At 49.9% G+C, this 139891-nt stretch overlaps 6 protein-coding genes and 1 pseudogene across 13 annotated transcripts; 5 read left to right on the forward strand and 2 right to left on the reverse strand.

Moving 5' to 3' along the window:
- The first annotated feature begins 16453 nt into the window (after positions 1-16453).
- Positions 16454-31957, forward strand: CCDC197 (coiled-coil domain containing 197). The gene is given in 12 exon segments (XM_030883489.2): positions 16454-16560; positions 17868-17887; positions 17890-17943; positions 19338-19480; positions 19482-19520; positions 21136-21246; positions 21974-22039; positions 22325-22441; positions 25600-25795; positions 25977-25984; positions 31702-31802; positions 31873-31957. Coding segments are annotated over 12 exon segments (1047 nt in total).
- A 9401-nt stretch (positions 31958-41358) lies between these two features.
- OTUB2 (OTU deubiquitinase, ubiquitin aldehyde binding 2) lies at positions 41359-68660 on the forward strand. 2 transcript variants are annotated; one of them, XR_009563186.1, is made up of 7 exons: positions 41359-41529; positions 53826-53921; positions 55278-55396; positions 58718-58802; positions 59384-59578; positions 60423-61724; positions 62339-68660. XR_009563186.1 is itself a non-coding variant. In XM_030883488.2 (6 exons), exons 1-6 carry the CDS (start codon positions 41527-41529, stop codon positions 60627-60629), a joined length of 705 nt encoding a protein of 234 aa, XP_030739348.1. In that variant the 5' UTR covers positions 41359-41526; the 3' UTR covers positions 60630-68660. The 2 variants fall into 2 exon arrangements, 1 of the variants encoding a protein (XP_030739348.1); XM_030883488.2 differs by having other exon boundaries at positions 60423-68660.
- On the forward strand, positions 43365-52153 carry LOC115867088 (regulatory factor X-associated protein pseudogene; annotated as a pseudogene).
- On the reverse strand, positions 65385-85027 carry DDX24 (DEAD-box helicase 24). Its single transcript, XM_030883482.2, has 10 exons — positions 84934-85027; positions 84230-84327; positions 82917-83624; positions 75218-75757; positions 73986-74139; positions 73210-73725; positions 71127-71202; positions 68961-69149; positions 67441-67570; positions 65385-65939 (listed from the first exon to the last, which is right to left on the reverse strand). The coding sequence occupies exons 3-10, from the start codon at positions 83617-83619 to the stop codon at positions 65668-65670; spliced, it is 2580 nt and encodes an 859-aa protein (XP_030739342.1). The 5' UTR covers positions 83620-83624; positions 84230-84327; positions 84934-85027; the 3' UTR covers positions 65385-65667.
- Positions 85028-85041: 14 nt separating this feature from the next.
- On the forward strand, positions 85042-100070 carry LOC115867288 (interferon alpha-inducible protein 27-like protein 2A). 7 transcript variants are annotated; one of them, XM_060295231.2, is made up of 7 exons: positions 85058-85131; positions 89289-89311; positions 89602-89727; positions 90127-90276; positions 97882-97911; positions 98936-99097; positions 99652-99942. In XM_060295231.2, exons 3-7 carry the CDS (start codon positions 89655-89657, stop codon positions 99858-99860), a joined length of 624 nt encoding a protein of 207 aa, XP_060151214.1. In that variant the 5' UTR covers positions 85058-85131; positions 89289-89311; positions 89602-89654; the 3' UTR covers positions 99861-99942. The 7 variants fall into 7 exon arrangements, with proteins under 7 accessions (XP_060151216.2, XP_060151214.1, XP_060151215.1 ...); XM_060295230.2 differs by lacking the exon at positions 85058-85131 and adding an exon at positions 88790-88887 and having other exon boundaries at positions 99652-99943; XM_060295233.2 differs by lacking the exon at positions 89289-89311 and having other exon boundaries at positions 85042-85131; positions 99652-99941.
- On the forward strand, positions 100005-106299 carry LOC115867104 (uncharacterized). The gene is made up of 6 exons (XM_070045042.1): positions 100005-100147; positions 100683-100876; positions 101519-101866; positions 102771-102897; positions 104643-104674; positions 105475-106299. Exons 1-6 carry the CDS (start codon positions 100005-100007, stop codon positions 105780-105782), a joined length of 1152 nt encoding a protein of 383 aa, XP_069901143.1. The 3' UTR covers positions 105783-106299.
- Positions 106300-116278: 9979 nt separating this feature from the next.
- Positions 116279-118119, reverse strand: LOC115867285 (interferon alpha-inducible protein 27-like protein 2). Its single transcript, XM_030883481.3, has 4 exons — positions 117933-118119; positions 117754-117783; positions 117019-117180; positions 116279-116495 (listed from the first exon to the last, which is right to left on the reverse strand). The coding sequence occupies exons 1-4, from the start codon at positions 117937-117939 to the stop codon at positions 116293-116295; spliced, it is 402 nt and encodes a 133-aa protein (XP_030739341.2). The 5' UTR covers positions 117940-118119; the 3' UTR covers positions 116279-116292.
- Positions 118120-139891: the final 21772 nt, after the last annotated feature.

The following is a 139891-nucleotide window of genomic DNA, read 5'->3' on the forward strand; positions in this document are numbered from 1 at the left end:
TTCTCTCCCATGGCTGTTTAGGGGTTAAATGAGGTCCCAGGGCTCAAACAGCCCACCCAGGGCCCAGCACTCAGGAGAGGCTCATCCATGGTACTTCTTCCTTCCCACCTGCCACCTGCAGGGGGAAGGTGTGTGCAGGAGGGGAGGGCATCTCCCATGGGCCAGGCAGGCTCAGGTGACCCGTGAGTGGGCCTTGGACTGAGCCATCCTGGAGGCTGCTGACCCTGTGGGCCAACCTGAGTCACCATGCCTAAGTCACTGTTGGGAACTCGAGTTAGCTCTGTTAGCTGCTGGGAACAGATTATCCATGAACATAAACATGTTTCAAGCAGGTCTGGGAACTCTCTATTGCCCTTTGGCAAGAGGGAAAGGCATCTCATCTCCCAACCAAGACTAGCATGGAGCAGGCCCTCCCTCCTGCCCCGGGATGGACCAGGCTGTGTCAGACGCTGCATTTCCTGCTGGATCCAGCAGCTCCTTGCCGGCCCAGGGCCATCCCTCCATAACTGCAGTGGAGCAGTGAGGGCAGGAGCCTTTCGTCTTCAGCCCTGGCCAGCCGCTCTGGAGGCAGAGCTTGCGGGGAGCAAAGTGACAACTCCAGAAATGCAGCTCTCACCCGTCTGGCATCTCTGCAGGGCAGCCAGCTGAAAGGCAGCTGACTGCTTCACCTTGGCCTTACTCCTCGGGGAATCCAAAGTGGCCACGTGACACTGCAGAGACGTCAGCCAGATCTGGCGCTCCCGGGCTTACTGCAACAAGGAGGGCCTGTGTTCTGGGTGGGAGGCAGGGCTGAGGAAGAGGCAGGCAGTGGACCAGGCGCCCCGACATCCTGGGGGTGGGAAGAGATGCAGATGCCCCCGTTTAGCAGCCCCTGCAGGGGTCCAGGCACCTGCATGGCCATCCCGGGAGGTAAGTGTTATCATCCTGATGGAGGAACCAAGGCCCTCCTGGGACTCGCCTGCACTTGGTGATGGTGACACCTCTGTCCACATAGCCTCGGTCCCACAGAGAACTGAAAGATCAGAAGATGAAGAAATGTCAGAACCAGAAGGTCCTGGGGCTCGTCTGCTCCATTGTCCTTCTTCTGAGAAAAGGGAATTTGAGGCTGGAGGGTGAGAGGGGCTCACCAAGGCAGAAGCCGCAGCTTCCAGAAATCCATTCTGCTCTCCGCAGCTCCCTCCCAAGCTTACGGTGTGATCATAGTGGTTGATAATCACATCATGCCCTGAACCCTAAAACCCCAGTTGCTGGGCAGATTGGCAGGAATCCCACCATGTCAGAGGGGGATGGGCCCAGAAAGTCGGCCAGACATCCTCATGGGCACATTTACGATGCCTGTTACCCCCTGGAGACTCCCAGAGATGCTTCGAGGCAGGGAGGTTGTGGTTTGCAATAGACCACAAGCCCCAGTGACCAGCTGGAGGCTTAAGCACAGGCAATTTGAGTGTCAATGTCATCGTGCTTCCTTGTTCCCACTCCAGGGGGTCAGGCAGGGGCCACTCCCTGCACAGAATTGCTTGTAAGTTGACTGCCCCAGACCTCCCTTGCAGAGCCAAGTGGCTAAGAACCAAGACTCGAGTCATCTACCAGCTCCACCACTTGTTAGCTGTGTGACCTTGGACAACTTACTTAACCTCTCTGAGCTTTGGCTTTCTGATCTATAAAGTGGGGAAAAAATGATAGTACCTATGCCTCATAGGAAGGTTGCAAGGATTAAATTTTATATATAGTAGTCGCCCCCACCTTACCCTCGGTTTCACTTTCCATGGTTTCAGTTACCCTCGGTCAACCGCAGTCTGAAAATATTAAATGGAAAATTCCAGAAATAAACAATTCATACGTTTTAAATTGCAAGCGGTTCTGAGTAGCATGACAAAATCTCACACCATCCTGCTCCATCCTGCCTGGGACACGAATCATCCCTTTGTCCAGCGTATCCCGGCATTAGTCACTTAGTGGCCCTCTCAGTTATCAGATCGACCGTTGCGGTACCACAGTGCTTGTGCTCAAGTAACCATTTCACTTAATAATGGGTCTAAAGCGCAAGAGCACTGATGCTGAGAATTCGGATGTGCCGAAGGGAAGCCGTGAAGTGCTTCTTTTAAGTGAAAAGGTGGGAGCTCACAAATTAATAAGAAAAGGAAAAAATCGTATGCTGAGGTTGATAAGATCTAGGGTGAGGATAAACCTTCTATCTGTGAAATTGTGAAGAAGGAAAGAAATTGGTGCCAGTTTTGCTGTTGAACTTTAAACTGCAAAAGTTACAGGCACAGCGTGTGATGAGCACTTAGTTCAGATGGAAAAGGCATTGAATTTGTACAATAGGTATTTTGAGAGAGAGAGAGAGAGGGATCACACTCACATATCTTTTATAATTGTTCAGTTTTATTATTAGTTATTGTTGGTAATCTCTTACTGTTCCTAATTTATAAATTAAACTTTATCATAGGTATGTATGTATAGGAAAAACCAGTATATATAGGGTTTGGTGCTATCCATCATTTCAGGCATCCCCTGAGGGCCTTGGAACGTATCCTCCATGGATAAGGGAGAACTACTGCATATATACATTTCTTAGAATAAAAACTTACGTCAATAAATGTTAGATGTTGTTATTAGTTTAAACTTCCTGATAGAGACAGAGGGGATGGTGGTTGGTTGAAAACAGTGGTTCTTAGCTGGGGACAGTTTCCCCCCGGGGGACATTGGACAATTCCTGGAAACATTTTTGGTAGCCACAACAGAGGGAGGTGGGTTTCCTACTAGGTGCTACTGCATGTAGTGGGTAGAGGTCAGGGACGCTGCTAGACACCCTACAGTGCACAGGACAGTTTCCCCAACATAGAATTAATGGCCAAAATGTGCACGGTGAGGTGGTGCAGTGGGAAGCGGGCGCGCGAAGGGAGGGAGAGGTCTTCTGGGAGGGAGAGGGGCTCCCCAAGGATGGTTTTGGATTTCAGGAATAGCTGCTGTCAGGGGGGCCAGGTGTTTGGATTTCAAATACCTTGTGATTGGTATAGGGATGGCTCACTGAAAGGGGCTCATAAACAGCCCTGAAGGTCACCAGCAGAGGGAAATGCAGCCGTAGTTCAAGCAAAACAGAACCAAGAGCTTCAGGGATCACCGTGAAGCTTGGGGTTCTCCATTAAGCAGGAAAGGGGGGGACTCAGCCCTGCTGGTGCCGGGCGTCCCCGCTGGTAGCTGGTGCATTCAGACAGACAGACACACAGAACAGACACAGGCACACACACACACACACACACACATACACACACACGTGCTGTTGATGCTTAGATCACACACACACTACACACACAGCTTACCTTCTTTCAGTGAAGAAAAGAGGTGAATTTAATCTACCAGTTGGCAGGGCAGTTAGCAAATGAACTAGTCTTATAAATATATTAAGTAACTGTTGATGTCTCTTGTTTCCTAAAAATATAGATCTGGGGCTTCCCTGGTGGCGCAGTGGTTGAGAGTCCGCCTGCTGATGCAGGGGACATGGGTTCGTGCCCCGGTCCGGGAAGATCCCACATGCCGCGGAGCGGCTGGGCCTGTGAGCCATGGCCGCTGAGCCTGCGCGTCCGGAGCCTGTGCTCCGCAACGGGAGAGGCCACAACAGTGAGAGACCTGCGTACCGCAAGAAAAAAAATATATATATATATAGATAGATAGATAGATAGATAGATCTGTCTTTCTTGGCGCATGTGTGTGGTAAGAGGCACCTGGCACCTTGGGAAGAGCTCAGGCCTGGCCTCTAGGGTGCTGGTCTTGGCCCTTCTGGAAAGTTCTGTGTGACCCCTATGCAAGTCTTTCCCCTCTCTGGAGCCCTGAGAAAAGAAGGAAAGCACGGCCCTGAGAGCTGTTAAGAACACCAGCTCCTCCAGACTCTGAGCGCCTCTGAAACCAGAGTGAGTAGCTGTCAGTTGGGGTACCCACATCTCTTTGCTCTCTGAGAATAAAAATTCTAATTGTAAGTCAGCTGAATTCAAATCAAGCCTATGTAATTATTTCAAAATCAGAAATTAAAAATGGGACAACAATGGCTTTGGACGAGTCTCTGAATCCTGGGATTCAACCTCCCATTACACATAACTGCAAAGTAACTAGCTGTTGGGCAGAATTCAGTCAATACATGTGTTTGCACAGGTCACTCTCTCCCACACCCATGCACACACGGGCTTGTACACGCCCCAGTGAGGCTGACCCTTCAGGAGGCCCTGGGGTGAGCGGACACTGGAATGCGGTGGCCGAGAGCTTGAAAAGCATGGGCACTTGTGGTCAGCCTCACGCTGTCCTGAGGGGCGGATGTGGCAGTCCCCATTTCACAGGTAAGGAGATGGAGGCTTTAAGATACATTTCCAAGTTCACTCGGTCAACACAGGGGCTGGATTTAAAATTCTCTGTCTCTCTCTGTTCTTTCCCTTCCTCTCTTACTTCCCAATTTTCCTGGTGCCACTGAAGCCAGTCAGCATCGCCTCCAAACTGCACTGTCATCGCTCCTGGCCTGGCCGCCGAGAAGCGTGTGACCTGGGTGCACACCGGTGCTGCCAGCAGTCAGGGCTGTGCTGTGGGGGATGACTGCCAGCCCCTGGGCTCCTCTTCTTGTTGATGCAGGGCCTATGGGTGGCCCCAGATGGCCAGCTGGCCCCTCAGTCTTATCCTTCTCTCCAGGCCTCTAGGTCTCTATTTAGCCTGACCAAACGGGATCAGGTGTCGGCTGTGCCACATGTCCTGGGATAAGGACCATTGGGGCCTGAAGATAATCTCCAGGCTGCGGTGCCCAGTGGCCTCTGGTTTCTGACCCACGCAGTCTGGTGCCCGTCGGGGTGAGGGCTGCTGCGTCCCCAGAGGGCACGTGGATGCTGAGAGAATCAAAACAGGCTGCTTCTGACGCGTGCTGCCCAGGCGGTCTTGGTGGGATCTCCGAGGCCTCTGCGGTCACCCCCCCCAGAGATCATCCCCACCTTCTGCAGCCTCGTTCCCTCGGTGCCCCCAACCTTGCTCCATCGTCTGCACGTGGCTGCACTGGACCCTCTTGGAGCGGCAATGCCCTCTCCCTCCACCCTTTGGGCAGGTTCTGCACAGTGGCTGCTGCAGGATTAGAGCAGATGCGGCTTGGGTGGTCTGCTGAATGTCCCCTCTCCCTCTGCTGGACGGCTTACTCAGCCTTCTCGGGGCCCCAGGTTCTCCCCTGTAAGTCAGGAGCCATAACTAGCACCTTCCTCCTGGGGCCGATACAGCGTTTCAATGAGAAGGTCTAGGGCAGTGGCTGCTTGAGGCTCGATAACTGTAACTATCACTATTTTTATCCTCGAGGCACAAATGAAATGCCAGGAGCCCTACTAAGAGCCAGAAGCAGTGTCGGCCACTGGGATGTAGAAACCCTACATCCCAGCCCCAGGGAGGCACAGCCTGCGGGGCAGGGAGCAGGGGCCAGGAAGAGGGGGAGGGGGAGGGAAGGGGAGGGGAGGGGTTAGTGCGTGGGGCGGGGCGTGTGGGGCCGGGAGACCTTCCAACAAAGGAGGAACAGGCCACCCTGAGTCTCAGCTGGTGAAGGTTGTCTCGGTGCACAGGTGGGCGCAGGGCATCGCAGGCAGAGGGCACAGCATAAGCCAAGATCCGTGGCCTTGGAGCCCGCGGCCAGGTGGGCAACCACAGGAGGTGGGCCTGGCCGGAGTGCAGCGTGTGGGGAAGGGCAGCCGTGGGCTGGAGGAGTCGGCAGACGCTGGACCAGGAGAGCTCTGCAGGCCTCACTGAGGGCCTGGCCTGTGGGGGAGATGATGGAGAGGTGCTCTGGTTTCCTTCGGGGCTACCAAAGACAGACCTTTACTCCTCTCGCGGATCAGTCCAAGGTCAGCGTTCCAGGTGGGTAGGTAGCTGGCTTCTCAGTCGGTGACCCGAATTCTCACGTTGCACTGGCATTCCTTAAGGCCTGGCATCATCTGTATGTTTGAGGCAGGGTTGCCTCCGGCTCCGGAATTCTGGAGGCTGGGAAGACCAAGATCAATGTGCTGACAGACCTTGGCTTGTAGGTAGCCGGCTGTCTTTTCGTTGTATCCTCACATGGCAAAGAGCAGCCTGGGGAGGGTCCTTTCATTTCTACAGCCTGGTGCAAGGTACACGGGTGGGGGGAGGGATGGAGGGAGGGAGGGAGGGAGAGAGACAGAGAGAGAGAGGGTCTTTTCTGGGAGATACTCGGATATAAGTTTGGGGTGGATGTGACTCCCACCTCATTCTGGGCCTTCAGGGGAAGGGGAGAAGCTCCGCACAGCAGAGAGAGAAAATTGCGGCCCCAGGAAGGAGGCAGTGGGGGAGGGCGATGTGGAGGACCAGCCCTGCACCCAGGGGCAGTGGCGGAGGGGGGACGGGTAGCACCCTCCCACCTGCCTGAATTTCCCAGGAAGATCAGTCAGGCTCCTGAAGGGTGGGTGCTGTAGACAGTGAGCCTACAGGGGGAGGGGTCCAGTCTGGGTGGAGATAGCCAGTCTGGAGCACGGGCCTTGTGGGGCAGGAGAACAGAAGCCCTGGAACTGGCAGAAGTCTTGGGAGAGGTTTTGGACTCAAAGGGCCAGAGACCCTAATGAGCTTGGAGCCAGTTGGAGCCACGCTTTGAGGGGTGAAAGGCCCCTGCAGACATCTGGCCACATCTGCTTGGCCTGCACCCGGAGCCTCTTCCTGGAGGACTGAGGGCCTATGTGTAGCATCTGTGACTCTGCCCCATCCCCGCCCAGCCTTCCGGGAAAGTCCTCTGTAGTCTGGTCAAGGGGACAGAGCCTAAGGGGGATTAAGAAGCCCTGGTTCCCTTCTCCACACTGTGCTGGCTGCCCCTTTGCTGTCAGATCCCTGCTCTGCGCTTCTGTGCCCGGCAGGCTGACCAGAGCATCACCAAGGTCCCTGCCCTCTGGCTTTTGACCGGGTCCAGCCAATGGGAAGCCAGGTGGGCGGGACAAGAGAGCCGTCGGGGGTGTTCATTTCTCCAGCTCCCCCTCTGCTTTGGGCCTGAGTTCCCAGGGGCTCCATCCTCCATGGCTGCAGCTCTTCAGGTGGCTTCTCACCAGGCTCCAGAGCACCATTTCCTCCCTGGGATGGTAACAGCTTCCCATGGCTCCTGGACCAGGTGCCTCAGTCTGCCTTAATGCCCTTGACCCTGCCCACCCCTCTGTCCCCTCATCAACTTCATCAACTCTTCATTTGACCTTTTGCATGTGCCTGCTGTGTCTTGTATTAGATAAAATATAAGATATCCAGTTAAACTTGACTTTCAGACACAATAAATTGTCCTTCAGTCTAAGTATGTCCCCCAAATTGTGTGGGATATACTTATGCTAAACAATTCCTTGCTGTTTATCTGAAATTCAAATTTAACTGGGTGTCCTGTATTTTTCTTTCTAAACCTGGCGATTCCACCTGCAGGGTCCCTGACTGATACACTAACACATCCCTCAGGTCATGGGCATTTCCAGCCACCCCTGACTAGAGGAATAGGTGGGTTTCAAGCTCTTATACTCTGCCCTGCCGAGACGGAGCTACATACAGGCTGCTTCTTTCTCCTATTGGGGCAGTGGGAGGCTTCCCTGGGGGCAGGAACATAGTCTAAAGATGAGGAGACTGGCCCAGACATCTCTGCAGTTGCGTGGCATCATCCCTAAAATGCCCCCAGGGCCATGGGCAGAAACGGCCCCAGTCCCTGTTCCCATGAGCAGGTCCTGGCCATCAGCAGAGACGTGGCCGAATTCTCAGCCTCAGCTTTGAGCTCACAGCAGAGCCCCGAGGGGGGTGGCATCCAGGACAAGGACATTTGGAGAGAGAGGGCAGGGTGTCAGATGGACTTGGAGTCTTAGACTCGCCCCTCTGCCACCAGCGGGAGAAGACGCGCTGCCTTTTCAGGGCTCCTGTGATTACATCAGACCCACCTGGCGATCTCCCACTTCTCAGTCCACTGATGCAGAACCTTAATTACACCTACACAGGTGATGTAATCACGAGTGTGATGGCTCGTCGTATTCACAGTGCCGGGGCCTGGGGAACCCTGGAGCCAGGTGAGAACTTGGTTCACCTCTGTCCCCTTCCTCCTGGCCTTCCGAACTCCACACCGCCCTGGTCCTCCTTCCTCACTGCGGCTCCTGCTTGGTCTCCTTCGCCCCGTTCACCCACCAGCACCAGCATTTTTAGGAACATCGGGATGCCCAGAGCATCTAGGGAGCTGGCAGAAGCCACCCCAGCTGGGGATTCAGCCCCTACTCGGGGAAGCTCGTGGCCTGGGGTTTGGGGGCCTTGCCTCCAAGCTCAGTGGTGGAGTGACCTCCCAGGGTCAGGTAATACCCCAGGAGAGTTTGGGAAGTGCTGAGACTCCACGGTGAGGGGTCCACGGTGAGGGGGCAGCTCTGGCAGCTGGGGGTGCACGTGGGGTGGGTGACCCAGACAGAACTGGCTCTTTTTCCAGCTTGGCTACAGAGCTTCAAGAGAGGTTCTGGCCTTAACCAGAAATGGCTGTGGACCCGAAAATGGCACAAATGCTGGACTAACATCAGGCAGGGTAATAGCGATAATATCAGCTTTTTTGTGTCGGGGGGCACTTACTACGTGCCAGCTGCTAAGTGTATGTGTATATCAGCTAATTTAATCCCCACGGCTACGTACGAGGTAGGTACTATGTTAACCCCCATTTCCCAGAGAAAGAAATTGAGGCTCAGCCAGGTCAGGAGACGTGCCAAGACCGCACAGCTCATGACTAGAGAAGAGCTGCTGAGGTTGTCACATCTGCCTTCACTGCCGTGCCGAAATGTGACATAAATCTGTGCTCAACATTAACAACGTGGTTATAACGACACAAGACTTTCTGCGGGGAAGCAGTTGAACTGGGACTTAACGAGGGACATGATGAGGAAACATATTTGGCTTCAGTGTAAGGAAGGGCAGATGTTCTGGCGGTCAGAGTGGCCCAGAGGTGGACACGGCTACTTTGGGAGGGAATGAGGTCCCTGTTGCTGGATATATGCAAGTGAAGAGGCTGTTTCCATTTTCTGGGGCCCTGGTAACAACAGATACTGTACTGAACATCCTACACATGTCATCTTTAGGTTCTCACTGCTCCATCACATAGGCGCTGCTGTCCCCGATTTACAGATGAGGAAACTGAAGCCCAATGAGATTAAGTGACTCAGTGATGGTTATGTAGAATGGTTGGTGGGGGAGCCGTGACTCAGACCCAAAGCTGTGTATCTCCAAAGCTGTGCTTGTACCCATACAACTATCGAACGCCTGCTGTGTGTCTGGTACTATACTTCTAGACGCTAAGACCCAGCAGGGACAGTTTAGTCCCAATCCTTGCCCTGATGGAGATCAGATTCCAGTAGGGAGAGAGACAGCCCAGAGTAATGAGACCAAAATAGACCTCGACGAGAATGAGGCAAGACCAAAGGTAAGCAGGAGTCAGGGGGGTTCAAGATGGTCAGGGGAGGCCACTCTGAGTGGTGCATCTGAGCTGAGATCGGAAAGGAAAGAAGAAAAAGTATTATGAAGAACTGGGAGAATGGTGCTCTGGGCAGAGGCAACCACGGGTGCAAAGGCTCTGAGTGGGGCAGGAGAAGAACAATGTGGGAAGCATGGCCAAGCTGGGGGCCAGATCACTGGGGGCCTGGTCATCCAGGGTTTAAGCTTCATTTGTAGTTATTAGAGGGTTTTTAAGCGGTGGAGTGCTGCAGCCCACTGATGCCCGCACATGAGAACCACCTGTTAAATCTTCAGGATTTTTGCTGTTGTTAAACTATTAGTAGCTTGAAATCAGCCATGGTGGGAGTATTTACACCATGGAAATGGGCAGCAGGTGGGTAAACATTTATCTGCCTCAGACTGGTTTTAGACAGGGAGGTGGGGAGAGTGGATCTGCGCCTGAAGGAGCGCCCTCTGGCTGCAGGGGGGAGAATGGTCTGCAGGGGACAGAGAAGCAGGGATGCCCTGCAGGGAATGTCATTGCAGGGATGCCCCGCAGGGAAGGCCATTGCCTTGGTCCATGTTGGAGAGATGGGGGTTTGGACCAGGATGGGCCAGTGGATGGATCTGAGTGATTTTGAAGGCAGAACCAGTGGGCCTTGCTGAGATGACCCCATTACTGAAGCTCAGAGCAGGGAGGTGACCTGCCCAACGTTACACGTCTGGAATATGGAAGAGGTGTGATTGAGCCCAGGCCTGCCAGGCCCCTAAACCCTTTCTGTTCCCTATACTTCAGTGTTTCCCTAAGTTGCCATGAAGATTCTTCCTGGGAAGCTTATGGTCTAGGATGAAGAGGAAATAATGATGTCCCTGGCTGCCTGTGGTCAGAGCACCCCTTTCCCACACCTCTTCCCAGGAGGGTGGGTCCTCTGAGCTGCGGTTGGGGGTGGGGCGTGGAAGGAGCCAAGATGTCACAGTCATAGACACTGGGAGGCCCAGCTCCCACTGGTGGACACTGGGGCCATGGCGTCTGTCCTCCCTCCCAGGAGGGCCCCAGGAGGGCTGCCCCAGAGATGGTCTTGGAGGGTCCTACGACCTGCTTGGGAGATTCCCAGTTCTGGGATGCGGGACCTCCCCTGGGGCAGGGCAAGGACCAGGGCTGGAACCAGTCTAGGACCTCAGAGGAGGAGCTGCCACAGCACAGCTTCCCGGGGGCCAGGGCTGCTCTGGTTTTTGCTGGGGTGGGAGGGAGGGGATAGGGATAGATCTGAGAGTCTAGCTCAGTGGGAGCGGGGGATCTAAGCAGCGCCAGGTCTTAGCGAGGTGCCGGCAGAATCACTAGGCCCCGCTTGTCTGCCTGCACCTGCCCCCCCCACCCCGCTCCCTCGCCCCCCACAGACTTCACACACTCCCAGTCCCTTCCCTGAAGCCGCCTTTGGCACCAGTCCCAGCAACAGGGCTCGTCTGCTCCAGTCCCTCCCTGTGTCAAAACTCACTCTCAGAAAAGGGTCCTGTACTGGGGGATCACTGTCACTGTGACCTTCTGCAAGAAGCGAGAAGGGAGGAACAGAAAACAAAACTAATCAAATACCTACCAGGTGTCAGGCAGAGCTGCTTGCTTTCCTCAAAGAATTAAAATTACAGAAAGGTTTCCCCTCATACTCAGCCCCTAAAATAAGGCTCTAAAAAGTTTACTCTTATCCTTCTAGACTTTCTTCTTTGTACACACACACACAGGCTATTTTTTAAAAAACTGAGATAATGTTACTGTTCTATGTGGATTATTTCATTTAATCCTAGGTTGTTATGATCTCTACTTTGCATTTCAGGAAACTGACGCTCAGAGAGGTTATGTACTTCTTCTAAGGTCACACAGCTGGTAGAACTGCCTGGCCCCACAGCCTCACTCTCTGCATCTTGGGCATCACCTATGGGTGCAGAAGGCCAGCCTTGTTCCTGTTGGGGGGCATTTGGGGCTGCAGAGCAGGTGGGGCTGGAATTCTGGGCAGAGGCCTGATCCGGCCTTCCCTTCTGCTGTGCTGTGAGACTCAAGCCCTGGGGTCAAATTCCAGCCCCACTGAGTCCTTGTTAATGCTTTTTAAAAGGGGATTCGATTGCCATTTAATTGCGGCTCTGCCCTTGAAGCAGACTCCCAGCTGTCTGTAACAGACAGCTTGGCCTTGGATTTCTCTCTCCCAAAGCCCAGGGCATAGAGGCTGCACTGGGAGGTCTGCGACCTGGGCCACTCACCAGCTGTGGAACCTTGGCAGTTCCTGCCTCTCTCGCCTTGATGTCCTCTTTTCAAAGTTCCTTTCAGCCCCAAGGTAAGCCCATGACTCCACCCCTAGTCACTGCAGCTTGCTGGAGAGAGGAGGGGGAGGAAGAGGACGAACCAGAGCAGAGAGGAGGGCTCGGGGGCAGCTTAGTGGGTTTGGAAGGGAGTGGGTGTTTAAGAACAGGTTCTGGAATCCCTAGACCTGGGTCCAAGTCCCAGGGCAGGACCTATGCAGTTGTACAAGGCCCAGGCTCAAAAGATTCCCGGGGCTTCCCTGGTGGCGCAGTGGTTGAGAGCCCCCGGTCCGGGAAGATCCCACATGCCGCGGAGGGGCTGGACCCGTGACCATGGCCGCTGAGCCTGCGCGTCCAGAGCCTGTGCTCCGCAACGGGAGAGGCCACAGCAGTGAGAGGCCCGCGTACCGCAAAAAAAAAAAAAAAAGATTCCCTACTTGGTTTTACGTTCTGTCATTGCTGTCTTGAAATTCTTAACTTTCTGAATAAGGAGCCCAGCATTTTCCTGTTACGCTGGGTCCCACAGATTGCACAGCCAGCCCCGCTACCGCGTATGAGCCGTGTGCCCTTGGCAAGTGATTTCACCTCATCGATCCTGAGTTTTCTTATCTGCAAAACGGAGTGATGCTTACACCCCCTGGGAGGATTGTTCTGAGAATTCAAAGAGAGATGCCTGGTAAAGAGCCAGGCAGCAGTAAGTCCATAACCGGTGTCAAGCCCTGGTAATTGTGGCCATCTTTCTGTAGGGCTCTGTAGGGCCTGACAGGGAGAAATATCTCCGGAACCGCAGTCTCTCTCCCAGCCTTGTCCACGGGGGCAGGCGGGGGGCACATTTCAGGCCAAAAATAAAATCCTCGGGCTTCCCTGGTGGCGCAGTGGTTGAGAGTCCGCCTGCTGATGCAGAGGACACGGGTTCGTGCCCCGGTCCGGGAAGATCCCACATGCCGCGGAGCAGCTGGGCCCGTGAGCCATGGCCGCTGAGCCTGCGCGTCCGGAGCCTGTGCTCCGCAACGGGAGAGGCCACAACAGTGAGAGGCCCGTGTACCGCAAAAAAACACAAAAACAACAACAAAAAATAAAATAAAATAAAATCCTCACTGGGAAGCGAATGGTGCCACCGTGCGCACAGCAACCCCTGCCTGTGGCTATACTGGGTCAAGTGGTTTAGGGCCCTAAGTTCCTGGGAGATCAGGTGCTGTGGGGCTTGAGCCTGGGGAGAGATGAGGGTCTGGTGAGGCTGCTCCGGCACCTGCTTTCAGCCAGAAGAGGGTCAGTCACGTGACCTTCATAAATGAAGGCCTGACGCCTAAAGGTGCTGATGGAATCTCCCCAACGGCCGCCTCCTTCACTCTATGTCTTGGCTTGTAGGACCCCCAAGGTGTTGTCCCAGCACCTCAACCTCCCAGATGTTTCCAGAGTCCCGACTTCCTGGATTCATAGCTCAGCAATTTCCCAACGGTGAGACCTGGAGCAAGTTACTCAACCTCTCTAGGCCTCAGTTTCCCCATCTGCGAAACACTAACAGGTTTGACCTCGTGGACGTGTCGTAGTAAATCAACGCCCGCATGAAAAGTGCTTACAAGCATGCAGACAACGTCAGCCGCTGCAACGGCTGGCCTGCCTGCTTCCACTCCGCGCTGAGCCCGACAGCGGGCTCCGAAATGCCAGTCTGACCACGCCTCTCCTTCAGCCGCTCGTTGCCTTCAGGATGAAGCCCAGACTCCTTGTTCCGGCTCCTCTGAGCCTCCATGTGGTGAGGCCCAGTTCAGGGGCCATTTCCCCTTTTAGAGTCCACAGCCTCGGGATTTGCTCAGGGCAACCTCCGGCCCCCAAGGCAGAGCCTATGATGTGGCTGTCAGTCAAGCCACGGGGCGGGCACATGACCCAGGCTCAGCCAGCTGGGCACCTTCTGTAAGGACTTTGATTATTATTATTTTTTAAAATAAATTTATTTTTGGCTGCATTGGGTCTTCATTGAGGTGCGCGGGCTTCTCATCGCGGTGGCTTCTCTTGTTTCGGAGCACAGGCTCTAGGTGTGCGGGCTTCAGTGGTTGTGGCGCACAGGCTTAGTTGCTCCCTGGCATGTGGGATTTTCCTGGGCCAGGGTTCGAACCTGTGTCCCCTGCATTGGCAGGAGGATTTTTAACCACTGCGCCACCAGGGAAGTCCCAGGACTCTGATTCTTAAGGATGGAGAAACTTATGGAAAGGGGTTGGGAGGGTTCATTTGGGAGGTTATCCCCCTGAGTTCCTGCTGCCTGGATCTCCAGGGCTGCCCTAGGCCCCGGTCCTCTCTGGGCCTGGGTTTTTAGCCTTTCTTCCGATTCTGTGCAATGTCTCACAGCCTTCCGTTGATGCTCTCTTTGTCCAGAGTAGCCCTGTCAGTTTCTGTTGCAGGCATTCAGAGATCCTGGTGGACACACTCTGGCTCCAGACGCATCCCAGCTTTGACCTTCACCTTGTGCTTTTAAGTGTCTGCCTGCATTTCTCAGTCCATGCCTGCTACTTTGTGCCTCTGAACCTTTGTCCCTGCTGTTCCTTCTGCCGGGAATGTCTTTCCCACCTTATTCTCCTCATTCATTCTTATCCCAAGAACCACCTCAGACATGGTCAACTCTGGGGGGACTTCCTCCAATCCTCCTCTATACCACACCCCCGCCTCCAGGCTGGCTCTGACCCTCTGGGCAGCCCTAGACCCTGGGCTTCTCTCCCTCAGCAGCAGCATTTCCTCGTCTGAACCCAAGACCAGATCCAGGCCCACCCACCTCCATTTCTCAGTTGGCCACAACAAATGTTTTTTGGGCTCCAGAACCATGGAGGGTAATACAGGCAGCTCCCTTGGGACCTGCTCAGGGATTCCTCAGCCAATTAGGACCAAATCCATTGCCTGCTGCTGAGGGGTCACGAGGGGAATTGCTGAGGACTGCGAGATTGGGAATCGTCCCAGAATAACAATGAGCCTGACTCCTCAGGGTTGGCCATTGCTCCAGCCCTAGCCTTTGATCCAGAGCCTGTGCCAGCCTTTGTCATAGCCCCAGCCGCTGCCCCAGCTCAAGCCACAGACCTGACCTCACACCCCACCCTCGGCCCCAGCCCTGTCTCTGCCCCTGCATAGGCCCTTCCCCCCACCTCTGCCCTCACTGCAGACCCCCAGCATCCTTCCCAGTGAGACCCACCCAGGCTGCCCTCCGTAGAGGCCCTGCCTCTGATCGAATGGGGCTTTCGGTGGGGAAGGACTGGCCAGTTAATTGGGCGGTGAATAGAGCAGGTATATCAGAGGTAGGTGCCGCGCCCAACTCCCCTCAGTGGCACAAGACCTGCAGCTCCAACAGTAGGTGACAGAGCCGAGCCTTAGGCAGGGGCAGGGGCAGGACCAGGTTTAGGTCCTGAAGGTTCCTTCTGTTCCTCACCTCCCCTGCCCTGGGCCAGACTATGTCCTGAGCCGTGGACAGGGCTGAACCCTCCATGGTTGCTGAGTGCCCCAGCTGGGGAAGTGCCCGAGCTATAGCCACCCAAAATCAGGTAAAAGGAGGCAAAAGGGGGAGTCCCAGGACAAGCCAGTAGGATTGGGGAAGCTTGCAAGGTTGGGGTATCAGTAAAGACCACCACAGATGACCATCCTTGAAAGAAAGGCAAAAACAGCCCAAGTCTCCCCTGAGGTCACCAATGCCTCTCCACCCCTTCTCCTTGGGAACTGAACCAGGGCAGCAGGGGTAGGGAGGGCCACAGGACCTCGGGGAATCAGGCCGTCCGCTCCACCCACAGGTGGATCCTGCAATGGACACATCATGAGGACAGAAGCCAGCACTGTGATGTCACAGCTCAGCTGCGGCTTTGTACTCCTGGAGCTGTCGAGTGAGTCAGCTGGGCCCCTTCCTCCTTCCCGTGCTCATGTACCTGTGTCCGATGCTCAGGGCTGGACAGGTTGACTGTGTAGCCCCACCCCTTCTCTCCCTGCTCCTCCCACGTGCTGGGGCGGGCCCAGCAGATGGCCAATGAACGGCACGCTTAGGGAGACTGTCTTCTTTTGGCCATAACTAGCGACCAGTCTTAGGTGAGCGGCCCAGGAACTCTTTGCAAGGCTGTGTTGAAACCACCTGTCAACTAGGCCACCTTCCCAGCTTGACCGTGAGCTCATTCAAAGGGTCTATCCCGGTCCCCAGTCTAGCTCTGTAGAAGCTCAGAGTATATGATGTCAGTTAAATGCATAAATGGCTGGAGGGACGGGTGGGTAGAGATAGATGGCAAAGGTATCTCCTTCCTATGTGGGCTACTCTCTCACCCGTCCCCAGCTCTGACCCTCGGAGTCTTTCCTGAATGCTCTTGGAAGCTAGCACCTGTTGGAAGCCCCAGGCATCTTGGCACCCATGGGACTTGACGGTGATGGAGCTGTCCCAGTTATGGGGTGACAAAGGCAATAATGCCACTGCAGAATGGCACATTTGGTCCCTCCAGAGCTGGGGGGCACAGCTCAAAGACCTCAGACTTTGAACTTAATGAAAGCCGAGTCCAAATCCAGCCCTGTTGTACATCCTCAAGCTGGTCACAGGGGCCTCTCTGAACCTCTGTTTCCTTTTCTATGAAGTGGGAATGTGAACTGGCTTCTGAGGACCATCAGGAGAATCAGAAGAGAAAGCTGCTGTCTTGACTGTTGCTGTGGCCATCCATCTTCTTCCTGCCTGGCCCACGTGGCCCTCATCCTCCAGTGTAGCCTGAGGTGGTGAGGGGCAATGTTGGCGACCGTGGACACAGGCCAGGAGGCTGGCCTGAGCAATACCGGTGACAAGGACCGGGACCTGCAGGTGCTGTTCCAGGAACTCTGCCAACTCCAGGCAAAGTACGAGCTGTCCCAAGCCCCGCCGTGCCCCCTGCCTCAGCCCCAGGGCCACCTGCGGTGGGCTAAGCAGCTGGGACTGAGCAAAAATGCCTGAGGAGGCCAGGCCAGGAAATGAACGGGGAGGGGACTGAGGCTCGGGGTGGGGGGGGGGTAAGTCAGCAGGGGCAGCTGATTGGCGAGTGGTGGGGAGGTGGGGGGCTTGGATCCCGCCCTTTGAACTCAGACCTTGGGCCAGTCCCAGGCCCTGTGCAAGCTTAGTCTCCCTCCACGAAGGCAGGGCTGTGGGTGACCATCCCTACGCCTCTGTCAGCTCGGCCCCTCTAAAATCAGCCTGCAAGGTTGCTGCTGTGTCTCCAAGCAGACACCCTGAATCCTTGCCCCTTGGTGACTCTCAATTTCAGGCTGCCCACGAAAGCCTGAGTTATATGCAAAAGGATGGATTGATATCTGCGAGTGATTTTATGGAGAAAAGTCCCAACCGGTCCATCGGATTCTCATAGGGCTTCCCAACCTCCCCACTGAAAGGTTTAGCACTGTAGCTCACAGGGCCCCACGTGGTATTTGCAGGGGGAAGACAATTTTTTCCTGCATTTTTCAGGACTGTATGGATGAGAAAATCGGGCCTGAGAGGCAGAGTGGCTTGCCCTGGGGAAGTCAGCAGTCACTCAGAGATACCCACCACAGCCTTTCCTGCTCTGCCCTCTGCCCTTGACCACTGACCTTGAAGGCGACCAGGGTGGGCAAGCTATTGGAGACTCATCTTGCTTGGTGATGCCCCCTGATGGCTGGGCAGCAGCACGTGGCTGCCGCCCCTCTGGGGGCTGCCGGGGCCCCGACCACAGACTGAGTGCTTATGATGTGCTGGGAGCCCCAGACCCGGTCCCCACTGGCCTATGAGGGAGGGGTCTGGTTACCCCTGTTACGGACGGGCCAGCCAGGCACAGAGAGGCAAAGCCTGTGCCGGATCACCGGCTACTGGGGGCTCAGACCATCTGCCACCAGCTCAGCCTGCAGGAGGGGCTCCATAGACCCCATGCCACAAAGGCCCAGCCTCACTGGTCCCCAGGCCCCTTCCTCATGGCCTGACCACAGGCACCTCTTTGACCTCTTTGTGGCTCAGTTTACTCAGCAGTGAAATGGGGGTGGAGAGACTCAAGTCAGCGGCCCATTGATGGGGTCAGTGACCAGCCCAGCCCGGATCTGTGCAGATCCACAGAGGCTGGCCCTTGCCAGGGGTCACAACCTGGAAGTCCCCAAACCGTGTTCTCACGTCTGGCTCTCTCGCCGGCACTGAAATGTCTCTACAGACAGAGGAAGCTGAGGAGAGAGGTCATAAGGTTTTTGAAGACTATCTGATCAAGGTCCTTGAGAAAGTCCCCAAGGGTACGTAGCTTCCTCAGCAGGCACCTCCCAGCCTGGGAACCTGGGCGCGTGTGAGCTCGCTGAGCACTGAGCTCTCCTGCAGAGTGGGGATCCACAGGCCGGTGCCACCGTGGTCGAGCCAGCCAGGGCACCAGCCATGTGGCCTGCAGCAAGTTCTCAACGTCTGTCTTCAGTGGGAACAGCAACAGTTCCGTGGGCTGGATCGTCCTTTATGAGCACGTAGCCTGGAGCCCGCTGTCTAGCTATAGCGCCCAGTAAGTGTCAGCTGTTATTATTACCTCATCTGTCTTTGATTTTGCTCTTAGGAACTAAAATTACACAGGCATCTGAAATGAGTTTTGTGTTCTGTTTTACATGATTTGCACCAGAATCCACTGTTATCAGTGCTGAAAACTTGATAGGAAAGAGAAGGGGAGACAAACATACATAATTTTATTATCGTCATTGTCTTTACATCACCAACAATAAAAATAACTATTACTGTTTATGAAATATTTACTCTGCGCTAAGCTCTTTAGTAAATCTTTTTTACCCCTCTTTAGGAGCTGCTGAGAACTGTGTTACCCAGGCTCAGTGAGGTTAAGGGACTTGACCAAGGTCTCCCAGACAGGAAGTGGTGGGGCTGGGTCTCAGACTCTGGTCTATCTGATTTCAGAGTCACTGTGCTAAGTGCTCTGGAGCTGCAGGAGCCCCAGGGACTCTGCCCTGGAGGTCAGGGAAGGCTTCATGGAGGAGGGGGCCATTCATGGGGCTCACATGCATTCAGCAGAGGGGAACAGCACTGCAGGCAGAAGAACAGCACAGATGCAGGCTGGAGCCAGGCCCTGTGCAGTGGGTTTGGGGTTGAGTTCCAGTGTGCTGGAGCGCCATTATCCGCCAGGGGTCGCTGGGAGATGTGATTGGAAGGTTGAGCAGCACCAAAGAGCCTTGAGCACCAAGCCAAGGAGGGGCGCAGGCCTCCAGGTCAGGCACGGGGTGTGAAGCAGACCCAGCACCCGGCGCTGCTTCTAGAAGCCTCCTAGTTTGGGACCTTCCTAATTCAGCAGTTCAACCCTGTTCAACCCATCCAGAATGAGCAAAGCTGGGGACCCCGTCACGCGGGACAGCAACAATCCCTGTCCTCTTCCTGCAGGCTCCCCCATTCAGCAGCCCCTCCCGGGGTGGCGGTGGGGGGTTCTCCTGCCTCACTGGGCAGACTTGATCCAGAATGCTTGCTCTCAGCCCGCGGTGGCCTTTCAAATGCAGATTCTTCTCTTGAAGAGGTGGGAGGTCAGTGATGGGGCGCTCTCAACTTCGGGGCTCCAGTGGACAGCGGAAGTCCCACCTACATTATTAGTATCACTGCACCCCTGCAGTGATATGCCCACCCCTCCTGCCATGCACTGTCTCTATAGGCTACAACCAAGGGGAGGAGCCAGAGGAGGCCCCGGTGGAGGCCATGGTGGGGCACTATGGGAAGCTCTTCGCAGTCAGCCAGGACATCCAGAAGCTTCTGGAGGCCTTCTTCAAGATGAGCCAGGCCGTCCACGAAAGCCTGGAGGGAGTCTCTAGAGGGAGGCCATAGGGCTCTTATCCCGGTAACAGCTGCCTGAAGCCCGGCTCATCCTCCTTGGCCCAGAGAACTGGAACGTAGGGACCCCCTTCCCTCTGCACCCCCAGAGAAGGCCTGAGGCAGGGGCGGGCTCCTGAGAGGGTCTGAGTGGGGCGCTCACTCCAGAGCCTTGTTCTGTACCCCTTTCCCTCCCTTTCTGCCGGGTTTCTCCTGAGGAAGACTCAGCTTATCCTTAAAAGGTATTCTTCGTGGTAGAAAACTCAGGAGTTCTAGATTCAGACAGACTGGGGTTCAAATTCCAACTCAGCCTCTGACTAGCTGCATGGCCCTGGGCACGTTTAGACCCCCTCTGAGCCTCAGTTTCCTCATCTGTGACGTGGGGGCAATTCAACCTAGTTGGTAGGCTGTTGTGAGACACTGAACACAAACTGTCTCAGAGTTAAGTGCCCCAAGAGGCCATCTCCCTCATAGTTGGTTCATCTTCTAATAAATTGAACTTTCACCCCAAGGGATGGGCATTCCATCTGGAAGAAACTGCCCTGGCAAAGGCATGGATGGCATGATGAATTTTTGTGCTGCAGCTGGGGCCTGGGGACACGGAGAAGACAGAGGATGGGGACATGGAGAGGACGGGAACAGGGAAAGGGAGGCTGGTGAGTGGGCTGATTCTCGCAAAGGACAGTGGCATGGCATTTGCAGCCAGTCTCTGCCCCCTAGTGGTAGCACTGAAAACCTACACCATTTTGTACGGTTTTTTTCCTTCGTGGGCGGGGCACTGTGAGAAGCACTTAACAAGCTTTATCTCATTTAAACCTCACCCCAGCACCCGGAGGCAGGTGCTTCTATTCCTAGAGCTGAGACTAGAGGAGAGGAGTGAGGTGAGCATGAAAGTAGAAGGTTGGATCCCAACTTTATTGAGAATTTTAATACTTTGTTCATCATGGATTTTTTTTTTTGCATTACCTTTGATTTTTAAAAAACACTGCATTTGGGAATTCCCTGGTAGTCTAGTGGTTAGGACTCCGCGCTTCTACTGCAGGGGCACAGGTTCGATCCCTGGTTGGGGAACTAAGATCCCGCAAGCTGTGCAGTACGGCCAAAACCAAAACCAAACCAAAAAATTGCATTCAAATATTATTTATATTAATTCTGAGTTAAATGTTGCACCTTAGTCCCAGGCATGCCATTTTTCTCATTTTCAAAGTAAGAAAACTAGGCCTCAGAAAAGCGTGGACACATGTATATCCTGTGTCCTCCAAACACATCTCCGCGGGGCCTGGCGTGGGAGTGCACCCAGCACATCCTGTGCCCCGCAGGCCTGGGCCGCAGAGGCTATCACAGCCTTGCCCCCTGGTGTCCTCCCAGCCATTCCTGCAGCCGGAAGGGCCCAGACAGGTGGTTCTGCTTATGGTGAGAAAAACGGGCTCCAGGAGCTGAGCTGGGATTCGAACCCTAGTCATCCTACACGTCCATTTTCCTGCATCTCCTGGTGCCTTAAAGGACGCTGACCACCCAGAACTTTCCCCTCCTCCACCCCCATCATCACTCAGACCCCTGAGCCGTGAGCTCCTCGGGACCAGGCCCAGGGCAGGTGCCCCGGGAGGTCAGCTGCACCGAATTGACCAGCCACCCTACCACAGAGCCTCAAGATCCAGCTCTTCCAGCTGCAGAAGAAGTGTCACCGCAAGCAGGAGCAGTGGCGGCAGCTGGAACACGGTGTCACCTACCAGAAAGACACAGGCAGCTGTGATGTGAGTCCAGTCCACTGGCTGGGGTGGGGGGCGGGCAGCGCAGGGGCGGGGGGCTGCTGTCTCCTGGATAATGATCGGCCCCCAACACACACACACACACGCACACACATGCGCACGCACACGCACACCACTTACCCACTTACCTCTCCTTGGTGACTGTTAGCTTTCAAAGGGCTTCTCTAAGACGAGCCAGATGTCATGTGACAGGTGGGAGAACTGAAGCCACAGATAGTTAAGGACCAGCTGGGATGCCCCCGTACAGTCCCAGGGCCTAGCATCTGCACTCCTAAATATTGGTTGATTCTTCCTCATATCTATTCACAGATGAGAAGAACGAAGCTTGGAAAGAGGAAGTCAGGGCTAAAGTCCAGGCCAGGATTTCTGGGTTCAATCCCTTGAGCTACTCCTTCCTGGCCTGGAGAATGTGGACTAGTTATTCTCCAGACCCCCGGGTCCTCCCCATAGCAGAGTCTGTGCCCTTCTGGCCTTGGGGGCTGCCTGGAGGACACGGGGGAGCAAAGGCTGGGGCACAGCGCTGTGCCAGGCACACTCCACCTGGGCAGGGCGCAGTCAGCAAATGTGGGACCTTCTCAGGCTCTTGTGGGATCCTAGTTTGGAAGACATGAGGGTTGGGGTCTGTGGGCTGCTGACTTCCAACCAAGGAGCTTTGATGGGGAACTGGATTGGCCACAGTTTATAGAGTCTGTTATGGGTCTTCCTCTTGAAGGTGAGAAGTAAGGTTGCTGATCACAACCCTGAAAGCCTGAAGTCCACACCTCTGGAGCTTCCCAGAGTGAGGAGCCCTGGGTTCCCCCATGTCCCCTCCTGGCCCCTCCCCTGGGTGTGGACCACGGATGTGCCCAGCCGGGAGGACCCTCTTGGAAGTTAGTCGGTCCGGTGTCCCTCTTTGCAGAGGCGGATGCTCTGACCCCAAGGTGGGGAGGGACTCGTCCAAGCCCCTTTGGTTGTAGAGCCCAGACCAGCAGGAGGAGGTGGCTCCTGGCTTCAGGACACGTCTCTGGCCTGAGTGAGCTGGGGGCAGGGGGCAGGGAATTCTGGGAGGGGCCCGAGTCTGCAGAGCCGGCTGCTAAACTGCATGCAAATGGTCATCAACAGCGCGGCCCAGCAGTGCTGCGCCTCTGCCCACGGCACGCCCAAGGGCACGGGTCTCTTCTCCAAGCTTGACCTCATCCGGGTGAGGACTCCCGTGCCCGGGCTGGCCTCCGGCCTGAGCCTGTCCTCGGCCTCGGCTCATGGGGCATGGGTGGTGAGCTGCCCTATTCCTCCACGGCTGCATGGCTCCTGCACAGGTGCGGTAGGGTCTCAGGGTCTCTTTTAGGCTCTCAACGAACTTGTAATGAACGCTTATTGGTGCAGGGTCAGAGGGTTGTAAAGGAACTCCTGCCCTGCCTTGTCTTAATGTGGAGCCCCACCCCGGCACATCACACACATACACACGCACGGGGTACACACTCATACAGACTCCTATGGGCTCTCCACACACCCTGCAATATACACAAAACATACGCTGACACACTGCAACCAAACACACCAAGGTGCACACAGATGTAGTCACGTTTATACGGGGAGGCACATTTCAGTGACCGACGGAGCCTCTGCGCAGGGTCCTCATTTTAAACTTCAGACTCTCGTCAAGTCCACTGAGATTTCCCTTCTCAGTCGGAGGGTCCCCACCAGGACCAAACTCCCACCAGTCATAATGCTGATGCTGCAGTAATGGAGGTCATGTGATCAGGTTGGCTTCCACCCACAGCAACATATCTTGTTTTCTTTTTAATAATAGCTTTATGGAGATATAATTCTAGTACTCTAAGATTTACCCTTCTAAAGTGCACACTTCAGTGTTTTCAGTACAGTTGCAGAATTGCGCAACTATCATTAGTATCTAATTCCTGAATCTTGTCATCACCTCCCCAAAATACATTTTGTATCTGGCTTCTTCCACTTTGCATGATGTCTTCAAGTTTCATCCACATGGCAGTACAAATCATTCCTTTTTTTTTTTTTTTTTTTTTGCGGTACGCGGGCCTCTCACTGCTGTGGCCTCTCCCGTTGCGGAGCACAGGCTCCAGACGCGCAGGCTCAGTGGCCATGGCTCACGGGCACAGCCGCTCCACAGCATGTGGGATCTTCCCGGACCGGGTCACGAACCCGTGTCCCCTGCATCGGCAGGCGGACTCTCAACCACTGCGCCGCCAGGGAAGCCCAAATCATTCCTTTTTATGGCTGAAAAATATTTTGCTGCATGGATAGACCACACTTTGTTTATCTATCCATTAGTTGATGGACATTTGGGTTGTTTTCATTTGGGGGCTATTATGAATAATGCTGCTATGAACATTCATGCCCATGTTCTTGCATAGACATGTCTTTTCAGTTATCTTGGGTATATACTTAGGAGTAGAATTTCTGAGTCTTGTGGTAACTCACGAGGTAACTCAGCGAGGAACTGCTGAACTGTTTTCCAAAGTGGCTGTGAAATTTTACAATCCTATGATCAAAATATGAGGATGCCAGTTTCTCCATATCCTTGTTAACACTTGGTGGTCTCTCTTTTATAATTTAGCCACCCTAATGGGTGTGAAGTGGTATCTCATTGTGGTTTCGATTTGCATTTCCCTGATGATTAATAATGTTGAACATTCTTTCACGTGTTTATTGGCCGTTTGTATATCTTCTTCGGAGAAATGTCTATTCAGATCCTTTGACCACTTTTTAACTGGATTCTTTGTCTTTTTACTGCTGAGTTGTAAATATTCTTTGTATATTCTGGATAAAAGTTCCTTATCAAATATACGATTTGAAAATATTTTCTCTCATCCTATGGGCTGTCTTTTCACTTTGATGGTGTCCTTTAAAGCGCAAAGATTTCAGTTTTGATGAAACCCAATTTATATATTTTCATTTTAGTTACTTGTGCTTTAGGCATCATATCTAAGTAACTATTGCCTAATCCAGGGTCAGGAAGATTTACACCTAAGTTTTCTTGTAAGAAGTTTATAGTTTTAGCTCCAATATTTAGGTTTATGATGTGTTTTTAGTTAATTTTTGTATATGGTATGAGATAGGGGTTCGCTTTCATTATTTTGCGTAAGGATATTCAGTTGTCCCGATACCATTTGCTAAAAACCTGCTCTTTCCTCATTGAATTGTCTCCTCATTCTTGTCAAAAATCAATCGGCTGTAAATGTGAAGGTTTATTTCTGGACTCTGAATCCTATTCCATTGGTCCTTACGTCTGTCCTTAGCACTGTCTGGATCACTGCAGCTTTGTAGTAAGTTTTGTAATTGGGAAGTGAGTCCTCCAGCCTCACTTTTCCTTTTTGAGGTTGTTTTACTCTTGTAACTGCATGTCTTGCATCGTGCGTGGAAGTTCCGTGTCTGGGTGGGTTTCAGGTCTGGTGTGACCCAAGGCTCAGTGGCACCACGAGGACCTGTCCTTTCCACCCTCCTTTGTCTGCCAGCTTCAGCATTGGTTTCATCCTAAGTCATAACTTGCTTTTCTCTTTCGAGGCAAGTTCAGTGGAGTTGTTTGAACTCGGGATTCTTAAGCGCCTCTGGGACACGGGGGGCGAGTCCCATGGCCAATGTTTTCTAGCAGCAAGAGTCCACAGTGAGCGAGCCTGCGTCTTAGTTGAGAAGAGCTCAGGAGAATTTCACAGGCAGTTATCAGGGCCTCTCTGCTCCATGGCACAGCTCTTGGGGCACCATTCACAGTGAAGGCTGCATAACTGGCATCCCCTGAGGCATAGATCCTTCACATCATGATATATGAATGAGCATTTAAGTAAGGGCACATTTGCCCTACAGTCACAGTGTATTAATTTCATCTTCTTCCCCCGCAAAAAGGAAGAAATTACCCAGTGATGTCAGGGTGTCCCAAAGATCTCCCTCAGCAATCAGTCAAGTCTCAGAGTCACCCACATGCGCTCGGCATGGTACTAGGGAAAGAGAGGTGGAGGGAGATAAAGGTCACCTGGCCCTTAAGAAGTGAGTGCCGCTCAGAGAGGGAGGCTGGGGGCAGTCAGGGTGGGCTTCTCGGAGGAAGCAGTGAGAAGAGGCAGGCAACCACATTCAGGAAGCTGCACAAGGACCTGGGCTTGGAGCCATCCAGCTCTGCCACTGCTGGGCTGTGTCGCTTCAGACAAGTCACTTAACCTCTCTGAGCCGCAGTTTGCTCATTTGCCAATTGGCATTGATACCACATCTTTGGCAGCGCCCTTGTGAAGACTAAAGGAGACGCAGGTCAACCTTGATGTTGCTTTGGTCCCTGGGAGGTGGTGTCCAGGGGCCAGAGTACAGTCAAGTGAGAGAGATTTCTTTTTCTCTTAGGAATTTATGTTGGACACAATGGAGACTGTGAGATTCATCTCACTGCTCAGGGGACCTAGAGTGTGCTGGACAGCAGACAACCCCAAGGACCGGGGCCTCAGAAGGTACCCCAGACCATTCAGGAAACATTCAGAGAGTCAAAATTCGATCCCCAGGACCCCCTTTCCTAGCACCCAGACTTCAGAGTCCCCAGCCTGTACTGACACAACGCAGGGCCACCAGCCCTGCCAGCATCACGACCATCTCTTTACCTGCTTGGCCTCCTTTTTTCACTCCTGAGTGGGTGGGAGCCAGGGGAGGCGGAGGTCAGTGAGGTGGGGCAGCTAGGGCCAGGTGGGGTTGAGGGGGCACTGTTCCCTGCATTGGGGGATTGGCAGGGATGGAGGTGAGGCCTGCCTGGGACCGTGGGCGAGACAGAGGGAGGTTCCCGAGTCAGAGGCAGCAGCCAGGTGGGAAGTCCCAGGTTGGAGACCTGCACCCGGAAGCCGGGGATGCATTTCTCGCCGTCATTGGTCGGTCTGTCTGGGGCCAAGGAGCTTGAATGGACGCCCGACTATTAGGAACGCTGCAGTCATAGGAACTCTCACAGAGAGCCACCCTGAGCTATAGGATGCATGGGAGCTGGCCTGGCCCACAGCAGACCGGGGGTGCTCAGCTTGTAGGAGAACATGTCATCACTGGTTCCCAGAAACTGGATACCAGTTTGGTGCCTTCTGCCCACCTGAGGGTCCCTGAGCTGCCTGGACTGAGTGCTACTCTCAGGGGGACTGGGGGCAGGGCAAAGCCCCTCTCTAGGCTGGTTTTCCCACGTGTGAAATTGGGTGCGAGGATGTCTAAGGGAATCCTCTCTCCAGTCTGACATTCTTAGGTCAAGGTTGGAAAGGCCTCTGCGTGGATGGCACTGGCTTGGTGTTATTGAGCCACGGAGGTGAAATCACCCTGGCAGCCACCACAGCCCCGGAAAGGATTCACTCCTGCGGGTCTGCTGATGGTAACTGATTTAGGTTAACTTTGAAGGTTCAGAGCAACTGATTTGCAGCAAATGGGGCATCAGCAAATTACCTTTCAAAGGGGAGTTTCAGAAAAGATGCTGCTATTCCTTCAAAAAGCACCGAGGGTCTGCTGTTTTCCAGGTGCTGTTGGGAGAGGGGACGGGAGGCTCGGAGGGAGGGGGTGGGAGGCTGGGTAGGACTTGGGCACTGAAATATTTAGGGGAGCTAAATATAAGAAAGAAGGTTATGTAGGGTCAGGTCTTAAGAGCAGTTTTTTTTTAAAGGCCGGGGGGAGCTGCAGAGAAAGCATCATTTTGAGTTTCTGACTCTCAGGGCTTTGGGGCAAAGAGAGCATCCCAGATAGGGCTTGAGTCAGATTTCAGAAGGGAGAGGTTGGGGGAGGGCTGAAGAAACTGAAGGGAACACAGGGTAGGGCTTCCAGTTTGGCTGGAGCACAAAGAACCCGACGGGCAGTCTGAGATGGTGGGCTGGGGAGCCACCGTGGGGTCCCAGAGGCCAGGCTACGAGGTTTGGAGGCCATACCTGGGGGTGTCTTAGTCCATTCTGGCTGCCATAGCAAAATACCATACACCAGGTGGCTTAAACAACAGACGTTTATTTCTCACAGTTCTGGAGACTGGAAGTCGAAGATGACAGCATTGGCAGGTTTGGTGTCTGGTGAGAGCCCACTTCCTGGTTCAGGTGGTGGAAGGGGTGATGGAGCTCCCGGGGTCCCTTTCTTAAGGACACAAATCCCATTCATGAGGGCCCCACCCTCATGACCTAATCGCCTCCCAAAGGCCCCACCTCCTAACACCATCACACAGGGGTTAGGATTTCAACATAGGCATTTAGGGAGCAGGTACATTCAGTCCATTGCAGGGAGCATCTCACATCCATACCTCACTGCTTACTTGCTCTCCACCCAACATCCACTTTCCAAAGAGATCGGAAGTATCTCATTAGCCTCCCTGTAATGTGGGCACATGTTAGGCCAACAATCCTTAGATTTGAACGTTCCTCAGGAGGGCTTGTCACAGAAGAGTGTGGGTCTACCCCCAGAGCTTCTGACCCAGCAGGCCTAGGGTGGCCAGGCCTTAGAATCTGCATTTCTGACAAGTTCCCAGGTGATGCTGCTGCTGCTGGTCTCAGGCCCACACTTTGAGAACTGCTGCTTGGGAGTAACGGCAAATCCCAAATGCCTAAGCTGGGCTCTGCTTCTCCTGGAGTACCAACTCCCCCTGCCTGGCCTGCAGTCCCCATCTGCACAATGGGGCTAGCGTCATGGGGACCTGGCATCCTGGGAGGGCCATCCCCACCCCGTCTGACCTCCTGGGAGGTGCTGAACATGACACCCTGTTAGGGGCCCAGGGAACAGTCCTCTCACTTTGCCCACAGGGGCTCTGTGAAGAGCTGTTGTCTTTCTGTCCTCTGCCATCTGCCTGCTGTGCACATGTTGTGTGTATGTTTGCAGGTCTAGTTCAGATGTTTGGCACGCTCCCTGGGGAGGAGGGCCATCAGAACAGATACCTGGGGTGGCAGTGACCTGGCCATTAGTCTAAGTTCGCAGTGGGCACCTGAGTCTTTTAGGAGCTCCCAGCCTCCTCTGGGCAGAGCTTGGGTCATGAAATTGACGACTGGGCACTGCGCTTAGGGGCCCTGATCTCTCAGGCTGCTGGCATGTACTAGAACGCTGGGGTTTATCCTTGCTGGGCTTTCTTGTCAGACAGAAAGCTCTCTCAGCCCTGACCCTGTACCTTTAAAGCACTTTCCTCCTGGGTTCCATATTAGCTGGGGAAAGGCCTTCAAGGGCATTTGGAGAAATCCACGATGGTTCAGGTGCCTTATGAAATATCATTTCATCTGACTGCCCATCCAGATCCTGAGACCCCAAGGCACTAGGAGGCCCAGGGCTTGGACATTTTCTGAGACTGAGAGCTCATTACCTGACATCAAATTCCAGCTTTAATTTTCTTCAAGTGTGAGGACATTCTCTCTACAGACCATCCAGGAAGAGTTGGACTATTAGCTACTGGCTGGTGCTGAGAACATTGGCTATTTGGCAGGAAAATCAAATTATGTCCTTTTTCCACACCACATACTGTAGTATATTCCAGTTCCTTTGAATGATGGTTTTCCAATTTTAATGTTCATTAAAACCACCTGTGGGGCTTCCCTGGTGGCGCAGTGGCTGAGAGTCCGCCTGCCGATGCAGGGAACACGGGTTCGTGCCCCGATCTGGGAGGATCCCACATGCCGTGGAGCGGCTGGGCCCGTGAGCCATGGTCGCTGAGCCTGCGCGTCCGGAGCCTGTGCTCTGCAACGGGAGAGGCCACAACAGTGAGAGGCCTGCGTACCGCAAAAAAAAAAAACAAGAAACAAACAAACAAAAAAACCCACCTATGACACTTGCTAAACAGGGCTCATTCTCAGAAATTCTGATTCTGGCATGAAGCCCCCAAAATCTGGATGTTGAACAAGCATCCCAGATGGTTCCAGTGCAGACTGGTCTCTAGTCACAGGGTGAGAAACACTGAATATCTCAATGTCAAAAAGAAGAAAACCTGCTCCACATTTACCTGGTCTTTAGTCAGGAAGAACTTTGGAGGCATGAAAGCAACAGAAGTGACACCTGAAAATAATTTGACCATGTAAAAATGAAAAATGCATCCACCTCAGAACACAGCCAAATATCTAAAGACAATAAACTGGGGGGAAATGGTGAGAAATTTGAAAAAGGATCAATGTTTTTGATATTTAAAGAACGCTTACACAGTAAAAAAAAAAAAAAAAATGACATCAATTGTTCATTTCAGCAAATCACAAAATAAATAAAAATGGCCTATGAACATGGAAGGTATTTCCCTTCACTAAAAATAAAATTACACCTCATAACTTCTGCCCATCAAAAAATGTTTAGTTAATACACTAAGGCATATAAGATAGGCTCTCCAACACTGCGAGGTTGTTTGCATAAACTCTCTGGAAAGCAATTTGAGAAGAGATCTTAAGAAGCTTACAAAATGTTTAGGTCCTTTGGCTCAGCAATTCTAGGTCAAGAAATTTAAGTTAATAAAACCAGAGCTATTTGGTTCAAAATGACAGAAAGCCCAACTCAACTTGGCTTAGGCCAAAAAAGAGAAGGTATTGGCTTATGAAACGAGAAGACCAGGGATTGTAGAGCTTCAGGAACGGCTCGATCAGGAGCTCAGTGGCAACAGAATCCAGTCTGTCTGTGGGCTCTGCTCTGCCGCAGCTTGGCTTCATTTCCAGGCTCAGCATAAACAAGATGGCTGGCAACAACCTCGGCCCCGCATCCTTTAAAGTGGAAGTCAGAGGAAAAGAGAGAATGTCTCTTCCCAGTAAACCCTGGCAAGTCCCAGGATTTACTCTAATTGGATCACCTCGAGTCAGGTGTCGCTCTAAACAAATCTCTGATTGGCTAGGCCTAGGCTCCCTGTGCGTCCTGAATGAATCTCTGTAACTAGGGGAGATTCCATGCTCTGATTTCCAGGACTTGATCAAATTTTTGTTTGAGTTTTTGTGAGGTGGAGTATCTTTCATGGCTGGGGACCAACCATATGAACTGAAAGAAGGGTTCCCCAAAGGGAAATCAGGCAGTTGTTATCACAGGGAGGTGAGGCCTGGCGCTGGGCAGGCACAAGCCAGAAATGCCCGTTACCATACAGAAACGGTGTCTGTACCAAAATGTCCACCACGCTGTCACTTACAGTAGCCAAACTGGATACAAACTCAATATCTCAGAGGAAGAGTTCAGTCAATGATGCAAAACTTTATGATTTTATAATTCTGCAGCCATTAAATTCCATGTTTTCAAAAATAATGTAAGGAAAATTATCTATAGGGTGTAAAGTTAAGTGAAAAAAGCAAGCATTTTTTTTAAGTTGAATATAAACTCAATTTAGTAAAAATTATATATGTAAAAGAAGGAAATAGACTAAAGCAGTGCTTCTAAGTGGGAGGATCCTGACCCTGGGGTGGAGTGGGAAGTATTATACCCACCGGGTGCGGTAGATTGAGTAAGTGGTCCCTAGTCTCCACCCCCTGTGGTGGCGCCTACATCTGCGCTCCTGCCACAGGCTCAGTATTCACTTCTTGGCTTTGGGTTGGCCCTGTGACTTGCTTTGGCCAATGGGATGTCAGTGGGTTATGACACAAGCAAAGGCTTAAGACTTATTGTGCAGTGGGGCTTGTGTGCCTCTGGGAGCCTCCTGGTTGCAGGGGGATGAGAGCCACAGGGAGCTGACATAGACCAACCTGCAGCTCAGATCCACCGACACCATTCAATCCTTACTAAATCCACGGCCCGCGGAGTGAGAAATAAACGCTTATAATTGTAAGCCAGTGAAGTTGGAGGTTGTTTGTTACACAGTATTACAGCAAGAGCTGTCAGATACACCCTCACACTTCTTCAGATTCCATGCTCTCTCCAACCCAAGAATCACCAGCGTGTGGGGAGCCAATCCACCTGCTGGGCGGGAATTGGGTTCCTGAGGAATGCTGAGGTGTCGAAAAAGGATTAGGAACTCTGTTCTGCCATGTTCATCAACCCATCCTCTGGATTGGAGGATTCTAATTTTTAATTTTCTTCTTTTTACTTTTGCATATTTTCCAAAGTTTCTGCAATAAGCGTGGTTAACTTTTATAACCAGAGGGGGAAAACAACTTTATTCGAAAATTGGAAAAATTAATTGGAAACCAACTTTTCTTTGCATCTCACTGATCCTAACCTTTGGCGTCTCCAAGAACAAAGCTAACCGTCAAGTCCTTCACCCACAGGACTCTCTTCAAGTCTCTGAAGACAGGATTCTTGGCCCCTGCACGCTGTCTTTTCTCCAAGTTCAGCAATTCTTGAATGTGTCTCCACTCTCTGAATGGACGCCACTGGTTTCTAGCCTTAAAATGTGGTGTCCCAATCTGAGTTCCATTCTCCAGGTAAGGAAGTTGGCCAGACAGGGATAACAGGATAGGTCTGGAAGAGGCTTCCTTGCCATGGCTCCACCTGCAAAGGCACTGGGCGTTCCTGCCTTCACATCCCAGCCCATCACCCTGGGGCATCAGGCTCTGCCCATCCCTCTTCTTGGCCCAGGAACGGCCTGGCTACTTCGAGACTTGTGCCCGAGACTGTAAGTGCTGGCCAGCCCATGGGAACATCTCAAACGTCTTCAAACCCGAGCCCACCTGGCACCAGTATGTCCCTGTCTCTTACTAGGCACCTTCAGAAGATGCTGCACTGTTTCCCTGCCCTTTGATGCTGCAGCTCGCTCATCCTGGCTGCCAGCTACCAGGATGCCCAGCCCTGGGTCTCCAAGCTGCTCTCCAGCTCTGCGCAAGGGGAGATGTGAGGCCCGGAGCTGCACCTCCCTCACCCCTAAATCTCCATGCCTAGTCAGGACCTGGCACAGAGCAGGTGTTCAGTGTTGGACAAGGGGGGATGTGTGAGTCAAGAGAGCTAGGCTCCCGATGACTCTTCCCATAGTGAGAACTTCCTGATGTGGTACTAGGATGCTGCTTTGGGGCCACTGTACCTCACTGGGTCCTCCCCACAACCCGTGATCTAGAAAGTGGCAGTTTCCCAGTTCCATTCTACAGAAGGGGCAGCTGCAGCTCAGTGCAGTTCTGTGACCTTGAGGTCACACAGCCGCTCAGTGGTTGAGCTGGGACATTTATCTCAAGTCCATCGGGCTCCAGATGGAACAATGTAACTGGAAACAGTTTGGTAGCAAAAAGAACTCTAAGAACAAGCACTGACATGCACTGGACGCTTGCTGTGTGCCATGTACTCTGCTAAGCTCGTCATTGTTCCTGCAGCCTTCATGCCCACCCTGTGAGAATGACTATCCCATTTTGCAGATGAGGAAATGGCGGCTCAGAGAGGTTGAAGGCTTGCCCGAGGTCACACAGCCCAGGGTGCAGGCCCCACATCTGTCTCCTTTCAGAGCTGATGTTGTGGGCTGAAGGGGACATGGGTATGAATCATGAACTAGCGTCAGGAGTCAATGGCTTACGTTCAAATCCAGGTGGAATCAAGTTCTCAGGTGGAATCAAGGGAGAGTGCGCGACTATAGATCCCTGCTGCTCAAAGTGTGGTCCGGGGACCTGCGTCATGGGCATCACCTGGGAGATTGTGAGAAAGGCAGAACCTGCATTTTAACAAGGTCCTCTGGGGATCCATGTGCACAGTAAAGCGCTGGTCTGATTTGCTCTGAGGCAAGCCTGGCCTTACCCTCAGGTGAAGGTGGAACTCCCGAGGACAGCACCAGCTCTCATCATCAGGGTTCTGCTGGGGTCTGGGAGGGGCGTCTGTCTGTGAACTGGGAGGGGCGATGTCTCTAGCCCGCCAATCAGCCACCTGGGTTCCCACTGAGAGCTGCACACGGTGCATATGTGCTTCGAAGGAGGTTCCTTCTGCCCTGACTTTCTTTCCCTGCCCGTCCCTTCCCTATCCACTTCCAGCCTCACCTCCTTCATGAAGCCTCCCCAGCTGCCTCTGCCCCAGGCAGAGTGAGCAGAGCCCGCCTCTGGCTGCCACCCCCTTGTAAAAGGCTCTCAAGAGTAATTACCTCCTTATAGGTGTCACTTAATTGTTTACATTTGTATCTCCCCCACTGGAAGGAGAAGTTCTCAAGAAGAAAAGCTATGTCTTAGCCACATATTCCAGTACCCATTGTGGAATAGGCCCTCAAGAAATATGTGTTGAATGATTGCATCCTTATATCCTCTGAGTAAATGAAGAATGAAGGAAGGAAGGAACGAACGAACGAACAAAAGTCTTAAGCAAAGGAGTGAATCTCTAAGTGAAAAATTTTAAGGACCATGTAGGAGTCCAAAGTGAGGGATATTTGGGGGGACAGAGGAATCTTGGCTACCACTTGGCCCTCAGGGTCATCCACGTCCCATGCATCGATACCGATGGATACCTGGGGCCATGCCACTTTCCAGGATGAGCTGTCTCCCCAGCAGTCACGTAGGGTGAGCCTTGCTAAGCCAGGCAAGGGTTTAATGAGTCCTCCAAGGGAATTATTAGGGGAAGAGCTCCCTCTCTCCCCTCTCCATAACATCATAAATCATAGAAATGCTGTAGCCAGTCACCTGGGCTGTTCCAAGGAATGAGGAAGGAGGGGGCCTCAGGACAGCCAGTGCCCACATTGGAGCCTGTGACAGACAGTGTCCACCTCTTTGGAGCCAGCAGAGACTTGCTCTGGGGTGAGTGAAGCCACACAGGCCCACAGGGCTTTTTCAGTCCTCACTGGCCTTTAACATGTGGAGTTGGGATGGATGAAATGGAAGAGAATAGAAAAACATGATTGACCCATGTGTGTGTGTGTGTGTGTGTGTGTGTGTGTGTGTGTGTGTGTATTTCTGTCTATTACTAGTTTATACATAATGGCTGGATAGATTATCACCAACTCTGGAGGATGGACTTGGGAAGTTCTGACTAAAAATAAGATCACATGGTATCTATAAAGATGGCTGATCCAAAGGTTGGGAACTTTCACAGTTTCTTTTTTTTCTTTCATACCGAATAGTGTAGCACATCATTTTAAAAGATTTCAAAAAGTTGATCTAAGACCTTTATACAGTTTGGATTTTACCATAAAGTTTTGCATAAGATATAGTCGGGGGAGTGGGAATACCTACAGTTTTTTATTCCTGCAATGATTGATTTCATTTGTCTATTTCCTGTGATCTCATATAAGAAATTATTCTAGGCAAAATGCTGCCACTTAGAAGATGAACAAATTTTAATTCTCCTTCAGCAACTGGCAAAAAGGTGAGAATTGTGAGAGTTGGAAAGCTAGTCTGCGAGGAACAACTGCTTGAAGTATGGGAGTGGCAGGGTCTTTCGTGGGCAACTGAAACTGATACCTGGGCTCAGAGAGGTGCAGTAACTCACTCAAGGTCACACAGCAATCAGGTGGCAGAGCCCAAGTCTGGCTGACCTCAAAGTTAGAGCACTTGTCCTGATCAAAGCCTAGAACTTCCCCTACCCACCTCCTGCCAAATATGTCCAGTGGCAGAGAAGAGTTTACTCAGACTTTCAGGGGCCTGGTACTCAGACCTGAGGGAGACCAAATATTTTTGCACTTTTGCATTTTCATCTGAAAATTTCATGTTAGTCAATTTGCCTTCTATTTCATAATACTTTGTTCTTATACAAAAAAAGTCATGTTTTCTTCCCTGTAAAAATCTTTGAGGAAAACAGATGATCCAGGAAGCTGCTCAGTGTTTATACAGCACTTCAAGCTCTGCCTGGCAGAGCTGGGGGCCCCAGGGACCTGGGCTGGGGAGCCAGCACTTACCCCACACAACCTCCATCATCTGTAAACAAAAGCTCAAGTTTCAAGAAGATTTTACCAACACCTCCAAGGCGAAGGTTGTCTGAGCTTTGCTCTCCAGGGGTCTAGAGAGTTTCCAGGGATCACAGCCCTGAACTTCTCCATTTTTCACGTCCTGGGGGATGGCAGTTTGGGGATTCACTCAGGCTCTGAGATCTGCTGAATCTAACGGAGGCTGTGCTCTTGTGGCATCACCCCAGACCCTCTCTCTCCTGTTGCCCCACATCCAGCCACTGCAGGTCCTGTCCATGTTACCGTCTGCCCCTGGGTACTGTCCACTTCCCCCATCTCTGTGCCCCACCCTAGGCCCTAGCCCTCTCATCTCTGGCCTTCAGGTCTTCTGCTTCCACCCCCACCCTCTCGAAACCCATTCTCCTCATAGCAGCCACAACCATCTCTCAAAAAAGCACATCTGATTGTGTCCACCCTCCCTCCTGCCCCTTCCAAGGCTCCCTATTGCCCTCAAGACAAACCCCTACCTGAGGCCTCAAGGCCTGCATGACCTGGTCCTGACCCCCTCTCCAGGCTGATGTGAACCACTCTCCCCTTCTTGACTGGCACCAGCCTGACGGGCCTCTCCCAGTTCCTAGAATTCACCAGCTCCTCTCCCTGGATCCTCACCTATGCCATTCCCTCTGTCTCTAGTGCTTTGTCCCTTGGTCCCTGCTTGTGACTACTCATTCATTCAGTTCAGTTTTCTGGAGCACGTACTACGTGCCAGGCACTCTGTCACGTACTTGGTGTGCTGTGGTGACCTGGTCCCCACCCTCCTGGAGCTTCCCCAAGGCAGACACACATGGATGGTGATGAACTGTGATAAATACTAGGACAGGAAATCACAAAGTGCTAAAGAAGAGACTAACAGGCTGGGGACAGGGAAAAGAAGGACAAATGAACCCTCTCCAACTCAGCCTTCAGACCTCAGTCAAAATTCACCTCCTCTGAGAAGACTTCTCTCTCCCCGTGAACAAGGCCAGAGCCCTGGGTTACTGGTCCCACAGCACCCTGTTCTCTTCCTTCCCGGCACTTGCAGAGTTTGCAGTGAGACATCGATTCCTGTGACTAAAGCAGTAGTGAGGAATGTGCTGTGGAGCATACAGTGGGGGCTTGAGGAAGTAACCCCAGAGCTGGCTTCACCCACACCATTACCCAGAGATGTGAGTATCATTAACACCACTTCCTAGAGGAGCAGACTGAGGTTGAGAGCAAGAGAGGCTGTATCAGTCATCTAATGCTGCGTAACAAATCACCCCAAAACTTAGCTTAAAACAATGAACATTAACTACCTCCTTATTCTTGTGGGTCAGGAATCTGGGCATGGCTTAGCTGGGTCCTCTGGCTCAGCATCTCTCCACAAGGCTTCAATCAAGCTGTCAGCCAGGGCTGTGGTTTCATCTGAAGGCTCAACCGGAGGAGAATTGGTTTCCAAGCTCACTCGTGTGGCTGTTGGCAGATGAAGTTCCCATAGCCTGTTGGACTAAGGCCCTCAACTTTTCATTGGCTGAAGGCCTCCCTCAGCTCCTTGTCCTGCGGACCTCCCCATAGGGCAGTTTACAGCATGGCAAGTAAGAGAGAAGAGACAGTGAGCCAGACAGAAGCCACTGTCTTTGGGTAACCTAGTCTCAGAAATGACACTCCATCACTCTTGTACTCTGTTTGTCACAAGCAAGTCATTAGGTCCAGCCCATGCTCCAGGGGAGGGAATTACACGAGGGCATGAACACAGGAGGCAGGGTTGTTGGAGGCCATTAGAGGCTGCCCATCACAGAGGTCATGTACCTGCCCCAGATCTTTTAGCTAGGACATGTTCCAGCCTCCTTCAGGGGCAAGGCTCTCTGTCCCGCCTCAAGGAGGTGAGGATGGGGCGGGGACAGGAGCTTTTGCCAAGCCCAGGACCCCCCAGTGGCCTTGGCTTTCTGTCAACCATACCCAACGCTTTCTCCTCCCATGGAAGCTGGGAGTATTCCCTGCCCAGCCCGGGAGGCTGTGTGGGCTATGAGCATTTGCTACCCAGACTGGAGAAACGTTAGCTTTCAAAACCCGGGCCTGGGAGGAACCCACAAATGGGCAGTTGGCTGGAAAACTGGCCTATCTATTAGCCTCCTAGGGCTGTGGGTTATGTTTAAACTGAAAAGTGAGCTGTGTTGTGGTATAACTGGGCCTTGTAAGGTTATTTCTCTTCCAGATTTTCTTGCCTCATTTGAAAAGCCACAGCAGCCTGGCAGGTACATTCCTTTTGTTTCTACACCCCCCCGCCCCCCACAAATTAACTCTCACTGTGTCTCCTGGTGGAAAATTAAATCTCAGTCACCCAAGGGGCTCCCTCCTGTCCTGCCCGCACCCTATAGGGGTTGTGTGGTCTGGACCACAGATTCAGTGCAGAGAGCCGGAGGTCGCCACCCCAGCAGAACAGGAGCTGAGCGAGGCCAGCGACTTCTGTCAGTTTTGTGCACAGATGTGCACAGTCGGTGCCCAGCACACAGTGGATGTGCAACAAGTCTTTGCTGAAGGTTGAGTGAGGGGTCTTTTGTTCCGTGGCCACAGCCTTTGCCCAAACATACATGCGCCTTGGATGGAGGGACAAAAGGGGTCTTGGCCAGCCAGGCCAGCGTCCAGCGTTCCCCCAGGGAACACAGGCCTTTCCTCTTGTTCTGGGACACCTGCTTCCACCCCTTCCCTAATTCCAGAAAGTTCTCCCTATTCAGTCAGCCCCAACTCCCAATTCCCTAATCCCCCAAGTTCCATTGTTCTTTCCGGAAAGAACTTTTCTTAAAAATAAAAGCCTCTTTCTCAACAATGCCCCTAGGAGTGGGAGCCATGGTAGACCACTGACTCCAGGGCTGGCCCACAGCTCTGCGACCCGGAGTGAGGGGGTGGGAGGGGGAATCTGATTCTATCTCATTCTTCCCAGCAGTGAAACAGCACACACGTTGTATCTCAACAAAGTTTTCAGCTCAAAGGTGCAGGCTCTGATGCGAAGGGTAGGGGCAGGGGGCAGCCAGGAGGACGGCATTGACACCCTGTGAGGAGGTGAACCAACTTACAACCCGGGGGTCCTGCAGAGCACCCCGCCCTGAAGCTCGCAGAGCAGAGAAGGTCAAGTGCGTGAAATAGCACGACGTAAAGAACACTAGAAGGTGGGTCTGCACTAAAACTGCTCCTGCCAACAGGGGTACAGCTGCATGAGATCCTCCCATCATAGTCTCCGGACATAGATTTGGGAGAGGACAGATGACCCTCCTTTCCGGCAAAGACACAAACCTCCTTGGCGCTCCTTCCTGCCACATGCAAATCCCTGCCTGTCCTCTTTAGGCTTCGCCACACAAGATGAACAAGACTCTGGCCCCAGTAAGTACCAGGCAAAGCCCACCTGTATTGGGCACTTACTGGATACCAAGTACAGTGTGAGGTGCTTTTCATGATCGTCTCATTGAGTCCTCCCGAATGCCCTTTGAGGTGGGTATGAATACCTTCACTTTACAGATGAGGAAACAGAGGCATGCCTTTCTCAAGGAGCATTGCCATGGCAATCACAACACAAATAAATACCTCATGCCATTGCTCCTACTTGTAATTACCAGGTCCTACTGCCCCCTCCAAATCACAGCTGCAAAGGATCAGCACCACAGAAGGCCGGAGATGATGTAGTGGAAATTCAGAGGAATTCATGACCAGCCTGGCAATCTGGGATGGCTTCATGGAGGAGGAGCCAGAATTTGAAGGATGGGGGACTTTGACAAGTGAAGCCCGTGAAAAGGACATTCCAGGAGGAGCAGAGGCTTAGAGGTGGGAAAAATGGGGAAGGTTCTGGGCCCTTGGAGCCAGCCTCTTATGCTCATGTACTGGGGAAGTGGGGAAGTGAGGGAGAGAGGGGATGAGAAAGGTGGGCACATTGTAGAGAGTAAAATGGGGTCAACCTGCGAGAGCTCTCTGGGTCTGACCAGCCTGAGAAAGGCCAGGCCATGAGTCACAGGGACCACAGAGCCCAGCCCCAAAGTCTGGGGGTGTCCAGCACCCAGGTGCCCAGGTCCTTTCCTGGAGGACAAGACACCCCTCTCCAAACCTGTGAAGTCATAACAGCCATCCCCCGACCCCCCCCCCCCAACCCAGACACCTGGAGGCCAGGCAGAGGCGGAGCAGGTAGAGGAGAGCAGATTCATTCCAGAAAGAACACGCTTACACCCAGCCAGGGCGCGGCCCCTACAGAGACTGTTCACATTTGCAGCTCCATCTCAGCTTGAAAACTGGCTGAACTCTTTGGAAGCTTTCTTTCTCTTCTAACCAGACTTTAGGGAGCTCAGGAAGATGTCTGATTAGTTACAGACTAAAGAGATCACATTTTCCCTGCTCATTTGAGCCCCAGTTGAGGAAAGTTTCCATATACTGAGATTCTGGGTAAGATTGTGTTTTTGTTTAAAAGTTTCAATAGTAAAAATATATTTTAAAATCTTCTTTTAATGGCCTACATTGTCCAATCTCTTCATTGAGTGAGGAATCAGTGGCCTAGAGAGGGCCTGGATGTCACCTGAGGCCACACAGCAGTGAGCGGCAGAGTCTAGAGCCAGCCTGGGGCTCAGGGTTGCCTGTGAACTCCAGCTCAGCGCTCCTTGCACATGCCAGCGCTGGCTTGGGTTGGAGCTGCTGTGGCCTGGGGAGAGAAGGAGATGGGCCAAAGGCCCAGGGCTTAGTATGGCCCAGCATGAGGGTTCCTAGAAGCCCTCCTTCTGGAAGCCCCAGATGCCTCAGATGTGGGCTTGACCAGGGTTAAGCCTGAGACCAGGCCCCAGGCAATGCCCTCGCAGGCCCTTCCCGGCTCTCCTCAGCAAAGACACCTCGCCCACACCTGCAGGGGCCACACCTGGCTCAGTCATTCCTCCAGCGAGTGAAGCCTACCTAACACAGTCTGGACCAAGCACTGGATGAGGAGTCAGAAGTCTGGGATCCACCCCAGCTGAGCCTCTTCCTAGCTGAGTAGCACTGCGCTGTGCCTGTCACCTCTCTAGCTTCCTTGGCTGTAAAAACACAGAGCAGAAACTCTCCAAGTGCAAAAAGAGGCACTGGGAGTACACAACCCCTGCAAACACGGGCATTGTTCCTCAGCAGAGCAAATTCAAACCCAGCTCTGGAGTCAGGCCGCCTGGGATTGAATCCCACTGTGTGCTGGGTCAATGTGGGCAAGTAGCTTAATTTCCCTGTGTCCCAGTTTCCTTGTCTGTAAAACAAGGATAATAGGACCTACCGCCATAAACTAGTTGCGAGAAAATTAAGATAATATAGTTTGAGAGTTTGTTTTGTTTTTTTTTGCGGTACGCGGGCCTCTCACTGCTGTGGCCTCTCCCGTTGCGGAGCACAGGCTCCGGAAGCACAGGCTCAGCGGCCATGGCTCACAGGCCCAGCCGCTCCGCGGCATGTGGGATCTTCCCGGACCGGGGCACGAACCCGTGTCCCCTGCATTGGCAGGCGGACTCTCAACCACTGCGCCACCAGGGAAGCCCAGTTTGAGAGTTTTGGATGATGCTGGATACACAGTAAGTACTCAGTAAAAATTAGCTTTTATTTTTATGGCTCTTTGAGTCTTGATTGACCCCAAACTCCCCAACTAGTAAATGATATGCACTTGAAAGATACAGATGTTTGTCTATTCAAGAGCCTAGCCTGGTGCCTGGGGCAGGGGGGTGAGAGTGTGGTGTGGAATTACTTAATACATGCTCCAGGAAGTATTAATACTTATAAAAGGGCCGCATACAATTCACCCAGAGCACCGTCTTCCAGCGGTCAAGGGCTGGTGAATGAATGAATCTCTGAACGATACATATTCCTCTGTTTGACGTTCAGCAATAATGAGCTCGTATGCAGGGTGAGTCACCAAGCGTGGTTCACGGTCTGTGCCTTGTATATAGCCGTACAATTCCACAGGCACAGAATCAAAGATCCTGGAAATTCATTCATTCCACAAACATTAATTGGGTGCATGGCAACCTACTGATTCAGGAGTTGGAAGGGTGTAAAATATTATTTTGAAGCTACACATGCAGGCAGGTAACTTCATGTTATTGGACACGTGTTCCCTAAGCGCCTGTCCTCTGGTCTTGAGCAAACTATACTTATATGACCTGGTTTATGAATTAATGAGGGCCAGCTAATCTTTCAGAATTCAATTTGCGGTTTTGGTCAAAAGCCCTTCAGCCTTTACAACCTGCCTTCCTGGGTTGGGCTAACTCCTTTGCCAGTTAAAAGGTTTCTGTGTCTTTAAAAGGAGGCGGTACCCTGTCAAGTGTGCCCCAAAGGATAGGCTGGAGGTTCGTGAAGTTCCACCCGCTTTCTGTGACGTCCTGTGACCTGGCTTCTGATTGTCCGCCTCAGACGTCAATCGAGGGGCGTGTGTCTTGCTGGGACACAGTGGTGGTCTAACCTCTGGTTTGCGGAGCGGTCGGGTGTATTCTCCGCTCGCCCCCACGCCTTCGAGGACCCCGCCGCCCGACCCAACGGCGGAGCCAGCCAGTGGTTCCCGGGGCGCCCTCCCGCACCGATCCCTCCTCTCTGGGGCGGGACCTGGCCCGACGGCTCCGGTCACTATGGTCAGTGGTCGTAACGGGGAAGCGGGGAAGGAGGAGTGGGAAGGGGGGCTCGGTAGGCGGGGTCGCCGCCTGGGCGCATGTGCACTCGCGGGACTGGGGGTCGGGCGCGAGGCTCGGCCGCCGCCGTCAGACCTGACGCGTTCGGACACCCCGGGAATACGGGGGGCCCAGTCCTTCCTTGGAAGGCCCCCATGGACGGCCAGCGACGGAGACCCAGCCCGGCTCCCAGGCCTCCCGCCCCGGCGCGTTCGTCCCGGCTGTCCCCGAGTGCCGCTCGACGGTGGGCACCCGGAGGCTCCAGGGCTAAGGGTCGCTTCCCTTTTGTTAAGTAGACCTCCAGTCGGCAGCTCACGGCCCCAGCCATCCGAGGGCTCAGCCATGAGAGACCTCCCACTCCCAAGCCCCAAGAGTGGACCTGGGGAGTGCAAGGGTGTCCGGACATCCTCTCCGACCTACGCGTCAACAGAAGGTCTTTGGAGTTAGGACCCACGTGGAGAGGCTGTCTCAGGTTGTGAGACACGTGAATTAGGGGTCCCGGCAAAGCAAAGACTAGAGGAACCCCTGATTCAGAAGGCAGAAAGGGCCCTAGAGACCCTCTGAGCCAGGCCAACCGGGTCTTGGTCAGCTGGGGCCACTGAGGCCCAGACAGGGAGGGGGCCGGGACTGATCGTGGTAGACTTGGAACTGAACCCAAGCCTCTGGACTCCCAGTCCAGTGCTCTTTGTATTACTACATCAGTCCATCTTGGGGGCAAGGGGAGGCGGGGGACAGGCACTCTGCAGAGGACTGGGTGTGATGAGTGCCTAAAACTCTTCAACTCTGAGCCCCCCTGCTCCAGGGAGCTTGTAGAGTATAAGGACTGGTGGCCTGGCTTGTGGTCACACAGCCCTGAGTTCAAATCTCACCTCCGTCCCTTGGAAGGCCGAGAGGCTTTGGTTGGTCGCTTCCCATCCCCGGCACTATTTTTCACGTCTGTATACTGGGCTGCTGTGAGCACCACGTGAGGTGATGCGAGTGGATCAGTTGGCTCAGATAACTGGGCACGGCTTTCCCTGTGAAAACAGCGTCCTGCAAATGCGCGTGCACGGGTGCCTGGTTTTTCGTGCTCGGCCTCCTCCCTCCCATGTCTGGGCAGAGGAATGGGTCACCACTGCAGGCTGCCGCTGGCTTGGGGCACAGGTCAGAAACTGTTCACGGTCTGACACATTCTGACTGTGGTGTGGGCAGCCAGGTCATCTGCGCTGGCCTGTCCTAGACAAACCAGCCTGCTGCTGGGTGTGGCTGAGGGCTTCTGGGGCATCTGGAAGCACCAGCTTCCTGCTTCTACCCAGTACCTAAGGGTTTACCTGGCTCTGCTGCTCCTGCAAGAGGACCCAGGTGTTTCTGCATCGCCCGCTAGGGAGTGGCCAGAGCTGAGGTAATAATGGGTTTAGCCACCCTGGAGCCGAGGCTGGCGGGGCTTCCAGCCACCACTGGGTAGCTGAGAGCATGGCAGGGGTGGTGAGGGCTGGGACCTGAACTTCTGGCCTTCGTGCTGCACAGGCCTCTGACTCCATCCTCACGTCTGCCCTGGACTCACAAGACCGGAAGTCAGAGGGCAGATGGAGTCAGAGCATCAGCCCTCAGCCTGTGAGGGGTGGCGTGGCTGCCTTGGAGAGGGATGAAGTTGTTAACTCACAAAATAGGACGTCTGCCGGGGAATCCTGGGAGGGTGGGGGCGGCAGAGGCAGTGCACGGTGTGTTCTCTTCTGTTCACCCAGCACTTATTGAGCACCTACTGTTTGGCAGGTACCGTGCTGGGCCCTTTGGTGGTTTTCTGAGTCTGTGTGGTGTAGATGGAGGTGAGTGTGTGTGTGGTGGGCAGAGGAGAATGTCTTTGGAGAATACGGTGTTTTCTTTCTGTGTTCGTTTCAAAGTCACGGGGCTAAGCTTGATGAAGGGTCCCAGGTAGAAGACACAGAACCCCTTGGGAATGCAGGGGCCAGGGTGAGGACAAAGCCTGGGGCTGCCACTGGCAGAGGTTGTAGGTAGTGAGGGGTCTCATGCTCACTCAAAGGGCATTTAACATTCAGTGAAGAATGAGGGTCGGATGTGAATAGCAAAACCACAGGGCCCTTCTGTGCTTTGTTCTTTGGTTTGTCAAACAAGCCCCAGTAGGTACCCTAGTCCAGCCCCATGCTGGGCACTGATGAGAAAGACAAGGGGCTTGCCCACTCTTAGGAGCTTACTGCCTGTTGGACAAGGCAGAGCTGGACACAAGCAATTCTTGAGCTACTGGTCATGACCTAAGACACCTGACCGTGGGCTTGGGGAGCACAGCAGGGAGGCATGCACTCTGAGGGAGTGGGGAGTGTTGAGGAAGGCTTCACAAAGGAGTCTTTTGAATGGGGTATTGAAGGATGTATAGGAGTTTTCAGGAAGGATTTGGGGAAGAGTGTATTCCGGTCAGGGTGGGACAGTGTGCTTACAGGCCTGTAAACATGGTTAAGAGTGGGATATGCTGGGAAAGGTGAGCGGTCTGTATGGATGCAGGGAGCTTGGGGGAGGGAGGAGAGATGAGTTTAGAAAAGCAGGTGGGGTCAGAATGTGCCATGAAGGGCTTCGCATGCTGCACCGTGGGCTTTGGACTTTATTCTGCAGGTATGGCTGGGGAGGGGCGAGGACCATAACATATTTTTGACAAATAAGAGATGGTTGCTTTGGATGCCGTCTGGCAATGGAATGGACAGAGGGTTGGAAGTGGCCAGGCTGGAGTCGGAGACCAGCGCATACATCTGTTCACTCATCTGCTCGTTATCCATTTTGGGGGCATTATTGTGTGGCAGGCACTGGGGAATCTAGTCATGACAGGCAGGCAGAGTCCCTGCCCTCATGGAGTTGACATTCTCGTGGAGGGTGACAGACAGCGTGCAAGTAAATGAGTGAACCTACATGTCAGAGAGCTCTACAGACATAAAACAAGTCAAGGCAGTAGGGGTGGGGAAGGGGCAACCTTCACAGGGTGGTCAGGGAAGGAGGTTGTGTCATCTGAGTCATGTAAAGAGGCGAGAGTCATTCCATGCAGAGGCACAGCATGTGCAAAGGCCCTGAGGTGTCTTGGGGGAACACAAGGAGGGTCACTGTGACTGGAGCTCACGAGAGTGAGGGGAGCAAGGCCGGATGGGGTAGGACCTGGGTGGTTGTCATCCAGAGGTTGAGTCTTCTCCCATGTGAAGGAAGCCACTGGAGGGAACTGGGAAAGGGCATGTCCTCATCTGCTTCACATGGTAGGAGCCTGTGCTGGCTGCTGTGGAGGATGGTGGGGCTGGGGGCTGGGAGTGGGAGCCAGGAGGTCAGTTGGGCAGACACGTGGTGCAGCCTCCCTGAGGGCAGATGGTGGCAGCTCTGGACGGACACAGGAGCTGAGCTGACGGAAGAAGGGGGAGGAGTAGAAGAGGCCTCCCCGGTCTTTGGCATGAGCTCTGTCTGGATGGAGGAGCTTTTGAGGATCTGGTGACACCTGGAGGGGATGCAGGGGTGGAGAGAGAAAGCAGTTAGGGGCACAGTAATTCTGGGATCTTGGTCAGACATCCTGGTGGCTGGTGGTGTTTGAGGCCGGAGCTCTAGGGAGAAGTCAGGGCGGGAGATCTGAGGGTCCGTTAGGAGGATGTATGAGTCCAGGGTCAAATGAGAGAGGGCCAGCATCTGACTTCGGGGTCTCTGCAAGGCCAGCCAATAACTGTGACCCAAGGCAGGTAGGGGTCCAGATGCAGAGTCTTCTCTGTTTCCTGAACTGAACTGCAGAGATGGGGGAATGTGGGTGGTAGGCTGAGTAACAGTGCCCCGAAGACACCCACATCCTAATCCCCAGAACCTGTGACTAGGGTACCTCACGTGGCAACAGGGGCTTTGCAGCTGTGATGAATTAAGGGTCCTGAAATGGGCAGAGTACCCTGGGGTACCCAGGTGGGCCCAATGACGTAACCACAAGGGTCCTTATAAGGAAGAGGCAGGAGGCTGGGAGTGAGGAGACGTGACAGTGGGAGGGAGGGATCATGAAGAAATGCAGGCAGCTTCTAGAAACCGAAAAAGGTAAGGGAGTGGCTTCTCCCCGTGAAATGTAAGATAATAAACCTTGTTTTAAATCACTGAGTTTGTACTAGTTGCTGTTTGTACAGCAGCAATAGGAAGCAATTCAGGACACTAGGTCTCCCCTGAATCTTGGGCCTCCAAATGTTTTTGATCACTCATCAATAAAAATGTTTGATTATCCCGTATGTCGGTATATTATACATCATACCCTGAAGGAGACATTTAAAAAGCCATTTCCTTCCAGCCCCTGCAAACAGCCCCCTGTGGAGACCCCAGCCCCAAGCAGGCAAGGCCAGGTTTGGAGCCACGGGGCGCCTCTAGAAGTGGCAGGGACCTTCTGAGGGGAGGTGGTTGGCTGCGTTCTAGGCCCTGGCCCTCTGGTGGTGAGGCTGCAGGCTCTGGCCTCTGCCGTGGAGCAGTTGGTAGCTTGAGGTCAGGCCACGCGGTGCGTTGTGGCTTCTCGGGGCTGGGCCTGGTTCACGAGGCTGACTCATGGCCCGGGGTCAGCAGAGCGGCCTCAGAGGGAGGTCCAGCAGGCTAACGGCTGGCCTTGCCCGCCGGGGCCCAGGGTGGGCCCAGGAGAGGCCCACCAGCACCTCAGAGCCTTGGTTGGGGGTGCACACAGAGGCACCCAAGGGTACGTCATGGGGGGTTTGTAGGCAGACGCATGAGCCCAAGGCCGGGCTGCTGAGGAGCCATCAGGAAGTGATGATAGGGCCCACGAGGGCCAGGTGGGTTCTCTTTGTGGAGAGTTGGGGCAGAAAGGCACCCAGGTCTGTTGAATACCTTTGATGTGCTGGGTGACCAGCATCGAAGTTTCTCCCTGGGTTGCCTCACTGTGTGACCTCGGGCAAAGAGCTTGACCTTTCTGGGCTTCAGTTTCCATTTGTAAAACAGAGCTACTGCGAGGCCTAAGTGAGATCATCCCCAGCGCCTGGCATACGGTGACCTCCCGGCAAAGGTAACTTAAGTCATTCAACAAGTGGTTACTTAGTGCCTTCCGGGGGCCCGCTGCTGTTCCAGGCACTTGGAGTACTGTGATAAAAGTGACAAAGGACCCTGTCCTTGTGGTACTTCATTCTCCTGTTGTTTTGCCTCTCGTGAAAGCTCAGAGAAGCTGGATTCAAACTCTGAAGTGAACTGTATCTGTTCCAAGAGGGGCCCACGGAGAACTCACAGGAGGGGCAGGGGTTTGGTTTGGGTCACAGGTCATGTCATGGGTCAGACCTTTACGGCTTGCAGGACTAAGCTGCCAGGGCCCAGTCCTTGCAGTGTGGCCCTCCCCACCCTGCAGCTCCCTGCCACCCCACCGTCTGCTGGGGGCCCCTGGAGATGCTCGCACAGTGCTGTGCACGTGGGGTTCCTGTGGGCAGGGTGCGCAGCAGCTTGTGGGATGGGAGCTCCTGCATCGCCCTGGCAATGGGACCTCACTCTGGCTCTGCTTGGTCACTTCCTTACCGGAAGCTTTCAGGGCTTCAGATGCCACACCAGTGGGGCAGGATCCATGGATTGGGGTATATGGATGGGGGGGGGCGGGGTATATGGATGAGAGATGGGGATCGAGTGCGGGGTCAGCAGCACTATTGTAGGTGGTTCCGTGCTGGCTCTGATGATCGGAGAAACATTCTTCTCTCACTTTGAAATATCTTCCTCGACTCAATAGCTCAAAGCTGTTTCCAAGCAGAGGTGCTCTCTGCCTGGCTTAGTTAATTAGCATCTATTTGCAAACCAGCAGTTTAAGGCTAAAATCCTTTAGGATTAGGTAACCTGATTAGGTCTGACAGGACGTTGTCAGGCGAGGCCTGTCCTTTTTCCATAACATCCTGAAAATTTGGGGCCATGATTTAAAAAAACAAACCACCACTTAGAGTCAGCCAAGGTCAAACCCAGAGTATTGTACCTGCTTTATGGGCCCGTATACTGAGGCTGTTCTTCCGGGGGTGTGGCCAGGGTCGTGCCGATGGGGAGGGGGCCGGGGACCACCCGGGCTGACTTGGGTCACTCTGGGCTGCCAGGCAGGGACTTAAAGGCGCCAAAGCAGAAACCCACTCCACTCACCCCTCCCAGTGGCGCCAGTAAACACACCTGGGACCACGAGGGGGCGCTGGAGCTAACTTACAGCTCCATCACAGGGCAGGGCAACCAACCTGGGAGCCATTTGTCAGGAGGGGTGGATCTTAAATAGTATTGAGTGAAGGAAAAAAAAGCCACGATATCTATAGAATAATTTGTATGCATATTTAAAACACGTGCATACATAAAACAACTCTGTATTTTAAAAAAGACATACATTCCACTTACATGAGGTCCCTAGGATAGGCACATTCATGGAGACGGAAAGCAGAGTGGTGGTTGCCAGGGGCCGGGCCGTGTGGAGTTGAGGGGTAGGGAATGGGGAGTTAGGGTTTCATGGGTAGAGTTTCAGCTGGGGATGATGAAAAAGTTCTGGAAAGGACGGTAGTGGCTGCACAACGATGTGAATGTACTTAATGCCACGGAACTGCACGCTTCAAAATGGTTACGATGGTGTATTTTGTGCTATGTATGTTTTAGCACAATTTTAAAAAGGCAGATACGTACTGAAAGACGTGCCATAGGGAATACCTATAGAGGGTGGGGGGATGGCGGGATGGGAACAGCCATCAGGGATGAAGGGGGAAAAGGTGACAGAATGCCTTGCAGAGGCCGGTGCTCACAGTGGGTCTCTTGAACCCTGCGTGTGATGAGCTTGACTCTCAGCGACCCAGAGCCCCCCACCCCCCGCCCCCAAACTGCTGTTTAATATTTTTCTTTTAAGTTGACTTTTAAATAGCCTAAGATATGACTATGGCAAGGGGAAAAGCTAGGGAGGCTTCCCTGAGTGAGGCCCATTTCCCCTTCCTGACCCACCTTTAACATTCTCATTTTGACTGGTGATGGCGGGCTTTCTAACATCTTAAATACTTATCTCTACATATGTAAGATTAATTCCTTATACTCCTTTCCACTCTCCCAGCGATACCTTCTCAGAAACTGCCCATCAAATAGAACTGATTTTATGCATCCTCCCACACCATTTGCCGTCTTTTTTGGGGGGCACTCCAAGCGCGAGCAGCGTTCAATACAGCTGCGCTGCTTTTTAATCACCCATTGTTTAAAAAGACCCAAACCATAATTTTAAGTCTGCTGTGGGTAAAAACAAGACTTTTTGTTGGTGAGATAGGTAAATAATGGGACTTTGGGATGAAAGGAGACGGCGGGTGGGTGAGTGCGTGAGATGGGCATTGTCGAGTGGGGACACGTGCTGTTTCTGAATAGTACCTGTTTGTCATCCCGCCTTACCCTCGGGTCAGCAGAGGTGGATTTGTAAATTCTGAAACTCATGGGATCCCGTGGCTATTCGCTTTATGAGCACACCGTGTGAGTGCAAAATTAACTGTACACCAGCCATTGGTATTTATTATGCCAATAATGTAAGTCTTCCATGACTTAGAATAGGTCCAAACACGTTCACTTTTTATAACTATGCCAATGAAGTTAGTAAGTTAATAAGTTTTGGACTTCCCTGGCGGTGCAGTGGTTAAGACTCTGCTTCCTACTGCAGGGGGCGCGGGTTCGATCCCTGGTCGGGGAAGATCCTGCATGCTGCGAGGCATGGCCAAAAAGTTTTTAAAAAGTTAACAAGTTTTGTTTTAAGTTAAAAAAATTGCAAATGAAAATGGAAGATTTTATGCTCCAAGTCAGAGGCCTTCTCACCCTTCAAAAGAGGCTAGCACAGTGGAAAGGAGTTAAAGGTACACTGGAAGCCTGCTTTCTCCTTGGTACAATTAGAAGGTTTGAAGAAAGTTGAAAAGAGATTAAGTTTTGCTCCCAATGTCGCCAATGTCTTCTAACCCCCATGTCCAGACATCACCTATAAATGATCTCTCACTCCACCTGTGATGAGCAGCCCTCAGACTGGGGGATCCTGCTGTAGGCACCGAGGTCCGGGGCTGAGCACTCTGCCTGTAATGGATGGAGGGGGAACTGCAGGGGCCCAGCCTGAAGGTGAGAAGGCCCCAGGCTGCCCTGCACACAGTGTTCCTTTGAGGCCTAGCAGCCTTGGTCCCTCTAGAGCTCCTGGACTCTGAGCTCTGTCTGCTCAGCAGTTTGGCTTGGTAGAATTTCCATGGGCTTCAGAGTCAGGCAGATCTGCAGCACACCTCTTCCTGGCACAAGGGACCCAACCTTGTCAGTAGAGTGGGTTTAGTAATTGTCAGTCGGGATTAAATGAAATAGCGGGAATATGTAAGCCTCAGTCCCAGAGCTTGGCCACACAGCTGGTGTACAGTAATGGCATCCATTATTATTTCATACATCTTGGGCTTAGGGTAGCAGCAGATCATCAAACCATCCTCCACGCGTTGGCTTTCAACCTCATGGTCACAGGATGGCTGCTGGAATGCAGACGTTGCATCAGTATTAAGTCAGGAAGAAGGAGGAGGCGGACGCGCTGCCTCTGTTCTTTACATCCCAAACCAAAAGCCTTCCCCAAAGCCCCCAGCAGATTTTTTGTGAGTCCAGTTGGCCAGCCCCGGTCACTTGGCTGCCCACAGCTGCAAGGGAGGCTAGGGAAATCAGTAAGGAGGAGGTTAGGGTTGTCATGACTTAGCCCAGGCATTTTCCATCACCTTGCCCAGAGTAAAACAGGAATCCTGTCTGTAGGGAAGAAATGGGTAATGGCTGATGGGAAAGCAGCCCGTAGCATCTGCCCCAGGATGGTTATTTGATTCCTCCTGATGGCTCTCCCCTGCTCTGCCAGCCTGCCGCTGTGGTGTCAGAGCAGAAGTGAGGAAGGAGCCTGAGACTGACTTAATTTTGCAACAAAGATTGGGTACAGAATAGAAGCTTCCGGAAACAACACCTAGAATCCCTTCGCCCACCCACAAGCATTTGCACGCTCTCTTCCTTCTTTTAGAAATACTTTTCCTGCTGTTTTTAGGGACAACATTCATCTTCTCACTGTTTGGCTTTCGTCTGGGAAGATGCCCGGGCGTCCCACATCTCGGGAGGGCATGTTTGGGGCCACCAGAAAGGGAGAAAAAGGAACAAAGCATGAGTTCAAGGGAGGGCCCAAGCCTGATTCAGATGGGGTGGGGCAACCAGGGAGGCTTCACCGGGGAGATGGCTTTTATTCATTCATTTAACAAACATCTCATCCCCTGCTCTGCTTCAGGCCCTGTGAGGGGCCCTGGGGAATCAAGTGAATGGAAGGTCTCAGATGGTTTGACAGCTGCCCGCTGGCAAGGGAGGCCCGCGTGACTTTGGAGCCTTTGAGGGCTGAGAGCTTCCAGGCCCCCCAGAAATGCCGCTTCCCAGTCACAGAGCCTGGATGCCGAGTACAGGAATCAGAGCCAAAGAAGCTCATTGTCAGACAGAAGTTTAGAGTCTGTCCAGGCTGGAGACCAGGTAAGCCTAGAAGTCCCTTACGCCTCATTGTACGATTCTGGGGGCCAGCTCTCTGCTTCCGGTGGTGAGCTCTGGAGAATCTCATCATCAAAATCCAACCCATTTCTCCAGATGGGAAGGGGTTTGTAACACCGAAGGCTCCTTTTCAAGCACTGCGGTATTAGGTGGAGGCCACTGTCTAGTCAGTGAGGAGGCTGAGAGGCCGCCCGGTGACAGCTGTCAAAAGTGATGGCCGGAGACTTTTCCTCTAGTGGGTTCCCGGCCGTTGGTTTGCTAAGTGCAGCTGGGCCCGGCAGGTGCTGAAGGGTCGGGGTCGTGGACCCCCGCCAGGTCTCAGCAGCGCGGAGGTGCAGGCTGTCGCCGAGGGCCGCGCTCCGCCCCGGGGCCCCCGCCCCTGCCCCCGGCCCGGCCGCGGCCTCGCAGTTCACCCTGTTGGTGACGCGCCCCCGTGGAGGGCAGGACGAGGCTGTGGCCGAGGGCGCCCTGCGGCAGGCTCCGGCCCTGGGGGGCAGCGCCCGGGCTGCCCGATCGGTACCTGTGCCAAGTGGCGGGGGGGATGGCGAGGGGGAGGCGGGAGAAGATGAGGCAGACCTGCTGGACACTTCGGACCCCCCCGGGGGGAGGCGAGAGCACGGCTAGTCTGGAGGATCTGGAGGACGAGGGGACCCACTCTGGGGGAGAGGGCGGCAGCGGTGGAGCCCGGAGACGGGGCAGCGTGAGCAAGACCTGCACCTATGAGGGCTGCAGCCAGACGCCGAGCCAGGTGGCCAAGCAGCACAAGCCGTGGATGTGCAAGAAGCACCGCAACCAGATGGACGAGGATAAGTACAAGAAGCAGAAAAGCCACCAGGCCCCGAACTGCGGTGGGGCCGCCCAGCCTGGTGGCGCAGGAAACGTCAAACTCGAGGAAAGTGCAGGTAATACACTCTCCACTGTTAAACAGAGAACAGGATCTTTGGGGGATCGACCTGCAAGACCTACTCTTTTAGAACAAGTGTTAAATCAGAAAAGACGGTCATTACTAAGAAGTCCAGAAGTGGTGCAGTTTTCACAGAAACGGCAGCAACTCCTAATTCAGCAAGTTTTGGAGCAAAGACAACAGCGGTTTCCAGGAACATCAGTGTGAGGGACTTTATCAAGAAGTCCTACACGTTTTTTATCTTATTGTAGTGGATGGACATATTTTTATAGTAAAGCTAAATGGGGTAAGATTTGCCGGTAGAAGGCAAACAGTCATTTTCCTATGAGTGTGTGTGCGTCTGGGGACAAAGGCGTATTGCACATTGTGCATCTGTGACCCTGTTTCTGTTCTGCTATGTTTGTTCATTTGTTTTTTTAGATTCCACACATAAGTGATATCATGTAATATTTGTCTTTCTCTGTTTTCACTTCACTTAGTATGATCATCTCTAGGTCCATCCATGTTGCTGCAAACGGCAGTATTTCATTCTTTTTCTGTGGCCGAATAATTTTCCACTGCATATATATACCACATCTTCTGTTGCATATATATACCACATCTTCTTTATCCATTGATCTGTTGATGGGCACTTGGGTTGCTTCCATATCTTGGTTATTGTAAATAATGCTGCAGGGAACATAGGGGTGCATATATCTTTTCTAATTAGTGCTTTTGTTTTCTTTGGATAAATACCCAGAAGTGGAATTGCTGGGTCATATGGTAGTTCTATTTTTAGTTTTTCTGAGGAATCTCCATACTGTTTTCCATAATGGCTACACCAATTTACATTCCCACCAATGGTGCACAAGTGTTCACTTTCCCTCACCGATACTTGTTATTTGTTGTCTTTTTGATAATAGCCTTTCTGACAGATGTGAGGTGATACCTCACTGTGGTTTTTTTGTTTTGTTTTTTGCGGTACACGGGCCTCTCACTGTTGTGGCCTCTCCCATGGCGGAGCACAGGCTCCGGACGCGCAGGCTCAGCGGCCATGGCTCACGGGCCCAGCCGCTCCGTGGCATGTGGGATCTTTCCCGGACCGGGGCACGAACCCGTGTCCCCTGCATCGGCAGGCGGACTCTCAACCACTGCGCCACCAGGGAAGCCCCTCACTGTGGTTTTGATTAGCACTTCCCTGATGATTAGTGATGCTGAAAATCTTTTCATGGGCCTGTTGGTCATCTGTATGTCTTCTTTGGAAAAATGTCTATTCAGATCCTCTGCCCGTTTTTTAATTGGGTTGTTTGTGTTTTTGATGTTGAGTTGTATATCTTCTTTATATATTTTGGATATTAACCCCTTGTTCAGATATATTATTTGCAAATATCTTCTCCCATTCAGTAGATGGCCTTTTCCTTTTGTTGAAAGTTTCCCTTGCTGTGCAAAAGCTTTTTAGTTTGATGTAGTCTCATTTGTTTGTTTCTGCTTTTGTTTTCCTTGCCTGAGGAGACATATCCAAAAAATGTTACTAAGACCAATGTCAAACAGCCTACTGCCTATGTTTTCTTCTAGCAAAGTTTAATGGTTTCAGGCCTTACATTTAAATCTTTAAACCATTTTGAATTTATTTTTGTGCACTGAGGTATTATGTTCTATAAAACAAATCAGTTTGGAAGTTACAAGTTGATACCCCTGTATGGTGGGCCTGACCCTGGCTCCCTGCCCGCCGGGGACCATGGCGTCTGGGATACTAGTCACACACCCGGAGGTGCTTCTGTCGGGGGGAGGTAACATTCACTGTGTCCTACAGCCAGCAGTTCAGAGGCTTTCTGTTGGTGAAAGCCCAACAGCTGCTTTTGAAAATTGTTACAGCTTCACTCCTTTTTCTGTCTTTCAGAGTGAAGCATCTTTCAACCTAATATCAGAAAAATGTGACACTCTGTCAATTCTTCGGGATCATCCTGAAAACAGGATTTACCAGAGGAAAATCCAGGTAAGGCAGAGGGTCAGAAGAAGGGGAGCCTAGATGAAATGGGCTGGAGTTGGGAGCAGAGAAAGAGGTGACACTTTGAAGGTAAAAAAGGCTTCGCATGTGGACCAGGTTCCTGGGCAAATTAAAGGGCTCCCAGAATATTGTGATGTTGGGCATTGGCCTTAATGAGAAATCCTTTCGCTGCAAAGAGAAAAAAAAATAGCACTTTTGTTCTTAAAAAGCTAGGCACTCTCCTAAGTGTTTCCTTTCTCCCTGAGACCTCAGTACAACATTGCAAGGTCAGAACTTCTATTACCCACGTTTTACAGCTGAGGGAAACGAGGCACAGAAGTTAAATGGCAAGCACACGGCCCTACTGCTAGTGCATGGAGGAGCTGGCATTTAGACCAGCAGGCCGACCTCATAAAAGTCGTCTTTGTAACCGCCCTGCAAGGGCATCTCTCAGGAGGGAAAGCCCACTCCAGCCGGGCTATGAAAAAGTGGGGGTAGGATTGCTGGAAGGATGCACGGACAGTCACAGAACAAGAAGGAGCCTGGGCGCTCCCCTGGTGCCCCCTCTCCACCTCTCGGCTTCCCGCCGGGGCAGGAGCAAAGGCTGGGCAGCACACTGACTCTCGTGTCCCCTGGAACCCCCTCGGGAGCTGAGATGGAGTTTTCAAGGAGCGCATCCTTCCCTACGGCCTGCCTCTGGTGGGCCCTGTCAGCTCCACTCTGGTGGGACCCCTTGAAAACCAGCTCTGCTGTCAGAACCCTGATGGTAGGCAGGCCCGGGAGGCAGCTATGGGGACTCCGGGCCGTTTCAGAGGGAAGCTGACAGCCAGGAGCAGAGCCGGAGCGGGTGGCATGGGGAGGCCACACCTCTCAAGAAACCCTTTGAAGGACTGGTCAGACTGCTTGGAGAAGGCTGGGGAGGCCCTTCCTACCGACTCTGCAGCCTCCTGGCCCACCTCACAGGCATGCCCACCCTCACTGCCCCACCATGCACGCTGCTGCACCTCCTCTCAGTGCCATTCCTGGACTACTGAAGTCTGATGTAGATGCCACTGCTCCGTGGCACCCCGGTGCTTCCCCTGTCCTCCTGTCACGATCATCTGACTGTCCATCTCACCTCAGACTGTAGGCTCCTGAGGGCAGGGCCGTGGGACCACCCCCCACCCCGTTCGTGCTCAGTGTCTGACACAGGACACACTCTGAGTAGTTTTATTTTTGTGGGATGAGAGTTGGGACACCGTGAAGGGCAGCCAGTCTGAGAGGAGGGAGCAGGTGTTACGTGGGGGAGGCAGGGGCCCCGGCCCTGACGGGACATGACGGGGGTGCTGTTGGTGCAGACACCCACATTTCCTCTGCCCCCTGCAGGAACTCAGCAAAAGGTTCACTGCGATCCGCAAGACCAAGGGGGATGGGAACTGCTTCTACCGGGCCTTGGGCTACTCCTACCTGGAATCTCTGCTGGGGAAGAGCAGGGAGATACTCAAGTGAGTGGGGCACAGGGGATGCTGGGTGGGCTGCCAAGGGGCCCGCTGGGGAGGGACAGTGACCTAGCGGGCACTCTCAGCCCTCCGGTCTCAGTGCGCTTAGGCAAGTTGCGTTGGGTGCGTTCTCGAAGACTCACTGCAAGGAGAACACAAAGAAGCGTTGCCCCGTTGTTCTGGATGATCTCGCTGACCTTGAGTAACCCAGGGGTCCACCTGGTCAGCCTGGATCCAGAGTTGATGCTGTCCAAGGTCCCTCTGTCCCGCAGCTGCTGCCCGTAGCGATCCTCCCTTAGACCCTCGGGTTTTGGCTTAGCTCGAGGCTTCTCATACTTCATCATTTGTGCAAACCCCCTGGGGTCTTCTTCAGATGCAGATTCCAGTTCAGTAGGTCTAGGGCGGGGGATTCCGCATTTCTCACAAGCTCCCGGAGAAGCCGCCCCTGCCGCTGGGCCTCGGACCATGCTGGGGAGCAAGGAGCTGAGAGCTGCTTCTTGCCCTTGGAGGTCTCACAGCCCTTACAGGATTGGATGAAGACCCCGGGCTTCCGTGTCAGACACCCTTCCCCACATACCCTGGGAAAGAGTGCAGAGTGGCCACAGGTCACAGAGCCCTTGTGGTTGAACCGTGGACTCCGGCACCAGAACTCCTTCGCCGAGGCAGGTTTCTACCCTGCCTTCCGTCCGGGGCCCCCTTGCTCCTGCAGCCATCGCCCAACTGGGTGCCACACGCAGACTGTGTTGTGGGCCCTGGGGATGCAGCAGCCAACGAGAGAGACAAAACACCCTGCCTGTGGAGCTGGCATCCTGACCGGAAAAGAGGGACAGTGGATACGAAGCGTACTTGATGTGTCAGACGGTGATAAGCGTTGTGGGAAGAAAAATCAGGCAGGAAAGGAGGCCAGGTTGTCCAGGGGTAGAGGCTGCAGTTTTAAGTAGGGGTTGGAGAGGTAGCGGGGGCAGGTGGGGTAGGGCCTCACGGGCCTTTTTAAGGACCTTGAATGTCGGCCTGAATGAGATGGAGCCACAGAGGGTTCAAGAGAGCAAGGGGCCTGATGTGCGGCCTGCTGCGTGCAGGATAAGTGCAGCGGCGCGCAGCCAGGGAGCAGCAGGGGACGTGCTCCAGGAGAGCCCAGAGGAGGGGTGGTGACGGTGGTCTGAGCAGGTGGAGGTCGATCGCAGAGCCCTGCAGGGGGGCGCCAACAGGATTCACTCGTGGCTGGAGTGGGGTGTGTGAGCAGAGAGAGGAGTCGAGGATGGGTGCCTGGGGTTTGGCCTGAGAGTTAAAAAAGCAGGAGGTCCATGTTGCTAAGTCTGAAATCCCCATGAGCCATCCAAGTGGGGTCCAGTGGGAAGTACCAGGAGGGTGTTACCCCATTTTACAGATGAGTAAACCGAGCTTCGGAAAGGTTAAGTGACTTGCCCAAGGTCCCACTAAAGCTGGTGTGTTTCTGAGAGGGCCTGTGCTCCAAGTCCTGACTCCGTCCTTCTCCTCCCTCACCTCGTCGGGGCGGGAGTCCTGCCCTGGGTGTTCGTCCCTCGCTTGACTGGGTCTGTGTGTCGCCGTCTCTGTGTCCCCAGGGCTGGCACGGCGGGGCCAGCAGTCGTTGGTGAGGAATGAGTGGGGGGATGCGGCGGGGGCTCAGGAGTGTGTGGCCAGGGAGGGGAAGGGTGTGAAGGTAGGAAAGCTGGGAACAGAGCTGTGCACATTCACAGCCTCACAGAACAGTGGCCAGAGGGGCCCTCCCAGCACCCCTCGTGGAGGCCTGTTACCGTCACCCCTGCCATGCGAAAGGGGAGCCTATGGCCCAAAGCCGGAGAGCGACTTAGCAGCAGGGCTGCGGCTCCCAGCACAGCACTCCTTCCTACACCTGCCCTGGCCAAACCGGGCTCAGATACGCCGGCCGGCCCAGCCTTTGGTGGTTTGCCTTTCGGCAGAAGCACCTCACCTTCCAGGTAGATGGTTCCACTTCACACACACCACCCTCCCCTCACCTCCCCTGTCCCACAAGTCACCTAAGCCTCCCAGGCCTTTCTCATTGTGCCTTTAGTCCCTCGTGAAAACCCTAGAGTCTGGTCTCCCCTCCCAGGGGACAGGCTGCGGTTACGCCCGTGCCAGCTGGTCCCCCAGAGCCTCTCCACTTGGTCCTTCTTGCCGGGGATGCACCCCCTTCTGTGGACCAATCACTTGGACTGTATCTCATCTCTGCTGCTGAACTCTGTGTCCTGGGGCAGCTCCTCGCCATCCCCAAGGGGACCAGGACAGGTCCCAGATGGGGCCGTGCCAGTGGGGGGCCTGCAGTGGGAGCACTAACAAAGCAGGGGTCCCTGGACCAGGTCTCGAGGGATGGTCAGTGCTGGCAGAAGTTTAGTGGCTGTTTGGCCGGGAGGCCTGATTTGTGGTGCGAGTTGATTTCTGTAGTATAAATACTCTTGTCATGATTTTTTTTTTCCAAGCTACCATCATGGGGTCACTGAACAGGGAGTTGGGAAGAGATACGTAACACATGCTATAGTCCAAATCATATTGCCACCATCCACGCCCAATAGACAAAGATTACCTCAAGAGCATAGATTATAATTTGTGTTTTAAAGTTATTTAAGTTTACATAACTTGATTCTTAAATAATGGCTGTTTAACACCTGGATGGCAAAATGCGTAAATTTAACAACTAGCTCTTGTGAGCAGGTACAAACCAGCGCTAGCACACCTCTGAGAAGAGCATCCCTGGCTAAGGGGACAGTGGAGGCTAAGGGGTGAAAACGCAAGTGGGTAGTGACTGTGGGGTGTGAGGGAAGCTGTGAGACTTGACTAGAGATGAGGCTGCTGAGCTCGGCAGGGGCCCTTCCAGGACGCCTGTGCTGAGGAGCTGCGTCCTGAGGGAGAAGGCTGTGGCAGGTCACTCTAAGGTCCCTGTGGAGAGGGGACCAGGAGTGAGGGAAGGCTGGGTGTGGCCCAGGCCAGAGATGGTGTTGACACACCAGGAACCATGGGGACAGGAAGGAGGGACAGAGTCAACAGACCTTCGAAAGGTAGAATCAATGTATCTGGGAGTGGGTGGTGATTACCTCAATTTCCTCTTCTGTGAAATGGGTATACTACCCACCTCCCATGACCGTACAGGGGAGGACGGAACAAATCAGTGTGTGGTCCACGTGGAAGTGCTTTGAAAAGTAGAAAAGTCCTACTAGAAAAAAAGTCCTAGTAGAAAAATGACACGTACCCTCTCAGGTGTGTATGGGGTTGGTGGGTGAGTGGGATGACAGCTGATGTCACAGCAGCGCCCCCTGCAGTTCCTTGTAAGTACCAGTCTTTCCCCTCCAGGTTCAAAGAGCGTGTACTGCAGACCCCAAACGACCTTCTGGCTGCTGGCTTCGAGGAGCACAAGTTCCAAAACTTCTTTAATGCTGTGAGTTAACCTGGGCACGACAGCTGAGGGGCCAGGTCCTCCCTCGCTGGCAGAGCAGACAGGAGCGGGCACTGGCCGGAGTCCCCTCACCGCCCAGGGCTCTGTGGTTGCGCCCCTCTGGCTCCTCCCAGCTGGGGAAGGGCTGAGGGTTGCTTCCTGCTTGTGGGGACATCGAGGGAACAGGGAGCCCAGGGCCCTGCCGTCTCTCTGGGAGGAGGTACCTCCTTTGGGGCACTAGCTCTCAGGCTGGAAACTTCCCCCAGCCTCCTTCAGCCCCTCCCCTCTCCACCCCATTCCCCGGACCCCACTAGTGAAGGCGGTGGGGTTGGAAGACTGTCAGTTCTGAATCTGTAAATAAGAACTGGAACCACGGCAATGAGGAGGGAGACTAACCGCTGCTCCTTAGACGTGACTCCGGGCTGAGGGACTCGCTACAGAATCTCTCTAACCCTGTTACCGAGCTTTGGCGGGATCTGATTGATTGATTTTGGCGCCTCAACTTGAGGATTTGAAGATGGAAATGCCCGTGGAGGGAGGGGCGGGGCTTGCCCGTCCCCTGGCTGAGGGCCCAAGGGCTGCAGTTTTACAGTGTGGTAGAGCTCGTGGAGAAGGACAGCTCCGTGTCCAGCCTGCTGAAGGTGTTCAACGACCAGAGCTCCTCGGACCGCATCGTGCAGTTCCTGCGCCTGCTCACGTCAGCCTTCATCAGGAACCGCGGAGACTTCTTCCGACATTTCATCGATGAGGAGATGGACATCAAAGACTTCTGCACTCATGTAGGTCCTCAGGGCCCAGGCTTTGGGGACTCGGCCTCTGGCCCTGGGCTCCGCTCTCATCCCTCTCTCCTTAGGAGACTTTAGCACCAGCATTCCCTAACCAGGGGACCTGGATGTCATGTCTACATTGCAATTCAAAGAGCACTAGGTTAGCAAGCCGGAACACATCCTCCTTCTGCCCAAACTGTGTGGCTTTGGGCAAGTCACTTTCCCTCTCTGGGCCTCAGATTTCTCATCTGAGGAATAAGGGCTTTGGACTAGACTGTTCACAAAATTACAGAGTAGCAACCCCAGAGCTTAAGCACTGCGCCACCAGGGGAGTCCTTCCCAGGCCTTCTTCTTGCCCGGCAGTAATCAGCAGGAGCTAAGTGGCAGCTGCCCTGGTTATTGGGACTCAGTAGGCAGCTTGTGTCTCCATTGACTCACCCACTCGCTCACCCAGCCCTCTGTAAGCACGTAAGCTTGAAATCCCTTTATGATAAAGTCCCTTTCTGCTGAGATTGACTTTGTGCATTAGGAAGCCCAAGCTGAAAAACTCCTGCCCCCCTTTCCAGATTCTTCAAAGTAGTGTCCTCTTCTCACAACTAGGGGGTCCAGAATCAAAGAGATCTAGATTCAAGCCTTGCAACTGTGGCAATGTCTATCTGTCACCTCCTCAGCGAGCCTGCGTTTCCTCCTCTGGAAAATGCAGATGGCAACATCTGCCTCACAGGTTGTTGTGGAGATTATTTCCCAGCGCAGAGGTTTTGACCTAGGACCACGAAAGCCAGGGTTGGACCTCTCACTTGTCCTCTGCCGGGCCTCCATCCTCAACTGGGTTGTTTTTTCATTGTGACCTTTGCAGGAAGTAGAGCCCATGGCCACGGAGTGTGACCACATCCAGATCACGGCCCTGTCCCAGGCACTGAACATTGCCCTGCAGGTGGAGTATGTGGACGAAATGGACACGGCCCTGAACCACCACGTGTTCCCCGAGTGTGCCGTCCCTTCCGTTTACCTGCTCTATAAAACGTCCCACTACAACATCCTTTATACAGCCGATAAACGTTGATTAATTTTAGACCATGCAGTGGAGCCTGTCACCTAATGGGACTGCGTTTTTTCTTTTTTTTTTTTTTTGCGGTACGTGGGCCTCTCACTGTTGTGGCCTCTTCCATTGTGGAGCACAGGCTCCGCACGCGCAGGCTCAGCGGCCATGGCTCACGGGCCCAGCCGCTCCGCGGCATGTGGGATCTTCCCGGACCGGGGCACGAACCCACGTCCCCTGCATCGGCAGGCGGACTCTCAACCACTGCGCCACCAGGGAAGCCCTACGGGACTGCATTCTGAATGGAACATTGCAGCTTTTCAGTTTTTCTAAGCGATTTATAGTTAGAAAATGTGCAGCCTTTTGGGCAAAGTCACTGGGAATAAGGTCTACTCACTATGGACTGGTGGTAACTTGGCGATATTTTTAATATTTATCTTCATGGAGGATCAAATGTTTTCTAACTCTGGGCTAGGAAGCCATATGCCCTGGCTCTACCCCAGTTCTGAGACCTTGCATAGGACACCTCCTCTCTCTGGGCCCAATTCTTCATCTGGAGGAGGTTCCTGCCAGTGTTGACATTCCATTGTGGTATAAAAATGGGGTCCTCTGGTTTATTTTCACCAGGGGCAGTGCCTCTCTGTAGGAGAAGAAAAGCCCAAGATCAGCTGTCTTGAGTGACTTACCAGTTCTATAAAAAATCAAGTCCAGTCAGCTGTTGGACTGGACTTGGGCACACGGTGAATTGAGGCCAATTTGAATGCGAGGGCTTCAGTGTACTTCCAAGCATTCATGACTGTTTTCTTACCCCTAACTTGAGGAAAAAGATACTTTTATGCCAAAGTCTAGAAAGAGGCCTGTAGCCATCAGCGCGAAGCCCGAGTTGTCGGGCCCCTCTATCTCCCTCAGGGCCAGGACTGCCTGCTTTCTGGCGGGCAGCCCTGCAGGGTTCTGCCGCCAGCCCCACCTGGACAGACACTGAGAAAGCCTAAGGTCTGGGGCCAAGAAGGTGTCTCATCGTCCCCAACACATCCTGGAAGTAGAACATGGATCCTCAGCCGGGTGGAGACATCGATCAGCACGTGCAGCCGTAGACACCAGCTGAGCAGCACACACAAGGTGTTCTGAGGCTGTCTTTGGCTTCCTTTCCCCTTCCCCCGCTTCTGTTTGGCTTACGGGCTGGCTAGAGGTTAGTGGGAAAGGACAGAGATAAGCCGAGGAGACTGGCCGTGGGGAGATCACCTCTGGGGAAACCGCCTGGTAGCCAAGAGCCCTGGCGCTCGCCGGTCTCCCTGTTCATCCACCTGGACATACGCCCCTTAATAACCTCCTCACCTTGCTGCCTCAGGATCTCGAGGAGCCCTGGCTGGGCTGGGGCGCTGCCAGCAAGCTCTCTTCCTCTGGGAAGAAATGGAGAATGCAAGGGTGTGGAACTGCCTTCCTTAATCGAAGGCCTCACAGGTTCCATTCTGCAGGGGTTTGTTAGAACCTGTTGGTGCTGCAGTGCCAGGCTGTGGTGTCTGCCGACAGGCAAACTGTGCACCAGGAGGACTGGGTGACAGACTGCTCCCAACCCTTGTATACAAATGTCAGATTGGTATCAGTCTTCCGCCTTTGTGAAAACTGATGTCAGGGTGCTTTTAATGCCAGGCAGGGACCCAGGTTCCCATACTGCCCTTGGCTGGAACTTGGACCCCAAGGGCTCAAGCTAAGTGACTGTCACTTTTTCACAGGAATGTAAAGCTGACCCTGATCTCTGATCACTGGACAGGAGTGCTGTGACAAGTACACTGTAAGAGTGGGGTAACATGTTACATGTTTTGTGAGTATCACGATCCCTGTTTCCAAACTGAAGGACACTGAGCCGAATCTTGGCTGCTCTGAGCAGTTGTGAGATGGGTCCTGGGCCTCCAGCTGGGCTCTCGAGCACAGTATAATCAGCACTGGCGGCCACTTAACTGCATTTGTAGCTTGTGTAGCATTCACAAAAGCAAAGCTTTCTCTTTGGCAGACAGGCTGGAGAAATTCCCCCTGAGGTGTGTCTGTGCTGTGTTTCCAGGCCGGAGAGCCTGCCAGTGCTCATGTGGGACCCTCTTCCCAAGAGAGATCCTATCAGTTTAGAATCAGAATGCCCAAGAGAGGCAGGCTGTTTTCATGACCTTCCTCTCTGCTCTCCCGTTTTTCATAAAACCATTGGGCAAATCCAAACCACTGCTCTCTTCCCTTCACATCTGCCCTCAGATCTTGCCTCTGAAGGGAAAGCACTATGGAGGAAAGGAGTGGCAGAATTCAGAGAAGCTTTAAGTAACAAATGTAAAACCCAGTCACCCGTGGACACTGCCCTGCTTATGTACCGCAGCCAGCCACGCCAGCAATCACACTTCCTGGGTAATTCTTCACCCACCCCACAAAGCCTTCTCTTTGCAGACCAAAAGCTGGAAGGAAGGTTGCTTTCAGAGTTTGTCTTTACAACTGCACGTGTTACCTTCCTTCCAAAGGGAACTTTACAAACCAGTGCGAATATCTGGCAACAAAAACCACTGTCCTTGCTTTTGGTTCCTACTTTAAGCACAGAGTGGCTCTGCAGCCAGGCTGCCTGGGTTCAGATCTTCAGCTTTGCCACTAACTAGTTATATGACCTTGGCCAAGTCCCTTCACCTCCAAGTTCCAGTTCCCACATTAGTGGAATGGAGACAACACGTCACAGAATTATCGGTTCAAGTGGAATAAGATTACATGTGAAAACAATCGCAAGACCTGGCGCCTAGCGAGCGCCCTACAAGTGGGATGCGTCCCCCCACGGACCCTTCCCAGCGGGCTGCGGCAGAACACTGCAAGACGGGAAAACACGCCACCTTGGCAGTGGCACTGTGGTTTCCCAAACAGGGAAGAAGTCTAAGGACCAAACGCATTCCCGTGCTGAGCGGAAATAGGGGCAGGGGCTGTGGCTCAGTAAATGGTTCCCCAGGGGCCCCTTGTCCCGTGGGACGTAGGCCAGGCCCACAGCTTCCTCGGGCAATGGGTAAAAACATTTTCCTAGCATTAAAATGGTTTCCATGACAACTGTTCATCCTGGCTTCTTAATAGTTGGTACCTGGTATGCACCAAAAATCAACACTACTATCCTATGGGGCTTGTACGTGTGAGTGGACTAGCACGGGTAGGAGTGTCCTTGTTTAGTGAAAGGTCCAGACACTCAGGAAACTCTGTCCTTGGGCTGGGCTGGAGGTGCCAAAGGAACCACAGGCCTCACCAAAGCTTCACCTCATCAGGTCAGACAGCAAAACTGTCAGGGAGGCTGGCCCTATCTTTTAAAACCTAGCTCTTTAACATGTTACCCCACAAAAAGGAATTTGCTGTTAGAGGGCAAGGACAGGCTGTCACAGGACGTTAGTGGCTCTGTTTGGCCTGTGCCAAGTATCCTCAGGCCTCTCATGGCTCAGGTGCTAAGGGACCCTGACCCTGCGTATACTTCCACTGTATCATTTGGAAAATGGAGAGCCCCCCTGCCATCCTCTGATAGCTGTCACTCAGGAGCTTCACAGACTAGGGCTGTTTTCTTTTGCATTCTCCTCTCCCAGTCACTGGTGACACTGGGGAGACAGGCTCTGGCAACACTGCTGACTTTTAAAACCAAAGCAGTTTTCTGAACTTCCCTTGGGCCTACAAGGAAATACCCAAGGTTCTTATCCCAGCTCTGCCACTTGACTGCCGTGTGACCCTGAGCAAGTCTTAGCCACTCACAGTGAGCTTTCTCAACTGCAAAGAGGGTACTCTAAGACTCATGTCCCAGGGCCTTGACGGAAAACCAGATGACAATCGAAGTAGATAAAAATACCCAACCAACACTCAGTGATACCTGAATCTGAGTTTAGGCCAACTACCCTGTTGCAGTTGCCCACAGGGACCGAGGGAACACAGCTGCCAACCATGAGGCCAAGGGAACGTCTGTTCAGAAGCCCAGACTTAGCTGTGCAGAAATCAGTGCTTCTCCCATGCCTGTGGCTCCTCACCCAGGCTGGCCCCGAGGAAGCTGCGGAGGCGCCGGGAGGCCTCGGGCCCCTCAGCACGTATTTACAGCAGGCCCTGAGCTAAGTGCAAGGGCTGCAAGGAGTAATAAGCAGCTTCTGCCCGCAGGGAGCTCAGCAAGGCGCCGGAGACCAGTGTGGCAAGTGCCGTGAAGAGGGTGAGCCTGGGCACTGTGGGAGCTCACGAGAGGAACACATCACCTCCTGGGTCTCAGGGGCCAGCAGTGCTCAGGGGCAGGAAAAGGCAAACAGGCCAAGGAAAAGCTTGGACAAAGGCTCAGGGCAAAAGAATGGGGGCGTGAGACCGTGGGCAGCAACCGGTCTGTCACACAGAGGAAGGAAGCAGAGAGACGAGGCTGGAGAGACTGGCCAGGGCCAGATCCCAGGTGCCTCACAGCCAGACTCAGCAGACTGCTCCTGGCTTCCCCACACGTGGCTCTGTGATGTCACGGAAGCTGTGTTCTCTTGGAAGCCGGCAATCTCTTCCCTGCCCACCTCCCAGCGAGGCTAAGACAAGACAGCAGCTGTGAGGTAGAGCTAAGGAGCTGTTAGGATTCTTCTGTGGAGAAAAACGGGAACACACGTTGCGGACCCAGGCAGAAATGACTTTACAGTGATCTGCGAAGCTCACCAGCCTCTCGCTCTATCCACACCGTGCAGCGGAGTGAGACACACCCCGCATGCATCCTGCAGCCAGAGGACTATGACTGTGTCCCCACATCCTGGCTAAAAACTCAAGAAAATGCGCTGGTTCTGACCACTGTTTTTAATTGAGGAAATCTAGTTAACCATACAAGGAGCCTGTAAACACTGGAACGCAGAAATATATGAGATGCTATACATAGAATTCGTACTGTGAAACAACACAGATCTGCATGAGGTCTCTCCTGCTACCGGAGGTGGTGTGTGCAAGAGAGAGATTTTTGTAACTGGGGCTGACAGTGGCGTGAAGTCAAAGGGGCGAAGGTTTTCCGTACAACCAGAGGACACAGACACAACGTGCGGTCACCAGCAGACCCTGACCTGGGGGGCAGTTAGCCTGCACTTGTGCTTGGCCGTGGCTGTTCCTGCTGCTGCTCTTTCGGCTGCTGCTTCTTCTTCTTCTTCTGTTTGGAGAGGCAGCTCAGCGCGGACTCGCCGTTTCTTGGGGCGGACACGAGCTCGGGCAGCTTGCCAGACTGAGTGGGATACCTGGTTTTCAGGTCATCCTTAAACAACGGTTGGGAGAGTAAATGGCGCAGCTCCTTCTTCAGGACTTTCGTCTGCTTTTGTCGCCGACGCTCTTCTTGCTGGTCAACTTTTCCTCCTTGAAACACAATTCAAAATAGATCATGTTTACTATGACCTGTAGGAGCATTCTGTGTCCCCTGATGGATAACACTTGTGATAAGAAATGTTCTGGGACTCTTGGGGAGGAAAGCTCTCTGCAGAAACTAGTGTTGGCTAACTTCCAACACAGTTTAGGAGAACCACTCAGGGCCACTCTGTCCTTTACTCCTCCAAAAACCCCTCTAAGACAGGAATTACCTTTATTTTACAGTTGAGGAAATCCAGGTCACTTGCCGAAGGTCACAGAGCTAGCCGCCAAATTGAGATTACTCCCCCAGTCTCCTGACCTGAAGATCACTTTTCTTCCTATGACCCACCCACTGGTTGCCTGGAATTTGGTGACTGGACGGCTACAAACCCCTCAGGAGACAGTGAAAGCCACCTATGCAGCCCAGCTCCCCTGCATCTCCCCGCCAGCGCTGTAACTGCACCTGCAGAGGCGGACATGGCCAGAGGGCTCCACGCCAGCCTGGCCTCAGGAAGGGAAGCCAGGGCCTCACATCACAGCCCTAGCCCCAAGCCTGAGCTACCAGGAGGACCACTGACTGTCATCGAGCCTAGTGATTTGGTTCCTGGCTTCCATGCTGAGCAGAGAGCAGTTAAGCCTGCCTCTGAATTTGTTGGCTTTGGCACCGAGATGCCAACACCTCAGCTGAGCTGCCCACTTGTGGGGTGGAAAGGGCACTGGACCTAATTCTGGTGTTAGTTCTAGATGTGGTTCTACCACTTCTTAGAGTCAGGAGCTTTCCCAGAGCAAGGACCACACAGATTCATCCCTGAATCCTTAGTCTCTGGCCTAGGTTCGGAGCAGGGGCTCAGTCAACACCCGGTGCTGGAGCTGCTTCCCTGCACAAATCGCTTCTGTGAGCCTCTAGTTCCCAAATGTAATAACAATTCCTGCTCTGTTTACATCATGAGGCTGGAGAAGATCAAATGAGATGATGACAGAAGTGCTTTGTCAGCTTGGAAGACAGGTGACAATAAATAACTTAAAATGTACCCAACACTTTCTATTTGCCAGGCACGGTTATAAGCACTTTATACTCATTAACTCAAGCCATCTTTGCAACCCCATGAAGTAGGTAGGTACTTTATGACCTGCGTTTTATAAATGAGGACAGCCTAGGTACGACAGAGAGGTTAAATAACTTGACCCGGTCACACAGCTAGTTAGGGATGAGGCAGCAGTCAATCACATGCAGCCTGGCCACAGAGCCTGCCCTGACATCACTGTACTCCACTGCCTCTCCACACGAGGGGTGGAACTATAGGCTCCGGACAAACGATGACAGAAGCAGACCAAGGCTGAGGGCTTTAGGCTCATCTGAGATTAGGGCCTGTCACGAAGAAGGAAAAGGCGCCCTGCCGATTTTGATAGGACCCATGGTGGTGGGGAGGTTCCAACAGACAGAAGCTGAAGGGAAAAACGAAAGATACAAGCTGAATGAACCCTTCCTCAAGTCCGTCTCGCCCCTTACCCTTATACATTTCTTCTTCCAGCTCAATCTCAAGGGCAGCCGCCGCCTGCTCAATCCAAGAATTGTGCAGACAAGCCTGGAAGTTGCGATACTCAGCTTTTTCAATCTGTCGAGCTAAACGGATTCGTTCCTAGAGGAAAGGAACAGAAAGTATTCATCTGACAGAGGATTCAGGGTTCTGGGAAGAAAAGTCTCATTTAAGTTGTGTTTTTAAACAAGCTCTTGAGATCAGTGTTCAGTGAGATGCACCTCAGCTCCCATCACAATGCATCTGCTTTGGTTCCTGATGAAAGCACAGAGGGCAACTGCTCCTTGTGAGCGTGTTCACACGAACCACAAGAGCTGTCTTTCCAAACCTGCTCGAACAGCCCCTCTTCTTGGCAGCCCACCTCCGTCAGACTCCCGAGCTACACGTGCCAAAGGGAACTGTTTCCGCAGACACCGCAGCTGGCTTCCATAGCTGAGCTGAGACCTGGAGACACCCCGAGAGCCCTCAGTTAGGGCCCCGCTCTCACAGGGACAACACAGAACTGTCACAGAACTTCCATCCCCTCTTCCACACTGTCCTCTGCCAAAAACATTTCCGTTCTCCTTCTCCTGGGTTCTGGGTTCAGACCGCAGCGACAGGATACAGCAGGAAAATGGGAAGGATCTTGTGATATAGGGAAAAGAGCCACGGGAAGCCAGGGTGGCTCCTAATCCCCTCTGCTTTCCCCACCACTCCATCTCACCTCCCGCCCTATTTCCCTGCACAGCTAACAGTCCTTTCGAGCCAGAGGAGCCAGCAGAGCTTGAACCATTCCTTGCTTTTTGCTCCCCCAATTCCTGGAAGTCCATCCCTTCTTCACCCCTTCACATCTCTGCCTGCAGGAGGCTTGGAGGAAACTAAATCTCCTACCAATGTTACCATATACCCACCAGTCCACAGTGCTCCATTTGTACCTGAACTTCAGCCAGACTCAACCTGCCTCACGAGCCAGTGGATTTCTATGGAAGAGAACCCACCCTGTTTTGGTGCCTGACACGCTGCAGCCCATAATAAGCAGCACCCACTCAGGGAATGTTTATTGAGTTAAAAATAAACCCCCGAAGGTAGGAATTACAGGCATCTGCTTCAGGGATTGACAAAACTTTAGTTTCTGCCTCAGCACGACACACTGACCTCACTTCCCTATAACCCTCCATCCAAAGGCATGTCCAGACAGCCATGCTCACTGCCCTTGTCCATGGGGGCGGGGGGGGGGGGTGGTGGTGGTGGTGGTGGAGGTTTCAGGGGCGGAGGGAAGGAAGGGTTCATGAAGAAAACTCCTCCCACTCTGGCCACTCGCCCTATCCCCCCTTCTGCCAGACACAGTGCCCCCCACCCATTTCTTTTTTTTTTTTACAAATCTCCCTGCTTAGCTATTGGCAGAACTACTAACTAGTTTCCAAGGGTGGTACTGCATGAATCTCACAGCAAAGTGAGGGAGCAGCCGAATCCCTCCCCTCATTAGCACTAGGCTTCGAACTTTTCTTTTTACCTTGACTGCATCCATGTACTTTGTCTGCACAGGGAACAGCGGGATGTCCTCATCTTTCTTAAGGGTTCTGTAGATCTTCTTAAAGTTGATCACGTCCTCAGGCCCAACCAGCATCAGGCTGAGGCCTTCACTGGTGGCACGAGCAGTTCGACCGCTTCGGTGGACATAAATCTCCGAGGTACGAGGGACCTGCCAAAGGAGGAACTGGGAGGTCATCGTGGCTGTCACCAAGCACTGCTCTTCCCCTCAAGGCCAACAACCCAAGGCTGGACCCTCCCCCCTCTCAGCCAGGCAGCTAGAAACCTCTCCAGCACTGTGGGCAGATCCAGCCCTTGTCCCTAAGTCTCACATCCAAACTGTCCCAGGTTTAGCCCATTCACTGTGCAGGCTCTGCCCTCCCGTGCCCCCTGCCCTGGTTCAGGTCGTCATGACCATTCAACTGGACAATGGCAGTCACTTCTTATTTGGTCTCCAGTCCTGCCACTGCCCCCCTGACCCAACCCAAAGCTGCCAGTGTCATCTTCCTGAGTCAAAGCTCTGACCATCATAACCCCTCTACCTAAAGAAACTCTAATGGTTCTTCATTAACTCTGCATGGATGGTTGATGATGGTAATCATAAGCAACATTTATTAAATAATTACAATGTGCCAGGCAATTCTAAGCACTCTGCATGTATTACTACCCCATTTATCCCTCAACAACAATAACGTGAAATAGATGCTTTCAGGATTATCCATGTTATAGACCGGGAAACTGAAACACACAGATGTTAAGCAATTTCCCCTAAGTTACCCAACTAAATGGTGGAGCCAGGATTCGAAATGAAGCAGTCCAGCTCCAAAGACCATGCTAACGCCTGGGCTCTACTGCCTCTACTCCAATAAAATCTGGATACATTATCCACAGATAATGTGGCACGGCAGCCGACAACCCCTCCCTTCCCACACCCACGGCACACACCACTAACCAAGAGCAGTCTCCTCCACTGAGCCCCGACAAGGCTCAGTATCTTTTCCAATGCAGTGCTCCAAGCACGATTATCAGTGGTTCGTAATGGTGTGGGAAGTGATGCCTTCTTCACTTTCCTCTTCTAACATACATACACACATAACATCCTCTTCTTCTCACTCCCTGTCAGCTGCCCCCTTCCACGTTTTCTCCTTCTCCTTCCTTCTCTACCTCTACATGCCCAAATCCTCTCCATCCGTAAATGCCAAGCATCTTTTAGAAAGCACTTTCCAACCTCCTAACCTCCCAAACTAGCAGTTATCTCTCTCTCCGATTTTATTCTGCAGCTTTCTAATATCTTCTGCCTTAAATTCTGGGCAAGGTCACCTCACGTCCTCTGGTGGATGTGATACTTCTTAGGGGCTAGAACGGTATTTTGTTAGCTCATTTAATTGTGATAACCCTATGGCGCAGGTAGCATTATTACTCCCAATTTACAAATGATGACATTGAAAGCAGAGATACGGAGTAACATGCCGAGAGCTAACCCGCTAGGCAGCAGCCGAGAAGCACTCGAGCGCTGGAAGCGCGGCTCTGCAGCCCGCACGCCTGACGGCTGCTCTAGGCTAACCTTTACCAGGCACACGCGCTGATCCTCATGTCAGTATCAACAGCGTCTAACGTTCAGGAAGTGCCACCTGGCTTTCGAAACTCCTCACGCATAACTTCACCTTAATAAGAACTTGAGGAGTCGATACTGTAATAACCGCCGTTTAACAAATGAAGAAACTGAGGCACAAAGAGACTAAGTAACTTGCTCAAGGTTGCACAGCTGGGATTTAAGCCCAGGCAGGACTTAGTTACCACACTCTTCTATTCTCTACAAGCAGGGTAATCATTTTACATGCTGAACTTATTATGTCCATTTCATGGAAGAAACTAAGACTCTAACCTGCCCATATTAAGTAGCCTGCCCAAGTCAAAAAGAAAGGGGCTATCTGATATTTGACATCAGACAGTGTCGAGAGGTTTTGGAGGATAACTCTCACCACAGTGTTCTAAAAGTGGCAGCAGCCAGTTGGTCACCAGACGCTCGTGGTATTCTCTGTTGCATGAGGCCTTGGGACCAACAATTCCTCCTCCCTCCCTCAACCCTTGCTTTAAAAATTCCCCACTCAATGTTGGGAGATGCCTACAAATTCCCTAATGTCCCTACCTGGTAATGGATGACATGCTGGACTTTAGGAATATCCAGGCCCCGAGCTGCCACATCTGTCGCCAGGAGAACACAACTGTGGCGGAGAGAGAAAGCTCATTAATAACGACTAACGGCTGTCATTAGTCAAATTCTTACCACCAACTGAGTACTCTAAACACGACTGCTTACGGACACTCTACGAGACGATACTATTACACATCTCCCTTAGACAGACAAAGAAGCTGAGGCTCAGAGATTAACTTCCCAAGGTATATATATGGCTATTCAGTAGCGGAGCCAGGATCCAAACCTGGGTTTCACTGGCCGCAATCGACAAGCCACACTCTGCAATAATAAAGACTACCTCAAGTGCATTAAATGGGGCCATACTCTAGGTCGGTGACCTCATCTCCTATCACCCTCCCACTTAATTCCCTCCAGTCACACAGGCGTCCTTGCTCTCCTCGCTCTTCCTCAAACATGCCAAACCTGCTCTTACCTCCCAGCCTGTGCACTTAGTGCACCTTAGGCCATAAAGGTCTTCCTCAGATATTCACATTTCCTTACTTTCTTCCACTCTCTGCTCAAATCTCACCTTATGAGAAAAGCCTCCCAGACCACACACCCACAGTCTGCACAACTCCCTATACAACTTTACTTCTTAGCACTTAGCACCACTTGACAAACTGTATACTTACTTTTCAGTTTATTACCTCTGTCCCCTGGGATGTAAACTCCACGAGAGCAGGGACTTTGCACTACTCACTATTCTATTACCAGCCCCTAGAACAGTGCCAGGTTCACCGCAAGCATTTAATAATATGTACTGGGTGATGTTTCTTAATGTATGTGTAGTTTGAGGGGAGTCAAAAGCACCTGAGGTATGTCTTAAAAACTAAAGATTTTAGGCCCTTCAGGGTCCCCACTTCCTGCATCTCTGAGATAGGGCTGCGGAATATGATGCAAACTAAAGTTTGTAAAATATTAAACCACCATTCTAAGTCAAGGTGAGCAAATTTCTTCTGTAAAGGGCCAGAGAGTAAACTATTTTTGGCTTCACGGGTGATGTCTGTTGAAACTACTCAACTCTGCCATTATAGCACAAGAACAGCTATAGACGATACATAAATAGGCCTCGCTGTGTTCTGATAAAACTTTACCAATAAAAACAGGTAACAAGCCAGATCTGGCCCATGGGCTATAGTTTGCCAACTCCTGATCCAATGAACCACTAACTCTACTTACTAACATTTAGAGGGAAGTGAACCACTTGTTCTTGAAACTAATCTGTAACCGGTAACCTGACAAAACAATGTGGGCAGAAACCAGTTTAATGTCCAGCTTCCCAGGCCCTCATTTTGACAGTCTGCACCGTGCTGCCTGCCTGACCATCAGTCTGGCCCAAAAGCAGATGGACATGACAGCATGAGCTCCACAGTCTGACAGGCTGGTCTGAGGCCCAGCTCTACCACTTCCAAGCTGAGAAACCTTGGGCAAGCTTATGTGCTTTTCTAGACCTTACTTTTTTTATCTATAAAATAAGAATAATGACAAGTGGTTAAGTATTAAAGCTAACATTTAGCAAGCTCATACCATGTGCCAAGCACTGTTCTGAACACTTCAAATGCATAAATTCACTTACTCCTCAGAGCAACCCTCTGCCATAACTTTTATTATTATACTGATTATGAGAAAACTGAAACACGAAGAAGTAATCTGACCAGCTAGAAGTGACACAGCCAGGATGTGATCTCAAGCAGTCCGCTTCCAGTCTGTGCTCTTAACCATGATTCTATTCTTCTCGAGGATGTTAGAAGTGAATGAATGTAATAATGTATCTAAAATGCAAGCACAATACTTAATCTATTGTTAAGTGTTCAATAATAATAGGTATTATTGTCACCATTACTCATTATTAAAGAAGTTTCTGTTGGGTATTACCAGCAACCAAATGTACTAGATGAGAGTGAGCCTGCCTCACGCTGTGCAAAAAAAAAAAAAAAGGCTACCTTCTACGATAAGGCTCCCATGAGAGAAGGTAGCTTCCCACCATCCTGGCGACATAGACCCAATGGCTAATCTGTGGACAGGCCTGACTTACTCCTCCAGACGGGCAAACTGCTCCAGGTTTCTGAGCCTCTGCTTCTGGTGCATGCAGGCATGTAGGGTCAGCGGCATGACATCCAGGACTTTGAGGAGCCCAGAGAGGCGTTTGATGCAGGAGATACTGTTGGCAAACACTAAGGTGCGGCCTGGATACTGCATCAGGAAGTAGTACAGATATAAGTCTTTCTCATCAGTCTCACAGTGGATCTTGGTCTCTGTCAGTGTCTCTGCCGTGGCCTCCTTTCTTGTAAGGTCGATGACCTTGGGCTTGCCCCGCATGCCAATCTTCTGCATGAGGAGGTCAAGTTTGGCAGACCTGTCGATTTTCTTGGCGTGCTTCTTGTGAAGGACTCGAGCAGGAGCTTGATGTACCAGGGTCAGCGTGGCCGAGAAAACAAGCGTCTGTCTCTTCGGGTTGTACTGGGCATCACTGAGCATCTCTAGCAGCTGGGAGAGCTCAGCAAAGTGGCCTTTCTCAACCATGCGGTCAGCCTCATCGACCACCAGGCACCTACAGATCCAGACAGACCCACATCACCTGGTCAGCAGCAGGTAAGAGGAGTCCCCCACGGCATATACTCTACCGCCCCACCACCCCCAGGGCCCTCAGCTAACCCCCCTCACACATGCTCAGCTTTCTAAAGGCCCAAGTCTGGCTAGTGCCACACCAGGGCACTTTGTAACAGGGAGAAGGCATTGCACACTGTGCCATGTCACCTCAGGTCCACTTCAGAACGGGGGCTGCGGGAAAGGGGAGGCACTGTTTCTCACCTGAGCTGCCGAAGGTTGCTCAAATGAGGGTGCTTTTCTTTAACTAGCTCCCACAGCCGGCCTGGAGTGGCAATCACAATCTCAGGCTGACGGTTCAGCATCCTCTGCTGTTTCTGTGTGGACATTCCACCAACCAAAATAGCAGTTTTAATGCCTGTGGTACACAAAACATAAGGGACACTGTTATTCAGACTGATTGCTTATTTCTTCCAACGCTGACACAGGTGCCCCCAGATTAGTAAAGGCTGCGAGTCACCAGCACAGCTCCCCTCTCCAGGGGAGTGCTAAGAGCTCGCCTGCCCTGTTGATGCCACTGCTAGAGGGCTTACCAGGTCTTCTATGATCTAGGCCCTGACTATTTCCCCAACCTCATTTTTTTCTACTCTTTCCCCTCCAACCACACCAGTAGGGCTGGATTTGAACCCAGGCATGGTGACATCCAAAGCTCTGGAAAAAATGAGCAGTGGTGCACCACAGTGCTGGGAAAGATGTAACTTGTAGCTGTGACACACCTCCCCTAGGAGTTCCTGCCCATGCCCCTCAATTAAAATTAAACTGAATCTCCTCTGATGGTTAGTGTTCTCTTCTCCTCTCTAGTGGAGGACTTTGCAAGGTAGCCAGTATGGAAGGAACACAAAGGGTCAGGCAAGCAAAGTGCTTAGTAAAGTGCCTTGTAAGATACAGTCAGAGCTTGACAAGTAACTGCTCCTTTTACTATAAAATTGAAACCCCGACTCTGCAGCCTTTCCCAAAGAATTCCCTGAAAAAGTTAAGTTCTAATGCCCGAAGGCAAGAGTCAGCAAACTTTTCCAACAGTAAACATTTCTGGCTCTGTGGGCTAAATGGTCTCTGTACAATTACTACCTCTATTCCACTCTGCACTGGTGATGCAAAAGTGACCATAGACGTATGTAAGTAAGTCGGTGTGGCAGCACTTTATTTAAAAAAAAAAAAAACCCACAAAAACCCAAACAGTGGTTTGCCAAACGCTGCCCCAAGTATCTACTGTATCCAATAAGTTAACTAATTTGCTACGCAGCTAGAATAGCATTCGCTATGTGTTATCCTTGGGAGAATAAAGAATGTGTCACTCAAACAGTTTTCTGTCGGGCTTAATTCTCTGGCAGAAGAGAAAGGTTCCCTCTAGAGGGCGGGCACAGCTGATTCACCTCTGCCACCCCAGCTACTGGAATCCTTTCAGGCAACATTTATTAAACGGAATTAAACCTCACTTGTAAACTTGGCCACAGCATCAATGTGTTGTTTGACTTGAACGGCTAGCTCTCGAGTGGGAGTCAGAACCAGTCCAAGCAGAGGACGCCTTGGATGTGCAATTCTGCCACCCAATTCTTGTTTTAACTTTCTAGTCTGCTCTTCATCAAGCTTCTCCTCCTTGTTTTCATCCTGTTTGGGAATGGGCGTCTCCCTGATCAGGGAAGAAGGTCCTTCACCGGCATCATCATCATCACAGGAGGGCAGCACCTGGTTTGAGACTGTGGCTCCAATCTTGGCTCTTGCCTGGCCGGGTGGTGCTCTAGCCTTCGCTCCAGCCTCACTGGGCAGTGCTTCACCCTCAATTCCAATCTCAACAGGCAGAGCTCCAGACTCAGTTCCAGCCCTGCCTGGTGATCCCATCTCAACTCCAGCCTCATTACTGGTCTCCCCAGGCGGTGCTCCTGTGTTACTTAGAGCTGGGATAGGCTTCTTCCTCACCTGCCACTGCAGCACTGCATGAATCACTGGAATGGCAAAGGCAAGAGTTTTCCCACTTCCTTAGAAGCAAAACAAAAAACAAACAAAAACAGTGTGAATCAACAGATGTACATACTTTTGCCTGATTCTATCCTTTACACCGAATAAGGGACCCTGAAATAGCCAAGTGCCACCCTGACCAATCCAAAGCTCCTTCTACCCTACACAGGTATGGTACCCCTACAGCACTGCAACCAGAGGGCACCTGTAATTAGGAGTCTGAGGAAAAGTCTGACAGACTGGCATTGCGGGCTGAGGTCACCAGTAAACTACAGACAAATGTCCAAACAATGAAACCCTAAAGAGATGGGCAAGTTTTGTGCGTGCATGTGTGTGTGTGTGTGTGTGTGTGTGTGTGTGTGTGTGTTGCTGTTGTACAGGAACACAAAATTGAAGGGTAAGGAATGGAAATCTGTATAATACTTTCCCAAAACCTTTCTCTGGTGGGGAAGGAGGGAGTAAAAGAAAATTTTCGTAGTTTTCGAGAAAATTTTAAAACTTTTGTCTATGCTTGAACATTTTCAAACTAGCCTTTGAATGTATATGGAGCCCAAGTATTCACACCATCTGTGTGGACAAAAACAAACAAACAAAACAAACCACTTCAAGCTGAGAATTTAAAGTGGTTCCAAAATTAAAATGCCCCAAGCAGAAGCAAATAAGTGATCTCTGTATAAAGAAACTTTTATCACAGACCTCAAAGAACTCTCACAGATAAGTTTCAGAGGAAAATGAGCATCTCTCAGGAACGAGGTACTATAAGCAAGAACTATAACAAAAAAAAAAAAAAAGAAAGAAAGCAAAAACAAACTCATAAAACTTCAGAGAAGAAAAACAGCACTTTTCATCAGAAACAACAAATGCTATAAAATAGTGCAATGACATCTTTATCTGAAGACCTGGGGAAAAAAATCTGACAATCTACAACTCTACACTTAGCAAAAATCTCTTTCAAAACAAAATGCAAAATAAAGACTTTTGTAGGTATACAAAAGCTGAAAGAATTTATCATCAGCAGACCTGGTATACAAGAAATATTAAAGGAAGTCTTTCGTGTAGAAGAAAAGATGATATTGGCTGAAAATCTGGATCAACACGAAGGAATGAAGAGTACCAGAAACGGTCACATGGATAAATACAAAAAGTCGTTTTCTTATTAAAACTTCTTTAAAAAATAACTATTTAAAGGAAAAATAATGAAAATGTGTTTGGGGATTTCTAACACATATAAAGTATAAAACAAAAAGCACAAAGCAAAGAAAAAATGCAAATATCCTCTTGTAACGTTCTTGCAGTATATATAAAGCAGTATATTATCATTTGAAGGTAGAGTGTAATATACTGAAGACATCATCTGCGAGCCCAAAGCAACCTCCAAAAGGACATGACAAAGAGTTAGAGCTAACAAGACTATAAAAAAGATAAAATGGTATCACAAATATTCAATCCAAAAGAAGGTAGAAGAGGAACAAAGGAATAAAGAATAGCTGGGAGAAACAGAAAACAAATAGCAAAACAGATTAAAACCCAACCATTATCAATAATCACATGAAATGTAAATGACCTTAACACAATTAAAAGACAAGATAGTTGGATTAAACAGCAAGACCCAATTATATGCTGCCTATAAAAAACTCACTTTGAATATAAAGATATAAATAGGACAAAAGTACAAAAAGTATGGAAAAAGACACACCATGCTAACATTAGTCAAAATAAAGCTGGAAAAGCTACATTAATAACCTGACAAAGGAGATTTTAGAACACAGAATACTTCAGGGAAAAAGAGGGCCATTTCTTAATGAAAAAAGTGAACTCATTTAGAGGATACAATAGTCCTAAACATTTATGCATCTAATAACAGGGTTTCAACATTCACAAAACAAAAACTAACTGAACTGCAAGTAGAAAACTATCACTCAAGAAAAAATAAAAATATTTCTAATATGGTAAAGTAATTAAGTTCATAATTTAAAACCATCCTATACAGAAAAGGGCAAGCACAGATGAATTCTACCAAATACTTAAGGAAGAAAAATGCCAATTCTATACACACTCTTTCAGAAAATTGAAGGGAATACTTCAACTCACTCTGAGGCCTGCATTACTCTGATTCCAAAACCAGTCAAAGACATTACAAGACAAAACTACAAACCAATATCCCATTAACAGAAATTCAAAAACCATCAACAAAATTTTAGCAAATCAAATCCAACAATGTACAAATAATACACTGCGACTAAGTTCAGTTTATCACCATTATCAACAAACTGAAAATGGAAAAAACATGTATTTCGATATATGCAGAAAAGGCGTTTAAAAAAATACAGTAACCATTCCTGATACAAATCTTTCTGCAAACTAGAAACAGAAGAGAATTTTCTCAACCTGATAGAGGACAAATAGGAAAAAACCTACTGCTAACATCACACTTAATGATGAAACACTGAATATCTTTCCCCAAAGATCAGGAACGAGGCAATGATGTCCACTATACCACTTCAATTCCAATTGTACTGGAGTTTTAGCCAGTGCAATAAATAAGACAAAAGTAAACAAAAAGCATCCAGACTGGATGAATAATCATCTTTGAAGAAAATCCTATGTAATCTTCAAGAAACCAGTTGATGGTACCAAGTTGCAGGATACAAGATCAACATACAAATATGCAGATTTCTATTTATTAGCATCAGAAATAGGAAATCTTAAATTACCATTTACAAAAGCATCAAAAATATGAAATACTTAAGGATAAATCTAATACATGTGCATACACTGAAAACTACAAAGCGCTGCTAAGGAAAACTGAAGACCTAAAAAAAATGGAGGGCTTCCCTGGTGGCGCAGTGGTTCAGAGTCCGCCTGCCGATGCAGGGGACACGGGTTCGTGCCCCAGTCCGCGAAGATCCCACATGCCGCGGAGCAGCTGGGTCCGTGAGCCGCGTCCGGAGCCTGTGCTCCGCAACCGGAGAGGCTACAACAGTGAGAGGCCCGTGTACCGCAAAAAAAAAAAAAAAAAGAAGAAGAGCTATACCACATTCATGGACTGGAAGATTCTATATTGTCCAGATGTCATGTCCTCAGTTGGCTCTATGACCAAGGCAATCCCAATCCAAATACCAGCTGACTTTTTGGTTGAAATTGAAAAACTGACTCTAAAATTCACCTTGAAATGCCAAGGGCCTAGAACAGCCAAAATAACTTTTGAAAAGAACAAAATTGGAGGACTTACACTACCTGATTTTAAAGCTACTGTATCCAGCATAGTGAGGTACTGGGAAAACAGTAAAGATAGACAAATAAATCAATGGAAAAGAAAAGACTCCAGAAATAGACCCACACCTATATGGTCACTGATTTTCAAAAAAGATGCAAAGGCAATTCAGTGGAGAAAGTAGTTTTTCAACAAACGGTGCTGGAATAATTACATAGCCACGTGCAAAACAAAACAAAACCTTTGATCTGTATTTCTCCCCATAAAAGTTAACACAGGAAGGATCAGACTGAAACACAGAACCTAAAACTAGTAACACTTTTAGAAGAAAATACAGGAGAAAATCTTTGTGATCTTGTGTTAGGCAAAGGATTCTTAGGTAAGCACATCTGTAAAAGAAAACATGATCATTTAAACTTCATCAAAATAAATAACTCCTGCTCTTCGAAAGACACTGTAAAGAGAATGAAGACATAAGCCACAGACTGGGAGAAAAAAATGCACATCACATATCTGATAAAGGAGGTATATCTAGAATATATTATGAATTCAATAATAGGAAAACCACAACCCAATTAAAACATGGGCAAAAGAACTAAACAGACACCACCAAAGAAGATAATATGGATACAATTAGGCACGGAAAAAGACGCTGCTCAAGGAGTCACTAGGGGAATACCAATGAAAGCCACAAGGAAAGATCACTAAAATTTTTAAAGTCTAAATCAAATTAAAGACTGACCACACCAAGTACTGGCAAGGACATGGACCAATCTGAACTCTTATAACCTGGTGATTATGTAAAATGGTACAATCACTTTGGAAAACTCCTAAAAAGTTACATTTACCATAAGACCTAGCCATTCCACACCTAGGTATTTACCCAACAGAAATCAAAGCATATATCCATACAAAGACTTTTACGCCAATATTTATGATAGTTTTACTTGTAAATGCCAAAAACTAAAAAGAACAGAACTATCCATCAATAGATAAGATAAACAAACTGCACTATATCCATACAGTGGAATACTACTCATCAATAAAAAGAAATGGACCATTGGTATTTGCAGTAACATGGCTGAATCTCAAAGTATGCTGAGCTAGAGCAGACACTCTCCCTCCCCAAAGTACATATTGTATGACTCCATTTTAAAATTCTGGAAAATGCAAACTAATTCATAGCGATAGGAAGACTATCAGAGGTTACCTGGGGATGAACAAGGAGGGGCGCCTAGGGAAGGAGGGATTTATTAAGGGGCCCAAACATCTTTTGGGGGTGATGGATATTCATTATCTGCATTGGCAGCAGTTTGCCCACAGCCCCAAAACTCTTTGAGACTTGGACCTGTGGATTCACAGCATTCCATAGAAATAGCCTGATAGGAGCTGTGGTATAAATCCAAATGTCAATCTCTAGCCAAAGTGGCTCCCGTCTCTCCTCTGCCTTCCAGAAACAGACTTCCAGGCCTCTCTGCACCGACCAAAGTAGTGTAGCAGAATGCTTAACAGCACACAGACCTAGCCTAGAACTATTCAAGCACTACCACTTTTCAGTGGGGCAGTTTTAGGGACACTGTCTACCCTCTGTGAGGCCGAGTTTCCTCTTCAGTAAGATGGAATAAAGGAATCTACCTCAGGGTGGTTTTCAGAAACTGAGTTCATGCATGTAACACAGGGCATGACATATTTTAAATGTTAAATAAATGTTCTAAGCTATTACTGTTACCTCCATCCCCTTTCCTGGGGATTCCTCCCTCTTCCATCTTCATGACTCTTATACAGGACCTCACCTCAAGTTTCCTGACCACTCTTCCAGAAATCCAAGGCACAAAGTGTCTAGATCAGGGGTCCCCAACCCCCAGGCCATGGACCAGTAGCGGTCTGTGGCCTCTTAGGAACCAGGCCGCACAGCAGGAGGTGAGCGGCCCGGCCAGTTAGCGAAGCTTCATCTGTATTTACAGCCGCTCCCCATCGCTCAAATTACTCCCTGAGCTCGGCCTCCTGTCAACATTATGGTGAACTGTATGATTATTTCATTATATATTACAATGTAACTAACAATAGTAGAAATAAAGTGCACAATAAGTGTAATGCACTTGAATCATCCTGAAACCACCACCTACCCCCTTCCGTGGAAAACCTGTCTTCCACAAAACCAGTCCCTTGTGCCAAAATGGTTGGGGACCGCTGGTCTACATGGTCCAGCTCTGAAATGGAGCAGGACTCTATGGTCCTTCCCGCCCATGTCCTCTGCCTGCATTTTGTCTGTGGAAAAACTTCAGCCAAAGAATAAGTTTAATCAGAGAAGTGAGAAAATGCAGAAGCAAAGGAAAGCAGTCCGACAAGACTAAATAATAATAGTTTAGTCAATAAGCATAGCTAAGGACCTTCAGTTCCTTCTCAAGGGCTATAGATAATATTCTGAGCCATATCCTGTGAGCTGTCTTGTAGATACTCTCTGTGTATCTACAGATAAAACGCCCACCAGGTGGAAAAAGTTAACTACATGATGACCAGACTGTAGCCATGACATAAGCTGCCATTCCGAGAACTGGCCTCAAGAAAATGGAAACAAACCGACCCTGGAACTGAAGATCAACTGTACTTAAAACAATGAAGACGATGCTGGTCAGACCATCAATGACCAATTTCAAGGTGACTGTCAACAGCCGACTGTGCTGTTTCTGTTGCGGCCCCCTCCCCTCCATCTATAAAAGCTCTTGCCCACTGGTTGGGGGGGTGGGGGGGTCGGCCTTCAGACAGAAGCACCCCCCGCCCCGCCACCCCCCGCCTCCGTTGCCGGCATCCAAAATAAAGCAAGCTTTCCTTTCACCAACCTGGCCTCTTTACTGGCTTTTGAGCGGCGAGCAGCTGGACCCCACTTTTGGTTACAATTCTATGCCATACAATATAGTAGCTACTAGCCACATACCGCTGTCAAGCACTTAAAACGTGGTTACTCTAAACTGAGATGGGCGGCAACTTGAAAATACACATAGGAGTCTGAAAACAGTATAAAAATAAGAATGTAAAATATCTCAATAATTTTACGTTCATTGCGTACTGAAATATGTTATGTAATTGGTTAAATATATTGTTAAAATTAATTTTCACTTTTTGAAAACCTTTTTTAATATGGCTCCTAGGAAATTTTAAGTTACATATGTGGCTCACATTACGTATATATTTCTATTGGCTACTGCTGGTCAAGTTAGACTAATAGCTCCAGGCTTGTATTGCTCCTTCCCCCATCAGTAGTTTAGTCTCCCCAGGGTGAGTGTACCTGTCACTGCTTCACAAAGTCTCAGGTGGCCCAAGGAATGAGGGAGCTTTAAGCAATGCCTAGTCGCAATAGTCACCTCCTGCCCCAGTCTGCCTACAAAATCCACCCAATGGTTACACAAACTCAAATCCTTCCAATGCCAATAAACCCACCAACTCCCAACGCAGCCCTTTTTATCTTTGGACAACTCTTGCGAACGAGACACTTCTTCCTTATACTAATGAAGATCGACCTCTCCAGAGGGCTGATCTTATTAGCCCTACTTTACCTCTGAGCCATTCAGAAAAGGCTCAAGACCTGGAAAAAAACTACCATTCGCAGATCACTTACAATGTACTGTGTAAATTTTAGTTTACTATTTTTTTTGTTACTAGTTTACTATTGTGTAAATGTAGAAATTTAGTAGGCATTTATATTTAACCCACATAGCAAAAGAAGGAGGTACTGCAGTTGTCTATCTCCATTTTATAATAGGGTCTGCAGGGCTCAGAGAAATAAAGTGACCTGCCTAGGGCACCAATCAGCACATGGCCTATTTCAACCCAGAGCTAGCTGACTTCTAAAAACCTTCACTCAACAGTGCTTTTGTGGTCATGCTCCCAACCAACCAGCCTGTTAGCAGCCACAAGCTCAATCCAGAAGCAATCTTGCCCTGGCCGCCAGGTAAGGATGCCCTTACCTGTCTCAGCAGCCCCAAGGATGTCCAGTTTGTCACGAATGGCAGGTGCCAAGGTCAGAGCTTGGACTGGTGTGGGGGCAGAGAAGCCTAGGAAGCTGAGCGCTCGGAGAACTGGCTTGGGTACAAAGAGATCCTTCCAAGCTGATACATCTGCCTTGTGATCATGCATTTCAGGCATCCAGGTCTTTGCTTTTTTGGGCGCCTTTGGAGTAGTACCCTGGGAAGGCTCTGAGGTTTTTTTCCCTTTCTTGTTCTTCTTTTTTGGAACCGTCTGGGCCGGGCTTTCTGATGCCATCTCCCCTACCTCTAGATCAGGACAAACTGTGCCATCTCCCTGGGGCCCTGGCTCAGTATCTTTGCCCTCAAACACTTTCTGGGCACTGGTTCCTTCAGTTTCCACATCTTTACTCTTCTTCAACTTCATCTTTTTCTTTGAGGAGGTAGACTCTCCTTCCGAAACAGCTTGTGCCTTTCTCTTCTTGGGCTCCTCCTTTGAGAAGAGACTGGAGGAACTCTCCGCAGAGGAGACCAACTGATAATCCGTCAGTTCCTCAAAGCACACCAAGTCATCCATCTGTCCGTCTGCAAACATATTTGGGTCAATCTTCACCTGCTTCCATTTTCCCACAACTTTGATGCCCTTCCTCTGAATTCTGCCATAGTTTGATGGCTTTGGTCTCGATTTTTTCTCTTTCAACTTCATGGTTGCTGAAAAGGAGAGAAATGTTCCACTAGATTGGCAACTGAGAAGCACAGGGCTCTGAGGCAACAAATATTTTCTAAGCAGCCTATAGAGTATCAGGCCCTGCACACAAAGATGGCTCTAATGGGGATGCCGCCAGCTAGAGAAGATCAAAGAAGGAAAGAAATGCACTCACACAGTGGGCAGCTTGGTCTGCAACAGAGGGGACACAGGAGGTGTAGCAAAGACATATGAGCTAGATCTGGTTTGGATTCTAGATTCAACACTGACTGCTCGTGTGCCCTTGGCAGGTCCTGCTTAATCCTCTCTGAACCTCAGTGTTCTCGTATTTTAAAAAGGGGGGAGGGGTTTACTAGCTAAGTCCCAAAATGTTCTCTGCAATAAATAACATTATGTAAAGCACGGAGGGTGAAGCCTGCCACACCCAAGCCATCTTGAAGGCTGAGTAAGTATCTTGGGGGGGTCGCTGGAGGGTGGGTGAGGAGGGCAGCTTTATTAAGAGTGCACAGAGCTTTCTTCCTTCTCAAGCCTTGCCCCAAGAGGGCAGATGCCTTTGCCACGACTCTGGCCTTTGCCAAATGGCTTAAAACCCAACTAGCTTTTTCATTACCTTTTAAGTGATTTTAAAACAAGTGATCTATGCACACGTCGTCAGACTGGAACTCGAGCCACGTTCTCCCTTTTCAGAAAGGCCGAGAAAACGAGATCCTGTGGAAAGACAAAGGGAAATCTTGGTTCAAATCTGAACCCGTCACTGGCCAGCTCTGGGTCTGGGGTGCACGTATTAATCACTGTGAGCCTCAGTTCCTCGTCTGGAAAATGGGGATGATGAGGGTCTGTGTCTCCTTGGAACGTCACACGAAGACAAAAAGATGACGCAGGTCCAGAACCGCTCAGCATGGCGTCCCGACGGCAAAGCAAGCCAGAGCGCAACGAAGGTTCACCCCCAGCATCGGCTACGCCGCGATCACAAGCAACCCGGATCAACGACGGGGGGGGGGAGGAGGGAGGCACATGCGGGCGAGGACGCGGACTGCGACCCGCAGAGCAAGCAGGAGGGGTCCCTCCTCCTGGCGCCCGGCCAGGCGCCCGGCGCTGGCGCCTCGTGTCAGGCACGAACCGGCTCACGAAGCTGAGAAACCGAGGGGACCCCGGCGCAGGGTCGGCCAGGCCGCTTGACGAGGCCGGCGGCCGCCCTCTCTGGTCCCGAGAACCCAACGGCCTGGAGAGACCCGCGCTGGGTGGCCGCCTCCAGCTCCTCTCGGGTGCCGGGTCCGGCCCCGGCTCCGCTCCGGCTCCGGCCTTGGTACTCACCGTGTAGGGACGCCGACTAACCGCCTCACACACTGCTGCACCAGCCCTCCTCGGCAGCGTCCACCGCAGTTCCGGGGAGGGGCTTGCGCCCACGCACGCGTGCGCATTGGGAAGGAAGTCCCGCCCCCATTCTAGACCCCGCACTTAATTCGCTGCGCGCGGCGGGCTTCCGCAGTGCGGGTACCAAGAGCGCAGACGGTGAGTGCAAGGGGCCGCGCTGATAGGTCCTCCTCTCGGGCTTAGGGAGCGGGAGCAACAGGTGGAGCCCGCCGTACTTCCTCTGAAGGGGCTCTGTTCTAGCTCATGTATGGGAACGTAAATTCTTGTATTCTTGCTTTGGTTTTAGTGCAGTGGCTGTTTACGTACTGGCTGTATGCCTTGGAGCCTCGCAAAAGTTTTAGCATTTAATTTACAACTCAACCAGCCTGTATTGGAGGTGTTGTTTTCGCTAGGTTTTCATGCCTCGCCTGTTGCTCACTGATGGTTGGGGAAGGTCGGGCTGCCTCCAATAATCAAGCTAAACTGGGTCCTTTGTTATATGCAGAGAAATCAGCTTCACGGTAGTTACTCTGTTTTTCGAGGTGGGGATCACCAGACCATCTGGGAAACCTTTCCCATACACTGTCTCTATGTCCGGTGACTTTGGGAAGTCCTAAAGGACAACGGGGGAATTCACCAAGCTTAGGTCGAGTGAGCCTCCCCACCACCCCGGAGCCACCATGGGACACAGCTCAACTCATTTCTGGGAGGAACTTGCCAGTGTGTCCCCAAGAGCCTGGGTGGCATAGTCTGCGCCCACCTGGCGCCTGAAGTCCACGGGGACTGCACTTCCTGTGCTCCGGACTTCCTCATAGGTACTTTTCCATCTGGCTGTTCATTTGTATCCTTTAATATCCTTTGTAATAAATCAGTAATGGTGAGTAAAGTGCTTTCGTGAGATCTGTGAGCCTTTTGGCAAATTATCAAACCCAAGGAAGAGGTCATGTAACTGAACCCAAGTCTGTGTGCCTGACGAACAGTGAGGCCAAACAATACCAAAACGTCATTTTGGAGCAGAGAAAGGTATATTGCAGGGCCCTGCAAGGAGACGGGTGACTCATGCCTGAAAAACCCAGAACTCCCCAAGCTTTCAGCAAAGCCCTTTTATAGGAAGGGTGAGGGAGGGGCGTGGTTAGTGTTTGCAAACTTCTGGGTGTCACATCCTTTGTGCTTGAGGTCAGGCCACGGTCACCATGTTCCTGTAAACCTCCACCAAACAAATGTTATTCTCTGTTCTGACAAGGAAGGGCAAGGTCCCAAGTCACAACTTTCACCTTCCGAGGTCCAGGCAGTGCTTAAGAGGAGGGGGTCTCTGTGCAGACAGGTTACCCTGCCCGGGACCCTTAGTCCAGCACCCAGTCTGGGTTCTCCCGCAAGTGCCCAGGCCCTGCTAAGGAGGCAGATCTCAGCTGGTGGCGCCCTCTGGGCCAGGTCCCCAAACCCTGCCCAGCCGTCATCACTGAGGGACCCAGGCGCCCAGAACCCCAAGAGTTCGACCAAAACAACCCAAAAAACCTGTTCTGCTTAAGTTACCTGGAGTGACTTCTGTTATCTGCAGCCAAACCCTGACTAGCAGGTGCATGGAACACACACACACACACATACACACAGAGTTTTCTCTTTTAAAAATTATTTTTAGTATTAGCAGATTGAACACATTTTCAAATATTTATTGGTCATGTATAATTCTTTTTTTAGGAACCACCTCTTCTAGTCTGAGTTCCTTTTTAAAGACAGTTCTTTTGAAAAATTGTTTCATAAGAACTTTCTTTACATTGGGGATTCTAATGATGCAAAGGGTATTGTGGGTTATTTTCCCCCCTCAGTAGATTACATGTCCCTTACCCTTGTTTGTGGTGTTTTTAATGTCACATGTGGTCTGATGGTACCAGTCTCTTCTGTTCCATAGGTTGTCTTTCTATCTGTCTTCTAGTGACAGGAAATTCACAGAAACCAACAGGCCTGTTTCTCCAGGAGGGGGCTGCCTCTCATGCCTTGAATTCCGCCAGGAAAGTAGATTGGATACCAAGTGACGAGGAAGAATGTTGTAGTTTATCTTAGGACAGGGCCGAAAGTAAGCTCATCACACGAGATGAATTGTGCCGAAGCACAGCAGTAGAGGGCTGCCGCTCGCTCAGGCAAAACAGCGCCGTCTGTCCTGCTGTGGTAGCTTTTATTAAAGCATTATCTAGGTTTACACTTTAAGACTTGTTTTCTTAACATTTCAGAAGTGCCAAAGCAGCTACCTACGTTTTTATTAATTATAGAAGCAATAATTGGCTTTCGTGAGCACCTGCCGTGCTTCGTCCTTGAGCGCAAAGCAGCACAGAGTTCCCACCATTATTCTGATTATACTGAAGTAGCACAAGGACACTTCCTTGCGCTCCCACCACTCTGATTAGACTGAGGACATCTCATGGATCAGTGCCCAAAGCACTCAATGCTTCTTCGCAGGCCCCCGGTTTGCCGGGGGGGCTCAAAGCAATCAGGACTGTTTGCAGTTCTGGCTTATTCGCCAGCCCCCAGTTTGCTGGGGGGGGGGGGTGCGGCTCATGGGTCACGTCTCCTTTCCATGTCCTCAGTTGTTCCACTACAGTAGAGGGGCTCCTGCAACCTTGCTCTGAAAACCTCTCCCCTCTGTGTCCCACGGACAGTGTCCCCCAGTATCCCAGGGAAAACTGGAGCAGTTTTTGCTGAGCTGTTTGGGGCTGTTGTCCTAAAGCTAAGCAGGGGTGGGGGTGGGGAACAGACAGGTCCTAGGTCTGGTCCCTCATGTCCTTGTCTTGCACGAGGGACAAAGCCTCATTTCCCAGGACATTCAAGCATATTCCAAGCAGAGCCCTCTTCCAGCCCTGATTCTGCCCCTTCTTTCATCTCCTGCTCCTCCTTTTCCCCCCAGCTTCACACTGAGATTCTCACTTCCCCCTTTTTTCTCCTTATTCATTCTTTCATTCAAAACACATTTACTGGGACTTCCCTGGCGGTCCACTGGTTAGGACTTCGCCTTCCAATGCAGGGAGTGCGGGTTTGATCCCTGGTCGGGGAGATAAGATCCCACATGCCTTGCGGTCAGAAAACCAAATCATAAAACAAGAAATATTGTAATAAATTCATTAAAGACTTTAAAAATGGTCCACATAAAAAAAAATCTTTAAAAAAATATTTACTGAGCTCCTGACCCAGGGGAATAAGACAGACAAATCTACACTTTTCATGAGACTTAATCCACTAGGGGTAAGGAACAGAAAGAAGTAAATGTAATAATAAAAATAAAAAATAAAATAAATAAATAAATAAAATAAAAATAAAATAAATAAAAAATAAAATAATAAAAAATAAAACCCATACTGCCTCCTTGGTTATTACAGATATGAGATTAGGGAACTAATCTGGAAGCAGAGTCCTGTCGCTCTCTCCCCTCCCCCACCTCCTATGCCCCTGCCTACCCTGGGAGGTCACTGGGAAGGAAGAGCAGTGTCAGAAGTTCTGCAGGTAGTGAGGCTGCCGAGGACACCAGCTGGGTGTTAAAGTCCCCTACTATGATTGTGTAACTGTCAATTTCCCCTTTTATGGCTGTTAGCATTTGCCTTATGTATTGAGTTGTCCCTATGTTGGGTGCATAAATATTTACAATTGTTATATCTTCGTCTTGGATTGATCCCTCGGTCATTATGTAGTGTTCTTCTTTGTCTCTTGGAAGAGTCTTTATTTTAAAGTCTATTTTGTCTGATACGAAAATTGCTACTCCAGCTTTCTTTTGATTTCCATTTTCATGGAATATCTTTTTCCATCCCCTCCATGCTGCATGACGTCTAAGCCCAAAAGCCCAAGGAGGAAGTGAGTCTATCTCTTCCCAGGTTTGGTGCCAGATAGAACTCACCTTGGCATGCTAATGCAAGGATGAGGCCTGCGTGGGTGAGTCATTCTGCGGGAGCATTATTTTCCCTCTCAAAATCCCTTCTTGGATATGTGAGAAATCCATAGTCCTCCTTTTTATAAAACTCGACTGCAATTCTTCTGAACTTTATTTTGTATGAGATCATCCTTCCCCTGCCTGCCGTGATTTACAAATTTATAGCCCAAAACATTTTACCTTGGCTGACAAATGCCACAGAGCCCTAATCTCATATCTGTAATAACCAAGGAGGCAGTACGGGTTGATGGTTAACAGCATGATTTCTGACCAGTGCGTGGGTTGGAATCCTTAGTTGTGACCGTCGGCAAGTGAATTACCCTTGACGGGCCTTAGTTTGGACGCGCATAGGCACTCACAAAATAGGTGCTATTATCACATTTACTTCTCTGCTTCCATCCAGGGCAGCTGTCACTGTGACCAGAGGTGAGTGTGCTGGGACGGGGCTTGAGCCCACCTTTACCAGGAGACTGTGGGTACCTCCAGTCTTGTATCAACCCAGGTCACTCTGAAGCCCTAGGACTTAGGCTGGCCGGGCAGTGGGTGGGGCAGAGATGGATAACCAAGGAGGCAGTATGGGCAGAGATGGAAGTGCCCACAGGCTCCTATAGGACAGAGGGCAAGGCTGGGGCAACAGAGAGGTGCCCCTGCCCTCCCCCCACCAGTCCATCATAAATCAGGCAGAGCACTTCCGATTTTCATACTCTGTTTCTCAGAAAGATAGTGGTGTCCCTGGCTCTGCACCTGGTGTTCCCACACTGCCTCCAAGATGTCAGCTAAAGCCATAGAGAGCGGGGAAGGAGATGCCACTGAGCTCAGCCCGCGGGAATATCCCTCTGATGGTGAGTGCTCTAGGGAAGCTCCAGAGGGTGGGGTGGCCCAGGGCTTGGGGTGCCTGAACGAGGGCAGAGGGGGTCTTCTAGGTTCTGGCCTGGACCTGCCACCAGGTGCACTGTGCCCCATCAGGTCTCTAACCTCGTGGGCCTCAGACTCCTGCTCTGTGAAGTCTGGAATCTGCCAGCTCCGCGTTGGTGCTGGGTCTCCCTCTCTCTGTCTTCTCCTTGGGTTCACCTCCAAGCATCTTTGTCACCTCTTAGCACAGCTGCCGTTGAGGTCCCCTCCCAACGTCAGAGTTCTTGGGAGTTTCGGGAGATGGTCGAGGGCGCCGTGTGGGGCCTCTGGTCCCTCAGCTGCCCACCCCGCTGGGAGCTCCCCCTCCTCTTTTTTTTTTTTTTTTCCAGAGGAGGATGAACCTTCCCAGTCAACCGACCAGGCCTCTGATGGTTCTCCTGGGAAGCCACCACAGGGGCCACCCCAAGGGCCAGATGGATCTGGCTCTGACCCCAGAGACCCACCCAAGGCTGGAGGAAGCAATTTCGCCCATTACGCAGGTAACTGATCCCTGAGCATCAATCCACGGGCCCTCACCCAACTCCCCACTGCTCAGTTCAGCCTTCTGAGTTGTCAGTGTCAGGCCCACCTTCCTGATAGAATCTCTTTGACACTCACATTGTCAGAAAAAGGGCACAGTATACATGAGAGATGAAATCAATGATGCTCTAGAATCAGAGGAACCGCATGTGGACTAGCCACATGTCCCTGAAATGTGGGCCGTGGGACTGAGGAACTGAGTTTTAAATTTTATTTCATTTTAATTAAGATTTACATGGCACACATGGCTAGTGGTTCCTATAGTGGGCAGCATGGGCCTAGTGTATGACCTTGGGTGTGTGTGGCATAGAGTTCAAGATCCCTGGAAGTGAGGCGTGAGAACTTCAAGGCCAGTTTGTTGGAAATATCATCTGTGCAGAAACGGAAACCCTCAAGACAGGTCAGGGGTACTGATGGAGGGAGAGGTGATGGTGAGCCATGAGCTGCAGCCTTCAAGAAATGACGAGGTCTGAGGCTGATTTCGTACCTTCTCTCCCTTGCCTGGGACCAAGGCTCCTCTTCGTGCAGAGCTGGCTGAGCTCACTCCTGCAACTCCTGAAATCTCCGGAACTCCTTGTCCCAGCTGCCCCAGCACCCCAGTCCCTGCCCCTGTCAGATGTCCCTGCCAGCCCCAAGAGCTCTCAGCAGTTCGACATGGTCCAGGCATGCTCTGACCCGTGGTGCCAGGGGCTCCAGCCACAAGGCAGGACACAGAGGAAGCAGGGTGACTTCTCTCTTTTTTTTTTTTTGAATTTTTGAATTCTATTTTATTATTTTTTTATACAGCAGGTTCTTCTTAGTTCTCCATTTTATACATATTAGTGTATACATGTCAATCCCAGTCGCCCAATTCACCCCACCAGCACACCCCCCACCACTTTCCGCCCTTGTTCTCTACAACTGTGTCTCTATTTCTGCCCTGTAAACTGGTTTTTCGAGGTTCCACATATATGCATGAATATACGATATTTGTTTTTCTCTTTCTGACTGACTTCACTCTGTATGATAGACTCTAGATCCATCCACATCACTACAAATGACCCAATTTCGTTCCTTTTTATGGCTGAGTAATATTCCATTGTATATATGTACCACATCTTCTTTATCCATTCATCTGCTGATGGGTATTTAGGTTGCTTCCATATCCTGCCTATTGTAAATAGTGCTGCAGTGAACATTGGGGTGCATGTGTCTTTTTGAATTATGGTTTTCTGTGGGTATATGCCGAGTAGTGGGATTGCTGGGTCATGTGGTAATTCCATTTTTAGTTTTTTAAGGAACCTCCATACTGTTCTCCATAATGGCTGTATCAGTTTACATTCCCACTAACAGTGCAAGAGAGTTCTCTTTTCTCCACACCCTCTCCAGCATTTGTTGTTTGTAGATTTTCTGATGATGCCCATTCTGACTGGCGTAAGGTGATACCTCACTGTAGTTTTGATTGCATGTCTCTAATAATTAGTGATGCTGAGCAGCTTTTCATCTGCTTCTTGGCCATCTGTATGTCTTCTTTGGAGAAATGTCTATTTAGGTCTTCTGCCCATTTTTGGATTGGGTTGTTTGTTTTTTTAATATTGAGCTGCATGAGCTGTTTATATATTTTGGAGATTAATCCTTTGTCCATTGATTCGTTTGCAAATATTTTCTCCCATTCTGAGGGTTGTCTTTTCGTCTTGTTTGTAGTTTCCTTTGCTGTGCAAAAGCTTTTAATTTTCATTAGGTCCTATTAGTTTATTTTTGTTTTTATTTCCATTACTCTAGAAGGTGGATCAAAAAAGATCTTGCTGTGATTTATGTCAAAGAGTGTTCTTCCTATGTCTCCTCTAAGAGTTTTATAGTGTCCGGTCTTACATTTAGGTCTCTAATCCATTTTGAGTTTATTTTTGTGTATGGTATTAGGGAGTGTTCTAATTTCATTCTTTTACATGTAGCTGTCTAGTTTTCCCAGCACCACTTATTGAAGAGACTGTCTTTTCTCCATTTTATATCCTTGTCTCCTTTGTCATAGATTAGTTGACCATAGGTGTGTGGGTTTATCTCTGGGCTTTCTATCCTGTTCCACTGATCTATATTTCTGTTTTTGTGCCAGTACCATATTGTCTTGATTACTGTAGCTTTGTAGTATAGTCTGAAGTCAGGGAGTCTGATTCCTCCAGCTCTGTTTTTTTTCCCTCAAGACTGCTTTGGCTATTTGGGGTCTTTTGTGTCTCCTACAAATTTTAAGGTTTTTTGTTCTAGTTCTGTAAATAATGCCACTGGTGATTTGACAGGGATTGCATTGAATCTGTAGATTGCTTTGGGTAGTATAGTCATTTTCACAATATTGATTCTTCCAATCCAAGAGCATGGTATATCTCTCCATCTGTTTGTGTCATCTTTGATTTCTTTCATCAGTGTCTTATAGTTTTCTGAGTACAGGTCTTTTACCTCTTTAGGTAGGTTTATTCCTAGGTATTTTATTCTTTTTGTTGAAATGGTGAATGGGATTGTTTCCTTAATTTCTCTTTCTGATCTTTCGTTGTTAGTGTATAGGAATGCAAGAGATTTCTGTGCATTAATTTTGTATCCTGCAACTTTGCCAAATTCATTGATTACCTGTAGTAGTTTTCTGGTGGCATCTTTAGGATTCTCTATGTATAGTGTCATGTCATCTGAAAACAGTAACAGTTTTACTTCTTCTTTTCCAATTTGGATTGCTTTTATTTCTTTTTCTTCTCTGATTGCCATGGCTAGGACTTCCAAAACTGTGTTGAATAATAGTGGTGAGAGTGGACATCCTTTTCTTGTTCCTGATCCTAGAGGAAATGCTTTCAGTTTTTCACCATTGAGAATGATGTTTGCTGTGGGTTTGTCATATATGGCCTTTATTATGTTGAGGTAGGTTCCCTCTATGCCTACTTTCTGGAGAGTTTTTATCATAAATGGGTGTTGAATTTTGTCAAAAGCTTTTTCTGCATCTATTGAGATGATCATATGGTTTTTCTTCTTCAATTTGTTAATATGGTGTATCACATTGATTGATTTGGATATATTGAAGAATCCTTGCATCCCTGGGATAGATCCCACTTGATCATGGTGTATGATCCTTTTAATGTGTTCTTGGATTCTGTTTGCTAGTATTTTGTTGAGGATTTTTCCATCTCTATTCATCAGTGATATTGGTCTGTAATTTTCTTTTTTTGTAGTATCTTTATCTGGTTTTGGTATCAGGGTGATGGTGGCCTCATAGAATGAATTTGGGAGTGTTCCTTCCTCTGCAATATTTTGGAAGAGTTTGAGAAGGATGGGTATTAGCTCTTCTCTAAATGTTTAATAGAATTCATCTGTGAAGCCATCTGGTCCTGGACTTTTGTTTGTTGGAAGATTTTTAATCACCGTTTCAATTTCATTACTTGTGATTGGTCTGTCCATATTTTCTGTTTCTTCCTGGTTCACTCTTGGAAGGTTATACCTAAGAATTTGTCCATTTCTTCCAGGTTGTCCATTTTATTGGCATAGAGTTGCTCATAGTAGTCTCTCATGATGCTTTGTATTTCTGTGGTGTCCGTTGTAACTTCTCCTTTTTCATCTCTAATTTCATTGATTTGAGTCCTCTCCCTCTTTTTCTTGATGAGTCTGGCTAAAGGTTAATCAATTTTGTTTATCTTCTCAAAGAACCAGCTTTTAGTTTTATTGATCTTTGCTATTATTTTCTCTGTTTCTATTTCATCTATTTCTGCTCTGATCTTTATGATTTCTTTACTTCTACTAACTTTGGGTTTTGTCTGTTCTTCTTTGTCTAGTTTCTTTAGGTGTAAGGTTAGATTGTTTATTTGATATTTTTCTTGTTTCTTGAGGTAGGCTTGTATTTCTATTAACTTCCCTCTTAGAACTGCTTTTGCTACATCCCGTAGGTTTTGGATCATCGTGTTTTCATTGTAATTTGTCTCTAGGTATTTTTTAATTTCCTCTTTGATTTCTTCACTGATCTCTTGGTGAAGAGATTTAGTAATGTATTGTTTAGCCTCCATGTGTTTGTGTTTCTTACGTTTTCTTTTCCTGTAACTCATTTCTAATCTCATAGCGTTGTAGTCAGAAAAGATGCTTGATATGATATCAGTTTTCTTAAATTTACCAAGGCTTGATTTGTGACCCAAGATGGGATCTATCCTGGAGAATGTTCCATGTGCACTTGAGAAGAAAGTGTAATCTGCTGTTTTTGGATGGAATGTCCTATAAATATCAATTAAATCTATCTGGTCTATTGTATCATTTAAAGCTTGTGTTTCCTTATTAATTTTCTGTCTGGATGATCTGTCCATTGGTGTAAGTGAGGTGTTAAAGTCGCCCACTATTACTGTGTTACTGTCGATTTCCTGTTTTATAGCTGTTAGCAGTTGCCTTATGTATTGAGGTGCTCCTATGTTGGGTGCACGTATATTTATAATTGTTATATCTTCTTCTTGGATTGATCCCTTGATCATTATGTAGTGTCCTTCCTTGTCTCTTGTAACATTCTTTATTTTAAAGTCTATTTTATCTGATATGAGTATTGCTACTCCAGCTTTCTTTTGCTTTTCATTTGCATGGAATATTTTTTTCCATCCCCTCACTTTCAGTCTGTATGTGTCCCTAGGTCTGAAGTGGGTCTCTTGTAGACAGGATATATGTGGGTCTTATTTTTGTATCCATTCAGCAAGCCTGTGTCTTTTGGTTGGAGCATTTAATCCATTTACATTTAAGGTAATTATCGCTATGTATGTTCCTATTACCATTTTCTTAGTTGTTTTGGGTTTGTTTTTGTAGGTCTTTTCCTTCTCTTGTGTTTCCCACTTAGAGAAGTTCCTTTAGCATTTGTTGTATAGCTGGTTTGGTGGTGCTGAATTCTCTTAGCTTTTGCTTGTCTGTAAAGCTTTTGATTTCTCCGTCGAATCTGAATGAGATCTTGAGTAGAGTAATCTTGGTTGTAGGTTCTTCCCTTTCATCACTTTAAGTGTATCATGCCACTCCCTTCTGGCTTGTAGAGTTTCTGCTGAGAAATCAGCTGCTAACCTTATGGGAGTTCCCTTGTATGTTATTTGTTGTTCTTCCCTTGCTGCTTTCAATAATTTTTCTTTGTCTTTATTTTTGCCAATTTGATTACTATGTGTCTTGGCGTGTTTCTCCTTGGGTTTATCCTGTATTGGACTCTCTGTGCTTCCTGAACTTGCGTGGCTATTTCCTTTCCCATTTTAGGGAGGTTTTCAACTATAATCTCTTTGAATATTTTCTTGGGTCCTTTCTCTCTGTCTTCTCCTTCTGGGACCCCTATAATGCGAATGTTGTCACGTTTAATGTTGTCCCAGAGGTCTCTTAGGCTGTCTTCATTTCTTTTCATTCTTTTTTCTTTATTCTGTTCCGCGGCAGTGAATCCCACCATTCTGTCTTCCAGGTCACTTATCCGTTCTTCTGCCTCAGTTATTCTGCTATTGATTCCTTCTAGTGTAGTTTTCATTTCAGTTACTGTATTGCTCATCTCTGTTTGTTTGTTCTTTAATTCTTCTAAGTCTTTGATAAACATTTCTTGCATCTGCTCGATCTTTGCCTCCATTCTTTTTCCAGGGTCCTGGATATCTTCACTATCATTATTCTGAATTCTTTTTCTGGAAAGCACTTCATTTAGTTGTTTTTGTGGGGTTTTATCTTGTTCCTTCATCTGGTACAAAGTCCTCTGCCTTTTCATTTTGTCTAGCTTCTGTGATTGTGGTTCCTGATGGGAGGGACTGGTGGTGGGTAGAGCTGGGTGTTGCTCTGGTGGGCAGGGCTCAGTAAAACTTTATTCTGCTTGTCTGCTGATGGGTGGGGCTGGGTTCCCTCCCTGTTAGTTGTTTGGCCTGAGGTGACCCAAAACTGGAGCCTGCCCAGGCTCTTTGGTGGGGCTAATGGTAGACTCTGGGAGGCCTCACGCCAAGGAGTACTTCCCAGAACTTCTGTTGCCAGTGTCCTTGTCCCTTAGTGAGCCAAAGCCACCACTTGCCTCTGCAGGAGACTCTCCAACAGTTGCAGGTAGGTCTGGTTCAGTCTCCCCTGGGGTCACTGCTCCTTCCCCTGGGTCCCGATATGCACACTACTTTGTGTGTGCCCTGCAAAAGTGAAGTCTCTGGGACTTCCCTGGTGGCGCAGCAGTTAAGAATCCGCCTGCCAATGCAGGGGACACAGGTTCCATCCCTGGTCCGGGAAGATCCCACATGCCGCGGAGCACCCAAGCCCGTGTGCCACAACTACTGAGCCTGCACTCTGGAGCCTGTGAGCCACAACTACTGAGCCTGCGTGCCACAACTACTGAAGCCCACGCCTAGAGCCCACGCTCTACAACAAGAGAAGCCACCGCAATGAGAAGCCTGCGCACTGCAACGAAGAGTAGCCCCCGCTCGCCACAACTAGAGAAAGCCTGCCTGCAGCAACGAAGACCCAACGCAGCCAAAAATAACTAACTAGATAAATTTATAAAAAAGGGAAAAAGAGCGAAGTCTCTGTTTCCCCCAGGCCTGTCAAAGTCCTGCAATGAAATCTCGCCAGCCTTCAGAGTGATTCTCTAGGAATTCCTCCTCCCGTTGCCAGACCCCCAGGTTGGGAAGCCTGACGTGGGGTTCAGAACCTTCACTCCAGAGGGCAGACTTCTGTGGTACAACTGTTCTCCAGTTTGTGAGTCACCCACCCAGCAGTTATGGGATTTGAGTTTATTGTGATTGCGCCTCTCCTACCGTCTCGTTGCACCTTCTCCTTTGTCTTTGGATGTGGGGCACCTTCTCCTTTGTCTTTGGATGTGGGGCACCTTTTTTGGTGAGTTCCAGTGTCTTCCTGGCAATGACTGTCAGGAAGCAGTCATTTTCATTTGCATGGAATATTTTTTTCCATCCCCTCACTTTCAGTCTGTATGTGTCCCTAGGTCTGAAGTGGGTCTCTTGTAGACAGGATATATGTGAGTCTTATTTTTGTATCCATTCAGCGAGCCTGTGTCTTTTGGTTGGAGCATTTAATCCATTTACATTTAAGGTAATTATTTACCTTATTTAAGGTTCTTGTCACTCGAGGTGACAAGAACCTTGCCAAGAAGGAACCGAAGCAGGGTCCCTTCTGGTGGGGGAATTAGAGATGCTTCCTGCAGAAAGTGACAAGTAGGCTGAGCCCTGGAGGACGGGGGGCTTTCACTCCAACTGTAGCCTGAGAAGGGTATAGGGTGTCTGGAAGAGGGAAAGACCAGAAAAGTCAAATTTATTCCATCGCAAATGAAAATAGCATGCTTTTCTTGATTTTGTTTTGTTTTGAGAAAATGATACCAAATGTATTGACGTCACAGAGCAGCATGAAACTTTTTCAAGGCAGGTGCCCCTCGCCATCTGGAGCATAACAGAGCTCCAGACGCTCGTCCATCCCCCTCTGCATTCTCAGAAAATCAGACTTCTCAGGAAAAGCAGGAAGAGGCCAGGCAGGGGCTGCTCTCTTCTCTGATCCCAACTCCAGGGAACCCCCTCCCACTGTGGCAGCAGTGGGGGTGCAGGGGGAGGCCAGTGCCATGCACTCATGGGGGTGCTTTTTGTCTCCAGGTATGGCCTCTGTAGCCGTGATTGGAGGAGGTGAGTCTCTTTGGGAAGAAACTCAAGCCCTCATCTGACCCTGGGACCACCTAGCCTTGACCAAGCCCAAGATTGCCTTGAGCCCCAGGACATAGGTGGGTAAGGGTGCAGTGGGCAGGGGACAGAGTTGGAACACTCGAGGTGACAAGAACCTTGCCAAGAAGGAACCGAAGCAAAGCCATTCAAAGCACCCAGGTCCAATCTCAGCTTCTCCCAAGTGCAAACCGTGTGATCCAGGCAGGTTGTTAAATCTGTCTCAACCCATGATTCCTGCCCAGAAAGCAGGGCCAGTGGTACCTCCAGAGGGTTGTAGGGGATGTGTAAGCTGAGCTGTAGGGATTCCTCGGACTGCTTTACAAACCCTCTAGCTTATCCCGTGAGCCCAGAGGTTTCCAGCTGTGCCCCTGGCCAGCATCCTCTAACACGGTGGCCAGAATTCAAGAAAATGAAAACATTTCTGTCACACCAGCCACAGTCTCAGGTGCTCATTGGCTACAGGCGGCCAGCGTGTTGGACAGTGCAGATACGGAACGTTTCCTGGTTGCAGAAAGTTCTATGACTGCACTCTCTGGAGATGTAGGGGACCCCTGGGGGGGACGCCCACAGGCAGCTGCAGGGCAGAGGGCAGAAGCCGCCACCCCAGCACCTCTTCAGAAGAGCAGCTCTGTCCTTATTCTGTGGGCCCTGTGATAGGGGGAAAGACGCTATTTTCCCTGCCAAAAGGGGGCGCTTGAAGACCACTGCTCCTTTCATCTTATTTCACACAAGGGCGGTTGAGGCACAGGGAGGACAGGTGAGCCTTCCAGGACCACAGCAAAACAGAGGAATGCACAGGCCTGGGATCCAGCTTCTCGGCAGGGCCCCGTGCACTCGTGTCCACTTCTACAGCCTTCCTTTGCCTCAGGCCCCGTGGCTCTCACGAGAGGGACGTGGACCCCTCACCTCATCCCCCTCAGGAAGGTATCAGGGAGAACTGGGGAGTCTGTCCCCTGTGGCCAACCCTAAAGCTCCTCTCCCGCTACAGCCGTGGCCGTGGGGGCTGTGCCCGTGGTGCTGGGCGCCATGGGCTTCACTGGGGCAGGAATCGCGGCCTCCTCCTTAGCGGCCAAGATGATGTCAGCGGCCGCCATTGCCAATGGGGGTGGAGTTGCCGCCGGCAGCCTCGTGGCCACTCTCCAGTCCGTGGGTAAGTGTCCGGGCGGGCGGGAGGAAGCGGGGAGGGTGTGACACAGCAGCACAGGATTCAGCCCAGCGGCTAAGCCGGAGGGAGGGCCTGTCTGCTTCCTCCAGCTTCGTGGGCATCAATGTCCCTGGTCCTTTGAGTCTCCCGCACTGTCCCCTCTTCTGGTTGGGGGTGGGCTTGGGGGCACTGGGGGCGTGCAGCGCAGCAGGTGCGCGTTCCCCATCAGCCCTGCAAACCTGCGTAGGGCCCTCCCCTCGCTGGGCCCAGCCTCGTGCTGGGGAGGAAGAGGCAGAGACCCTGTGCCATTTCTCAGAGGGTCTGTCCTGTCGCTGGTGGAGTCACCACCAGAGTGCGTGTCTCCTCTTCGGGCAGCCATGGGCAGCAGCCCCTCCCCAAAGCAGACCTCCTGGGGTTTCAGGAAGTAGAGGAGGGAACAGGACTGGGATGTCTGGGTCTTGGGCCTCCTGTGGGTCCTGGGTTCTCTGACCTCCCCAGTCTTGCCGGGAGCTGCCGGGGCTGCCTGTCCCCTTGTGCTCTAACCCCCTCCTCTCTCCCAGGGGCAGCCGGACTTTCCATGTCATCCAACATCATCCTGGGCTCGGCTGGGTCAGCTCTTGGGGCCTGGCTGTGGGGTAGAAAGAAGAAAGCTCCTTCCTCTCCTCCACCAGGATCCAGTACTGAAGCAGAGAGGGGCTCCCGGGCTGGAGATGACCCTCCAGGGCCTCAGGAGGTCAGTCCCCCACATGACAAGTCCTCTGCCTCCTAAAATCCTTCAAAGAAGCATAGGAAATAAAGAAGAGATGCTGTGATCTTCACGAGTGTCTGCACTGCATTCTTGTCTACCAGGCAGGGCGCAGTGCATCTGCAGAGCCATGGCTTCAGGGTTGGGGGCAGCAGGAAGTCTGTAAGAATGGGCACTGCTGTCTGCGACAGGAAGCCAGGTCTGTTGCAGTCCTGCCACCCAGCTGTGATCCTGGGAAGGTCATGTCTCCCCTTTGAGCCTCAGTTCCGCTGCTCTTTGGACGGGATGGTGGATCACATGTCTTCAAAGATGTCAGCCAGAGGCAGCAATACAGGAGGGCTTGGCCCTAGGGTCAGTTTGAGCCATTGACCCTCAGTTATGAAACACTTTATCCTCAGGGATTCTTGACCCCTCCCCTCCCCACCCAAGACTCTGAGTCTGACTGTATCATGAGTCTAGGAACTCAGCCACACTTGTCTGCCTGGCCTGGTGGCCTTTGGAGCTCTTCAGGTAGGTAGAGAATTTGCATTTCTCCAGAGAGCTCTGTCCCGGTTGGTGTAGAGCTCAGGGTCCTTGGGCTCCAAGGGAGACTGGCCAGAACCTGCAAGGACAGACAGGCCTCCCTCCCCTGGTGGGGCTCCCAAGAGGCTCGTCAGTGCAGAACGCTCAGCTGTCTCCTAAGGCCCGCTGGCTGCCTGGCCCTGGGTCAGGTGGCAGGCATTCTATGTGTGTTGACCTGGCCTCTGCCACCTGCCTGTCTGTCCATGCAGATAACTCATACCCAGTTTCTGGCAGCCCTGCTTCCACTTTAGACTGGAGTCTCAGATCTCGTCCTGTTGGCTCCAGGACCCCGGCCCAGGTCCCCACTCTGGCCTTCACCCCCGTCTTCCTTCACGGCCCTTCCTCCACCAGGCTCTCTCCCTCAGATGCTGCCCCAGTTCACTCATACAGCTCCCAGCTAGCCTCAAGGGCTCCCAGAACACAGACAAGCTCAAGACCCACAGGTCAGTTCCACATCTTCAGAAAGTCTGCTCCTGTGGGTAAGACAGGCAGGGGTGGGCAGGGGCGGCTCCTTCCTGCCGCCCCTACCCTCGGGGGGCGGGGGGCTCGGCGAGTGGAGGGGAGACCCGTCTGCGTCCACTGGAAGAACTGTCTCATGTTTCTCATCTTGGTGGCTGCAGGCAGAGAAGCTGGGTCTTGGAAGGGAAGTGACTTAAGCCCCCAGCTGGGCTCTGGGACTCTGGAAGCCAAGAGCCTAGTCCGTGCCCGGGTGACCCTCAAGCCGTGCGCCTGGGTAGGGGGAAGAGACAAGCATTAGGAGGAACCGAATCAGAGCCATTCAAGCCCACGCTTTGGAAGCAGCTGGACCTGGGTCGAGTCCCACTTAGCCAAGCCAAGCTTTGTGATCTTGGATGAATCTCTTACCCTCTCTGTGCCAGTATTTCCTCATCGTAAAGTGGGGATAGTAATCTCATCCTTCTCGCTGAGTTAGTGAGGAGAGTGCATGAGAACAGGAACCCAGAACAACCTGACCGTGGTATAGGCCTTAAAAACGTAATTCGTTCTGATTTCCTAATTCTGGCACATTTTAAATTACTCCATGGAGATCTAAGGGAGTTCTAGAAATCTATGTTTCAGGAGAAGGGAAGCAGCCCACCTCGGGAAGTAAAATCTCCCTCCAGCCGCCTCCCCACCTTCCCCTCACACAGGTCCTTATGTAACCCCAGTACCATATCTTGGACCCTTCCCAGGCCTGCATCTTCCACAAGCTCAGAGCAGCCTCTCTACCCCTTGGAGCCCCTTGAGATTTTTAAGGGCAGTGGGTGTGACCCCAGTTCTGGTGTCCTCATCTCCCCATCAAAGCTCCACTGCTTCAGCAGTTTGGGTGCCGGTCAATTTCTATGCCATAGAATTTACCAGTGCTGTCCTCTTAGCCTCTAACCTGGCTTCCGAGATACTGTCTGCAGGGAGCCTGGTCAAAGTGGGCGGGGCAGCCTCTGGAGGTGTCTTGGCAGGACTTCCTTGGCTAAGTGTCCCTGGCAGGGACTGGTGGGAGCTGGCTTGGGGGCTAGGGAGGGCACAGGGTCCTGCCCAAGGACCCATGGGAGGGGACAACAGCATCACCTTCAGTCTCTCTCCCTCCCCTGTCCTTCCCCTTGGGTGTCCGCCCTGGCTTTCTCTCTGAGAGGGGTCAGAGGGAGGCAGGTCCCTGGGCACAGGGGATCTGGGCCCCCTGCCCTCTCCTTCTTAGAGAGGGGGGACCCTGCGGCTGAGGCCCACTCTCTGGCTCTCACTTCCCCAGGATTCACCACCAGAATTCTCCTCCTTTAGGTTTTTACCTAAGCGTCCAACCAGCCTTTCGTAAGTTTGTCCTGATGGATCTCAGATCCAGAGCGTTGATTTGAAGAAAATTCTTCAATTCAGGCCCATTTTCTTCAATTAGTTCTTGAAAGCCCCCTTTCTGGCTTTATTTATTTATTCTCTCTGTTTATCTTCCCTTTTACCTGCAATTCCCCCCTCTCATATTAGAACGTCAGCCTTTCTAACATGTTGAACGTGTATCTGTTTTTCGTATATATTTCTGTAAAATGGGTGTCGCTTTTTGTTTGGATGTGTTTTAATTTACATACAGAAGAGTGTACTGTATATCTCATTTGATTTCTTTTATTCCACACTTGACAGCTATGTTTTTGAGATCCCTCAGGGTCGATAGGTGAGCTTCTAATCCTTGCTTTCGATCGCTGCAAAGTGCTCCAGAGTGCATCCGCCACCGGTCAGCTTTCTGCCCCTAGGGTGGACCCCCGGGGTCCTCCCACCTCTGCCAACAGAAACTGTACAGGATGGAATTGGCTGCGGGCTGTGGGCGGTGACACAGCCTCCAACCACTGCCCAACCTCTGACCTCTGACTCCTGTGCATCACCCTCTGTTCTTAGGACTCACCCTGTCATCCAACGCTGCCCTGGCTGGGGCCACATCTACCCTGGGATCCTTGCTGGGGACGCTGAATGGCTCCTACCTGCTAGGATGCCCTGCTGCGGCCCTGACCGCTTTCCCACTAGGAGATAACTGGCCCTGGGTGATAGATACCCCTCCTTGGACGCCTACCCAGCACATGGGAGTATGACAAGAAAGTTAAGACCTGGGCCACAACTGGCAGTCTTCCTCATGGTCAGAAATATGGGGACTCCTCAGCTTACGAGAAACGATTCATAAGATGAAAAGAATCAGAACAGCTGAATTTGATCAAACCCTGTGATATCCTAGTCACTAAGCTTAGCAGTTGACATTTATCAATTCATTTAATTCTCATAAGAACCCCAGAGAAAGATGATATTGCCCCTTATTTACAAATGAAGGGAGCGTTGTCCACGGGCCCTGGGCTGGGAGGTGAGGTGGGGTGGGTAGCTGTTCCGGAGCCTGGGACAGGAAGTAGAACAGAAATGCAGGCGTCGGGGCCTGGGAGGAAGGCTCAGGGCAGGGCAGGTTCTGAACAGCCCAGAAGGGCCATGCTCCTCCACCCGGAGATGTCCACTGGGGGACCCTGCAGGCAGGCCATCAGACAGCACCCTTTCCCCTGGGCCATCTGTGTGTTGGGGCCCAGGTGCGCCAAGCTGCTGGCCAGCCTGGCATCGTCTCTCCTCCCAAACAATAATGCTGAGCCTCAAATACCCTTTAACTGGGCTCCTGATTCTTGAGTCTCTGGTCCTATACCCCAACCAGGTGGCCCACTGGTCACTTAGGGTTTAGCTTTCATACCCCTTAATCTCTTTAATTCCTTCCCTGCCACCCCAAAGCTCTCTTCTTGGGGAGCTGGCTGAGCTCACACCTGCACACCCTGCTAGTTTTAGAACTACTGGTCCCCACTGGCTGCTGCAGACCAAGACCTCTGCCAGGGAGTTCCAGGGACTCAGCGTTGGGGAGCCAGGCAACTATGGTCCAGTGTTGTGAGCGGCTCCAGCCACAGGGGATCAAGGATGGTTCTGATTGGGAGGGTCAGGGTCAGCTTTCCAGAGGAAGGGGCAACAGGTGGGGCCCTGGAGAATCAGGAACATTCAATGCGTCCCAGCAGTGTTCTCAGGCAGCCTTCAGGCCTTCAGCAGTGCTTGCCCTGATCTCAGCCGGGTCCTGCAAAATGAACACACCTCTCCACGAGGATTTACTGCTGTCGAAGAGGTTTCCCTGGACGGAAGGAGAAGGTTAGATAACGCGCCCCCCAGACACACACTCCGAAAACACCAACCCTATTTCAGATGAACTAACCTCCCGGCTCAGAGGGCGTGACACTCACTTCGCCTCTTCCTGCCCCAGTCAAACCACCACGCCCTAAATTACTTTGCCAAGAGTCCCGCATTCACTGTGAAGGGGGCTGCAGCGGCACACCTTCCTTCCCAAATCTGTAAGGTTTTTTTTTTTTTTTTGACCAAACCTGGCTAGGAAGGCAGAGAGAAAAAAGAACTTCTGTGCTTCCCACAAACAACCCCCAAGCAACCAGTCCGCAGACATTAAAAAACACGCAACAAAACCCCTGTCTGATGGTTGGATTTTTCTGGAACAAGGCCCTCAAACCCCGTCTCCAGATTACTCTAGGCCAACGCATGCAGGTCCACTCAGGACAGGTCACCCGCCTACCCAGCAGCCCTTGCCACACTCAGGGCTGTGGCTCACCTTCTCAGGAGGAAGCAGGCAGGGGTCCTTCCTTCCTGTGTCTCCCAGCCTGGGGCAGCCCCCCCATAGGTGGGCTGTGGGCTCAGGGAGTGGAGGGGCAGCCAGTGTGGATCCACTCACAGAATGTTCTTTCGGTTTCCAGCCAAGGCTGCTGCAGCTGTGGCGGGAGGAGGTAAGTCTCTGCCGCGGAAACCTGCGCCTCGTCCGTCCCCAGGCCCTGGGACTTGGGGAGCCGCTGGCCTTGCACCTGCCCCAGGCTTCCTGTGCATTGTGGCGGAGGAGGCGCTACAGTGAGGAAATGGCGAGCTTCCGTGTGGCGCAGAGGCAGCCCCAGCAGGGGCCCAACCTCCTTGCCGAGCCTCTGCCCCGTGGCTTTGAACTCCTCTGGGTTCAGCTTTCCTCGTGAAAATCAGGCCAAGGCTGCCCATTCAGGGTTATTGTGAGGGTTACGTAGGATGAGACACGCGCACAGTCTGGACCCAGGAGGTGTGTTAAGGAGAAGCCACTGGCTCAGCGACTCTGGCTTCCAGTTGCTCTGCGGTGATGCCGTGGAGACCCAGAGTTGGGATCCAAGCCGGGCTCAGAACGTGCTCCTTGCTTTATGCTGGGCCCTGGGCAAGATTTGCTTGTATTAAAGATGTCCTCAGCGAAGACAAGAAGCTTGCAAACCTCCGCCCCGCCCCCAACTTAGTTCCAGGATTTTACTAAGGCAGAAACTGAGGCCTTTCCCGAGGAAGGTCCTGCTGCGGATCAGAGGCCTGACCCCGGTGACCCCGCGGCCCTCCCCTCCGCTTTCCCCACCAGCTGTGCTGCCCTCGACTCCTGACTGCGGGCCGGGCCTGGAATCTCTCCCAAGTTCAGGCTTTACCCCTTCTCCGGGCTCCCTGAAGTCCCCCAAGCTTGATGTGCTCTGCGTGTGTGATGTGGGAGCATGTCCATCTCCCCCTCAACCCAGCTCCTCGCCCCCTACAGCCCTGGCCGTGGGGGCTGTGCCCGTGGTGCTGGGCACCGTGGGCTTCACCGGGGCAGGAATCACAGCCTCCTCCTTAGCGGCCAAGATGATGTCAGCGTCCGCCATGGCCAATGGGGGCGGAGTTGCCGCCGGCAGCCCGGCGGCCACTCTCCAGTCCGTGGGTGAGTGTCCCCGATGGGGCTTGCTGTGGAAGGTGAGGGAGGACAAGCGCCTCAGAGCATCCAGCCCTGACCTTAGCCCTGGTGAGCCCCAGTCTGCCTGTGCCTTTGTCTCACCCTCCGTGGTCACTCTCTCTCTGGGTCTCTGAAGCAGGTGCGTTGCTGGGGGAAGGTGCTCTGGCCTAGGGTGTGCTCGGCTCAGGCTGACTCTGCCCAAAGCAGACTTTCTGAGTTAGCTGGGGCGTCTCTGTCCCGCCTGGGGTTCGGCCTTCTTCCCCAGAGAGAAAGGCAGCTCCCGGCACTCGGTTTCACCACCGGAGTTCATGCCTTTGGGTACCTGCTTGCAGCAGCCTTGCCCAAACAGAGATCCTTGGGAGTTGGGGAAACAGAGAAGGGTTCTGGGTGGGATCTCTGGGCCTGAGGTCCTCCTGACAGGCCCTGGAGTCTCGGACCCTATGGTTCTGCCCCACAAGCTGCCCCAGCCTGCCCGTCCCATTCTACTCACCCTCTGCTTCTCCCCCAGGATCAGGTGGACTCTCCCTGTCACCCAAAGTCCTCCTGGGATCCACTGGGTTTGCCCTTGTGTCCCTCGTGGTGGGCTTGTGACAGCTCCCTGTCACTCCCTTTGCAGAGAAGAGGACCAGGTAGTGCCCTGCTCGCCAGCCTGATGCAGGAAGGGACCAAACGCTGCACCCCAGAGGAAAATAAGAAATAAAAATGAGTTGTTGCAACCCCTCCGGATGCCTTCCTTCTTGTTTGCCTGAAGTCGGGGTGGGGGAAGGCTCACTTCTCTTAGAGCGACATGGTGTCGGGGTGCCCAGAGATGAACTGAGTCAAACGGTGAAGCCTGGAACCTGTCCTTGCCCAGCTTCAGACTCTGTGTGTGACCCCGGGTGGGTCACCTCCGCTCTGGGCCTGCATTCGGCCCTCTCTATATGGGGAGTTGGTCTGAAAGACCTCAAAGGTCCCAGCCAGGGTGGGTGTTTTGGCTCAGTTCCTGTGCAGAGTCAGGAATGGAAGGGGAGGGAGCATCCTGTTTGGAGCCTCATTTGCACGCACCCCACTCCTACCCTCTGCGTATGCAATGGCTATTTCCTAAGTGGCCTGGCTGAGGCTCAGAAAGCAACGGCCCCAGGACGTCACTGCTTCCTCCCAAAGTCAAAGTCCAGCGCGCTGGCCTTTTTCTCCCAACAGCTAGAAAGAAAATCTAGTTTGTCAAGGGCTCTGATCTTTCTGCTTCAGGACCATGGTCCCTAAATATCCTTCTCCCTCCAGTACAAGGTCTTGTAGAAACTTCTCATCACCAGGATGGGATCCATCCCAGAACATCAGAAAATTCGCTTACATGTTGATTCACTCCTCCTTTCCACAAACTCTTTGAGCGTGAGCTGTGGGTCAGGCACTGGGCTGTGCGCTAGGGAACTTGGCCTTTCCTAGGTAGCGCTCTTGGTCTGCTGCGTGGGTGGACCAACAGGCAGACAGCCATTGATGTTGCCCTCTGATGACACCAGAGGCCAGACCAGGGCTTTGGGGGTGCCCAGAGGGAAGGCACGTCACAGCAGTGTCTTAGTCCGTTCAGGCTGCTGTAACAAAAATACCATAAAATGGGTGACTTATAAACAACAGAAGTTTATTCCTCACAGTGTTGGAGGCTGAGAAGTCACGAGATCAAGGCTGCAGCACATTTAGGTTCCTAGGTGGCTGTCTTTTCACTGTGTCCTCACATGATAGAAGGGGAAAGAGAGCTCTTTGTGGCCTCTATTAGAAGGACACTAATCCCATTCATGAGGGCTCCACCCTCATGATCTAAGCACCTCCCAGTGTTTCCTCCTCCTTATACCATCACCTTGGGGGTTAATATTTCAACTTCTGAATTCTGGGGGGACACAGACATTCAGACCATAGCAAGCATATTGGGGAAGGAGAGCTTGGATTCTATCTGAGGGTTTTGGAGAAACACCAAAGGGTTTTCAACATGACCGTGACCCTACCACAGATCCTATTTTGCATGAAGGGGGACCCCTTCCAGGTCCCGAGAGTGGGCTCTTGTCTAACACTTGGAAATGAATTGTCCAAGGAGACACACGTGCTGGCAAAGCAAGAGACTTGATCGGGAAGGGGCACCCTGGTGGAGAGCAACAGGGTAAGGGCACCCAGGAGAACTACTCTGCCACGTGGCTCGCAGTCTCAGGTTTTACGGTAATGGGGTTAGCTTCTGGATTGTCTCTGGCCAATCATTCTGACTCAGGGTCCTTCCTGGTGGCGTGGGCATTGCTCAGCCAAGATGGATTCCAGTGAGAAGGATTCTGGGAGGTTGGCAGGACACATGGACGGGCGAATCCTCTCTCCTTTTGACCTTTCTTGAATTCTTCTGGTTAGTGATATCTTGTTAGTTCTGTGTCTTTGCCAGGACCTCCTGTTGTAGGATAACTCATGCAAGTGGCTACTATCTTGCCTGGCCAGGGTGGGCAGTTTTGGTCCGTGGTTCCCCTAACACTACACCCCTGCACACCCTGTCCTAGATGCCATGAGCAGCCTGGCAGGATCTCAGTTTCCAACAAGAACCAAACTTGTGAGTCTGGTTTTATGGACCTTTTAAACGTTAACTCATCCGTGTGCTCAAGTGGCTCCCAGTGAGGTCAGTGAAGCATCGTTGTACCCAACCATAGGAGTAAACTCCTTAGGGGAGTAATTAATTCAACACTTGATTCTTTTTCTTTCCCCCATTTTTTTGATGTCTTGGAGAATCTAAGAAAAGCTGTGAACGTTTCCCCCCAAAATGCACACATTCCCAAAATAATGCTCTAACTTCAAGTCCTTCATTAGAGCCTCCAAAGGTCCTCCTGGCGCTAAGGGCAAAAGCCCCCGCCTTAGCTACAAGTCCGAGTCTCCCACAAGAAGGGCGCTTGCTCTGATTTGGATCTGGAAGGATGGAGACCACCTTCCTGGAAGGTCAAGACCATCTGAACTTCTGACTGACAACTATCAGATGATAAAAGCGTGTTATGTTAAGCTGCTAATTGTGTGGTAATTTATTACACAGGACTGGAAACTAATACAGCTTTGATTCCCCCTTTCTCTCTACCCAGCTGAGGTTGTTCACTCAGGAGCTGGCTGAACACACTCTGGCCACCCCAGGATTCCTGAAACTTCTGGCTTCAGCTGGCTCCCACCCTGCCCCTGTGGATCCAGCGGTCCCTGCCTGCTCTCAGGAGTCCCCAGTGTCAGAAGCCAGGCACATCCACTGATCACCATGTTCCTGCACACAGGGGCCCAGTGTGCTGCAGGGCAGTGAAACAGGAGGGAAGGGGGCAGGGCACAACGTTTCAAAGAATGACACAGCCATGGAGGATACAACACAAACTGGTTAGAACCTACTGTTTTGCTGAGAGACTTACTCTCAGGTTTCAGGTTCGGAGGATTGTTGGCAAAATAACCACTCTACACTTAATTAAGTAAGAGATAAGAAAGTCTATTAGGCTAGTTATAAATCGTAGCACGAAGATAAGCAAAATAGTAAGAAATAAATGAATTTACAATCACCAAATTGGGAAAACAGCTACATCTAGATCCAAGCAAGGCTGGGAAGTCCCTTGAATAACGATCCGGAGTCCCGATTGGAAGTAGTAAGTTACAGCATAAGGACAAGCAACATAGCAAGAAATAAATGTATAGACATCACCAAAGTGGGGAAACACCTACATCCAGCTCCAAGTAACACTGGGAAGTCCCTGGAACAGCGATCTGGAGTCCCAGCTGGAAGGTCCCGAGCAGCGCATCCACCCCGTGGGTGAGGCTTCAGAGTACTGCTCAAAGGAATCCTGTACTTTTTTTTTTCTTTTTTTAATAAATTTATTTATTTATTTTTGGCTGCATTTGGTCTTTGTTGCTGTGCACAGGCTTTCTCTAGTTGCAATGAGCAGGGGCTATACTTCGTTGCGGTGCATGGGATTCCCATTGTGGTGGCTTCTCTTATTGCAGAGCATGGGCTCTAGGCGCGCAGGCTTCAGTAATTGTGGCACGCAGGCTCAGTAGTTGTGGCTCGCGGGCTCTAGAGCTCAGGCTCAGTAGTTGTGGCACAGGGGCTTAGTTGCTCCGCGGCATGTGGAATCTTCCCGGACCGGGGCTCAAACCCGTGTTCCCTGCATTGGCAGGTGGATTCTTAACCACTGCACCACCAGGGACGCCCAGGAGTCCTGCTTTTAATGCCAAGCCGCAAGCTGATAATCACCAGCTTATGTGCAAATATGCAGCTCTGGCTGTTATCAGAAATGTTTTGCTCTCTAGTGTAAGTCTCAGAATGTTCACTGATCCTTGGGAACTGGCCAGATTCCCTAGGCCGAGGGAGCTTCGTGACTTACTCCCTTCCTGATCTGTTGGTTCTGAAGACTTGTTAGTGCTGTTTCTGTTGACCTGCACGTAGTCCAGCAGTTCGGCATGTAGTTCCTTTCAGGGTCTTCTTTTAGTCAAAGGCCTATTATGGCCTCTGAAGCCTGAACAAGCCTGTTAACTTCCCCCACACCTACTAGGTCCAAAAGGGTGGAAGATCCGACTTCCAGTAGACCTGGAGCCTCGTTATATGCTCGCTGTGATACATCAGCACGCTAAGTGACACACATACAGGCACCATGACAGTTCTGAGGCCATTAAAGGGCAAATACTGGGCAGTGACCAAAATAGGTGGAATAATCCTCAAAACAGTTGGAATACAGTTGGAGCGATCCCCCCACTCATCAGCCTATGACATTACCCAGCCCATAAAGACTAACCACCCCGTATTTCTGGGCCTCTCGCCTTCTGAGACGGCCCACACTCTGTCTGTGGAGTGTGCTTCTCCCAGGGCTGCTCTTGCCTTTTGAGACAGACCGCATTCTGTCTATGGAATGTGTCTCTCTCTAAATAAATCCACTTCTTGCCTATCACTTTGCCTCTTGCTGAATTCCTTCTGTGCTGAAACATAAAGGACCCCAGCTTCATTAAGTCCTGAGACCAGGTGTGTGATCTTAATTAAGATCGTGTGGGTTAGAGTCCCAGCCCGTGGGTTCAAGTCCCAATCTCAGTTTCAGCTGGATTTGAGTCCCATCTGAGTTGTGCAGTTTCAGTAGGACACGGGGAGGCAGAGGCAAATTCTCATTGTGGGGAACCTAGGATAGATTCCTGTCTTCATCAGGGTGGCAGAGGCTGCTAGCAGTCACCCGATGCCTACCCTTTCCTTCTGGTGCATATAAAGAGAGCCCTGATTTTTGGCCAGGTGCATGATTCCCAGCCAAGGATTGCATTCCGAGTCCTCTTGTGGGAAGGTGTGCTCACCAGACTGGGTTCTGGCCAGTGGGATGTGAGTGGAACTGAAGTATGCAACTCTCTGGGTATGCACTTAAGGGGAGTGGGTGAGTCCACCTTGCCCCTTGGCCCTTTCCCATGGGCTCTGCTGCAGGTGGGGGAGTGACCATCTTCCACCCTGCAGATGACAGCAGCACCTTAAGGAAGCAGAGCAACAAGACTGCAGGAGCCTGGGCCTCCCTGAGCAGAGCCACCCCTCCAGCTGAGACACTTACACAACCAAGTAACAGAGGAAGAAACTTCTCTTGTTTAAGCCAAGAGGGCGTCTTTTACAACAAGCAAATGTAGATTTTCATGAACATGGGGGGATCTTTTGATTGCAAGCAACAGAAGAATCAATCCAACAAAGAGAGTTGCTTTTACCTGTTCCTTCTCAAAATCCCACTAAAATAACAGTAAAGGACTAAAGAAAGGCTTAAATCCACATCAACAAAGAGACAGGAAGAGAAGTTGAGTAACACAATTTAGAAGCCAGAAATCACCTGGACACGGGGTTCCACTTAGCAGTCCCGAGAAAGCTGAATCTTAAGGTGTCAGTGGGGAAGGGGAGAAAGAAGCAACTTTGCCCTTAGGACCACCAGAACCTCGGCCATTGGAGCAGCTACTGGAGGTTGGCATTAAGGTGGACTGGCAGCAAGGGGTCTGGCTGGATGTCTATTTAGGAAGCAGGCAGACCCCCAGGTAGCCCCCTCCAGCAGACGCCTGGAGGTTTACTTTTGGTGAGGTTGGGTCTCTGGGCCAGGAGGCACCAGGAGCTGCACAGTAAGAATGACAGTCTCCACACAAGCGCTGAGACCCTCAGTCTTCTTCACTGATAGGCACCAGAACGCTGCAGCCAGGTTATAACATCCAAAACAGAAGGAGGAAGATTCTTCTTGGGAATCTTACCAGCCCAAGAAAAGAAATGCTCATGTTCTGACACCTGGCAAAGGGAAGCCCAATGAAAGGTTCATCCAGACCACACACGGTCCCGAAGTTGACAAGAGCCGCTCCTGCGGCAGAGCCTGTCATGGGACATCTGTGAAGACCTCAGACATAAATGGGAAGCAGACTCACCCCCCGCGTCTCTGGCCCTCTCCCACCTTTCACCCTCGGCCCTGGGGCACTCACCCTTCACCACTGGCTTACCCACCCCCTGAAAGACTCAAGGGACCAAGGGGACCGCATAGCTGGTCTGAGGCTGTGGAAAACAGAGGTGGGGGGAGTGCAGCGGGCCCAGAAGGGATGCAGACCAAGGTGTCAGGACATCCATAGCGCCTGGGCTGGGGGAGGGAGGAAAGGGCTTCTGTTTCCCAGGAGCCCCACCGTCTGTCCTCCTGAGTCCCCACAGCAACTTCCGGGACAACTTTGGGGCAACCTAAATACCCACAGAGCAATTCTGAACGCCCTGGGACAAGAGGATCAAAGTAAATAACATTAAAAATATATTTACTCTGGTTAAGACACTGCCCGTGACTCACCACATAAAATCCACACACTATTTCAAGACAAGCAACACTGCTGCCCCTGTTTTCACAGACATTGTTGAAAGAACCTATAAGAGATGATCCAAAGCCCCTAACTCCTGCTGCTACTGAAGACGGGCATCTTTCCATAACCCGCATTTACTTTGCGGGTTATTTCCAGGAGGTTTGGAGTCTTTACCTGGCTTGCTGCTCACCCGCTCTGTCCCAGCTGCCTTCTCAAGCAGTCGGCCTGTGTTCAGGAAGATAAAATAATTTTCATAATGAATCAGTTTCAAATTGATGAGATTTGGGGTGGGGGATAGAGTAGTTCAACAATTACAACTCTTGTCCATCCAGCCCTGGCCAGACTCTCTCGAATGTTGTTGCAGCAGAAATAGAAAAGAGGCTTTTCTGCCAAGGAAAATAAGTAAACAGTGAACAGGCTTGGGAAACAGCATAAACAGGCCTGAAAGAGTTAAGCAATCTTGGTTATTCTTTAGCTGTTACTACTAACACACACTTGTAGCTGATTACTCTCTGACTCCACACGAATTACGCTTTGCACGTGGCATTTCTTCTCCCCCTACACTCCCTCAAAGCACTCTTCATTTCAGAAAGAAGGTCATGGGGCTTTCCTGGTGGTGCAGTGGTTAAGAATTCCCCTGCCAATGCAGGGGACATGGGTTAGAGCCCTGATCCAGGAAGATCCCACATGCTGCAGAGCAACTAAGGCCGTGCACCACGGCTACTGAGCCTGTGCGCTAGAGCCCGTGAGCCACAACTACTGAAGCCCGCGTGCCTAGAGCCCGTGCTCTGCAACAGGAGAAGCCACAGCAATGAGAAGCCAGCACACCGCAACAAAGAGTAGCCCCCGCTCGCCACAACTAAAGAAAGCCCACATGCAGCAACAAAGACCCAGCACAGCCAAAAATAAATAAATAAATAAATTTAAAGAAAAAAGAAAGAAGGTCGGGGCCGATAACTTCAGGGACACCAGACCCGGTTGCTGAGCTGACACCAGCTTTGGCCATGAATTTGCAGAAGAAAAGGAATGCAAGACCTTCATTACTTTGAGCCTTATCACCTACCCCAGACCACGAACCCCGGGCTATATAACCTTTCCCTATTCCCCAGGGAATGGGGCACAGTTCTTGAGGTGCTAGCCTGTTATGTTACCCCCTTTGCCAGGCAACGATTAAAGCCATTTTCCTCATTCCTCCAAAACTCTGTCTCCGTATTTCTTTTCAGCGTCCTGCACAGAGAGTCAATATTTTTTGGCATCAGTGTCTTTGGTAACAGGGATTTTCCAGCAGAAAAGGAAACTAAGAAGGAACATTTTTCAAACTGAAATTGTGCCAGGCTTTCCCTGACAAATTGCAGAGACTTAGGGATTGTCCACTGGTTTGAGTGATCTCCCTCAAGGCCCTTGGCTTGTGGCTTTGTGCAGGGTAGGCCAGTTGGGGACCAGCCCCAAAGCTGAGCTGTGTTCTCTGCTGGGATTCCAACAGATCTGGGCCCATCTGGGGTCCTGACCTGGTGGGTGACCATGAGACAGACTGTGGAGCCTCCTGTGTGTGCCTCATCCTGATGGAAGGAGATGGGTGAAGGCTGAAAATAGGCGGGTTTCAGGAGTAATCTGAGAGCACTGTGGCTGTCTGGGGTCAGACCCCTGGGCTCCTGAGTGGGGCCTGAGCAGAAGGCAGGAAGCTGTCTTAGGCTGAGACCCCAAGACAAGGATTTGAGTGCAAGTAGTTAATTGGGGAGGTGACCCCAGAGAGCACCAACAGGGAAATGGGGGGGTGACAGGGAAAGACAGGCAGCTGAGAAATGGCCCATTAGTGAGTTTGCACTGGGGGCAACTGAGGCTGACTCCTGCTGCAGACCTCTGGGGCGGTTTAACCCCCAACTAAAATCCATCACTGGCTGAGGGCTATTCTGGGGGGGACCAACACCTGACACCTCCAGCCAGCCTTGTAGGCCTCAGGGGCGGGGCCTGGCAGTGGGAACAGCAGGCGGACACTGGGAGACACGTGGCCGGGGGACACGGGCTAGGCTCCGACAGTGTCTGTTGCCCAAGTTCAGTAGAGACAGAGGTGAACAGTATTCATCCAGGACCTGCACATGGGAGGTCGATCTTATCAGGAGTTCATCTGGGTTTGGACTTTGCTGTTGCTATGGCTGCTGTCTGTGATCCACCAGCTTCCAATTAGGGTTCCCTGGGCTTGCGGTGGAGGCTGATTTTTCTCAGTGTCTGCTCAACCCTTGGCTAAAGGCTTCCGTTTGGTCTGTGCATCTTGGAGAGGGTCTCTGCACGCCTGCTCCACCCGCAGTGTAAACATCTGTTGCTTGTCACTAGCTAGCCTGGCGGCAAGGGCAAAAGGGTTCTCTGTGGTCCCACCCAGCCTCAGTCTGCGCAGGCGCTGTAGGCCTGGGTCTGGGGGCGGGATTTTCTCAGAAGCGTTCCCCTCCCCCTGCTTCCCTAGTAGTGGACTGATCCTTACTGTGTGAGCCCCGGAAAGTTTAACACCCCAAATTCAGAGGTAGAGGTTTTTTTCCCTTTTTCTTTCCCATCTACACTGACCTTGACCTGTGCTCTGCAGGCTGCAGAGTTTACTGCCCTTCCCCCAGCAGCATGAGGCTTCTGTTCCCTAGGGGGTAGGGCTGCAGCTCCCCTCCGCCAGTCTTGCCTCAGTGAAGGAAGTTTCTCCTGACTCCAGTCTTCCTCGGGAGCACCCAGAGGGTCCTTGGAGAAAAACCTTAAGGTTGGCCTGAAGCATCCATCCTTGTGACTGTAGCTCCCAGAGTTCCCTGCGCTCATGGTAGCCCATCCTTGCCCTTGAGCGATCAGTTAAGGTTTTTAGCTGAACTTGCACTGCCTGCTCTGGCTGCACCTCCCTCCTGTGCTCTGCCCCAGGTGGCTCAGTGCTCTCCTTGGAGGCACCTGACTTCCCTGAGAATTCAGGCCATCTGGTGGCCCTGCCTCTTCAGCTCTCTTAGGGGTTCAAGGAAAGTTACGCTTTTGTAGGTTTTCCGGCTTTTTCTTATTGTCGGGTGGGAGTAATGCTCTCTCCAGCTTCCTGTATCCTAAGCAGCTCTTCCTTCTTGATAGGTCGGCGAGTGGCCCACAGAATGCAGCGCCTGCACGCTGGACGCCTCCTCAAGACTATCTATTGGGGGTGTAAGCAGAAGTGCTAGAACTGATATCTCATCCTTTAGAAAGACTCCAGAAAATGAGGCCACTCTGGAAGGAAGTGAGACCTCACTCTGAAGGTGAATGGAGTCTTAGGGGACACCAGGAACGCCTGTCGGCCGCAAAGGAACTGGTGAATGCCAGTTGCCTTTCGATTTTCCAGACACAGCGTAGTGACCATTCCTGATTCCATCTCCTCCTCTCGAGGTGCCCAGAGCCCCACTGTAACACTGGCACACTGTCCTGTCCTTGCCCTGGTGGTCTGCATGTCAGCCTCCCCACAGCACTTTGTATAGGGTCCTGCTCACCTCTGGATGTCTGGTGCCCATTAATGAGCAAGGGCCGAGGGCTCTGGGGTCAGTGGCTCGATATGCATCCTGGCTACCCCTCACCCCTGCCTCCCTAGGAAGCTTTGTCGACCCCATCACTGAGTGAGGGGTAAACTGAGACCCACGGATGGTGCACAAATGGCCCTGGGTTATACAGCCCATCCCCTGTAGGATGGGGACCAACCGGAGCCTCTTGCCAAGTGAGTCTGTGTTCGATCAGCCTGCCACCGCCCTCTGCCCCTCTACCACAAGGCAGGCTGGGAGGATGGGGAGAACTCCAAACTTCCAATTCACAACTCACAACCCCCCAGGGCTGCAAGGAACAAAGACAGGCAGGTGCATCTGCAGATGATCTTTATTTCTCATGCTTCTCGGAACCGAGTGGGAGTTTTGGAGGTTTGACTTGGGGTACGTTTTCTCCTGGCTGGTCCCCTTCAGCTCTGGGTCCACCTGGAGGAGAGGAAGAAGGTGCCGCTTTTGCACCTCCAAGCAAAGCCCCAAAAGCTGATCCGACGGAGCCCAGGAGGATGTTGGATGATGTGGAGAGTCCAGCTGCCCCTGTGGGAGACAGAGGGTGAGCACAGGAAGGGTGCTGGGGCCCCTCAGGAGGCCTGAGGCCCAGAGATCCCACCTGGATGCCTCCCCTGGGTCCTGCATGCCCCAGGGCTCTGCTTTGGACAGAGGGAGGGGGTGAATTCATGGGAAGTGAGAGACAGAGGGAGAGTCAGCCACAGACCCCAAGAGCTACAGGTCCCACTGAGGCCTAGAGAGGGGAGGGGACCTGCTTAGGCCACCCAGGTGTCAGATTTGGGTAGGGCTAGACCCAGAGCCCAGCTATCACATATCCTGGGCTCCTTCCCTCCTTCTCTTTTCCAGAACACCCTCACCGCTCCGCTTCCCTCCTGACCCCAAACCTCACCCAGGACTCAGGGAGGACACTGCGGCAGAGGCAAAGGACCAGGGACATTGATGCCCACGAAACTGGAGGAAGCAGACAGGCCCTCCCTCCGGCTTAGCCGCTGGGCTGAATCCTGTGCTGCTGTGTCACACCCTCCCCGCTTCCTCCCGCCCGGACACTTACCCACGGACTGGAGAGTGGCCACCAGGCTGCCGGCGGCAACTCCACCCCCATTGGCCATGGCGGCCGCTGACATCATCTTGGCCGCTAAGGAGGAGGCTGCGATTCCTGCCCCAGTGAAGCCCACGGCGCCCAGCACCACGGGCACAGCCCCCACGGCCAGAGCTGTAGGGGGAGAGGAGCTGGGTCGGGGCGTGGGCTCAGGGGAGTGGACTCCCTTAGGAATTCCTTGACAGTTTCTGGGGACTGTCTGCTGGGAGCAGACGGGAGGCAGCCGCTTGGAGAGGGGTTCCAAGGTAAAGAAGATGGGGCTGTGGAGCCAGCTTGGGACAGTAGGTTAGAGTAGGCCCCTGGTTGGGTCTCTAACTTGCTGGGTGACTACGGGGAAGTCACTACCCCACCCTGGGCTTCAGGTTTGTGTCTGTGTAAATGTAGAGGTGAAATAAACCAATAAACCACTGCTGTTTTTAGCAGCAAACCCCGTTTCAAATGAAATCTTCTCTACATGCTCATTACATATAAGGACTAGAGTTGCAGCTACGTCGGGGATCGCGGTGACCTTTTCCGAGCGAGTACGGCTCTCGGCCCCTAAGATTCACCCGCGTGGCTCCCGGAGCGGAAGGGGGCTGACGGACCAGCTCTCACACGCCCGGCAGCGCCACCTCTCTAAGGCCTCCCTCCCACCCTGGGACCCAGGCCAGCTGAAGGCCTGGCGATGTGGGGATCCAGGAAAGTCACCTCCTCCTATCGCAGCAGCGGCTGCCCGTTCTTGAGAGAGAGAGAGAGAGAGAGAGAGAGAGAGAGAGTTGATTGAGGGAGTGAGGGAAAGAAGCGAGTCCTCTGGCCCTCCGTGGGTTGGGGTCTGGGAGGCCCGCCCCCTGCCCAGGCCACCAGCCTGATGGGGAAGAGAAACTTACTTATCATGGTGACGCCCTCCTCGCAGCAGCTGAGCTCAGGAAATGACTAAGCTGCACGAGATGCTGTTATTTCTTGGAGAACCACTAGGGACGCGGCCGGCGTCTCGTAGCATCTCGACCCCAGCAAAACGCAAGAACGCACATTCTGCGCGCCTGCTCGCCCGCCCCCCATCCCGCTTCCCACCGCTACTCGCCGGTCTTACCCGCCTCCCGCCTTCATCTCCCTAGTCCTTCTCCTCCCGGCGCCGCCTCTGCTGGCTCCCCCCGGGTGGTTCTCTCTTGTTTGGTGGCTCCACCGAAAGGAAAAGAGCCCTAAAGCACCTGGAAGCCGTTGCAAGCGGACCGGGGTTCCAAGTTGTAACGTTTTGCCCCCTGATGACAGAAGAGTTGTTCGCCACAAAACAAAACAAAACGAAAAACAGAACGTAAGAAGAAAATTTAATTTCACTTCCGGAGGGAGACAGTCGTAGATTTTGGTGCATTTCCAGGCTATTTCGCTAGGACCGCCCCATCTCCGTCACTCTCTGAATGTGTAACCTCACCTCCAAGTTCCAATCACACTTGCACACTACTTTGTAAATTACTCATTTTATTTAATCGGCCGTTTTTGTTTCCCCAGGCTGTTTAACATCCTTCAACAGAATTTTTTTAAGTTAAATTTATTGAGGTATAATTTACACAGAGAAAAACTCAACTGTTTTTTGGCCGCCCTGCTTTCCCTGGACCAGGGATGAAGCCCATACCCCCTGCAATGGAAGGGTGGAGTCTTAACCATTGGACCGCCACGGAAGTCCCAAAGCTCAACTTTTGAGTGTACTTTTCTATGAGTTTGGACAAACTTTCACAGTCGTGAAACACCGGCTCAGATACACAACGTTTTCATCACCCATCTCCCCCATCCCCCAATTCTCTCATGCTCCTTCCTCATCAACCCCTCCCTGAGCTCCGGCCGTAGCGGCCTATGATCAGTTTTCCATCCCTAAACATTTGCCTTTTTGTATAATTTCAACACGATTTTTGCTTGTCATCAAACATTCTGTCCTGGGGATAAACTATAGTTCAATGTATCAGTCCACGCCTCCCCCCACCCCCAGCCTTTTTGTTTTGGCTTCGCAGCGCAGCATGTGGGATCTTAGTTCCCCTACCAGGGATCCAGCTGGTGCCCCCTGCATTGGAAGTGCCCGGTCTTAACCACTGGACCACCAGGGAGGACCCCCTTTTTAAGGGTTTAAATTCTTATTTTTCCTCTATAAGTTATCCTGGCTTGAAGTGCTTACATCACGGTTCACAAGTATTTTCTGATAATATAGTCCTAGAGGAAGAATTGCTGGGTCAGAAACTGTACATGTCTTATGCCACTTGACACTTCATTGTTAGGTTGTCCTCCAAAAATATTGCATCAGTTTACACTCCCCCCAAAAGTATGAGAGAGGATCTATTTTTCTCTACTCCTAACCAACAGTTAGCTTTGTCATTAAAATAAAAAAGACCTTTGCTGATGAAAGGTGAAAGATGATGACACTTTAATTTACATTTCTTTTTTACTTCTAATCAGGCTAAACCATTTTTAAGTTACTTAGGCTTATGCGGTCTTATTTTGTGAATTATCTTCTAGTATTCTTGGACCTTTCTTCCGTTGAAGTGTTACTTTTTTTCCTTACAGATATATAGGAATTTATTTATATTTAACTATTTTAATCCTTTCTCATAGACGTTGCAAAGTTTTGTTTCCAGTTCCTCACTTTTTTTTTTTTTTTGAGGGGGTAGGGGGACTTTTTTTAATACAGAAAAGTTTTTAATATTTATGCAAATGTGCCAACATTTTACTTTATTATTTTTTCCTTCGTGTGCCTAAAAAGGCTATTTCTGCTAGCTATCAGATACATCATCACCTGTATTCTGGGTTTTTTTTTTCACTTTTTAAAATTAATTATTTAATCCATATGGAATCTAGTTTGGTACATATAGGGTACTTTACATTTCTATGTATGTCTTAGACAACCAGCTCAGATATAAACACCATTTATTAAATTCCAACACTATTCATTAAATCATCTTCTATTTCCTCTTTGATTTGAAATTCCAACCTTATATTCAATATTCATTTACTTGTATATATGCCAGTATACCTGTTTTGGAATATTCTATTCTGTTCCAATGAGCTATCTTTTCTGGCAACAAGATCACACTGTTTTAATGTTTATAAATTTAATATTTGATTTAATATCTGTGTTCATTTTCATTTAGGTTTAAAAAAATCTTCTGGCTCTTCCTTCCTATTAGTTCTTCAGATGAAATTTTTTTAATTTCAAAAAAGTTTTTTTTGCTATTTTGATTGAAATTGAGCTAAATTTTTGAATAAATATTCCAGGAGAAACATTTTTGCAAAAGCGATTTTTTATCGAGGTATATGATAAGTCTTTCTACTTATTCTTTTTCCATATCCTTGTGTAAGGTTTTGTAGTTGTCTTTGTACAAGGACTACATATTTTTAAATAAACTTTATTTTTAAAGAAGATTTTAGATTTAAGGAAAAATTGCAAAGATAGTACAGAGAGTTCAAATATACCCTGCACCCAAGTTCCCCTATTATTAACATCTTATATTATAGGGTACATTTGCTACAATTAATGAACCAATGTTGGCATGTTATTATCAAAGTCATACTTTATTCAGATTTCCTTATTTTTAACCTAATGTCCTTCTGTTCCAGGATCCTATCCGGGATAACACATGACATTTAGTCTTCATGTCTACTTAGGTTCTTCTTGGCTGTAACAATTTCTCATGCTTTCCTTTGTTTTGATGACCTTAATAATTTTGAGGAGTACTGGTCAGGTATCTTGGAGAATGTTACCTCACTGGGATTTGTCTGAATTTTCCCTCTCATGATTAGTTGAGTTATGAGTTTTGGGGAGGAAGGTCACAGAGGTAAATTGCGATTCTCATCACAGTAGATCGAAGGTACATGCTATCAACTTGACTTATAACTGTTGATGTCGATGGGAGACATTTTCACATATTGAGGTATGGGGAAGTCATTTTGGCTTATATGTGATTTGGCTTGAACTTTATGATGATAACTAGGACGACCTGTCAAATATCCATTGTATATCTGCCTTAACCACAACAACAAAAAGAATGCAGTTATACCCGATTGTTTAGAATGTCCACCTTGAAGATATGGATGGATGCCTACCCCCTTCCCGTGACATCAATGCTAGTACTCCTTTGAAGATGAGATTCCCCCAACTAGACACCAAGGTCATGTGCACGTGCTAGACTGTCTCTTTTGAAACCTTGAAGGAATGCACCCGTCATGTTTCATGTTCGGTCTTTGTTCTGACAAGATGTTGAACTGTGGTTCAGGCACCCAACATGGATCTGGCTGGCCATTGTGGATGTGGTTCCAGACACATTCCTGCATCACTGAGAACTTGAATTTTCTGAAGTGTATCCAACTCAAGGACACCACTAGTCATTCTCAAAACAGTATCTGCTAACAGCTAACAGCTGCCACCTTGTGGTCTCAAGGTCTCTCCTGGTAACTATGCAATTGGTTGGACCCCAACCAATTCTTGCTTAAGAAACACCCTTACTTCTTGCCAGTTCCAATCATAATTCTTTCTTTTTTAACATCTTTATTGGAGTATAATTGCTTTACAATGGTGTGTTAGTTTCTGCTTTATAACAAAGTGAATCAGTTATACATATACATATGTTCCCATATCTCTTCCCTCTTGCGTCTCCCTCCCTCCCACCCTCCTTATCCCACCCCTCTAGGTGGTCACAAAGCACCGAGCTGATCTCCCTGTGCTATGCGGCTGCTTCCCACTAGCTATCTATTTTACGTTTGGTAGTGTATATATGTCCATGCCACTCTCTCACTTTGTCCCAACTTACCCTTCCTCCTCCCCATATCCTCAAGTCCATTCTCTAGTAGGTCTGTGTCTTTATTCCCGTCTGGCCCCTAGGTTCTTCATGACCTTTTTTTTTTTTAGATTCCATATATAGGCGTTAGCATACGGTATTTGTCTTTCTCTTTCTGACTTACTTCACTCTGTCTGACAGACTCTAGGTCCATCCCAATCCTAATTCTCGACAAACAGCTTACGTCACGTCGTGCTTTTTGCCTAGATAGGCCTCCCCCATTTTGTAGTCCGGCAGAACACAACTCAAGTGCTTCTTGAATCTGTATTTCCCGCACTATAGTCCTTCGTTTGGCTTGAATAGAACTCTTTTCTGTTCCTATTATAGACTGCTTCTTGATTATTTCCACTGACAATGTTGAGTTTGATCACCAGGCTGAGGTAGTGTTTGTCAGGTGTCTCCGCCATAAAGCTACTTTCCCCCATTCCTCTCCAAACCATCCTCTAAGGAAGGAAATCACTGCAGCCGACATCTCAGGAATGGGAGTTGGCGCCTCACCTCTTTGAGGATGGCGTATCTTCATAAATTATTTGGAATTATGCCCAGGAGATTTGGCTCTTCTCTCCTACTTATTAATTTCATCATTTGTTTATATCAGTATGGACTCATTAATATTTATTTTATACTTTGGTGCATAATCCAATACTACCTTAATTATTTGGTTGCTCAAGTTTTTCCAGCTTTGACCACTGGGTGTCTCTCAGTTGATTTCTGTGTCTCTTTGACATACCCTCAGCATTGTGTGTGTGTGTGTGTGTGTGTGTGTGTGTGTGTGTGTGTGTGTGTGTAGCACTTCATTGCTTTCTGCCTCTATAAGATGCTCCAGGAAATATTTTGCATAGTCCTTGGCCCAGTCCTAGAATTGGAGCCCTGGTTTCTTTCATTGGAGCATGGTATTAGACAGCAACTTCTGCAAGCTAGGTGTGCTCATTGCTGCTGGGGTATCATTGCCTCTACGTCCTCTCAGCTGCAGGTCAAAGAAATATAGGTATGTATACTAACCCATATATGTACACACATCCGTAAATATTTCTATGTGTACTGATGTTGAGTCAGACATGAGTTCACACTGATATCTCCAAGTCTAATCCATCACTTCATGGGTCATTCTAACCTCTCTTCCTTTATCTTAATTCCCACTCCAATGGGGAAAAACATTGCTCTCTCCACCTGTCATCCACTTACTTAATTGTTCAGTTCCAGTGTATAGCATAGCAGTATCAGAATCGTTAAACCAGTGCTATGTATTTTTTGTAAACATTTAAAAATACTATGTAATGATCTCTACTGTCCTGAAATGGAATTCATAGGTAACATCATCTAGCTACACACAATACATTGCCAAAAAAGTAATAGGAAAGAGAAGTAAAAGGAATCTATTTATAATTAAAAAGTGTATATTTCAATATGTATGTGACCAAGCACAATTATACCAGAAGATAAAATGAATCAGTTGTTTGCATCCATTTAAGTTTAGATTTAGGTTAATATAATTAATCAACTAAAAATTATTAACACTTTTTTTATAGCTGATACTTTGAAGCAAGGGCTTAAGACATATACCTATACATTCATAGATCCATATCTAATCACCATGCATGTGACAGCTGCACATACAGACTGATTCAAGTACCATGTCAAGTAGTGACATTGCTACTATGATACAACTTTTTGAAGTGGTTAATAACTCTCGGTAAAGTCCAGAACAAATCAAAGTACAATGTCTCCCCGATTTGCAAGATAATTGCAATTCCTAGAAAATTCAATCTGTATTAAAATTATGCAAAAAATACTTGCAGGTAAAACATGGTGAAGTTCTAGGCTTAGATACTTACGAGTTTTTTGCTTATGTGAAGGGACCTTTGAAATTTTTAAAGGATAACTTTTAGTTGTGCATTTCCGTCCTGTGTATTTCAGATGTCAGGCATCCTTGGTCCGGGTAGGCTAAATACTAGAACATCCCTCCATCACTGTGACTATTAAAAACATGCCAGCAATTTTCCAAAATGTCCCCTAGGCGGCAGTACCATCCCAGTTAAAAACTAACATCTTAGGCAGTAGCTTAAAAAACCTGGAATGTTTATAACTATTTAAAAAGAAAATAAAATAAATACAACCAATGTTATTCATATTTTGGGCATTCATTTTAAGAATAATTAGTGCATATTGAACATTTAACTTGTGCATAAGAATTTGGTATATGTGCCATTTTAGAGTTATGATCCCAAGTTTTGTTTTGTTTTTTTTTTTTTTGCAGTACGTGGGCTTCTCACTGTTGTGGTCTCTCCCGCTGCGGAGCACAGGCTCCGGACGCGCAGGCTCAGCGGCCATGGCTCACGGGCCCAGCCGCTCGGTGGCATGTGGGATCTTCCCGGACCGGGGCACGAACCCGTGTCCCCTGCATCGGCAGGCGGACTCTCAACCACTGCGCCACCAGGGAAGCCCATGATCCCAATTTTAATGGTGTGCTTCAGCAAGAGATTTAATCTTGTGATTATAACGATGAAAATTATTCTATTTTAAACCAATTTTATAAGGAAAACTTAAAGTTCAAAATTGTAAAAATTTATTTTATTAAATTTATAAGATTCACCAAAGTTCATGGGATAGCTATGCTTGTTAGAGACAAATGCAGTGTTTAAAAAGAAAATTGATTACATAATATACACAAACTTAGAAAGAAACTTGGTTATGTTAGTATATAGGCAACATAAAATATTTAGGGGAATTTGATCAATAAGTTGTAAAGGTCCTCTTAGATTCATAAACAGAATATTAAGGTTTTAATTAACCTTAAAAACAGGAATATTCGCTTTTAATTTTGTTATTTTAATAAATTCAATATTAATTAAAAACCCAAGCCACAAATAGTCTTACTGTTTACAAAAGCTGCTTTCAAGGATAACCTAAAACTCAAATGTATACCAGTCACCCTCTTAGTCTCCTTTGAGTAGTGCCAACTGGGTCTTCTCTGAGTTCCTGGAATTTGCAAATAAAGACTATAGTTTAAAAAGACTATAGTTTAACCAAATGCTGGAGAGGGTGTGGAGAAAAGGGAACCCTCTTGCACTGTTGGTGGGAATGTAAATTGATACAGCCACTATGGAGAACAGTATGGAGGTTCCTTAAAAAACTAAAAATAGAATTACCATATGATCCAGCAATCCCACTACTGGGCATATACCCTGAGAAAACCATAATTCAAAAAGACACATGGACCCCATTGTTCATTGCAGCACTATTTACAATAGCCAGGACATGGAAGCAACCTAAATGCCCATCGACAGATGAATGGATAAAGAAGATGTGGTACATATATACAATGGAATATTACTCAGACATAAAAAGGAACGAAATCGAGTCATTTGTAGGGACGTGGATGGATCTAGAGACTGTCATACAGAGTGAAGGAAGTCAGAAAGAGAAAAACAAATATCGTATATTAACGCATATATGTGGAACCTAGAAAAATGGTACAGATGAACCAGTTTTCAGGGCAGAAATGGAGACACAGATATAGAGGACAAACGTATGGACACCAAGGCAGGAAAAACACAGGGGGGTGGGGGTGGAGGTGGGATGAATTGGGGGATTGGGATTGACATGTATACACTGATGTGTATAAAATGGATGACTAATAAGGACCTGCTGTATAAAAAAATAAATTAAATAAAATTGAAAAAAAAAAGACTATAGTTTAAACCAAACACTAAAAGCACTTAACCATATAGGATAGGTTATTAATTTGAATACATTAAAATTAAAATCTTTATTCAACAAAAGGCACCACTGGAAGAATAAGAAGTCAAGTCACACAGTGGGAGAAAATATTTGCCACACATATAACAAATAACTGATATCCAGAATAGATAAGTGACACCTACAAACCAATAAAAAGGCAGACAATCAAATAGAAACACATGCAAGATGCTTCAAAAGAATCCACAAAATGAGGCTATTCAAATAAGCAAATATGTGAGAAGACGTGCAGCATCATCCCAAATCCAGGAAATACAAATTACAACCACAATAAAAGGAGTCCTGTTTCTGGCTAAGATGTCGGATGTGAAAAGCCTTTGCTAGTGCTGAAAAACAAGAAGTCAATGGATAAACAGCAACAACAACAACTATATATATATATATATATTTTTTTTTTTTTTTTTAAGTAGGTGTTCACAAATATTCTTTAATGGGCCAGAGAGAATATACTTTAGGTTATACACGGTCTCTGTTGCATATTCTTCTTCTTTTCTTTTTTTTGTTTTTTTGTGGTACGCGGGCCTCTCACTGTTGTGGCCTCTCCCGTTGCAGAGCACAGGCTCTGGATGTGCAGGCTCAGCGACCATGGCTCATGGGCCCAGCCGCTCCGCGGCATGTGGGATCTTCCCGGACCGGGGCACGAACCCGTGTCCTCTGCATCAGCAGGCGGACTCTCAACCACTGCGCCACCAGGGAAGCCCCATATTCTTCTTCTTCTTTAAGACAATCCTTTAAAAATATAAAAGCCATTTATATCTCATGATCTGTACAAAAACAGGTTGTGAGCTGGATTTGGACTGTTAACCAACCCCTGCTTTAAAGTCATCAAAGAGCTGTGGACAAAGATATCTAAAATAAATTTTTAGCTTCTGGAAAAAACCCTAGACACAATACAGAGGCTTAGCTAAAAATTAATTGAATAAAAAAATGACATACTAAGTAATACTTAATTTATCCAAAGTAAGCCAGAGAAGGATGAGTGAAGGGAAAAGGAATATATGGGACAAATGGAAAACTAAATCAAGGTGGTAGTCTTAAACCCAACCATACTGATAATTATTTAAATATCAATGAAATAAATACTTCATGTAAAAAAACAGAGATTGTCGGACTATATAAAAAGGCATATAGAATATTCACCAAGATAGACCATATACTGGGCCATAAAGCAAATATTAATAAATTTCAAAAGACTGAAAACCTACTGGGACTTCCCTGGTGGTGCAGTGTTTAAGACTCTGAGCTCCCAATGCAGGGGGCCCAGTTTCTATCCCTGGTCAGGAAACTAGATCCCACATGCATGCTGCAACTAAGAGTTCACATGCCACAGCTAAGGAGCCCATGTGCTGCAACTAAGGAGCCCACGTCTTGCAACCGAGGAGCCCGCCTGCCGCAACTAAGACCCAGTGCAACCAAATAAATAAATGAATAAAATAAATATGAAAACCTTCAGAGCACATTATCTGACCATGAAGGTGGTAAATTATTAATCAATAACAATATCTAGAAATTTCTCAAATATATGGGAGAAGAACAACACAATTCTAAGTAATCTATGGAACAGATTAAAAAAATCACAAATAAAATTAGAAAATATTTTGAATTGAATGAAGATAAAACACTAAAATGTGTGGGATGCAACTGATTAGTACATAGAAATATTTTTTGTACAGCTTTAAATGTTCATATTAGAAAAAAAAGATTTAAAATAACAGCAAATTAAATCCAGAGTAAGTGGAAGGAAAGAAATATAGCAGAAACCGATGAAATAGAAAACAAACAGTAGGAAAAAAATGCACAAACCCAACTTTTTTTTAGTAAAACATTTTTTAAAACTCTATCTAGCGTTTTCCTTGATCAAGAAAAAAAGGAGAGAAAACAAAAACTGCGATCATCAAGAATGAAAGAATAGTTATCACGACATTAAAAGGATAAGAAGGAAATACTAAAACCAACTTTATGCCTATAAATCTGACAATATAAATAAGACGGACACATTCCCGGAGAAATTAACAAGCGGACCCAAGAAAAGATAGAAAACCTGAAAAACTCTATACAGTAAATTAATTTAATTCATAACTGAAATTATTCCCACAAAGAAAACTCCCAGCCCAGATAGCTTCACTGATGAAGTCTATCAGATGTTTAAAGGAAGAAAGCTACCAGTTTTGCACAAACACTTGCAGAAAATGGAAAAGAGAATATTTCTAACTCACTTCCTGAGATCAGTATAACCTCAATATCAAAATCTAACAAAAGCATTTCAGAAATAGAAAACTACAGACAAATATTTCTTAAAAATTAGATGAAAATACCCTGAACAAAATATTAGCAAATGAAATCTACCAATATATAAGAGAGACTGTATCATGACCTAGTGAGGTTTATCCTGGCAAATAAGGTTAGTTCAACATTTGAAAATTAATCAAGGAATTTACCACATATACAGAATAAAGGAAAAAAAAATCATACTCATCTCAATAGGAGCTTTGATTAAAAATTCTAAGCAATTTAGAAATAAAAAGAAACTTTTGCAATCTTACAAACATTTTCTATGAAAAAATCAGCAACAAATATTATTCTTAATGCTGCTGTACTGGATGCATTCCCCTTCTCATTGGGAGGAGGAAAGGATGTCCACTTTCACCACTTCTATTCAGTATTGCCCTTGGACGTCCTAGCCAGTGCAACGAAGAAAAGGGGGAGTGCGGAGAAAGGCATGAAGATTGAAAAGGAAGAACTAAATCTTTTTCATGCAGAACATGATTGTTTATGTAGCAAGTCCTAAGAAATCCGCACACACAAAAAACGCTAGAACCAACAAGTGAACTTAAAATATTGCAAAAATCAATTGTATTTATAAATACTAAAAAGAAAAGTAAAAATGACACTTCAGTAGCATCAAAGGATCTTCAAAATGACACATACAATAGCGTCAAAATTGTAAAACAGTTAGGGATATATTAACAAAATATGTGCAAGACATGTACATTGAAACTAGAAAATATTGCTGAGAGAAATGAAAGGGGACCTAAAAAATGGAAAGATAAACCATATTCATGGGTTGGAAGACTGAATTTTAAGTTGTCAATACGCTACAAATTGACCTATAGATTCAACGCAATCCCTTAATTCCTCTCCCAGGTATTTACTCAAGAGAAATTGAAGACAAATGAAGTCCACACTTGTAGACTTGTACACAATATCCAAAACAGCTTTATTTAGAATAGCCCCATGTGAAAAGAACCCAAAGCGTACAGTAACAAGTGAATTATACAAGCAGTCCATGCTCATTAGAACTTTTAGAATGTAATGGTATGCAAAGTGGAAAAAAAATTAAAGGTCTCCAGTTTCCTACTATTAACCCCTGTTGATGTTTTTGGGTGTGGAGCTTTGCCCCCATTTTGCCTGCCTGTCATTTTGTCCTTAGGGCTACCTCTAACTGAGGCTTCCTCCCACTGCTCTTCTGAAAATTCTATTGGGTCTGAGCCAATCATCCAAGTCATAATAAAGTGAGTGAATTTGCCTGGGATGTGTCATGCTTCAGAAGATGTGGCAGCGCCGGGTGGCAGGCCAAGATTTCTGAGATCCTGGATCCTACCCTCTCACAGTCTCCGCCAGCCTTGCAGACTGACTACCAACAGCTAACCTAGTTGGGCCTACTGCAGTGGAGATCTGAGGACCAGTCTTTGGGAGAATTAGATTCCTGACTTGGCGCGCCCTCTTGTGGCGGTACCTCAAACCGAAGCACAGTTGCAGGCGGGCTGGGTGCCACACGTGCAGCACCCAACTGGGTTGAGACGGAGATTTGTTTTGAGGGCTGGAGCAAACTTGTCATGAATCTCAGACTGAAAAAGCTGCAAGGCTAATTCCCTTTCTTGGAGCAAACTTTTGTATGGGGTGAGGAGAGATCTCTCGATGGAAGAGGTTTTTCCAGTACCTTCTTTTTTGGACATCTCCCCAACTCTCACCCATGCCATTAAATGTTGTTTCTTCCCCATTCACAGGGTGGGCTCCCAGAGTCCATGCTCGTGAACATGACCTCACTTCCCAGACCACATTGATAAGACCAGGGCTGGTCACTTGGCAAAGCTGGACCAGCTGGAGATCTTTCCCTGGAAATTTGGAAAGAAAGGGTTACAGAGACACTAACTGAGTAGCTGGGTCTATAATAAAGGACATGGGAGTCATGGGGTAGCTGCTCACAGAGTTGTTCTTTGCTATGTCCATGTGGGCTGAGTAGGAGAGAAAGCTGATCAAATTGTACAGCAAATGTACAGAAAGAAGCCAGAGTGAGGACGGAGAGAGCCCTCCCTGTGTTCTCAACTCTAGACCCCACTGAGGTCTGGCTGCATCCAGCTTTTGGGTTCTGAGATGCTCCTAGGCCTTATTATTTATGGTCTCAGGTCTTAAGCTACTTAAAGTCCCACCACATCTGGCCTGGTGCCGGCTTGTAGTGCTACTCATTCATTCACTCATCCGTTTATTCATTCAGCAAATAATTATAGACCATTTGTATGTATCAGATATCGCTACAGAATCTGGGGAAAGAGCCATGAACAAAAAGAAAAATGTGCTCTCAACTCCCTCATAGCGAGGACAGTAAGTGCAAAGGTCCTGAGGTAGGAGGTGTTTGAAGAACAGTAGGGACGCACGTATGATGAGAGGAGTGAGTGAGGGCTGAGATGAGGTCAGAGTCACGGAGGGAGCGTGGGGTGAGGGAGACTGCGTGTATATATGTGTGGAGGTGGCACAGGGCCTTCTGGGCATTTGAAAGGACTTTGACTCTTGCTCTGAGTTACATAGGAAACAACTGGAGGGGTTTAAGTACGTGTTATGATCCTACTACCTTTTTTAAAGGTAATATGTAATCAGACATTAGTGTTCATCTCAGAGCCTGGGGAGATCCATTCGAGACTCTGAAATTGCAAAAGCATCGTAGGGTGTGGGTGGGTGGCTAACATTCCCTGGAGGGTGCAGGTCTGGGTCCTTGGCAGCAACTGGGATGTATTTGTAGGAAGAATGGGGGCTCAGACAGGCTGGGCTTGGGTACCAGCCATTTGGCATCTTCAGATCTTTGCCCATTTGATTCGTTCTCTTTTAGGAGTTTCCATCTCTCTTCTCCCATGAGACTGGGAACTGAAATGTGGGCCGGGTCTGGTCTCCTCTTGCTTGGGAGGAGGGACCCCTCACTCTGCCCAGATCTCCCTCAGTAGACAAGGGGGACTGTGCGGCTGAGGGGGAAGGGGAGGCCTGCAGTAGGCAAGACGGATCATGGACCCTCCCAGGTCTTTGCATCTTATTTTATTTTTATTATTACTTTTTTGGCCACACCATGAGTCATGCGGGATCTTAGCTCCCCTGACCAGGGATCGAACCTGCGCCCCCTGCAGTGGAAGCATGGAGTCTATTTTTTTTCTTTTGACATGATGTTCTTCTTTATTTACTTAGGTCTTCTTTAACCCATCTCATTAATGCTTTGTAGTTTTCAGTGTCTTTCACATATTTTATTAGATTTATTTCTAGAGATTTAATTTTTTCATATTATTATAAATAGTATTGTTTTTCAAATTTTATTTTTCAATTGGTTGTTGCTAGAATATATAAATACAACTGACTTCCATGGATTGCCCTCATAATCCAGCAACCCTGATCAATTTACATATTCATTTTAATTGTTTGTAGATTCTTTGAGGGGTTTTTTGGTGTATAATCATTTAAAATTTTATTTCTGTTACCATCATTTGTATCTTCATTTTTTTTTAACATCTTTATTGGAGTATAATTGCTTTACAATGGTGTGTCAGTTTCTGCTTTATAACAAAGTGAATCAGTTATACATATACATATGTTCCCATATCTCTTCCCTCTTGCGTCTCCCTCCCTCCCACCCTCCTTATCCCACCTTTCTAGGTGGTCACAAAGCACCGAGCTGATCTCCCTGTGCTATGCGGCTGCTTCCCACTAGCTATCTTACATTTGGTAGTGTATATATGTCCATGTCACTCTCTCACTTTGTCCCTGCTTACCCTTCCCCCTCCCCATATACTCAAGTCCATTCTCTAGTAGGTCTGTGTCTTTATTCCCGTCTTACCCCTAGGTTCTTCATGACTTTTTTTCCCCTTAAATTCCATATATATGTGTTAGCATACGGTATTTGTCTTTCTCTTTCTGACTTACTTCACTCCGTATGACAGACTCTAGGTCCATCCACCTCACTACAAATATCTCAGTTTCATTTCTTTTTATGGCTGAGTAATATTCCATTGTATATATGTGCCACATCTTCTTTATCCATTCATGCGATGATGGACACTTAGGTTGCCATGGAGTCTTAACCGCTGGGCAGCCAGGGAAGTTCCGATCTTTGCGTTTTAAACAATTGGGAATCTTTCTCGAATTCACAATATAAATCCTCTCTCCTATTTCACTGACACACAGGGTTCTCCCAGTGCATCTTTCTTTGTCCCGCTTTTGATAGACACGTGTACTGAGAAAGTGTCTTAATACAAGAAAAACTATAGTCCAAATGCCATAATAAATGGCAACAGAGGCTGGAGAGGACTGGGCAACTCAGAGAATTGCCGTCCTGTGCAAAGGAGGGGTCAGATCTGAGATGCTGCCCTGTGGGATGGGGGGTCCAATAAGGCCAGAACTTTTGAATTTTGAAGACAAGTGAAGTCTCTGGACAGTCTTCCATTAAGACAGCATCAGCATCTAGAAGAACTACCGCATCCTGGCCATCCCAGCCTTGGGTAGATCCAGCCCACAGGCCACCAGACCTGGGCCCCAGGCCTCTGGAGAAGGGCTTTCCTCCCCCAGCATTTCCCTTTGATGCTCAGTGGGGCCAGGCCTGTGTCCCCCACTGGAATGACCCACCTCCAACTCTTCTGCATGGGAGGATGCTAACTTATTTTAGGGTTGCCTTGGTCTGTTCCTTGCCATCCTAGAGAATTAGGCAGAGTGCCTGCCGGTCTGTGGGATAAACTCTCATGGCCCTAAAGTGGGGTTAATGGAGCCTGTATCAATGTGGGGTTTATTTATTCACTCAGCAAATATTTATTTACATTTCCTACATGTCAAACATTGTTTATCCCCAAAGTGGAGTTAGTGGAGCCTCTATCAACAGCCTTTTCCTGAAGAGCAGGTGCAATGCCATGCAGGTGGTCCTGAATATCCAGTAATGTCCCATTTTCCCACTTTCTCCATCTATTAAAGATGCTGTCACTGGAAAATTAATCCCAAGCCACGAGTCCTCGTTTGCACAACATTGGGACAACTCTCCTTCAAGTGTTTGTAATCTCGCTACATAACCACTTACCGCGATGCTTTAAAAGTCTCGAGGCTTCGTGTCTAGCACTTGCACAGTGAGACCACCCTCCCTGGGAAAAATTACGAAACTCCTTTTTCCCAGTTCTGCCAAGTGATCTTTACATGCATCTGAAACTAGCTTTGATTGAAGGAGTCCCATGGTGCTCTGTTGTACAAAGTAAATGAGAAGCCACCCCTTAGGATGAGACACTTTATTTATCTTACCAAAGTGACATTGATTTATAATATTATATAAGTTTCATGTGAACAACATTGTGTTTCTACTTCTATGTACCTTACAGCGTGCTCACTACCCAAATTCATTTTCCATCCAACACCATACAGCTAATCCCTTTTCCCATTTCACCCTCCCCTCCTTCTCCTCTGGTAACCACTCCTCTGGTCTCTGTATCTTTGTACCTGTTTATGTTTGATTTCGTTTGTTCACCTCGTTTGTTGGTTGGTTGCTTTTTTATAGTCCACGTATGAGTGAACTCATACGGTATTTGTCTTTCTCTGTCTGACTTATTTCATTTAGCTTAATGCCCTCAGGGTCCATCCACGTTGCTGCAAATGGCAAGACTTCATTCATTTTTATGGCCGAGTAGTATTCTATTGTGTATACACACCATGTCTTCTTTATCCATTCATCCCTTAATGGGCACCTAGGTTGTTTCCATATCTTTGCTATTGGATATAATGCTGCAATGAACATAGGAGTACATATATCTCTTCAAATTAGAATTTTCATATTTGGATGAATACCCAGAATTGGGATAGCTGAATCATATGGTTCTAGTCTCAATTTTTGAAGAATTTTCACACTTTTCCACAATGACTGCACGAATTATTCCCATCAACAGTGTATGAGGGTTCCCTTTTCTCCACATCCTCACCAACGTTTGTTATTTCTTGTCTTTTTTTAAAAATTAATTTATTTATGGCTGTGCTGGGTCTTCATTACTGTGCGTGGGCTTGCTCTAGTTGCGGTGAGCGGGGACTGCTCTTCATTGCAGTGCACGGCCTTCTCATTGCAGTGGCTTCTCTTTTTTGCAGAGCACAGGCTCCAGGCGCACGGGCTTCAGTAGTTGTAGCACGCGGGCTCAGTAGTTGTGGCGCACGGGCTTAGTTGCTCTGTGGTATGTGGGATCTTCCCAGACCAGTGCTGAAACCAGTGTCTCCTGCATTGGCAAGCGGTTTCTTAACCACTGCGCCACCAGGGAAGCCCCTTTCTTGTCTTTTGGATAATAGCCGTTCTGACAGGCATGAGGTGGTATCAGGATGAGACACTTTACACTTGCTCATGTATGAAGGGACTATTTTCTGAGGGATATATTTTTGGGGGAACTCTTCCCTCAGTAGATGATTCTGTGCTGTGAATCAGGGTGACGGGGTGTATTAGCTTCTGAGGGCTTCCATAACAAATTGCAGAAATCGCATGGCTTTAAAAAGAGATTTATTCTCTTACAGTCTCTGAGACCAAAAGTCTGAAATCAAGGCGTTGGCAGGCTCCAGGGGAGAATCTTCTTTGCCTCTTCCAGATTCTGGAGGCTCTAGGTTTGGCTTGTGGCTTCAACACTCTGATCTCTGGCTTTGTCTTTACATGGTCTTCTCCTCTTCTGTCTCTTTTTCTTTTTTAAATTTTTATTTATTTATATTTTTGGTTGTGCCCTGAGGGATGCGGGATCTTAGTTCCCAGACCAGGGATTGAACCTGGGCCCCCTGCAATGGAAGTGCAGAGTTTTAGTCCCCTGTCTCTTTTAAAACGATGGGTTGTTATTGGAGTTCGTGGATAACCTAGGATGATCTCATCTTGAGATCCTTAACTCAAACATATCTGCAAAGACCTTTTTACTAAATATGGTCACATTTGCAGGTTCCAGGTATTAGGACATGGACATATCTTTTGGGGGCCACCATCCAACCCACTCTAGTAGGCAAGTACCCCAAACCTGCAAGGTCCCCTAAATGCAACCCCTGGGTGCCCCTGTGTGATGGTTAACTTTATGTGTCAACTTGACTGGGCTAAAGGATGCCCAGATAGCTGGTGAAATACTTTCTGGAGGTGTCTGTGAAGGTGTCTCTGGGAGAGATGAGCATTTGAATTGGTAGACAGAGTAAAGAACCTTTACCAATGCGTATGGGCATCATCTAATCTGCTGGGTGCTTGAATAGAACAAAAAGGCTGGGGAAGGGCATATTCAGTCTTTCTGCTTGAGCTCAGACAGCCATCTTCTCCTGTCCCTGACATTGGCATTCCTGGTTCTCAGTCTTCAGACTCAGAAGTGATACCCCCAGCTCTCCTGGGTCTCCAGCTTACAGATGGCAGACCCTGGAGCTTCTTGGCCTCTAAAGTCATGTAAGCCAATTCCTATAATAAATCTATATCTAGATCTATCTGCCTATCTATCGGTCTATGTACCTATCTATCCAATTGGTTCTGTTTCTCTGGAGAATCCTGACTCATACACCCTCTCTACCCATCTGACTCCTTCCCGCTCTCAAGTTCTGCCTCCTGAAACCTGGCACCTGCCTTGTCCCTGCCCTGCCCCCACCCATAGGAAACAAGCTCAATTCTGGGTCTCCTTTGCCTGCCTCAGCCCAAGGCTAACACTCTGACCAGTCCTGTCCTGCCTTCCAAAGCTGGGCTTGAGTCTCAGTAAGATGTAACTTCTCATTCCCCATCTTCTCTCACCTCAATGCAGATGTGGGCCTTGTTGATCCTAGGTCCTGGGTGTTCCTAGCTCTGCCATTGCTTTCCTGCCCCGCTGTGAACTCCACTCCTGGTCTTAGGTTCCCAGGATTACATGCAGCTGGTACAACCGGGCTCTGTGGTACCAAGGTGTATGATCACTATGTGCGCCTGTAGCTGAGAACACCCGACAGCCCAAGTCCATCTTCAGAATAAGCTGACACAGTGTAAGGAGCTCTCACCTTCCCCCTCTTTCCTGCTCTCCTTGTCTCCCTCCTGATTTCTTTTCCTCCCGTTTTATTTTTCCAGTTTCATCACATGGTGTATTTGTTTCCTACAGCCACAAGAATGCCATGTAATAAGCCATTCCCAAACGCAGTGGCTTAAAACAACAATCTTTTTTTCCCTTTGGCCCTGCAGGCGGCATGGGGCAGTTGTTAGTCTGCGCTGGGCTTGGCTGGTTGACTCTGCTTCAAGCTGCGGCATCCGCAGTACCTTTGATTTTCCCTGATGGTCTGTGGGCAGTTGGGGCGGCTCTGATCCCAGTGGGTTCATTCTGGAGTCCAGCCTGGTGGGGCAGCAGCTGCCCAAGGGAAGTTTTTATATGGCGATGGTAGAAACATATGAAGCTTTCTTTTTTTAATTAATTAATTTTTGGCTGCATTGGGTCTTCGTTGCTGCACGCGGGCTTTCTCTAGCTGTGCCGAGCGGGGGCTACTCTTCGTTGCGGTGCACGGGCTTCTCATTGCGGTGGCTTCTCTTCATTGCGGAGCACAGGCTCTAGGCACGCGGGCTTCAGTAGTTGCAGCATGCGGGCTCAGTAGTTGTGGCTTGCGGGCTCTAGAGCGCAGGCTCAGGGGTTGTGGCGCACGGGCTTAGTTGCTCTGTGGCATGTGGTCCCGGACCAGGGCTCGAACCCATGTCCCCTGCATTGGCAGGCAGATTCTCAACCACTGCGCCACCGGGGAAGACCCCATATGAAGTTTCTTAAGGCCTAGGCTTGGAACTGACATGCTGTCACTTCTATTCCATTCCATTGGCCAAAGCAAGTCACACAGGCCCAAAATCCGGGACTGTGGAACTACCCTGTCCAAAATGAGGCCATGGCGAGGGTGTGGATATAGGGAGGGGTGAAGAATTGGGGCCGGTAAATCAATCTGTCACACCTGGTCAGTGCTCAATCCATGCTATTTATCCCACATGTTGGCTTATATATTCCCTGGGTTTTGAGCGTGCACCCAGGAGCATTTAAAACTATTGTCTGCAAGGACTTCTTTAACATGATTTCCTCAAGGGATCGTTTTTAGCTGCAGAAAGCACAGAGGGCCAGGCTGCCTGTGGTACTTGAAAAACATAAAAGAGATTTTTCAGAAAAAAACTCCATCAGCCATGAGTCAGGGATTTTAGGATCAGGGCCGGGGACTCCATCACCATGAACTAGAAACATCGATTAGCAGAGCCATTACAATGCAGCTGCCAGGGCTGAGGCCAAGGACGAGGCCTCTGGGGCAGACCAAAGCCTTCAATTCATCTGCAAGATTGCAGGGAAAAAATTAATAACAAGTCCTATGCCAAGAGCAGTCCACACGTTATCTCATTTAATCCTCACCACAGCTCTGTAAAGTGGGTGTTTTTAAACCCACAAAATGGAGCCCTTACATCTGTGCAATTATAATACCTCTCCCTGGGTAATTGCTTGAATGGAATTTTGTCGAGTGTGACGCAGTCCATTTCCCAGCATTGCTGGAAAATTTTGAAACACGGGTCAAGTCCTCTCACGTTCAGGTTATATCAAGAAGCCTGCTTAATAGAAAATCCAGTGTAATAAGAATGTCACTCATTAAACGTGCAGGCAAGGCCTCCGAGACAGCCTGTAACCCAGAGGATGAGGCTGCTCTGTGTTCCCCCATTCACTTGCTGACCTCAGTCTTGGGTCTCCAGGTACCCTTCATGGGGATGCTCTGTGGTCTGGGAACAAGCTGAGAACCCACCAGCTCTCCTGGAGGAATTGGGGACCCTCATAGCCCCAGGCTCCTGGCCTTCTCTTTCCATCTGTGTTGGTTGCCACTTCGGGATACCTGCAAGCAGAGCAGGAACTGCCCACTCTTCAGCTGCCTTTGGTCAACAGGCTTTGGCGACTGGGGAAAATATGGGTGGAGGTGACCCAGGGCAGGCAGAAGGAAGCACTGACCTATTTCCTGCTCTTCTCCATCATTTTATCGTCTCCATTTCCCATCTGGCTATATCTGGCTACCCCTTACTTTCCTTTTGCCCTGCCAGGAAAGTGAAAACAGCATGACTGTTTTCTAATTGTAGAAACAAGGCTCCAGCAGCTTTCCCAAGGCCACAAAGGCAGGCAGTGGCAGAACTGAACTTGAATTAAGAGCTGCAGGCTCCACTCGGCACATTCTCGTCCCCACTCCACGCTGAGGTTTGCTTATCACAGCGACTCACACGAGTCACCCGGGGGGTCTCGATAAAAGTCAGATTCCTATTCAGCAGGCCTGGAGAGAGGCCTGGGATCCTGCATTTCTAACAAGCTCCCACATGATGCTGATACTGCTGGTCCTTGGGCCACCCTTTGAGTAGCCAGAGTGCAGTGTTTTACAGAGAACTTCTATGTGTATTACTCCTCTCTCTTTTTTTTAAGCACAGAAGATCTTTGTATTTAAGCAAGTTGATACTTACGCATTGGCATAGACAGCTATGCGATTTACATAATGCCTCCCTTGTTTTAAATGGCAACATATGTAGTTACTATATCAAAAATGTAGCAGTTTTGCTAAAGAATTTTTAATTAAGTCTTACCTATTTGTCTAGGTTTTCATGTTTTCCAGTATCTCCAACCCAGTAAATCATGTATTATTCCTCTCCACCCTGTTGCAAACCAGCAGGGCTGGGAGGGCAGGAGCTAGTGTATTTATATTTTAAAGGTGAGGAGGCTTAAGTCCAGAGAGTCGGCGTGACGTTTTCGAGGCCTCCTGGGTAGCGGGCAGCAGCAAGATTGGAACGCAGGCTTCTGATTAGGAACCTGATGCCTGCTTGGCTATGCTGCTTGGCTGCTAAGATGTAACCGTGTGAAACTGTGGGCTCCAGCCTGCCAGGTACAGCCCTGCAGCTGCTGCAAACACATTCTATGTGTTTAACGTCACCCACGTCCCTGTCTCTAAGCGCAGCCTTGAAATTGCAGTGATTGTCCTGTTATTCCCAGGTCCCATTGTTCCTGGCCTAGTGAGGTGTCCCAGTAAAGTGAAAGACTTCGGAAAAGTTGTGTGTGGTCATGGGTGGAGAGCACGCGCATCTCAGAGGACAGAGCTCCCAGTTTCCCTGTGCGGGATCAAGTGTGCTTTGTGGGCTGTCCTTGGCAGTGGAAATGGGCCATATAAATTATACATTGAAATAATAGAGGCTGCTGCAATCCACCGGAAGGTCTGTGATGGCAGAGATGGTGGACTTATTTGCTGGGGAACTGGCTGTGCTGAGGGCACCCAGAGAACTCAAGAAGTTAGGTGCCAGGCGTATTCAACTTCTGGATTTCCTGTTGGGAGTGAAACATGCTTTTCTTTATGGTCAAAGCTTGCTGGACTTCGGCAAAGCACCAATATACCCAGAGGTGCATATCTTGGGCAGGAAAAGAAGGACGAAAAGGGTCTGATCAATGAGTTATATGACTTCAGCCCCAGTGAATACGAGAATGTCGGGGTTGGAGGGGTGAAAGTGAGAGAGTCTGACATCCCAGCCCATCCGCTTGGGGAGACAGAAGCCCGTAGACAGGGATGCCTGCCCGAGGCCACCCTACTTATTGTGGGCAACGTGGGTGCCAGGGTGCTGGCTTCTCAACTGTAGTCTTGAATTTTCCCCTCTGCTTCACCTCTTTGCCTTTTCATGGACCAGATCTTGTGTTACTTTTTTTTTTGGCCACACTGTGCGGCTTGCAGAACAATCTTAGTTCCCTGAGCAGGGGTCGAACCCAGGCCACCTGCAGTGGAAGCACGGAGTCCTAACCACTGGACCGCCAGGGAATTCCCTTGTATGACTTTTCTTAAGCAGGATAAGGTGCTCTGGACTAAAACAGGTGGCAGCAGGGCAGCAGCCTGTAGAGACTTGGAGAGAAGGACTGGTTCTGGGGGCACACGTGGAAAAAAGGCAAAATCTCAGGCACCAGGGAAAGACACATTCCAACAGGTTGTCACCCCTTTTGGTCCTTGTGCAGGACTCTTTTCTTGGGCCACTACTCAGCTGGCATCTCCATATGGCTTGCCTTAGA

This window comes from Globicephala melas, chromosome 2 (assembly GCF_963455315.2).
Source record: "Globicephala melas chromosome 2, mGloMel1.2, whole genome shotgun sequence".
Taxonomy (NCBI): Eukaryota; Metazoa; Chordata; class Mammalia; order Artiodactyla; family Delphinidae; genus Globicephala; species Globicephala melas.

What these genes read in the sequence shown, in the direction of transcription:
- LOC115867104 (XM_070045042.1), top strand. Translation starts at nt 100,005, where the DNA reads ATGGGCACTGCTGTCTGCGACAGGAAGCCAGGTCTGTTGCAGTCCTGC. An exon ending in CAGAAAGTCTGCTCCTGTGG is followed by an intron (nt 100,877 to 101,518) that starts GTAAGACAGGCA and finishes ATCTCCCTCCAG; the next exon opens with CCGCCTCCCCACCTTCCCCT. An exon ending in TGCAGCTGTGGCGGGAGGAG is followed by an intron (nt 104,675 to 105,474) that starts GTAAGTCTCTGC and finishes CGCCCCCTACAG; the next exon opens with CCCTGGCCGTGGGGGCTGTG.
- LOC115867288 (XM_060295233.2), top strand. Translation starts at nt 89,655, where the DNA reads ATGTCAGCTAAAGCCATAGAGAGCGGGGAAGGAGATGCCACTGAGCTC. An exon ending in GCGGGAATATCCCTCTGATG is followed by an intron (nt 89,728 to 90,126) that starts GTGAGTGCTCTA and finishes TTTTTTTTCCAG; the next exon opens with AGGAGGATGAACCTTCCCAG. An exon ending in TGTAGCCGTGATTGGAGGAG is followed by an intron (nt 97,912 to 98,935) that starts GTGAGTCTCTTT and finishes CTCCCGCTACAG; the next exon opens with CCGTGGCCGTGGGGGCTGTG.
- DDX24 (XM_030883482.2), bottom strand. Translation starts at nt 83,619, where the DNA reads ATGAAGTTGAAAGAGAAAAAATCGAGACCAAAGCCATCAAACTATGGC. An exon ending in CAGTTTGCCCGTCTGGAGGA is followed by an intron (nt 71,203 to 73,209) that starts GTAAGTCAGGCC and finishes TCTCCGCCACAG; the next exon opens with TTGTGTTCTCCTGGCGACAG. An exon ending in AGTACATGGATGCAGTCAAG is followed by an intron (nt 67,571 to 68,960) that starts GTAAAAAGAAAA and finishes CCTTTCCTCTAG; the next exon opens with GAACGAATCCGTTTAGCTCG.
- LOC115867285 (XM_030883481.3), bottom strand. An exon ending in CGCTGCTGCGATAGGAGGAG is followed by an intron (nt 117,181 to 117,753) that starts GTGACTTTCCTG and finishes CTCCCCCTACAG; the next exon opens with CTCTGGCCGTGGGGGCTGTG. An exon ending in GGCCACTCTCCAGTCCGTGG is followed by an intron (nt 116,496 to 117,018) that starts GTAAGTGTCCGG and finishes TGTCTCCCACAG; the next exon opens with GGGCAGCTGGACTCTCCACA.
- OTUB2 (XM_030883488.2), top strand. An exon ending in TTTACCAGAGGAAAATCCAG is followed by an intron (nt 53,922 to 55,277) that starts GTAAGGCAGAGG and finishes TGCCCCCTGCAG; the next exon opens with GAACTCAGCAAAAGGTTCAC. An exon ending in TCAAAGACTTCTGCACTCAT is followed by an intron (nt 59,579 to 60,422) that starts GTAGGTCCTCAG and finishes TGACCTTTGCAG; the next exon opens with GAAGTAGAGCCCATGGCCAC.